The 127706-nt window shown below is 36.2% G+C and overlaps 1 protein-coding gene across 2 annotated transcripts; it reads left to right on the top strand.

Moving 5' to 3' along the window:
* Nucleotides 1-10666: 10666 nt before the first annotated feature.
* LOC149838857 (protein SABRE-like) lies at nucleotides 10667-123361 on the top strand. 2 transcript variants are annotated; one of them, XM_090006845.1, is made up of 23 exons: nucleotides 10667-10991; nucleotides 13511-13619; nucleotides 16160-16420; nucleotides 36752-37014; nucleotides 38999-39233; nucleotides 41519-41692; nucleotides 41803-41880; nucleotides 45261-45515; nucleotides 46578-48716; nucleotides 50968-52864; nucleotides 53232-53332; nucleotides 76057-76413; nucleotides 76726-76844; nucleotides 89859-90114; nucleotides 91244-91468; nucleotides 92525-92664; nucleotides 96670-96742; nucleotides 117729-117830; nucleotides 117921-118106; nucleotides 118429-118788; nucleotides 118878-119045; nucleotides 121865-122249; nucleotides 122692-123361. In XM_090006845.1, the coding sequence occupies exons 1-23, from the start codon at nucleotides 10927-10929 to the stop codon at nucleotides 122778-122780; spliced, it is 8037 nt and encodes a 2678-aa protein (XP_089862971.1). In that variant the 5' UTR covers nucleotides 10667-10926; the 3' UTR covers nucleotides 122781-123361. The 2 variants fall into 2 exon arrangements, with proteins under 2 accessions (XP_089862971.1, XP_089862970.1); XM_090006844.1 differs by lacking the exons at nucleotides 117729-117830; nucleotides 117921-118106; nucleotides 118429-118788; ... (1 more) ...; nucleotides 121865-122249; nucleotides 122692-123361 and adding an exon at nucleotides 116507-116621.
* The last annotated feature ends 4345 nt before the right edge of the window (nucleotides 123362-127706 follow it).

Genomic DNA, 127706 nt, shown 5'->3' with positions numbered 1-127706 from the left:
TTTAGCATGAGAAACCAATGTAACTTCACCAATGGGGTTTGTGCTTATCTCGCAGTAGTAGTTAGCCCACATCACCTTGTGTTGGGATGTTGCAAGTTCGAACATCAAATGGTATGGTTGTATAACTGGTAGGGGCCTGCCTAACCCCAACTTTCTCTGTCGAAAAAAAAAAGAAAACCGGCGTAACTTTACATGTTTTGCTGAATCATATATGAAGTTTTTTTTTTTTTTTGCTTTTTTCTGTTTTTTTTTTGAAAGAATTGTAACCTTTTTTTCTCTAGAACCCTAAGCATTTTTTCTCGGCTAGGTCTAAAGTTGAGTTTTATGTATATATATGCATATTGTTATATTTCATTCTGAACGTTTTTTTTTTGTAGATATGAGCATTTAATAGTTGCATGCATATTTGTGTTTGGTTGTTATGTTTAGGGTTTTTCATATATGTTTGTTTATATTGTAACTTATTTATGTTTGTTTGCTTATCCTTTAGTTAATATTCAATGTTTGTGTTGGTTTATTGTGCACAACCATTGAATAGGGGTTAAGGTGTTATTATGGTAGTTGGTTTTTAGAGTGGTTGTTGTAAGTAGTTATATTAATTGAATGCATAAAGTGTGTGTAGTTGCATTTTTCTCACATGTTATTTTCATTAAATTAATGATATATTGTGTGGTTGGTTTAGGTAGTTAATGATAAACTCTCAAATAATTAGAGTATACTATTGTAGCATCCTACTTGGAGATCTATAATCGTCTAAAAAAATAGTAACTATAACAAAATTATGCCTTTGATATCTCGTAAAATCAGGTGTATGTCAATGATCCTCCGATATAGTTTTTCCTTGAACCTAGATAACCAACATATATGGATGGTTGTGTTAAATGATAATGGTGTGAAATCAATGTTATTTTGTGGTGATGTTTACTGAGTTGCTCGCAAAGCTAAAGAAGAAGCGAATAATGTGCATCTATCTGAGGCATCATCTATCAAGCTTGTCTTTTGCCGATCATCCAATTGTCCCAAACAGTGAATGATATTAACATGCTAAACATCCAACTCAGGTACGCGAAGGACATGCAGTTGCCTGAACCGATTAGGGATATAGATGTACGAAGTGCATGCAATAAAAAATGAACAATTGTTATTGTACATGATCAAAGGATCATTGCATAAGATGTGAAACCACATGGGCAAACTAGTGTCAATGATCTTCAATGCACTAATTTGAATGGCAGTGATCTTCATCACAGTAATTTAAATGACATCTAAAAGAAGAAGTCATATGTTTTAATGAATATAATTTACAATTATCTCAAATAGGCATGAGGGACTAAAGTACGTTGTCCTCCACACATGACCTACATATCGTGTTGGATATTGCATGAAGCATTTAACGAAAAACTTTTCTAAGATATTTGGTTCAACACTTAGTGCACTCTGGGGGATTGCAACTCAAGCACCCACAAGACGATAGTGAAATTATTCTTTTTAAAAAAATTTGAGAGTAAGATGAAGTCATATATAATTATGTTGCCACTGACATGAAACCAGAACATTGAGCTAACATTCATTTTTCAGCAAAAAGATATGGGTCCTTAACGTCTAATATAGCAGAGTGCTTAAATTCAAAGATTTTTGTCATATGTGACAAGCTCCTAATTTTTCTTATTGAAAGACTTTGTCGCATACTACTGAAACATTTTTAGAAAAGAAAAAATGTTGGACAACATATACAAGGCATTGTAGTGCCGAAGGTAACAGAAAAACTAGAAGAACTGAAAAGAAATGCATAACAACTATTTATGCAAGTTGTGCATTGCCACCGATCTCACGGTTACAATGTTGATCTTGACAATCTAACATGCGCTTGTGAGTATGGTTAGTAGGATTTCATGCGATCATATACATTTTATATAAGGGCAGGCTACCAAAAGATTTCTGCAACAAGTTCTTCACAGTTAATTTGTAATTCCTTTCGATGGCAGATAATGTTTCACATATCGTTGTATAGACTCTTATACATGTCTATCCACCAAAAGTATTTCATAAACAAGACAACCTAAGGTGAAGAGACATAGAATATAATATAGGAATGTTATACCATACAAGTACAATTTATGTGGTGAGGTTGGCCACAACAAGCGAAAGTATGAATAACAATATGCTAGAGTATTTTTTTGAATGAATTAAATGAATACAATATATGAACACGTCCATTTTTTTGAATGAATGAAATAAATGCAAAGCATGAGCAAATTCATTTTTTTGAATGAATAAAATGAATGCAATGCATGAGCGTGCTCATTTTTCAATGAATGAAATGAATATAATGTGTGGGCATTCATTTTTTTGAATAAATGAAATGAATGCAATGTATCAACATATTTATTTTTTTGAATGAATAGAATGAATGCAATGTATGAGCATGCTCATTTTTTGATTGAATGAAATGAATGCAGCGTATGAACAAATTTATTTTTTGAATAAATAGAATAAATACAATATATGAGCAAGTTTATTTTTTAAATGAATGAAATAAATGCAATATATGAGTAGATTCATTTTTTTGAATGAATGAAATATATCAATGTATGCGCATATTCATTTTTTGAATGAATAAAATGAATGCAATGCGTGAGCAAGTTCATTTTTTTGAATGAATAAAATGAATGCAATGTATGAGCAGTTTTTTTTTTGAATGAATATAATGAATGTAATGTATGAAAAGTTTATTTATTTGAATTAATGAAATGAATGCATTGTATGAGTATGTTCATTTTTTAAAATGAATGCAATGCATGAGAATGTTCATTTTTTTGAATAAATGCAATGTATGAGCATGTTCATTTTTTTAATGAATACAATCAATGCAATGCATGGGTATGTTTATTTTTTAATGAATGCGATATATGCAATGTATGAAAAAATTTATTTTTTTTAATGAATGCAGTGTATGAGCAAGTTTATTTTTTTGAATTAATACAATGAATGCAATGTAGGAAGGTTCAATTTTTTGAATGACGAATATTTGCAAGGATGAGGAAATCTGAATAAAATATAAGCAAACAATGACAAATATTTGCGAGGATGAGGAAATCCATATAATGGCATAAATTTATGAGGATGAAAAAGTTTGCATAAAATATATGTGAGTAATAAATATTTGTGAGGATGAGAAAGTTCACATAAAATATAAGAAAACAATGACCAAATATTTGTGAGGATGAAATTCACAAAAAATATAGCCGAACAATGACAAATATTTGTGAGGGTGAGAAAATTTGCATAAAATATAGGCGAATAATAACAAATATTTGCAAGGATGAGAAAATTCACATAAAATATAGGCGAATAATGACCAATATTTGTAAGGATAAGGAAGTCCATGAGGCATATGCGAACTTAGTCCAATATTTGCATAAAATATATGCAAACTTCGTGCACTATTTACGAAGTTACATGGTTCAATTTTATGATAGTAACACTTTTATTTTTATGACAACACTTTGATAGAGCAAACCAACATTAATTATGACACTTTGATTTTTACAATGACGTTTTGATAGTAAAAAAGTGATGGTTTGATAAAATATATGCGAACTTTCTCAATCTTTCAAATATTGATCATTTTTTGCCTATATTTTATACAAATTTTGTGAGGTCTTCTTAATAAAATATATGCAGAATTCTTTATCCTCGCATAAAATATATACAAACTTCTTTATTCTCGCAAATATTGGTTATTTTTTTCTTATATTTTATGCAGACTTCATGAGGTCCTTCTGATAAAATATATGCAGACTTTCTCATCCACACGTAAAATATATGCATACTTGTTTGCATTCATTCTATTCTTTCACAAAAGGAAGGCGCTTATATATTTAATTTATTTCATTATTTTACAAAACGAAGTTGCTCTTACATTGCATTCATTTTAATATTTTACAAATTGAAGTTGCTCGTACATTACAATAATTTAATTATTTTACAAAATGAAGTCGCTCATATATTGCATTCATTTCATTTCTTCACAAGAATATTATTTCTTCACTGCCTCTTTGATGGAGAGAATACATAGTATGTGCAGAGGTACCTTAATCTCTTGGGCCTCAAGAATGCCACATTACTACATCTTGATTATAATAGGTTTCCTATCCCACCCATACCATAAGATGCATTTACCGAAAAAAATAATTGTTGATGATTTTTCGCCGATCTTCTCACCTTTGATGTTTGGCCCTGAAAAAATGGCCATAAATTTTCATGGATTGAAGACCACAAAAACCTCAGATTTTGTGAAACCCTAGCTTTGCATTTATGCTACGCTTTTTAAAAAATTCACATATTTTATAATGCGATCGCATATCTAATTGTGCAAAGAGACAAATATGTCATGTCTCAAAATTCCTTATGTTTACAACACAAAATAAGTGGATTTTTCAAGAAAATCACATTTTATAGGCACCAAATGTATGGGATTTTGCTAAGGTATCTGCGACATTACTATCACAAGGAGATTCACAAAACTTGTTTTTACATGCTTTCTTAAGACATCAAAAAAAATTTACGAACATACATTTTGGTGAGGGTTAAAGAAATGAGAAAGGAGGCTCACACAATAACATATGATTTTAAGATTACCAAAGAAGACCACATAAATAACATAATTTTTGCACTCTTCATGAGGTTCGTAAAAAAATATGTAAAGTTTCTTTTAAATGAGAGTTTGGGATACTCGATGAGCAAAGCAATATATCATAAGAAATTTGTGAGTTTCACATATGCGAAGGCATCTGGCCCAATCTGCATCGGAGAAGGCATAAAGATCCAATGTGCTACGAGCAAGAATGTGCATGCCTTGATGGAGAGTACCCTTAACATGTCGAAGGATACATTTAACCAATTGGAGATAGGCAACAGTAAGGGCATGCATAAACTGACTAACATAATTGATACTATAGCTCAATTCATGCCTAGTGATAGTAAGGTATTGTAATCCACCCACCAAACAGAGATAATATGCGGCATCAGGTAACAACTCAGAATTGTTTTCAACAACACAATTTTTTTGCCATGGGGGTGTGAACATGTTTAGCATCCAACATCTTGGCCTTGGCGAGAAGATCCTATGCATGTTTTTGTTGAGAAAGAAATAAGCCGGTGTCTTCATGTTTAACTTTGATCTCAAGGAAGAAATGTAAACGTCCAAGATCTTTCATGGCAAAATACAATCCAAGTTGATCAATGAACTAATGGAGTATTTGAAGATTACTTCCAGTGAGAATAAGATCACCGACGTATATGAGAATGATTAAGATACATGAATTTTCATTTTTAATAAACATTGAAGGGTCGGTTGTGCTTCAATAGAAGCCTTGAGTTAGAAAGAATGAACTTAATTCGTCGAACCACACACGGGAAGCTTGGCATAATCCATAGAAGGCCTTTTGAAGTTTGCAAACTTTGGTTGGATGATGCCGATCTTCATAATGGGGCGGTTGCATCATGAAAATTGTTTCATTGAGATCTTCATGTAAAAATGCATTTTTGACATAAGTTGTAGAAGGTGCCACTCTCGAATGGTAGCAAGAGTGAGAACAATCTGAATGGTTCCATACACAATGATCTTCGTTTTGAACACCCATTTGCAAGTGACAAGATTCATGTTAGGTTGATGATCAACAAGAACCCATGTATGATTATGATGAAGAGCGGCAATTTCTTTATCCATGGCATGTTTCCATCCTGGATGAGATAGAGCATATTTTATGGACCGCGGTTCCACTGGAATTTTTGATCATAGGGATTGGGCTTGTGAACGCCAACCATACTCTGAGTAATCATAGAGCGCATGGGTGGATTTTGAGGGGCAGACATAACGGTATCGACAAGGGGTTCGACTGCCGAAGATGTAGAATGATTGTTGACATGTTCAGCTACATCCTGTGAATAGTTATTGCTGATGTCAGGACGCAAAACAACATCATGGGCATGGTCCTCTTCATGATTAGTAGTATTGATGGGGGAGTCATCTCGACGACCTTGAAAAGGCTTCAACTATGATGCATCATGTTGATAAAAAAAGTGTCATACCAAGAAAAAGTAGTGGCGTCTCCTTTAAAACTTGGTTCAAATAAAGAATTTAGCTTCTTAAACAGCACTATGCTTTCATAAAAAATAACATGTCTTGAAATGAAGAATTTTTGTGAGGGTGAAAAATAATATTTATACCCTTTATGCTCATTGCTATAGCCGAGAAACACACACAGAAGTCACTTAGGATCGAATTTGGTCTTCATATTGTTCATGAGAAAAGGGAAACATCTACTCCCAAAGACTCTTAGGTTGCTAAAATCTAGAATCTTGCCATAAAGTCGTTGAAATGTAATTTTCATATTCAATGACCATGAAGGCAATCTGTTAATTAGAAACACAGTTGTGGCAAAACATTCGACCCATAGGTATGAGGGTATATTGGCGTGGAACATCCTAGTTAAACCATGCTCCGTGATATTCCTATGCTTTCTTTCTGAGATGCCATTTTGCTCATGCATGCGTGGACACGAAACCTGCCTTTTAATTCCATGATCACTAAGATATGCAAGAAACTCCATGCTGAAAAATTTGCCCCCACCATCGCATTGAAAAATCTTTATGTTTTTTTCAAATTGACAGATGACATATTTATGAAAATGTTTGAACGCAGAGAGTAAGTCATATTTATGCATTAATGGACAAAACCATGTAAACAGGGTATGATCGTCAATGAAAATAGCATAAAATCTGAATCGGTTTTTAGAGACGACAGGTGCTGGCCCCCAAAGATCCAAATGAACTTTCATGAAAGGTTCGACACATATTTCATTGCTTGAAAGAAATGGAAGATGACAAGCTTTGCCCATTTGACAACTAGTGCATATATGGGTTTTATTTTCATTGCTGATAACATCAATGCATTTATTCTTGCTAAGAAATGAAATGTTACTCATTTGAGGATGTCCGAGTCGCGCATGCCAATTTTATGGTGAAGTAGATCTAAATCGATGAGCAAAGAAGGCAGCGGGTCTGGTATCCATGGTGTAAAGGCTCCCTCGCCTACTCCCGATGGCTAGAACTTGTCGAGTTTCTTGTCCTTAACAACACAACCAGATGATGTGAATTCAAATATACATGAAAAATCCTTGGTAAACTGGCTCACAGAAAGTAGATCCTTCTTAAGATTTGCCACATGAAGAATATTCTTTAGAAAAAACTAAATTTTAATGAGGAAAGAGTTTTGCATCACCAATATGACAAATAGGAAGTCGTTGGCCATTTTCTACAACAATAGATTCATTTTCATTATAAGTTTTGACGTTAAGAAGCTTTTCTGCATCATTTGTCATATGAGAAGATGCCCCGGTATAGATAAACCATTCTGAATCTTGTGAGTCTGCAATGGAAAGAGCAACTAGGGCATGATGAGCATCATCAGATTGATAGGAGTGGTTAAATCGATGATAGCAGTTTACATCAGAATGGTTTCTTTTCTTGCAAATTTGACAGGTTATTCCATGAAATTTTCCTTGTCCAGCTCCTGTTTGAGAGTTGGTACCATTGGCCTTTGGAGTGTCTTGATGTTGGTCCTTGGCTCGATCTTTGTTGCCTTGATAATATCCTTTCCTCTTTGAGTTGTTCCTGTAATAAAATTGCTTCTGATTATTATAGTTGCCTTTACTTGAGAAGAATTCTGCTTGAGGCGTAGCATCACCAAGAGATGGGTTGTTGCGGAGTCTCGTGACTTTGAAGAAGCGTCACTATTTCTCTATAAGCAGGAACTAGAGGCTGGTCACAAAGGATTCATAACCAGCTCCAAGTCCTTGAAGAAACCAAAAGACTTTCGCCTTGTCTTCAATAGGTTTTCCAATGGCAGCAAGATCATCGCATAATTTTTTAAATTTTCTAATATATTCATTAAGGGTGTCACTCCCCTTTTTGATAGAAGATATTTGCTGAATGAGACAAAAGTCCCTTTCTTGAGAATCCAGAGCAAAAGAATCAACAAGAACACTCCATATTTCTTTGGAAGTGTGAGCCCGACTACAAGACCCAAAACAGGCCTTTTAAGAGTCTATCTGATTTTTTCCAAGAGGTATATGCTGGATTGGAAATAAGAGACTTATTTAGTGTAGAGTCTTCAACAAGCTTGGGCGGCATCACCGTCTCTCCAGTGAGAAATCCGAGCATGTCTTGACTTTCAACAAGTGCAATTTGAGTTTTCCATAGAAGGAAGTTTCCATGACTCAACTTCAAGGGGACAAAGTTGAATATGTTCAAGGTGATGGGATAAAGATAAGTAGACTGCGCCATGAAGAGAAATCAATTTGATTAATGGTTGTGCTCTGATACCATAAAGAAATATCAAGCAAGAGATAACGTGGTTCGATTTGTAATAAACCTACGTCCATGGATGAAGGAGCACAATGGCTATCAAGCTTTATTCAAGAGCTATATATATTGTTTCACACGATGGATACAAAACAAAATGAGAAAAGTGAATCCCATGATTTATGCAACAGTTTCCGATAATCATGGAAGAGGGATGCTAGCTATATGTTGTTGCCATCTTTATCTGCCTTTCAACGATTCCATCATGATCTTTAATTGACTGTTGACTATTATCTGGCGTAACATTATCAACAACAATTCCATCGTGATCCGGCTTTCCATGATCATCACATACCTCCCGGTCAATAAAAAGGTCTTAATGGAATTGGCTATTTGCGGATTTGGTCATCAGGTGGATTTTAGCAAATTGTGAGGTTTTTAATAAAACATGTCATTTTTATCCTACAATACTCATTTTATATTTTCTGGTATTTATTGAAAGCAAAATTGAGAGGTCTGAGCAATCATATTTAGCCCTATTTCCGGTCTTAGAAGAGGTTCTAGATAAGTCAAATTGGTAGACAATTGATTTTAAAGCGGATTAGTCTAAGTTGAACGGATGTCTCTTAGAAGGGATCCCTAGCTTAGAACCAATGCTAGATTGGCTAGCAAAGATCTTTTCACGTTTTAGTGCAACAAAACAGAACCTGTTGTTTTTTTTTCTTTTGATAGGCACGCTGGGGTTAGTCAGACCACTACCGAGCCCAATGTGGCAGAAGGATTCGAACCTGGGCCTTCAGCTTGGCACCCGATCCCGCTTACCACATGGGATACCACCTCTGTGGTAACCTGTTGATATGTTTCATTGCCAAGGATCCATGAAATTTGTATGCTACTCGATGTCTGCCAATATGAGGTCAGTGATCTTGGGAAGGCTGGGTTGGTTTTCCTTGAAACTAAAAAAAAAAAAGTTGAGAATGACACTCTAAATAGTTATTAATAGAAGTTGATGGGATCTAACATATAAGGCTGCGGTTGAGCCCTTGTTGCATAATGTTTTTTTGTTTTTATTTTTTTACTAAGAGAAACCACCTCAGGATCATAGACCTAATCGTGCTGGTTCTGCCTGCCATACTTACGGTTGCTATCATGACAACATAAAACTCGGAGGACTTGCCCCTTGTCCCCGGGGGGGGTGGGGCGCTTACATCTGGAAAGCCAAAGTTGGAGCATAGGAGGTTGGACTCAGGCATCTCTGAACTCTGGGACAAGAAGGTTTCCCACTGAAAAAATACTGTCCTTGGGTGGGTTTTGTCCTGAGTTTGAAATGTCCCTTAGGGTTGCAAATAAATTGGATTTGGTTTAACTCCTAGTCAATATTTCGAATGTCTATTATAAGGACATTGATCTTTAACGTAAAGATGAACAGGGGTTTGGGCATTGCTACACAAGTTACATGTAAAAACAAGGTGCTAGACATGCCAGCAGTTAGTGCATGTCACATTGTGTTGGGGAGTTGCAAGTTTGAATCTCAATGGTATCACCTTGTATAGGGTCTGCCTAACCCCAGCTTGCCTTTCCAAAAAATAATGCTAAAATAACATGCCTTGGCTACAAAATACTGTCTTGCCATTTTTTGACCAAAGTGGGCACTATGATACATGGCTTTAGTTTGGCTCGCCCTACTGAACAACTCTGAGCATATGAGTGATTTGCATTAAACCAGTCAGTCCAAATAAAGATCACCACAGTGCATTTTGAACAGAATATATTAACAACCATAATAAAAAATGCACTTAAAGAAAGGGGTGAATTTGGTTTCAAATGAATGATATTATTTATGGGTAAATATTGGCTACAGAACTAATGAGCTAGAAATCATAGGTGCGAATTGTATAAACTCAATCTTACCATACAGATGTGTTCAGCGCGGCTTCTTTGCTAAAGAAGCTTTGGATGATGCTTTTGTGATATAAAAATGTGATATCTTGAGTTCTGAAACTTTGACACATTGTCGGCTGTTGATTTTTGGACCTCTTTAAAAACTTAATTATTTATTATAATCACATTAATCAAAACAAGTTTTCTACCATGCACATCCATAACATTTGATCTAAAAAAAATCAGTATTTTTTTCAAAAAAAAAAGTAATTTCTACTCATTAGTTCCGTACCTTCGTTAGTAAGCCAACAATTATCCTTCGAGCTTCACACCCCAGTTTTTTGGGACAATTGTACGAGAGAGAGAGGGAGGTAAATTTGGGAACAGTTTTAAGAAGTGGTAAACGCAAGAGAGAGATTTGGGGGAGCTGATCTATGAAGTGGTAAACGAGAGAGAGAGAGAGAGAGAGAGAGAGAGAGAGAGAGAGAGAGAGAGAGAGATGGCAATCCACAATTGGTTGCTCAAAATGTGCATGCACGACCACGTATTTAAGAACCATCATTCTTTCGCAACGCGAGGAGATGCACGGTTCTTGGGCAATCCCAATACCGGGAAGAATTCAAGTTGGAATGCTCGTCGGCGGCCTGGATTTGAGGACCTCTGGATTCGACGGTGTTGATGGGTTTTCTCAGGTCTCTATTCCTCTTGCTCCTCATCTCCGCCTTCGGGTGGTTCCTTTACACGTGAGTTTTCCGATCCTTTCTCTCTTTTTTCCGTTCCTCGTTTTTTCCTGAAATTTAGGGTTTCCATCTTCTTGATTTTGTTAAGAGAAGTGTTAATTGTGCATTCTTGTTGTTTAATTGTGCGGAATTTGGACTTAAGATGGAGTTCAATGTTGAGGATTCGGCATTGGTTAACTGAAGTTACGATTTTACGTGAATTTATGGTCCGAGGAATTTCACGCAATGTAGCTGCATTGAATGAAAATCCATTGTATACTCACGTACTTCTTGCCCAAGAATTTGTTTGTTTAGCATGCAAATGTTTTTGCTGAAGGAGCACAATTTAGGTGGTTATATTTTTCTTTTCCCATTTTGAGCTTCGTGCAATGTGGTTGCATTGAACGAAAAATCCATTGTATGTGAACATATTTCGTGCCCAAGAAATTGTTTGTGTATTACATAAATGATTTTGCTAATGGAATTCATTGGCGTTAATGCTTAATTACACTGTTCACAAAGGTTGGTGCTTATGAATTTCTTTTCCCTTTTTGAACTTGGATTATTGGGTGGAAATCTAAAACGAGATAAAAAAAGACGCACATACTCTCGCGCACACACACACACATATACATATAGCTGCCTACTACTTTTCTGGCCTACCGCAAGCTTACCGGGGTTTTGAAGGGTTTTTCCATGTTTTCCTTAAATCTAACCATACAGATGTTTTCTACATGCTTGATTTTATAGGAATTGATTCTTGGATCGTCCGATTCCGACATGGTTGGTTTTTATAAGGTTTAAAAATCGATGGTCTAAGATTTTCTTCAATATTCAAGACTTAAATGCTGTATTTTTATTGAAAAAACATGATCAAAGTGTCGTTTCCTAGCAAATCAACCACGCCGAACACTTCTGCAGGGTCAAATTTGTGAAAAATAACCTGGAAACACTTGTTCGTTTCATGGTAGGCTGGAGGTAGGCCGGAAAAGTGGTAGGCCGCTACCACTTTTCTTATATATATGTATATGTATGAAAGTCTTCGGTATGTAAATCCATACACTATCAATGAGTTGAAACCAGAGTTACTGGAAGCTTCATAGATAGGTGGGAAGCATGCTTCCCGGAAACTTGTTTAAGAAGCGCTTTACTGCTCGCTTTCAAAACTTGATAGGAATCTCGATTCTCCTATGCTTCCCACACGTTCCTTCTCTGTTTCCTTACATGATTCCTATGCGCTTCTCTCACTCTTCTTTTCATGTTTTCCATGTGCTTCCTTTCATGTTTGGCAGTACTAGAGTTATTAAAAGCTTCATAGATAGGTGGGAAGCACACTTCCAGGAAACTTGTTTCGGAAGTGCGAAACTCCTCGCTTTCGAAACTTGATAGGAATCTCGATTCTCCTATGCTTCTCACATGTTTCTTCCCTGTTTTTCTACATGATTCTATGTGCTTCTCTCTTGCTTCTTTTCATGTTTTCCATGTGCTTTCCTTTCAAGCTTCCCACACACTTCTCATATACTTTCTTTCAATTGGCAACTATCATTTTTAGATTTTGAGAAGAATTTAATTCTTATACTACAAAATCACAAAATTTAAGAATAGTCATTTTTATCTAAGTTTTGATTCTCTTCTTCTTTGATTAGTATTTTGCTCCTCCTCGATCCCATATTACTTCTTTTTTTATTCCTATTTTGTTTTTAAATTGATTCTTTACTTTCTGCTTCTTATAAATTTTAAAATATATTGCTTCTCACTTCTGCTTCTCGTTTTGTTTCCCGCTTCCGCTTCCTAATCTGGTAACCTCGGTTGAAACTCATAGATGCGACTTGTTTTGACTCAATCTGACACCGTAAACGTGATCTACATGAGGATCGGCTCTTGGATCACTGGATTCTGATGTATAAACAGGTTTTCCAGCAAATAAAAAATTCAATGTCTGTAATGCTCAAAAAAGTGTCTTTTTGTTGAAAACATGATCCAAGAGCTGATTCTTACTAAATAAAACTTGTAGAACACATCTATGGTGTCAGATTAAGTTGAAACAAGTTGCATCTATGAATTTTGACTCATTAATATTGTGTGGACGTGCATACCAAAGACTTATCCACACACACACACGCACACACACACACACACATATATATATATATAATATAGTTTTTGAGTTTTATAGAGACTTTGTTGGTTGTTAACATGGTATAAGTTTTTGTTTTTAGGATGCAGTAAGATAGTGAGTTTGTGGGTTCTGCTTCGCCCAAAACTTTAAGCTTTACCATATCTGCTTTTTCAAGTTTCTTCACCTCCCTCTTTCCATGTAACTTTGCTTTTCTGACACTGAGTTCTGATTAACATTAGTAATTGGAAACCTGTCACACATCCAATAGCACATTCTCTTTATCATCTAGCACTCTTATGCTAGAGAATGAACTTGCTTATTTAGTAGTCTTGAACCGATATGTTGTGTATTTATTGTCATGATACCCTTAGCTGTTTTCCACTTGAAATTTATTTTGTTTTAATTTTTGTTGGTTTCTTTCCAGATATGCAGCAAGGATATTGGCTTGGTTGCTGAACCGGGTAGGAGTTTCTGTTGGATTTAGGGTTGCTGGTTACAACTCCTTAGAAGATGTAGTTGTGAGGTTCAAAAAGGTTGTTGTATTCATTTCATTCTTTTAATTAGTTAAGCCTTGTTGATAAGGCTTGTTGTGTTCTTTTATCATTCCCATGTAAATGATCTTTTAGCTTTCTTATTTGTCTTGTGAGTTTAAGTTTCATGGAAATTTTGTCGAAAATTTCTTTTAGAAATTGAGCTGTTGCCTCAAATATCTATTTTGAGGGCAGATGTTTGATACCATTTTGTCATTGTTTTAGTTCAGTTCTCAATTGGTCGTTATCAGGTAAACTTCTCCCATACAAAGATGGCTAGCATGCAAATGCATTCTGTGAAACCTTTAATAGTTAAATCCAAGACTTCTGTTTCTATACTTGATTCTTAAAATTCCTGTCCTATCAAAGTGGACTGATTCATAGCTAAGGATGTCCTTGCTGGGAAATTAATTTTAAACTATTGCAATGAGAATAATAATAATTTTGATTATGAAGTTAGTAACAAGGGCATAACCCAATGACATAAGCTGCCATAATGTTCAACATGTAAGCACCACTAAAATATCTCTATGAATGAAAGAACCACATATGCACATGGAGTTTGAATTCTGTTATTTTTTTTCTTCAAGGGTCCTGATGCAGTGGGACTTTGTTCTTGACATGTTGAGAACGGTCAGTCGCACCTAGCTTTGAAATGGACCCAAGTTGGACTTGGTCAACTCTGACTGAATCCAATTGAGTCCATTTCAAAACCAGATCTGGTCCAGCCAGGTCTGGGACCTTGGTTGTAAGGAGAGCAGATCCAGACCTGGTGCTGCCAAGTATGGGGCCTTGGTTCCAAAGGGAGCAGACCAGACCTGGCTGTGCCAGGTCTGCATCCTGGTCCCAGTGAGACCAGACACATACTTGGATGTGCCAGGCCTGTATCTGATCAGACAGGACCAAAGCACCAAGTTTTTTTCTGATATGTCACATGGGTGCGGGTGCGGGTGCAGGGGTGCAGCACTTTCAAAAACCTTGGGTGCGGGGGTGCGGCAGGGGCAAAAATGTAAATAATATATATATATATATATATAGATATAGATATAGATATAGAAGGGGGGTCCGGGGTTCCCCCCGACGCGGGTCCCGTCAGCTGGCGGGGGTCCAGGGGGGTTATAGGGGGGCAGCGTCCCCCCCCCCCATGATTTTTTTTTAAAATTCCGCAGCCCATTTCATAGGGCAATTTTTAAAAAAAAAAATCCAAAAAATGGACCGAAATGACCCTGGGTGCGGTCAACGCACCCAGGGTCGGGTTGACCGCACCCGGTGCCACACCCGCGTCGATGCAGGTGCGGCACCCTGCTAGCCGAATCCCTGTGACATAGGTCACATGGATGCGGGTAAGCTTGGTACAATATGAAAATTTTCATAAACTAGGATTGGGGGACATGACCGTACATATATTATATATTTATATAATTACGAGCAATATATATTATATTTAATTAATAAACTATATTTATAGGCATATTTGACCTTATTGGACAATGTATCGAATTTGTTGGACACTGTGTCAAACCTGTCAGATACCATATCAAGCATGTCAGGCACTGTGTTAGGCATGTCAGAGCCATATCAAACGTGTTGCATGTCAAGCATGTCAGACACAGCATTGGCCGTGTTTACCATGTTAGACATGGTATGGACTGTGTTCTATGCAAATCGTAATGTGTCCCATGTTCAAATCTGTCTCATGTTGTATCGACATGCGATTCACCCGCTAATTGGCATGTTCCTGTGACATATAGAAGAGCTGTGTCACACCCTTCACACTTGTACTCATACCTACACCTGCACCTATGTGATATAGACGAAAAGTTGGTGATAGTGTTTGCTTTCACTGTTATCCTTGCAATATATATATATATATATCATCAGCCATCATCCAGATAATCATTATTGATATCATGCATGCCCACTACATGAATTAGGCACAATATATTCAATATAGTGGTGAATGTGAATTCATGGAACTTCCACCTCATGTATTCTCCATTATTTTGTTTGTTTGTTTTTGCTTCTTTCTTGTCCTTTATCATTTCCTATTCTATCCTATTATGATCTGCTTTTGTTGATACTAATGACATGCTAGCTGAAATTGCATTTTGGATTCTTCACACGGTATTAGAGCTTAAAGTCTCTTGTTGTTGTTTTACCTCTTGGCTTGCTCATGCTGTGTTTCGATTAATCATCCAAAAATTTCCAAGAAATCCAGAACTTGCATCTGTCCCTCCATTCTTTCTTCTGCTCATAGTTAATCTGCACGTTGTTGTCTCTACTACTAAGTGGCATTGCAGCTCCCATCAGCTCCTCACTTTTGTTTCATCAAATGTTGATCTGTAGCTGGTTGTTTATAATTTGTTGAGGAGCTTGTATGGTTTTGATCCCTTGATGTCTGAACAATCTCTAAGATTTTTTGACAAATTAAACAGGACACTATTTTCCAAGCTTTTAACTTTTTAGTATAAAGTGAGTGAATTTAACATCATTTTATTAAATTATGTTGGAATCAATCTGATAAAGTGGTAATGCTGTCGCAGGGAGCTGTAGAATCAATATGTGTAGGAGAATTTAAACTTAGTTTAACGAAGCCCGTTGTTGAGCCTGGATATGGTTTTGTTTCACGAGACCCAAAGTTGCAGTTTTTAGTATATGGTCTTTCAGTAGTAATAAGGCCTCAAGAGAAAAAATCTCGTAAGGCTACTTCTAAGAAGCCTCATTCTGCGGGTACAGGGAAGTGGATGATTGTGGCTAACATCGCAAGATTTCTTTCTGTGTCTATAAAAGAGTTAGTTGTGAAGGTAAGCTTCCGTCTATCCCATGTAACCATGGCTTATACTAATTATGATGCTTCTCATGGTTTATTTATTTTTTCTAGTTTGGATATTTGTGCCTTCTTTTTCTATTGCATATTGTCCATGTGTCATGTTTTTGGCTTGACCATTCTTTTTTTTTTGTGTCCACTTATTTGTGAAGGTTGCATAGTCTCGTGTTTTCATGCATATCTGGCTTTACATATGCACTTGACTGTAAGATGTGTTAGTCAGTTTTTTGTTGTGTATGGTATCTTGGTCATACTGAACTTGGTTACAGCTACATCTTGACTGATTTAGGATATCTTTACAAGAATAAGGAGAAAATAAAGAGAAATATTAAATAAGAAAGAAAAAAGAGACATGAAGTAAAAGATGGGAGAAGAAGAGGAAGACTTAGACTAGAAAAGTTATTTCTTTAGCAACTAAGAGCATATTTTACAACAGAAAATATCTCATGGACAAACATTCCCCTATAAAGGATCACAAATAATGCTTATATACAAGAATGAGCAGAAGGACAAAACTGTCGCCATGTATAGTAACATAGCTATTATCATTCTCAACACTCCCCCTCAAGTTGGGAAAAAATACCATCATCCTTAACTTTTTGGGAAAAGATACCTATCATCCCTAACTTGCCATTGAGTTCTTTAAGTCTAAAGCTTTTCAATCACTTTTCTGAGGACGCCAGCCAATTGGAGTTAATTGTGTGTATGAGACACTTGAAATGGTTTGGACTCAAGTTTCTTCCTTGTAAAGTGATAATAAATATCAGTGTGTTTTGTTCTCCCATGATATAATAGATCCAAATCTATCTGAGTTGCAGACTTCTTGTCACAATACAAAACAATGGGTGTTTTTACTTCTATACTGTTAGAGCTTGCAACGCGGGTGGCACCTGTGGGGGTAACAGGCTGCTTGAGTGCAGTGGGGACCAGCATGTTTGCGTGTCTGCAGGGACACAAACAGTGTATGCGATGGACAGAGAGGGGAGTGTAGCACGCCTGGGCGGCATCTTCAACTGGGTGGAGGTGAGTACCTGCAGAGCACCAAGCTGCTATTGGTGGGGATGTGCATGGAGCGGTAGGCTGCAGTCATGAGAGTTGAAGAAAATAAAAGAGATGGAGATATGCCAAAAGGGAAATCCTCACTTCGAGGGGAGGGGCCTCCAAAGGTTCCTTCTTATAGACAACTGACTCATTATAAGGGGCCTTTTATTTATACCTCCCTCAATGAGGTTATTTGGATTTTGGTCCCAACCCCAATGCTAGACCACCCGGATCCCAAACTCAATGTCCAATGCTCTCAACTCTGATATATACTGTTTCAAGCCTCACATTTACAATTCTAACCCCTTTTTGGGCGGTACCAGCCCAATGGCATGACACACCCTGATGGCCTGCTTTGCGGACTGTAACATATGCCCAACTCTGTAAGTTGATTCGAGCTATTACTCTGAAAAATGTGTGGTGCCATGGCTTTATACTTAGCTTCTGCACTAGATTTAGAACTTATAGTTTCTTTACTTTTTCAAGACATCGACTTTCCTTCCTGAAGTTGCAATACCAGAGGTAGACCTTCTATCCTCTAATTAGCCTGCCCAGTCTGCATGCGTATACAATAATCATTAACATGGCCATCGTTGGCATGTAAAATTTCATTCCAAGAATTTGGCTTCAAATACTTTAGCATACAATATAGAACTATTGTATGAGCAGGAGCAGGGCATGCATAAAAGGATCAACTACACTGACCACATGGGATATGGCTGGCCTTGTAACCTTTAGGTAGATAAGCTGTCCAGATAATCTCTGAGATCTCCCTATATCTTCACATTTCACACCATTGCACATCACTAACTTATGTTTCTGTTTAATTGGGCTATCACCATCTCTGCAGTCGATCATACTGATCTCCTTTAACAAATCCAATACATATTCTTTTTTGTGATAAGATGATTTCTTTTCTTGATCTCAACATCTCTATATCTAAGAAATATTGGAGTGCATAATCGGTGCATCTACCAAGTGTGTGTGTGTGTGTGTTGTGGTACCGAACCACCATAACTTATAGTAGTAAATTCTTGATTTCCATAGGCCTAATCTTCAAAAGCAAAAACTAACCCTTAGATCATGTTTAAATGTGTCCTATTTTCTATTTTGGCTCCAACATAATGTTTTGGGCCATCTTTGAACCATCTTGTTCTTCATCAATTAGGACTTGACAATTTTCACCATCTTAAGAATTGACCTTATGGCATATTGGTGTAATGGAATCACAAAGCCACTAAAGGGCTAAACACAAGAGCACACGAGTGTACACAACCACAAGCCACTAAGGGCCAAGTTCACAATATAAAAAATAATATTTTATTATAACTTAGATGCTCAAGAAGAAGCATAAAAAATATGGGAGAGATTCCCATATTAGGAAGGGAGGCTCAACTAGCTGTTGGGCTAATCCTAACGGCTATAACAGCCAGGACAAAAATCTAAAATACCCCTAAAGGCTAAAGGGCAAACCCTATTACAAAATAAGAAAAATAAAAATAATAAAAAGAAAAGTAAAAAATACAAATAAACCTAAGATACAATCTATATAAAATACACACATATATGTATATCAATATATATGTCTCTCAATATATATATATATGAAAGACAAAATACAATTAACAATTGGATATGATTAAACCAGGGGCGGAGCCAAGAATCTAAACTAGGGTGGGCACAAATGCACTCTAAAAGAAATAAAAATTCCTATAACAATAAACTATATTAACAAGTGCAAAGAAAATTGAAGAATTACAGGTGCAATATTCATAATTAGGAACCTTAGTTGAAACTAAACAACATATTTTTAGTAATAAAGAAAATTATTAAAGAACTGCTGAGTACCATAATAACATGCCTGTATACTCCAAAATTTAGCTTTATTTGATATAAAGAGCAGAAGAAGTACCTTTCATGGATAATGTAGTGTGACTAAGCTCAAGTTTTGATCTTGAAATGAATTCAACAAGATGTGAGAAAGGAACACAAATATTCTACAAATAAGTAACTAATTAATTAGTTAATCTTCCAAAAAATCTACAAAGGATATCATAAATATTTTATAAATAGTTAGAAAAAGTTCAACCCACTTAAAACGAAGAGGAACATCATAAAGTCAATAAATCAAAGCACTAATCCAATGAACAAAAGATAATAAAACTAAAATATATTAACATGATTAAAAAAAAATCAAATAGTTACTCTAACACATACCAAAAATCAAGATGAAATCATGATTATTATTATTTAATTAAGAAATACATGCCAATTGAAACAAAAAAAACTAAAATTCTTGTTAATGCTAATTGAAAAAAAAACCCTTAAAATTCTAAGTTCTAACCAAAGTCAAGTATTCATTCTTCATGTTTAATGTTAATTAGATTACAAGTTCTTGTATCCCCACCAAATAAGACTACAAATAGTCTTAAAAAGATTACACAAAAAGAACCACAAAGGTTCAACTCCAATACCCGAAAAAGGGTATGCAACAAGGAAGAAAAATTATATTAAATGGTTGGGAAAAACCCACACTTGAATAATACATTGTAAGGGGAATTTGCTCCATATTTATACATGAAATAAGAGCTAAGGGGAGGGAGTCGTTGGGCTCCCAACGGCTCTAAATATAGCTGTTGGGAGTCCAATGTCTCTCTACCTTTTTGACTATAGTCAAAAAGGTTTACAAGTGTCAAAACTGAAAAATAAAAAATAGAAAAAGTTATCCTAACTAAACTATACTAACTAAAATAAAAGAAAGACTAATTCTTAGTTAGTCTAGGAGATTACATATCATTTAACACTCTCCCTCAAACTTACAGTTGGATAACTGAAAGTTTGTCCAAGAGAAATTGAAATCGAAGAGCCGCGAGAGGTTTGGTAAAGAAGTCTGCCAATTGATATTCTGAAGGAACATAGGGAAGATCAATGGTGTTGTGTAAAAATTCCTCTCGTATGTGCTTGGTTCGTTCGTGGAATGTCCAATTGCTGGCAATATAGATAGAACTTTTGTTATTTCAGCATAGTCGTGATGCTTCTGTGCTATGAACACCCATATCATGAAGTAAGCACCTTAGCCAAAGTATTTTCATAGTGGTTGTGGCCATGACTTTATATTCAACTTCAATGGATGAAAGAGAGACTTTTTGTTGCTTCTTGCACCACCAAGAGATCAATGATTCACCTAAAAATATACAAAAACCAGTAGTTGAGTGTCGAGTATTAGGATCACATCCCAGTCTGCATCAGTATAAGCAATTAAATCTAAGGAAGAAGAAGCAAACAAGAAAAGTCCTCTAAAAATGGAGGTTTTAATATATCTAATAATACGTAAAACAACTCCCATATGAACAGTAGTAGGAGCTGTAAGAAAGTGGTGGTGTTCCACCAAAGCACTTGAACCAAGCGAACAAGTGTCTAGAAAGACACTTCACACAAGACTCGTAAAAGGGTAAAAATGAAAAACACAAAAAGAAAAAAAAGAAATTTTATTAAAATGTGAAATGCCAAAAAAGCATTTTCTACATGTGCTTTACAACGGGGGATGCACCCCTATTTATAATAGAGAGGAGGGCAGAGCTCATAAGGAGCTCTCCTTCTAGCCATTTTGGTCAATTTTCAACCGGAACTTGACCAAAACTCTAACTATCTAGTTCTATTTGAACTAGATAGTTAAAATACAAAAAATAAATAAGAAAAAATAAAAAAAATATAAAAATATTTTACATTTTAACACTTCCCCTCAAACTTACGGTACAATGAGCGAAAATTTGTTTAAGAGAAAGTGAAATCGGGGGGCTGCAAGAGGCTTGGTGAAGAAATCTGCTAACTGGTATTCTGATGTAACATATGGCAGATCAATGGTTCCATTCAAGTACTCTCTAACATAGTGACAATCCATTTCAATGTGTTTGGTGCGTTCGTGGAAGGTTCGGTTGCTTGTAATGTAGATTGCACTTTTGTTGTCGCAACACATTCGTGAAGCATGTGTTGCTGCAGCTCCCATGTTCGCAAGCAGATGACAGAGCCATACGACCTCCATTGTAGTGGTTGCCATGGCTCGATATTCGGCCTCAGTGGAGGATAGAGAAACCTTTTGCTGTTTCTTGCACCTCCACGATATGAGAGATTCACCTAAAAACACACAGAAACCAGTGGTTAAGTGCCTATTATTAGGATCACCTCCCCAGTCAGCATCAATATAAGCAATTAAATCTAATGATGATGAAGCAGACAAGAAGAGTCTTCGTGAAAGAGAATTCTTTAAATATCTAATAATACGTAGAACTGTTTTCATGTGAACAGAGGTGGGAGCATGCTGAAACTGGCTGACTGTGTGTACTTCATGCGCAATGTCTGGCCTAGTGATGGAAAGATAAGAGAGTGCTCCAACAAGCTGTCTGAAGGGGGTAGGATCATCGAGACGCTCTCCATCATCAATTTTCATTTTAACATTAACTACTTCATGGGTGTCCACTGTCTTTTCATCTGCAATGCCAGACCTGGAAAAAATATTAGAAGCAAATTTAAATTGAGAGATCAGATATCCTCGAGGAGAATAAGCAACTTCTATTCCTAAAAAATATCTTAAAAATCCTAGATCAGACATTTCAAAATGAGTTTTAAGAAGAGTTTTGATATCTGCCACTCCCTGTTTGTCATCACCAGTGATGATCATATCATCCACATAGAGGAGAAGAATGATGATACCTGCATAAGATTTCTTAACAAACAAAGCAGTGCCAGTTAAACAAAAATGAAATCCAATATCTATCATAACATGACTAAACTTGTCATACCAAGCTTTTGGTGCTTGTTTGAGACCATAGAGAGCTTTCTCAAGACGAAGAGTTTTACCCGTGGGAATATAAATACCAGGTGAAGGATCCATGTAAACTTCTTCAGCAAGCTTCCCATTTAAGAAAGCGTTTTTGACATTCATTTGAAAAATATGCCAGCTTTCAACAGAGGCCAAGGCGATTAGGGTTCTGATAGTAGTCATACGGGCTACAAGAGCGAAAGTTTCTTCGTAGTCGATGCCATACTCTTGAGCATAACCTTTGGTTACGAGTCGTGCTTTATATCTTTCTAGGGTCCCATCACTTTTGGTTTTGACTTTATAAACCCATCTACACCCTATAGGTTTCTTTCTAAGAGGAAGATCTTGAATGGACCACGTTTCGGCCTTTTCTAAAGCATCTAATTCTACTTTCATAGCTTCAACCCATTCTTTATGATTTTTGGCTTTAGAGTAGGAGGAAGGTTCAACGTAGGATTGGATTAATGCTAAGGCAGCCCTATATGATGGTGAAAAGGAGTCATAAGAAACAAATTTGTCGGGAGGTCTAGAAATTCTAGAAGTCCATCGAGGAGGAACTTCGGAGAACCTTTCTAACGCACATGGAGGATGCAGTTCTCCAACTCTTCATCTTGTATATTGCAATCCAACATCTCTACTGGTTTGGTCTCTGCTATCTGTATCAGGAATAAAGGAGCTTTGATCATTGTCAAAGTTGCATTCAAAATCCTTTTCACCAAATTTTGAGGTTAAATCAAGTAGAAAGGAATATTCAGTAATATCTTTAGGTTTTTCACTCTCAAAGCATTCTCTTTTTCTAGAAAAGACACATTTCTTGATACATATAATTTACCACTTTAAATATCATAGCACCTGTGACCTTTTTGATTCTCAGCATATCCAAAAAAGGCACATGGGATTGCCCGATGGGAGAATTTATCATTTTTGTCTGTAAATATAAAATATTTGCAACAAAAAACTCTCAACCTAGAGTAGTCTGATGTTAAATCATAAAGTTTCTCGATTGGAGAAATATTTTTCAAAGAAGAGGATGACATTCTATTGATGAGATAAGTGGCAGTTAGGACTGCTTCAACCCAAAATCCTTTTGGAACTTGACTTGCAATTAGCAAAGTCCTAGTGGTTTCCATAATGTGGCGGTGCTTGCGTTCAACAAGACCATTTTGTTGAGGTGTGTGGGCATGATTGTTGATGAGTAATGTCATGTATATTAAGATAATTTTTAAATTCTCCGGACATAAATTTTCCCCCTGAATCGGTGCGAAAAATGACGACATTACTTTGAAATTTATTAATAATCATCTTATGAAATATTTGAAAATGAACGAAAACCTCAGATTTATGCTTTAGAAAATAAATCCAAGTGTGTCTAGAAAATCATCAACGAAGATGACATAATACGCATAACCGTCTTTAGAAATAACAGGTGCGGGTCCCCAAACATCCGAATGTACTAACTCAAAAGGTTTTGTAGAGACAAAGGTTCTACTAGAAAAATGGAATCTTTTTATTTTACCAATAATACAGTCTGTACAAGCAAAATTTTCAAATTTATAAAATTTTCCCAAACTTGAGAAGAATTGGATTTTAGACATATGAGGATGGCCAAGTCTTTTGTGCCATAATTCTATCTCCAAGTTCTGAACATTTAGACAAAAAACATTCTTTGGTAATTCCAAAAAGTCCATGTAATATAGTCTTTCTTCTCTATGGCCTTCCCCAATCAGCTTCCCTGACTGACGATCCTGTACCCAACAACCATCAGAAGAGAAGGATATATTACACCCATAATAAAAAATTTGTGAAACAGATAGAATATTCAAATTTAATTTTGGGTTATATCTAACGTTGGGAATACAAAAACGTTGATAATTTTCAAAACAGCCTATTCCTTTTATTTCAATAGATGTTCCATCTGCTGTGAAAACTTTTGATCAGTGTTTTAAAACTTGCCGAGTCAACTCGTTGACTCGGCTGACTCGGCTCGGCTCGCTCCTTCAGCGAGTCAACCCGGCAAGGCAAACTCAGTTTGCCAAAACTCGGGCTTGACTCGGCCTAACTCAGGCGAGTTTTGGGATGTTTGAAATTTGTTTTTTGAGTTTTAAATTACAGTTTCGAAATATATAAGTACATATATTTTAACAAGGGTTACCCTCAGATTTTGTATAAAAAAGAAAATAAAAATCATTTAAAGATAAAAAAACATTTAAATCCATAGAATAAAATCGCCATGTTGTTCGAACTACTGTTCACCCTGTGTTATCAACTTATTCTAGCAAAATATTTTAAAGAAATGATTCTCACTATATATGGCGGGTCAACTGTGCCTATGGGAAGTCACATTTAGGTTTCATCATCCATTTGTTATGTGAACAAGCATTGTACATATTCAAATATTAGTAGTCTTTTTATAGTTGTGTCATTACTATATTTCCTGCATAGTTTTATACATGAGAAAATTGCTTATTTATGTTGATATTGGGCATTCTGTAAACTTTCAATATGCACATATATCCTTGTTTTACATTTATGGATTGTTAGAGAGGGAATTAAAACTTTTAAAACAAGCTAGCATATATGATTGGCCATTTTAGGAACCTTAGGTAGTAGCAGACTGAACTCATGGTGACCAAATCCTCTAATTCAAGTCATGAATTAGTCAAAGTGCTTGTATAGATATCAAATTCAATTATTCAAGCAAACCTCTATAGCTCTTTGCAGTTGTTTTTATATTCTTACATACGTTTGGAGACTATGTTTACTCAAAAACATGGTTTCAGACAAATTATATATTGTTTTTCTTTTAAAATCAAAAGTTAACAAAACCCGGTCCGAGTCACCGAGTCACGAGTCAATAAAGAACGAGTCAAATTCCGAGTCACGGGTTTTAAAACCTTGCTTTTGATATACTTAAGTTGTTTTTAAGACATTCGGATAAACATTTGTCATTTGGGGTCATATGAAATGAAACACCAGAATCTAAAAGCTAAGGAAAATTACCTGGACCGGAAACAGATGCAACAACTGCTCCAGTTGAGGCATCAATTGAAGATGATACCTCTTTGAGAAGAGGTTGGAGGATCTCCATCAATTGAGCCATGGAAACAGACACATCTTGATCTTTTGGCTCGACGTCAACGGTGGCAACCTTTTTTTTCATCCCTCCTTTTTAATTTAGGGCATTGGGGCCTATAGTGTCCTGGCTCATGACAGTGGTGGCAAATAACTTTCCTCTTGTCAAACTCACCATTCTGTCTTCCAAAGTGAGGTGGCCGGTAAGTACGAGTATGATTCTCAGGCCTAGATACTGCTTGGACAGAATCATCATCAGCTTTAAGGATGCTTTACCGAAGGCGATTTTCCTCCATTGTTAATTCTTCAATAGTTTCCACAATAGTGAGATTTTTTCCACGATGAAGAAGGGCCGATTTGGTGGACTCAAATTCTGGCCGTAGAAATGTTCAGCATCGAGCTGCTTTTGGCGAAGCTCAATATCCTCGACACAGTGCCATTTGGGTTCCAAAAGAGATAGTTCTTCCCAGAGTTCGGATAGCCCATTATAATATTCTCGAATTGATTTGTCGTCTTGGGTCATCATCCGAACCTTCTCTTGAAGATTGCACATGCGCAATATCTTTAAGGAAATACATATTTTTAAGGTATTCTCATGCCTTATCGGCATGATCAAACTTGGCAAGATTAGAACATTTTTTAATGTCAACACTATTGATAAGCCATGACATTATTTTTGCATGTCCCATTTTCCACTCTTTCCATTTTTTTTATAGGAGGCTAAAGCCTTGATTTTCTCTTCTTTCGATAATGGGACCTCCTTATCTCCCTCTTTTTTGGTAAGGGATAGTTTAGGTTCTGAATCGGAACCATCCACGATTCCCCGTAAGCCTTTACCCCATATGTGGTGCTTCATGATTGAAGCCCACGTTACATAGTTTGTGTCACTTAATTTCATGGGGATGATGGTAACTTTTTCATTGTCATCCATCATTTAGAAGGGGTGAGAAAGAAGAAGGATAAAAGAAAAGAAACGAAAGAAGAAAAAAAATGTGAGAGAAGGGAAAGAGATACAATACAATGATGTTGAAGCCCTTCAAATGATACGTTTTGAAGCCGATAATGAAGTGATGAAACACTTCTCTCCAAGTGACAAAACAGTTTTGCAGGAACAAGGTGATAACACACCTTTTTGCACAAGGGGCACAAAAACCGAGGCAAACTTTCTCCAAGATCTAATAATCCCGCGGCTCTGATACCATGTAAGAAAGTAGTAAGACCTGTAAAAGGGTAAAAATGGAAAACACAAAAAGAAAAAAAGGAATTTTATTAAAATGTGAAATGCTTAAAAAGCATTTTCTACAAGTGCTTTACCATGGGGGATGTACCCCTATTTATAATAGAGAGGAGGGGAGAGCTCATAAGGCGCTCTCCCTCTAGCCGTTGGAGCTAGTCCAATGGTTAGATTTCTAGCCGTTGGACTAGCTCCAACGGCTAGAGTTTGGTCAAGTTCCAACCGAAACTTGACCAAAACTCTAACTATCTAGTTCTATTTGAACTAGATAGTTAAAATACAAAAAATAAATAAGAAAAAACAAAAATATTTTACATTTTAACAGGAGCATGCTAAAATTGGCTTGCTGTGTGAACGGCATGTGCAATGCCAGGTCTTGTAATAGAGACATAGGATAATGCTCCGACAAGTTGTCTGTAAGGTGTTGGGTTCTCAAGTGGTTCTCTATCATCAATCTTTATTTTGATATTTACAACTTCAGGAGAAAGTGTAGCTACACAACATAGAGTCTTAATTTTAGATCTTAGAATTAGACAATGCCGCAAAAGGGATAGACATAGGATAGATCCTAGAATTAAGTGGTGGGCACTGAAAGGAGCTAAACAAGGAATGTTTGTAGAGCAGGTAGTTAAGGAAGTTGATTGGTGTCTCGAGGAGGATTCAGAATCAATGTGGAATAAGATAGCGGGTGGTATGAGAAAAGTAGCTAAGGAGGTATTGGGTGAGTCTAAAGGCGGTGCACCACTAGGTAAGGATACATCATGGTGGAACGAGGATGTCAAATTAGCTATTAAGGTTAAAAGAGAGTGTTATAGAAATCTAAGTAAGAGTCGTGATAATGAGAATTTGGAGAAGTATATGATAGCAAAGAAGGAAGCTAAAAAAGTTGTTCGAAACGCGAGGGCTAAGGTATATAAGGAGGTTTATGACAAGTTGGATACCAAAGAAGGCGAGAAGGATATTTATAGGCTTGCAAAGATGAGAGATAGGAAATCGAAGGATTTGGGTATGGTTAGATGTATCAAAGATGAAACGCAAAGGGTTTTAGTCAAAGATGAGGAGATTAAGGAGAGATGGAAAGATTATTTTGATAAGCTATTTAATGATAGTCATGCTCAAGATCTTGGAGACTTCTCCATTCCTTTTCATGAGATAAATCGTGACTTCATGCGCAAGATTCAAAAGAAAGAAATTGCAGAGGCTTTGAAGAAAATGAAATCAAGAAGGGCAGTTGGCCCAGATGGTATACCTATCGAGGCTTGGAAATGCTTGGGAGAGAAAGGTTTAGAATGGTTGACAAATCTTTTTAACTTGATTTGGCGAACAAATAAGATGCCTAATGAGTGGAGGAAGAGTACTTTGGTGCCTTTATATAAGAATAAGGGTGATATACAAGATTGCACAAACTATCGTGGTATAAAACTCATGAGTCATACTATGAAACTTTGGGAGAGGGTGATTGAGTCTAGGTTGAGGAAGGTTGTCATGATATCGGAGAATCAATTTGGTTTTATGCCTGGAAGATCAACTATGGAAGCTATACATCTTCTTAGACAACTTATTGAAAGATATAGAGAGAGGAACAAAGATTTGCATATGGTTTTTATTGATTTAGAGAAGGCATACGATAGAGTACCTAGAGACGTTCTCTGGTGGACAATGATGAAGAAAGGTGTTTCTCTCAAGTACATTAGTATAATTAAAGATATGTATGAAGGAGTAGTAACCAATGTCCGCACTTGTGGAGGGGTGACAACCAATTTCCCGATAACGGTTGGGTTACATCAAGGATCTGCTTTAAGCCCTTTCCTATTTGCAATAGTGATGGATGAGCTTACGAGATCAATTCAAGAAAATGTACCGTGGTGTATGTTGTTTGCTGATGATATTGTTTTGATTGATGAGTCTAGAGCTGGGGTTAATGCTAAGTTAGAATTATGAAGACAGACATTGGAAGCTAGAGGTTTTAAGTTGAGTAAGAGTAAGACTGAATATATGGAATGTCGGTTTAGTAAGCAACGAAGTAGTGATGGGAGTGTAGTGAAGCTTGGTGAGCAAGATATACCGGTGAATGATTATTTCAAATATTTGGGATCCATCATTCAAAAGTATGGAGAAATTGATGGAGATGTAAATCATAGGATAAAGGTTGGGTGGATGAAATGGAAAAGTGCTACTGGAGTGCTGTGCGATCGTAGAATGCCATTGCGGTTGAAGGGAAAGTTTTATAGGACGACTATTAGACCCGGTTTACTATATGGTACGGAATGTTGGGCTGCCAAGAGACATCATATTCAAAAAATGAGTGTAGCTGAGATGCGGATGCTTAGATGGATGTGTGGAAATACAATAAAAGATAAGATTCGGAACGAAGAGATACGTAAGAAGGTAGGTGTTGCACCCATTGAAAATAAGATGCGAGAGAATCGTTTACGGTGGTTTGGACATATTCGGCGAAGGCCTAATGATGCTCCAGTTAGAAGGTTGGAGAAATGGGAAAATATATTAGTTAAAAGAGGTCGGGGTAGGCCTAGGAAGACTTGGATGGAGATGATAGGAAAGGATATGAATGCTTTGAACCTCACTGAGGACATGGCGTTGGATAGAAATGATTGGAGGAAAAGGATTCATGTGGAAGACCCAAAATGAATTTCTTTTTTGGTTCATATCGCTGACCCCAATTGTTTTGGGATGAAGGCGTAGTTGTTGTTGTTGTTGGACAACTTCAGGAGTGTCGACCTATTTTTCATTTGAGATTCCTAACCTGTCAACAATATCAAGAACATATTTAGATTGGGTTTAACAAATAACCTCTATAAGAATAAACAACTTTTATACCAAGAAAGAATTTTGAAAAACCCAAATCACTTATTTCAAAGTTTGTTTAGAGAAATTTTTTAATGTTATCAACTCCCTGTTTATCACTTCCAATGATGATCATGTCATCCATATAGAGGAAAATAATAATAATACTTGCATCAGAGTTCTTAACAAATAAAGTTGTGTCAGTAAGACAAGATTGAAAATCAAAATTAAGCATAACTTGACTAAATTTATCATACCAAGCCTTTAGGGTTTGTTAAAGGCCATACAAAGCCTTGTGTAAACGAAAAACTTTCTCTTTAGGAATACTAATGCCACGTGGTAGTTCCATATACACTTCTTCGGCTAGGTTTTCATTGAGAAATGCATTCTTGACATCCATTTAATATATATGCTATTTCTTTACAGAGGCAAGAGCTATTAAGGTCCTAACTGTGGTCATTCTAGTGACTGGTGCAAAAGTTTCTTTATAGTCTATTCCATACTCTTGAAAATAGCCTTTGACAACTAATCGGGCTTTAAACCTCTCAAGAGTGCCGTCACTCTTGGTTTTAACTTTGTACATCCATCGACAACCTATGGGCTTTTTGCCTATCAGAATATCTTGAATAGTCCAAGTATTCGCCTTTTCTAAAACATTTAATTCTGCTGTTATTGCTTCGACCCATTCTGACTGCACTTTTGCTGTAGCATAATTAGAAAGTTCTACGTAGGAGTGTATTAAGGCAATGCAAGTTTGATATTTTGGTGAAAAAGACTCGTAGGACACAAATTTTTCGAGGACTCTTGATACCCTAGATGATCTTATTGTTGGTATTTAATCATGTTCTTTAGTATATTTTTCTAGAGCACAAGGTTGTTGTTCTAAGTTGCCCCGTCTGGAGTATTGAATATAGTCTTGACTATCATGAAATGATTCAATACTTTATGTCATTTTGATCTTCTTGGTTTTCATCAATATTGCCTTCATCAATCTTTGGAACTAAGTCCAATAAAAAAAGTACTCATCTATTTCTTTAGAATTCTTATCTTCAAAAAAAACTTTTTTTTTCAAGAAAAATACATTTCTTGACACATAACTTTTTAGTTTTAAGATCAAAACATCTATAACCTTTTTGATGGTTTGCATAGCCTAAAAAACACATGGAATAGCACGAGGGGAGAGTTTGTCATTTTTGTTAGAAAAGATAAAACATTTGCATCCAAAGACCCTTAACCTAAAATAATCTAGAATTTGTTTAAAAAGTTTTTCAACGGAAGATATATTGTTTAATGAAGATGATGACATTCTGTTAATGAGATAAACTGCAGTTAGAGTAGCTTCGGCCCAAAAATTTTTTGTTACTTATGTGTGATGAGTAAAGTTCTTGTTGTTTTTATAATATACTTATGCTTTCTTTCTGCCAAACCATTTTGTTGTGGAGTATAAGGACATGATCTTTGATGTGTAATACCATGTAAATTCAGATAATCTTTAAATTCTTTTGATAAAAACTCTCTCCCTGAATCAATGCGAAAGATTGAAATATCATATTTAAATTGATTTTTGACCAGATTATGAAATATTTGAAAATATGAAAAAACTTCAGATTTATGTTTAAGAAAATAGATCCAAGTATGCCTTGGAAAGTCATCTATAAAGATTACATAATATGAAAAGCCAGCTTCTGATATAACAGGTGTGGGGCCCTATACATCTGAATGTACTAACTCAAGTGGTTGAGAAGAAACAAAATTTCTTTCTTGAAAAGGTAATCGTTTTATTTTTCCAAGAATACAGTTTTCACATGTAAAGGTCTCAAAATTACAAAAAAAATTCATTTTTGAAAAAAATTGGATCTTGGATACACTAGGATGGCCAAGTCTCTTGTGCCATAAATCGAAGTCCATTTTCTGAACATTACAACACAATGTATTCTTGAGAATTTTCTAAAAATCTATGTAGTATAGGCCTCCTTCTCTATGGCCTTTCCTAATCAGCTTTCCTGACTGTCGATCCTGCAATCGACAACCACGAGAGGAGAAGAAAATGTTATATCCACGGTCAAATAAGTGGAAAACAAATAAAAGGTTGAGGTTAAGTTTGAGAATATATCTAATTTGTGGAATGTAAAATCTTTTCGAGTTTTGAGAAATATTTTTAAAATTCTCTATTCCTTTGATTTCAAGCGCTCTTCTATCAGTGGTAAAAATATTTGACCCATTTGAGTTGTGACATTCGGATAACATATTAATGTTTGGTGTCATATGAAAAGAGGCACTTGAGTCAACAAGCCAAAGAGATTTACCAGGATTGGAGGTGTTAACAGAAGAGACTGTGGCTCTAGTGGAAGGAGATGCTCCTTTGAGTAGCAGTTAAAGTGCCTCCACCAATTGTGCTAACGATATGCTTCCAATGGATAGTTCATTTGATTCTTATGGAGGTCCGACTGAGGCAACCTTCTTCTAATAATGTTTCTTCAATTTTAGACAATAGGTTTTCACATGTTCTGGTTCACGGCAATAGTAACAAATGGCTTTTCTTTTCTCAAATTCATTTTCTTATTTCTCATCATTTGTCTTTCCATAGTTTGGGGGTTTGTATGTGCAAACATAGTTTCCCGGTTTGGATACGGCTAGAACCGAGTCATCATCACACTTGGTGATTCTATTCTTAAGCTTATTCTCTTTCATGCTTAGTTCTTCTATTGTGTCTTCTATTGAAGGCATATTTTCTCGATGAAGAAGAACATACTTGGTTGATTCAAACTGCGCTCTTAGTTCACTAATAAATTGAAAGAAATGCTCTGCATTTATTTGATTTTGGCGGAGTTCTATATCTTGTGGACAATGCCACTTTGGTTCAAAACGAGCAAACTCTTCCTATAATTCGGACAAGCTATTATAGTATTTTCTAATACTCCTGTCCCCTTGAACTATATTTCGAACTTTATTTTGTAAGTTGCACACATGTGCAATATCTTTAAGAGAATACATTATCTTAAGATAGTCCCAAACATTATTGGCATGTTCAAATTTTGTAAGACTTAATAGTTTTTGATGTCCACACTAGTTATGAGCCAAAACATAATTTTGGCATGTCTCATTCTCTATTCCTTCCACTTTTTTTTTCATAAGTGGTAATGACTTGTTTTCTCAACCTTCGTGAGAGGTATTTCTCTCTCTCCTTCAATCTTTGTAAGGATTAGTGTAGGTTCTAAATCGGTCCCATCCACTAATCCCCACAACCCTTTATCCCATATAAGGTGCTTCATAATTGAAGCCATGTAACATAATTTGAATCATTGAGTTTAATGAGTTTAATGGTGACATTATCATTGTCATTCATTTTACAAGGTTTGAAAAAAAAAAATAAAGAAGAGAAGAACGAAGAAGAATAGAAAAGAAGAGGGAGAAGAGAATAAAGTTACTCCACCACGGATGGCGAGTACGAGTGATCCTCCAATCTTTCAAGCTTTCACATGATCACAACTTCATATACACTTAAAAAGAACTTCACTTTTCCAAAATTTTGAATGGCACACTTCCCGATACACCAAAACAAAAACTTAGCTTGATCGCTTCAACCTTGCTTTGATACCATGTAAGATTACAAGTTCTTGTATCACCACCAAATAAGACTACAAATAGTCTTAAAAAGATTACACAAAAGAACCACAAAGGTTTAACTCCAATACTCGAAAAAGGGTATGCAATAAGGAAGAAAAATTATATTAAATGGTTGGGAAAAACCCACACTCGAATAATACATTGTAAGGGAAACTTGCCCATATTTATACATGAAATAAGAGCTAAGGGGAGGGAGTCGTTGGGCTCCCAACGACTCTCTACCTTTTTGACTTTAGTCAAAAGTTGACTTTAGTCAAAAGTTGACTTTAGTCAAAAGTTGACTTTAGTCAAAAATTGACTTAGTCAAAATGGTTTACAAGTGTCAAAAATGAAAAATAAAAAATAGAAAAAGTTATCCTAACTAAACTATACTAACTAAAATAAAAGAAAGACTAATTCCTAGTTAGTCTAGGAGATTACATATTATTTAACACAACATTCATAATTTCATATGCTAATTGAAAAAAATCACAATAAAAAACCTAATTCAATAATAATTAAAAAAATTACCAAAAACAATAATGTCATGTGTATGCGCCGATGCACTGCAGGACAATGATGGGTAGATGATGTGGCCAATTGGAGGATGTTGCCCTATTCTCTTGGCTATGGGGGCGTGGCAGGGGCTTGTGGTTGAGACTCAAGAGCCAGAGAGAATGGGTCAGTGGGGTTGGGACTCGGGAGACCTGGGAATCAAAGGGCTGCACACGCCACAACAACATTGAGAGAGAGAGGTGGGGTCAGGGGTGGGGTCGTGCCGCGGGGCTCGTGGTGCGGCCGAGCCGCCGGGGGTCAGTTGGTCAGTGGCAGTCTGGTAGAGTGAGAACAATCAGACATGAGAGGGGCAGAGCTACCCTTGGGCGGAAGGATCAAGATTCGAGAACTTGGGCTGTGGGGGTGGGGTAGTTGACCATGCCACCGTGGTGGGGGACTGGGGAGGTGCAGGGGCGGAGCTGTGTCTATGCAGAACAAAAGGTTCAAGAGAGAGAGAGAGAGAGAGAGAGAGAGAGAGAGAGAGAGAGAGAGAGAGAGAGAATGGTTGGGGAAGAAAGAATTTCAAGAGCGAGAGAGTGGGTCTAGGGAGTTGGGCATGGGATTACGAAATGAAGGAGGGCACCGGGCATTAGTGCCCACCCTGAGCTGGGGCAATGCCATGTCATGGCGGGCACTGCCCACATAGTCGCGGGGTCAGGATGGGTACTGCCAAACCCGACCCACACTAGCCACATAGTCGCCGGGTCAGGGTGGGCACTACCAACCCCAACCCATTACCCACTTGGGGATTTTTATTGGGTTAGGTTGGGCACGTTCCCACCCTACCCATAACGTGGTTCCGCCCTTGGATTAAACCTACTAATATAGTAAACAAACCATGCATCCATTCAATTAATTAAATCTACCATTAGGTTGTTAGGTTCACTCAAACAAAACCTGTCTATTTGGCTGAAGGTTGTAGAGAGGGCCATGCAGCCAGAGTTAGCTAGTTCATTAATTGAGCTAAGTTTCACATTCATGTTAGGGATAAGATAAACTCTACTATCTTTCATAGCATTTAAAAGGTGTAATATTTCCTATTTTAGCAGCTCCTAACACATGGTTAACAACATGAACAAATTTAGATTCATGATACAATAAACCAAAACAGACTCATTTGCTATAAATAATATGAGGTTAGGTGCCTGAGTATGTTGTGGAAGATAAGATTGATGACACTGGGAAGAGAAAATTCGGAAGAGATACAAAAAGTGAAGGGTCAAACAATTTGGTCACTGACTGACAAGAAGGCCAACTGGGAAGTGCAATACCATTCTGAGCATCACTACGAGAGGCTATCTGCTCTGAAAATATACCAATATATTCAGTTATGTCAATGCCAAGAAATCCAAGAAATCTGCTCTTCCATGTATTTTCTGCAATGTCAATGCCAAGAAAACCAAGAAAACATTGCTAAATGTACTAATGAATGAGGTAATAGCCAACCAACAACCTCAATTGACAGGAAATGGCTAGTGACTCAAAACACCATGTATTGACTTCCAATCAGAATGTAGCAAATAGTATATGCACCAATTACCCAAAGAAGTAGTCCAAGGAAATTTCATGTCATCAATTGCATGCAACTGGTCAGAAAGTTCATCAATCACTTGGGTTGCAGTCTCGAGTTATTGCTCTAGTCAATCATAGCTTTGGACAAAGAGTGCATGTAAAAAGCCAATAAACAACAGCCATGACCAAAGAAAAGGAATAGACACAATCTTCAGTGAGATATCAAATCAGGCTAAAAGGTTCATCTACAAATAGTGCATATTTTATGATTAAGCAAGTGTTCACTTTCTCCAAATCCAATCTTTAAACTTGACCAGCAGTGCCAATCAACAAATTAATCACCACTAAAGAAATTCTGACAAGGCAATTCAAGCACAAGAGTATCAACCAGATGCAGGTGAGATATCAAATCAGGCTAAAAGGTTCATCTACAAATAGTGCATATTTTATGATTAAGCAAGTGTTCACTTTCTCCAAATCCAATCTTTAAACTTGACCAGCAGTGCCAATCAACAAATTAATCACCACTAAAGAAATTCTGACAAGGCAATTCAAGCACAAGAGTATCAACCAGATGCAGGTTACATGGTACTCTTTGACTGAACCATGACCAGATCATAAGGTCACCTATATTGTTCAAGGTAATTTATCGGCTAGGGTTTTCCTCAGATATTTTCAAAAGGTGGAAAATCTTGGAAGCTTGAAAAATTGAAAAAGTACAAATAATAGTAAGAAAGAATATGTTTTCCATTATTTTTCTTACAAAACTATAAAGAAACAAATTTAAAAGTTTTTAAAATACAAAAGAAACAAAAAAGAAAAACTGAACTTAAAATTTATAAAAATAAGATTAAAAATTTGTGCAAAAATATTGTAATAATATTGCAATATTATCGCCATATTTTTCATTTTGATGATATTTTGAAAATATATCGTGATTTTCCCGATAATATACACTACCTTAAAATCTCAGAGTTTCTCGTGATATTTTCAAAATATTGCCGATATCGGTGACTATGGACCAGAAGTTGTTTGGAGATCCAATTTTATGTGCCAAATCCTACCTTTTAAGAGAGTCTGTTGGGTATCTTGTATGACAGTTTCTTGAAAAGCATGGTTGGCTTTCTATCTTTGTCCTAGAAATGTTGTTTTGTTATGTTGTGGAACATTTTCTTGCCAATGCAGCTGACTTTTGTGATGTTAGTTACCCATGCACTTTCATCTGAGTTATCTTGTGAGTATAAGATGCATGTTTTCATTAGGACATAGTTTTACTGCAAGCTTGTGCTTTCTACCGATCATGGTGCTTCAAGCATCTGTCATTTCTACAATGCATTATGGGCTAATAGATATAAACTCTTTTTTTAAACTTGCAAGCAAATCATAATCTTGGCATAAAAGGTTTAGTTGGTTTGAGCATTTAGTTAGTTGATATACTCTTCATATTTTTATTCACATGTAGAATTTAAATAAAAATGACATTTCTAAACAGCACAATGTTAAGCATCTGTTTTATGCGAGTGTCATTTTGTGTATTTTCTTTCTTTAACATCCTTTTGGTTCTCCTTCAGCTACATGTATATGGTTTAGGTAAAAAAAGGATCATGACATTAAATAAGTTTTTGGTAACTGAACGATGCTTTTGTTACTTCTACAATTAGCAGGTTCCACAAGCTGCTATCGAGGTGAAAGATTTAAGAATTGATATATCTAGAGGTGGTGGTTCAATTCCAACTCTTTCTGTCAACTTACGGCTTTTACCTATTTCTATCCAATTGGGGAAGTCATGGATTAGTTACGACCAATCAGCTAATTTTGGTAATGGACAAAGTATCTCTTCTGGGAAATCGTCGGCAGCTATTTCAGAGGGAATTACACCTTTTATTTGTGAAGAATTATGTCTTATTTGTGAATTTGGGCATGAAGGGTAAGATTGCAATTCACATAGAAACTTCCTCCTGGATCAAACGGCAGACTTTATACGTAGCGGATAATTTACTTTTTATACATTTGCAAATAGAAACTATGGACATAAAATGTAGATCAGGAAAATGTGCATTTTCTCATTTTTTTCTAAAGCAAATATAAATAAAGTTTGATTAGCAGGTGAGAAGAAGTCACAAGTGAACACCGCAGGAACAAAGTAGAAGTCCATATCTCAGTTTTCTAGAACTGATCCATGATAAGTTTGAATTTGGTCATTTTCTGATGGCACAATCCCTTTGAATGGATACCGAAATTGGCTTCAAAAGCTTTCCTTGGAATGGTCTGCTATTCTTTTCCAACCACTTCTTCTTAAGGCTCCCAGAAATGATTTCTATATGCAATGAGCTGATCTCAAGTCTAATGAAATGTCAGGCCTGGCAACTTTGAAAAGCTTTTGGGAAGATGGGCAGCTCCACATTGTGTGCTCCTTATAGTCCTCCTCTGAATGACATAGATGGTAGTAGCTAGCTAGATGGAACCCTTTTTTCCTTCAAAGTATTTTGAGTGGTTATCTTGTCATATATTACAACTCCATGCTATAGCGTCTTCTTTGTTGCCAGGTGCCCATCCTGTTAGCATGCTTATCATCTTCAACCATTCATCATATTCATCTTCATTGAAGTTTCTTCCAAATTTTATGTTCCATCCTTCAGCCAACTTCCAAAAATCCTACACGAAATAAGTTTATCTCTAGCTATACCATATAGATTGGGAAGAAAGTCAGCCCCATTGAGCTAGTATCAGTCCAATTATTAATCCAAAATTATACTCTGTTGCCTTTTCCAACTTTATATTGAGTTTCAACTTGAAATCCTAAAAGACTGTAAGCCAATCTTTCCACACAGCTGAGCTGTTTCCATCTGTTAGCAATTTTCCAATCCCATGGCCTACAACCGATCTAGTACTTAGATTTAACCAGCCTCTTTAGTCTTTTAATTCTGAGCCCACCAAATTTGAGAGGAAGCATAACTATATCCCATCTTTCCAAGCATGCCCTTTCTCTCTGTTATGTTCCTTCCATTTAGATCCTGCACCATTTTCAATAATCATGTTCAGGTTTGCTGAGAATCTTAAATATGGCCACCATGTACGTCGGAATCAGGGGGCCATGATGTGCTTGACCAAAATAACTCTTCCAGTCTTTCTGTAAGTGACATATATCTTACTGTCCATGACTAAATCTTCTTTTTCACTTTGTCTTCTACATTCCTCCATATTGACTATTTTTCTCTACACTTCACTATGGACAGTCCCAGATACTTCATTGGAAGTTCCCCTAGTTGACAACCAAAAATTGTGTTAGCTGCCATTTAACATGACATCTTTGTTCAGCTTCATACCTGAAAATTCAGTAAGGCTTTTAGTATAGGTTGTGTTCTCCCATTTGTTGTATGAATGCTACTAAACCAAAATTAATATATCATCAGCAAGTTATAGTGACACCAAGGAGTCAACACCGTGAATGGATAGGCCATTTGGAATCCTTCTTCTATCCGCATGATCAATATTGCAATGAGCCGCTTCACAAGCTATGTTGAAAAGGAGCAGGGAGAGGGACACCCCTGTCTAAGTCTCCTCATCCTTCCCATTCAGCCTTTCAGACACTGTTGCTTTGGTGATTAGTGCTCTCATTTACTCTATCCATTCTGTTCTGAACCCATATTTGCTTGGGACTCAAAGATGCATTCCCAGCAAACTGAATCTAACATATTCCTCAAGTCAACTTTTGGCATGAACACTCATCTTTGTTGCACCTATCGAATTGACTACTTAGTTAGCTGCCAAACCATATTCATGTATTCTTCGTCCTTGGGTTGAAGTACACAGAAACAGTGAGATCACTGACTTGGTTTCGTTACTCTTTAAAAACGTATCTCTCCTTTTCCTTTAAGTTTCTTTTGAGAGTAGGACATGTTTGATTTCAGGGAACTGGGCTTCATGATCAGGAATTTTGAGGTTGCTAGCAGAGATGTTGCTGTCAACTTAAATGAAGAGTTATTTCACAAAACTCATGTGCATTCAGAAGCATTTGTTGGTGATGAGATCAATAAAGGGGATTCATTGAAGAGTGAAGCAATATCAGAATCATCTAAGACCTCCACGAACAGTGATAAAAAACTTATGCTGGCAAAGAAGTTTATTTCAGGGTTTCCTGAAAAGGTAAATATGCAATTCATTGGCATGGCTTGCTTCACCTTCTTCATTCGTCATGATCATGCTAGCTTTGAAGCTAAATTTTGTCTCTGTATTATTCTAGCAGTTGATTTATTAGATTTCAGACGAAAAATAAATCATGGTAGTTTTGTTCCAGAAAGAAAATGACCCCTTCCATCTGCAGAACTTGGAAGGTTGGGCATGCTTTGTGTAGGGTGCTCTCACATGAAACTGTTACAAAATCAGTCTTAGTGTATTTGATGTTAGAAAATATCTGTTCTTCATGATTCTATTTGTGACATGGTGGAGTTGTCAAAATTGACTAGATTCTTGCTGAATTTGGTCTGATTCAATGAAAAGTGAACAATTGTTTAACCTGGTTCTGGTCCTAAGTCATGCATGCAAATGAATTTATGTTTATGAGTCATACTGTAGCTGCTACAACTGAATTTTGTCACTCAAAACTAACTCCTAATTGCACACAAATTAGCTCACTATGTAAATGCCAGAATGGATCTCCCATCATAAAGCTCATGATGCACAAAAATTTGTTCAATCCAACAGCAGGATGCTGAAATTCTCTAAACTAATTGTGCCAAACTCTGTGTAAGAACCTTGAAACACTTTATGATTTTCAAGTTTTCAGATCCTTACAGCTCTAAACATCAAAAGTAAATTCAGCAATAACACTTCTGAAGGGAGATTCTGTTTTTGAACTTCTTATTGACACCGACATTAATATGCTAGAAAACATCGTGGAGTATGACTAGAATGACACTCAATGATGTCTATGCCAAAGTATTAAGGAGTTTTAGTAACACATAAAGGTGTTCAAACCTTGGGAGGACGTAAAGAAGTTATGCAGAGCTTTTAATGGACATTTTTTGACCATTTTCTTCAAGAAAATTAGTGCATCCTCTCACTTGGTGTGATCTTGATATAAAAAAGTCAACGCCAATCTAAAATGAACTTAGTCTTCTTGCTTCACCTGGGTAATGTTGCATGGGTAGAAAAATGAGCCATGTTCTTAACAGAATGAGATTGGTGGACCATCATTCTAACATTGCTTTGACATGTATTCTGAAAATTTTATCACAGGGTCCTGTGTGTGTGTGTGTGTGTGTGTGCTCTTGTTTGTGTATGTCTGCTTGTTCATCCATGTGCATGTGTGTGTGCTCAAGGTTGGCATCTTTGTCCCTAGGACCTAAGAATTAGGCTCTAGCTGTGTGGGTGCCTGCATGTGCAATTTCATGTGTGTGTACGTGTCCGTGCATGTGCATGATTGCATGTTCATGTGCATGTGTGCCCAAGGTTTCCAATTTGTACGTAGGACATAATAATTAGGCTCTATCTCAAACAAGCTGCTATAAGATCCAAGCTCAAGCTGCTCATGGGAGGCTTAACTTGTTTCCCAATCTTCCTGTCAGCTATAGTATGCGTGGCTGGTGTATCCTTTCTTTGAATAGAAGGCTTAAGCTATTATATATATATATATGTGTGTGTGTGTGTGTTGACTGTTTTTGTTGTAGATCCAGTTTTGCTTCAGACAACATTCACGCTAAGGAGACAGGAATGTCTAAGTAAAATTTTTGAAAAGGGAGACATTCTTAACCCTTTGATGGAGTTATAATACATACATTCATCAATGATTGGAAAAGATAAATCCATTGGCTTGTTGGCACTTCTGGGCATTGTTACTGTCTTTTTCACAGCCAGAAAAGGATTATTGGGTTGTATAGTAAAATATGTTTTTTATTTTTCACATTGTATTTGCAATTTTCTTTGTCCAATGCATTTGTCTTTTCACATACTATTAAATTTAGATAAATGCAGTATGGTTGTCTATTTAAGAGGATTTTATTGAATCCTTGTCAATTGATGAGCACCAAATTATTTGTAAAATTGAAAAGTCCACCTTGAGGTAATAATTATAGTATCATGCATGCAATATATGTCTAAGGATTATCTATTGTCAAATATTTATTCTTCAAATGGACATTGTGAGTTAGTTATGATTCTGCAAAAGAAAAGAAAAATATGTATGTTCTGTATGCTGGACCAATATTATCTCGCTTAAGCTACTTTCTTCCAGAATTCTGTGTCCATTTAATTTGTGCATGTGCACATGTAGCTGTTTTCTTACACATCATAACTGCATGGTTTGGCTATCTCATGAGTCACTTTTTGTACTGATATATTTTATGTTGATTATACATACGATAAGTTCAATGTCTGCTGCTTATATATATTTTTAGATATTAATTGTGGCAAATGTGACTTTTCTTTGGAAGGTTTGCTTCAATTTGCCAAAGTTGGATGTGAAATTCATAGATCATTCTCGGTCCCTCATTGTGGAGAATAACATCATGGGTGTTCATCTAAGAAGCAGCAAATCACAGTCTTCAGCGGATTTGGAAGAACCCATGTCACATTTAGATATTCAAATGGATTTTAGTGAAATTCATGTACTTAGAAGTGTTTCCCTTGTTCTTTTGTTTCATGTCAATTTTCATATTAAGCACATGTTATGTGCGACTATTTCTTTGACATGCTTTATTTATTAATTGTTTTCCAGCTTCTGAGAGAAGGAAGCATCTCTGTGTTGGAAGTTCTAAAAGTTGTCGTCATATCATCAGTTGATGTCCCAATGAAAGTAAGCTCTCAAACTTTGTGATTTGCTGATAGCATTTTTCTGAGAGTCTGAAGTTCTGTTAAACCTTAATATCAGAAATGCATGGGATTGTCACAATCACTTACTGGAAGAATTTTCATCTACTCTTAAATCTCAATTGTTTTCTGTCAATTATGTTTTCTGGCAATTTTGTAATTCCTCTTCTCACAAGTCATTGAATGTGGGACTTATCTTTGATATACTAGATAAGCATCATTTAGCAGTATCTCTGTTTTCCATGGATGCTCTCAATTTTATATGTGGATGCTATATCTTTTACTTTGATTTTTAAAAATTCCCTCAGCTGTTTTTTTGATAGGCAGAATGCAATTTTTCTTAGGCAAAACTTTGAAGTTAACTGATTCTTTATGACAAGATAATAGTGTGGTCTGGCACAATAGTAAAGTAAGCTCTTTAAGTGTGACAGATGAATTTGACTATATTCATGAAAAGGAGTAAATGTTATGGAACATTTTAAATTTATTATTTATGCAAAAGATACAACTTATACAAGCGCCTTGAGATGGCACCAAAAGATATTAAGCAATGTTGTAAAAGGTGTATCATTGCTCGCACTATAATTACAAGAAAAGTAGTATTATATCATAACCAAGGTTGCCAAAGTGGGAAGTAGAATCCAGAAGCAATGCAGGAAACCGAAGCCAGAATTAAGGGGTTTGTAAGTACACATGAATGAGAAGCAAGAAAATAGGAAGCATTTAAGAAGTGAATTAAGAAGTTCCATTAGAATTACATAACATCTCAGAAAGTTATAGAAAATGTATTTCTATTTAAGATCTATTCTTCAATCTAATTAAAATTGATCAACTATGGTGTTGTTGTTTTAGGAATCATAATCCGTTAATTATGTAAATGTATTGTTTTATAGTGAAAATCCAATTCTCATGTTGGAAATCTGATGTCATTGGAGGTGTGCTTTACATGATTAGGAGATTGAGTTTTGCAAGCATTTAGCTTCCAACTTCTGAAGAGATTTCCCAGGAAGCGAGCTTCCCAAGATAGGTAGAAGTTTCTGGTAATCATAATCATGACATATCTTAGAAAGCTTAAATTTATAAAACATAAACTTAAAAACTGGAAAAAATAAAAAAATCATATAATAGGGATTATATGAACCTAAATACTGCAATAATTATACAATAGAGTCAGTAAACACAATTACAAATAACTAAAGCACAGTAATGTTCAAGCCAAACTGAGACCTATCTGAAAGTTCATACTTAATGGTACATAAAAGTATAAAAAATGTCATCTAATATTTTGATATTCTAAACTCTAACTCTAAACGTCCTAAAACTAACCTACTTCAAAAATTTAGTAAGATAAATGTTTAACATTTCATTTTTAGTTCTATTCATTGCTTCTTCATAAGGTGATGAACTATCTCCAATTTCTAAAGTTGGAGGTGTCTTCAGAATTTGATGCGACTTGTAAGCTGTAACAATGTTTGGGCCATTCTTTTATCCATTTCTTGTAAGCTAAAAATAATTGCAACTGAACATTAGGTGAAATATGAAGACAGCTACATCATTGTGCAGAGCTGCCTTGGCCTGCAATATTACATATAACTTTATATGGCCACCTCAAATTACAAGCCTACAAAACCAACACTTAAATTAAATCCCATTAATGGGAAGCTCGCTTCCCAATAATGAGGAAGCTCACTTCCCAATATTGGGGAAGTGCGCTTCCCATTTAAAAGGTGTGCTTCTCATTTAAAAGGTGCCCTTCCCTGAGCATTTCGAAAGCACCATGCTTCGTGCTTCCAAAACACATTTCGGGGAAGCACGCTTCCCCAATGCTAATAGCGTTTCCAGTAACCCTGGGTGTAAGTATCTACCTTACCTAGTTTGACTTATTACAATATATCTGAGGAGGAACGATACACTTCTATTGCAGAAAATTTCTCTTGTAGCTTAAAAGGACAAAGAGTAGCCCTTTCAATGGGTTTGGTCCTCATAAGGAGATATGCAAATAGAATGAATGAGCAAAAGAATCACAATAAGAAGCAAGGGGAATGTATTGGAATGGTTTGGACAATTTTATTGAGATGGAAATTTTTAAGTATGCACTAAATACAGCAAGATGACTGCTTTTGGAGCACAAGTCTGAAGAAAAGGTGCAGTGAGGTCAAAATGGCTACAATTTTCAGTAGGTGTTGGGTCAAGCCTCTGCCATGTTAGATAAAGAAGCTGCTTTTAGTATGATACAGTGCTAGCCAGTTCTTGCCATGAGTGAACACATGAAAAGTGAAATCTGATCATGCATGGGCAACATCAGATATGTTGCTATATCTTAGGACAGGAAAAGATAAAAATGTGAACTGGTCCTGTAGCTATGGAACTCTCTCTCTCTCACTCATCCCCCTGTGTGTGTACATTTGCATGCACACATGCACTCATGCGTGTATTTGTGTGTCCATGCATGAGCAGATAGAAGATGTTGGACATTCTATTTCTTGGTGGTGGTGCAATGTGAAATTGTGTGAGAATCCACAACCGCATGTCATTAATAATAATTTCCTATTCTGTGAAAGGAAATTAAATATATTCTGGATTCTATAATATGTAGCTATGTTGAACTCTGTCAAAAAGATAATCAATTTACTTGGATTCTTTGTTCTGCTCAATCAATTTAATTGGATTTTTTTTGTTCTGCTCAATCAATTTAATTGGATTCTTTGTTCTGTTTATAAAGATGCTGTTGCATCTGAGGATAGTTATCCATTTTATATGGATATTGCAGGATACTTATATTTATGATTATAGTAACCAAATCTGCAATATGTTGAAGATGTTTTGTGTTCTTTTTTTTTTGAGAAAAATGGATGGCAGGTCATAATATTTTGAAAAAACTCCAACTTGAAAATATCTGATATTATCATGTTCTCACAATATTTCAATAAATTATGTTCATGATGCTTTTGGAATTTTCAATTATTATTTTTAAAGAAATCCTCAAGATTTTTCTAGGTTTTCTTGAGAAAAATATTTATTTTTATATTTCCAGAGAAAAACACTAAGATATTGTTGATACTGATATTAGTGACTATGTTTATGATCATATTGCATAATCCTTCAAACATTGCAGGTGTGATTCATTTGGTACTTAAATGAGTTTTCTAGTTTAACTTGATACTATCTGTTGGACAAAATGCATGTGTGCGTATGTATGTGCACGGTATAATTACATGGGATGCTTTTCTTTGCCTCAAGTATTTTCTATCCAAATTCTTGATCAGTTTTTCATGGACTGTAACAATTTGGATCGCCAATCATATATCCATCTGTATGAAAGTTCATATTATCTGTTTATCTAAAGCACTGTCTTTTGGCTTTCAGCTAACTGGACCTGTCAGGGTTGAAGTTGATGTCAAGCTTGGAGGAACCCAGTGCAATATACTTTTGAACCGTTTGCAGCCATGGATGCATCTTTATGCCTCAAACAGAACAAAAAAAATGGTCCTTCGCAGAAAGGATGTGCAGAGTGGCAGATCACAAAAAAATGATGTCAAATCTCTAACGTGGACATGTACTGTCTCTGCACCAGAGATAACCATTGTGTTGTACAGCTTCAAGGGTTTACAGCTATATCATGTATGTTTAGAATCTACCTTTTTTTTCTGTTAAAGTATTGCCTTATTAGCTTTAATAGATGGAAGTAGACACATGACCATGTGAATTTTGAAATATTCATAGGCAGCCAACTGGCTAAATTCTGATAACATTATAATATATATTTCATCCTCATAATTGCTCTTGGGTCATTACAGTTGATTGTTTGGTCTTATGAAATTTTGACTTTAGATGAAGCTTCCCTATAATGTTTCATTTTTTTGCTGGAAAGCAGTGGTCTTCATTTTATCTTGTAATTTCATAGAGATAGGTTCACTTTGTCATTTATTTCTTGTTAAATCTATTTCAAAAATGTAATTGCATTACATTCTAACTTGAAATTACAGTCATCTAGACAATGGATGATTGAATCATTATAACCCTTTTTAAGTGGTTTATCAGAGTTTTAACATCCTATAATAACTTGTAAATTCCTCCGTCTTTCCTAAAGCAGTTGCTGTTGCACACGAGAGCACTTATTGTTTTTCGATTTATCATCAGATTTTTGTGTGGATCCCGTTTCAGATCAATATTTTCTGTAGGATTTATGTTAATCCAGATCAAAATCCAATCTGTTGATACCTTGACATGTATGACCGTTTCTTTACATTTCTGGTATTTCTGTATGAATTCTGGATACAAATTAAACTTGACTTTCTTGGATTTCTAGATAGGATTCAGTTTCTCTGCTTAAAAGTTGGATTTGGATATGTATCCACCACTAGCTACTAGCTGCTTGTGCTCTATTTGAGGTGACAAGTTTGAGGAATTATGTCAGTTGTTCAAGTCACAGTTTTCTGATAGGAGAAATGGCATTGATGCCAGTGTTTAGGCAGCCACTGGGCTGCTTGTCTCAGACAAAATGCATCTCATTATTGTTTCAAAAAGTTACCAAATTTCTTGGATTTAGCAATGGTATAGTTGCTGTAAACTTGTTTCTATTTCCTTGTGCATTTTGGTGATGCAGTTTTCTTGCTGTGTGAGTTCTGTTTAAGCATTATATTCCTTGAAAAAAAGTTGTATTTGATCTTCATGATAATGCAGGTCTGTTCACAATCATTGCACTTGTTTGCAAATAATGTAGCAAAGATAGGAACTCCAGTGCATATGGAACTTGGAGAGATACAGCTACATATGGCGGATGAGTACCGGGAATCTCTGAAGGAAAGCTTATTTGGTGTAGATGGAAATTCTGGTTCTTTGGTGCATATAGCACGGGTAACCATCGATTGGGGATCCAAGGAGATGGGATCACTTGAAGCACATGACCCAAGTCGGCACAAATTGGTTGCTTCAGTTGATATAACTGGTATATCTGTGGACTTTAATTTCCAGAGACTTGAGTCAATTATATCAGCAGTGATGTCATTCAAAGCTGTCCTAAAGAGCCTATCTGTGATGGGTAAGGGGACGACAACCAACAAGACAGCCGATGCAAGAAAACCATCGACAAAAGGGGTTCATATCTTAAAATTTAACCTTGAAAGATGCTCGGTGAATTTCTGTGGTGAGATGGCGATGGAAAGTACTGTAGTCGCTGATCCTAAACGTGTGAATTATGGCTCACAGGGTGGTGAAGTCATTATCACTGTTTCAGCTGATGGTACACCACGTACCGCAAAAATAACATCCATGTTATCTGGTGAAAAGAAACAACTGAAACACATCATTTGTCTCGACATTTTTCATTTCAGCTTCTGTATGAACAAAGACAAGCAGTCTACACAGATGGATCTGGAAAGAGCAAAATCTAGCTACGAGGCATGTTCAGATGAAAGTATGGATAATGTGAAAGCCACTTTATTGGATATGCAGAATGCAAAATTTGTACGCCGTCCTAGTGGCCTTAATGAAACGTCTGTCTGCTCTCTTTTCAGTGCAACTGATATTATGATTAGGTGGGAGCCTGACATACATTTGTTTCTACATGAGTTTTTTTTGCGTTTGAAGTTGCTGTTGCAGATGCATAGTCATGTTCCTAATGAGAACTTGCATGCGGAATACTTTGCTAAGAAAGATATCAAGATGGAGGAGGCTGTAGATCACAAAATAGAGAAAGAGGCATTAGATCACACCAGTTCTAATAAGCAACGAACAGGAAAGGAACTTGTCCTTGCAGTTGATGTAGAAATGCTAACATTGTCTGCAGAACTTGCAGATGGTGTAGAGGCAATGGTTCAGGTGCAGTCAATTTTCTCAGAAAATGCAAGGATCGGTATACTTCTTGAAGATCTTAGACTTAGCATTAATGAAGCGAGACTGCTGAGAAGTAGCCGAATGCAGATTTCACGTATCCCTGGTTTGCCTGTTTTAAGCGGTTCATCTGATGATAAGGTCCCAGCACTCACCACATGGGACTGGGTTATCCGAGGACTTGACGTCCACATATGCATGCCTTATCGCCTACAATTGCGTGCAGTTGATGATGCTGTTGAAGATATGTTACGAGGACTGAAGCTTATTATGGCAGCTAAAACTAATTTGCTTTTTCCCTCAAGGAAAGAAAATTCGAAGCAGGAAAAGGCCAGGTCCACAAGATTTGGATGTGTAAAATTCAGCATACGTAAGGTTACTGCTGAAATTGAGGAAGAGCCAATTCAAGGATGGCTGGATGAACATTATCGGCTGATGAAGAAGGAAGCTTGTGAGTTAGCTGTTCGGTTGAAGTTCCTTGATGATGTTGTTTCTGGATGGTCTTCTAGTACAGGAAATTCTGATGCAGGGGAGCCCCTTTCTGATAAGAAGATCTACCATAATGGAATTGAAATTGATCCTCATGATACTTCATCTGTACAGGGCTTACGAGAAGAAATCTACAAACAGGCATTTCGGTCCTATTACCAGGCATGCCAGAACATGATTCTCTCAGAAGGTTCTGGTGCTTGCAGAGTTGGCTTTCAAGCTGGTTTTAAGCCTAGTACTGCTCGAGCTTCTCTTTTATCTCTTCTTATTACAGACTTGGATCTAAGCTTGACAAGAATTGAAGGTGGTAGCACTGGAATGATTGAATTTATTAAGAGTCTTGACCCAGTTTGCATGGATTCTGAGATACCTTTTTCCAGGCTATATGGAAGAAAAATCTCTGTGAATATTGGTTCTCTTGTTGTGCAGTTAAGAAACTTTTCTCCAATGTTTTCTGCTACAGCTGGTCAATGTGAAGGTTGTATCGTGCTTGCACAACAGGTCAGTTACACTCACTCGATCCTTGCTGGGGATGCTTGTTTCTCTGTCTTTATGACCTGTATAAATTTGACTCTCTCTCTCTCTCTCTCGGGTGCATAATAGAAGAGAAATATATAACCTTTTCTATTTTTTGGTTTAATTAATATTTATTAATGTAGAAGAGAAAAATCTTATGTTTTCTACACTTTTGAGTTTTATCAATATTTATTAGTGTAGGTAGGCCAGACTTGAAGCCATCCCAGAAGTTAAGGTTCACTAATGAAAAATGTACAGATCTTTCTTCATTATTTATGAAGAGAGCAGGATAAAAAGTTTTTATATAGAAGCTATGATATGGCCAACAAATAATATTTATTGGACAATGGAAGAAGTGATTGTACTATAATAACAAATAAATAATTCAGTTCTGGGTTTCTCATGTTTTTATTGGATGAGAAATTCAAAGTAGGAATTTGCTTAGATTCTGCACCTTTAAAGGGTTTTGAAAACTTTTTTTCTATAATATCATGATATTGCAGAAAAATTTCTCAAGTTTTTGAAAAAAAATTAATTTTCTTCCAACATTTAACCTTTTTGAAAAATTTGGAGCTGTTCCTCTTTGATCTTGTTCTAACTCATCCAAGGCAATGTTTTTAAATACTGTGACTTGGGACTCGACTTGGTGGTACCTGATTCGTAACTCAGTGAGTCGACTAGGCGACATGGCCAAGCCATGTTCACTTTTTAATGTATTGAATGAAATAGATATATAGGTAATTACATATATAAATATATATGATATACAGTTACATAGGTATACTTACATATACATTATGCAAAATATCTACATTGTAACTCGTACAGTATATAAATAAATACATATGACTCGGCTGAGTCATAAGTTGACCCAACCAAGTCATATGAAAACTCGTCTGACTCAGCTGAGTCTTGTGGAAAACCTGGTCAAACAAGTTTTTTGACCAGGTGAATGGTTAGTCGAGCCGAGTCACCGAGTTGACGAGTTTTTAGACATTGATCCAATGTATGTCGCAACTATCGCATGTACACTTAGAATACCTCTGTTTTGGTTCCCATGGATGCTCTTGCTATATCTTCAGCACTCATTTGCAAATGTAGAAGCTTGATTGCTACTGCATCCACCTCAGGATGATGTTTTCATCTTCATCAATTGATTTAGAAACTTGAAGATGATTGTTTTTGCACTTTTTTTCTCTTCTGAGTATTCACATCTGTGTTCTTGGTTGCTTCATTCTTAAGCATTCAAACTCGACGCATGACTGGAGGATGCTATCAATTTCATTACCACAATGAAGTTCCTGTTGCTTTTCAGTTTGTTCCTACTCTTCACCATTTTCACATGGTTTGACAGGCCATGATCAGGAGTTGAGGGGACTAAGCTGATTGGCACTGGTTTCATGATTCACTGCTTGGATCTTACAATTGTTGCTCTTGGGCCACTAGCTTCTTTCTTCAATAGATTTTCTATGGCATCATCATTTAGGCTTCCTCTGTTTTCATGGCTTAGTGTTATGTTTTCAACTTTTCATATTAAAGAATCATGGATTAAATCTCTAAATTGCATCTGATTTCATGTCATGGTTGTAAATCTGTAAAACTCCATGTACCTTTTCCTGATGAATAGGATGGACGGCTATTTGTGCTTGTGTCACATGATTCGTGGAATACCACGAATTCATATATCATTAGCATTTTGAACAAGAAAAAGAAGCTCACTTTGGATTCTGCTTTTATCCTCTATTTCTTCAAAACTTTTGGTGGTCTCATTATTTTTCAGTTTGTACTATTGTCAATCACATTTCATCTATCTTCAGTACTCCCAAGTTAGCTGTAATTTCCATCGTCTTTGTTAATGCTTCTTATTTCTTCATGGTACACGTTTTTCCTAAGTCGAAATGCTCTTTTTTTTTTTTTCTCAGAATCTCTTACTTTCATGTTACATGTTTTTCCAAGTCCAAAATGTCTTTTTTTCCCCTCAGAATATCAAATGGTCTTTTATTTAAGATTCTTATTTCTTTTATTTTCTTTTAAGGTCTTCTTAGAAGTTCTCATTTACAAGATCTTGTTACACATATGACATGTCTATATTGTATATGTCATTGATCTCGTGTTCAACTCTCTTTCTGTCAATTTATGTGATGATTTTGTTGAAAATTTGACAGAACCTGGCATAACTGATAATATCTAGAAATGGTTCACAGATTATTTATTGTGATGTCTCTCTTAAATGCAGGCAACCTGTTTCCAACCACAGATTCAACAAGATGTTTTTGTTGGTAGATGGACAAATGTCACTATGTTGCGTTCAGCAAGTGGCACAACCCCAGCAATGAAAACGTACTCGGATTTGCCCATTTATTTTCAGAAGGCAGATGTCTCCTTTGGAGTGGGTTTTGAACCTGTTTTTGCTGATGTAAGCTGGGCTTTCACAATAGCACTCCGCAGGGCAAATTTGAGCGTTAGGAATCATGGTTCCGGTTCACTTCTAAATTCTTCTGTAGGGCAGCCACCAAAGAAAGAACGCAGCTTACCATGGTGGGATGATATGCGATATTATATTCATGGAAAAAATGGAATTTTCTGTGCTGGTCTCATATTGAACTTTCTTGCAACCACTGATCCATATGAAAAGCTTGACAAACTCCAAATTGTTTGTGATTGCACGGATATCCATCAATCAGATGGCCGTGTTCTTGTATCTGCAAAGGATCTCAGGGTATTTGTTACAAGCTTGGAGCGTCTGGTGAACAATTACAATATAAAGCCTCCCTTTGATGTATCTAAATCATTACTCTATTACCCTGCTTTTCATTTTGAAGTTAACATGGAATGGGGATGTGAATCAGGTACTCCTCTTAATCATTATCTTCATGCACTTCCAAGTGAAGGTGAACCTCGTGAAAAAGTTTATGATCCATTTCGTTCTACGTCTTTGTCCCTTCGCTATAATGTTTCTCTTAAGCCTTGTGCTTTGTCTGGTGAAGTATCTTCATCTTCACCTGCACCAAATTCAGCAGCCCTGGATGCTGTGTCATGTGAACATTCTTCCTTGGCATCCACAACAAATGCAAAGCATGTTTTCTATGATTCTTCTTTTGTGAACGTGGGAGCACATGATCTAGCTTGGATATTTAGATGGTGGAACCTGTACTACAATCCTCCTCAGAAGTTGCGGACTTTTTCTCGATGGCCACGCTTTGGAGTTCCACGCATACCAAGATCAGGTAACTTGGCATTGGACAAAGTAATGACAGAGTCTATGTTCCGTCTTGATGCAACACCTGTTTGCATCAAGCATGTGTCTTTAGGAGATAATGATCCAGCTAAAGGGTTGACTTTCAGAATGACGAAGTTAAAATATGAAGCTTATTATAGTCGTGGTAGGCAGCAGTATACATTTGATTGCAAGCGGGATACCTTGGACCTTGTTTATCTGGGTCTTGATCTGCATATGTTGAAGGCAAATGTAAATAAGAGCCAAGGCTTGTCTGTTGCTCAAGACATTTCAAAAACAAAAGGGGCACAACAGGTTACACAAAAGAAAGTGGATTGTGATGACAACTGTGACAGTGTAGGACACAGCACAGAGAGGTATAAAGGGGATGGATTTCTTTTATCTTCTGATTATTTCACAATTAGGCGACAGGCTCCAAAAGCCGATCCCACCAGGTTATTAGCATGGCAAGAAACATGGAAAAGAAGTTTTGAGACAACACATGTTAAACCTGAGATTGGGAATGACAGTGAGAGTGATCATATGCAGTCTGATCCCAGTGATGATGATGGTTTTAATGTCGTAGTTGCTGACAATTGCCAGCGTGTGTTCATTTATGGTCTTAAGCTTCTTTGGACTATTGAGAACAGAGATGCGGTTTGGTCATGGGCTGGTGAAATATCTAAAGCTTTTGAACCACCTAAGCCTTCTCCCTCGCGGCAGTATGCTCAACGGAAATTAAGTGAAGAGCAACAAACACAAGATGGGACAGAATTGCCTACTGATGATAAGCCTTCACCACCTTCTAAATGTAATAGTACGAGCGAATCTTCGCCTTTACCTGGAGAGATGGGGTCAACACCTTCAAAACTATTACCTTCTATAAAGACAGGGTGCTCATCTTCTGGTGTAGCTGGTAGGTTCTTTTTTTATCTTATTGTAAGAATATACTATCTATTTGATGAAGCAAGGTTTTATATGTTACAGAAAGTGCACTGCATATTCCTCTTTATTTTATTAAAACTCTGTACTTCCATATTTATGTGCATTTAGTTCTTAGGACTGCCGACCATTTGTGCAGTCATAATCTGTTTTCTGTCTGATGTACTTTTGCTGGAAGCTTCAGTTGCCGTCTGGTTACATATTGGACTTCCTTTTTCCAACAATTTACACCTTTGATGCCAAAAGACATTTTGACTCATAATTTTCCTTTGTGTAATTTTGAAATATTCTTGTTTTCTAGGATATTCATGTTGGTAACTAAAGGCATTTTTGTTATCCAGCAAATCAAGGAAGCATGGATGTTACTGAAGAGGAGGGCACACGGCATTTTATGGTGAATGTCATTCAACCACAGTTCAATCTTCACTCTGAAGAAGCTAATGTAAGTTCTTTGCTAAGGGAGATTTATTTTGGTTACCTACCATTTTACTATATATATATCACATGGGTGCGGGTGCGACACAAGTGCGGCGCAATTTTAAAAAATTTGGACACGGGGACTCGGCTATATATATATATTTAAAAAAAAAATATATATATATATATATATAATAATATATCCTGTGTGCATATATGTGGATATTGTCCTCTAAAGTTTGGCACCAGCATGAGTGTTTTTATAAACTTTGCAAATTGTACTTTTGCCCTTGCAGAAAAGGGTGTTCGCCCCCCCCCCCCCCCGGCGCGGGTCCCGCTGCGCAGTCAACGAGCGGGGGTCCAGGGGGGGCAGCGCCCCCCGGATTTTTTTTCCTGGGGCTTATGTTTGAGGCTTCGTTGCAAAAAATGTACATACTGCCAAGAAAAGGAAAAGATAGAAATGTCAAAATTTCTCAAAAAATTTGTCTGCATATAATTATGATGGTTATTTGTAGTGAACCGTCCTTGACATGCATGGGCAGGGATCTCGCACCCAATTTGACAGGACAAGGAATCACATAATGAAGACTTTCAATTCCAGAAATCCCACCATAACAAAATCTTAACACAAAGTCCTTAATTTAACAAAACTACTAAAAGGACCAACAAAGACTCCAGTTATTCTAGCAACATTTAACACAAAATGAGAGTAGCTTAAGAAAACCCAGTTCAACTAGAATAAGCAGTGACTCAGAAGCCCCAGAAATGATTTTTTTTTGTTTTTTACCTTAAAATGGACAATTTTTGGACTTGGTCAACGTTGACCGAGTCCAAAAAAGGATGGACTCGGCCTGGACTCGTTGACCGAGTCTGACTCGGCGTTGACTGAGTCCAGGCCGAGTCCGAAGCCGCACCCGTGTCGACGTGGGTGCGGCGCCTCCCTAGCCGAGTCCGTGTGACATATATATATATATATATATATATATATATATATATATATATATATATATATATATATATATATATATATATAGGGAAGTTGGACCGTCCAACCAAAGGAAGGTCCAAAATCTATAACAATGACGATTACATGGATCCCCTTATCCAATATTTGAGTGTTTCATCGATCGAACCTTATATATTTGTTCTTTATAACAAAGTTGCTAGTCGAGGAAGCAAGAGGGAAGCAAGACACTTCTAAAATTTTAGGAAGCGGGAAGCGCAAAACGATTTAGAAGCGAACTAAGAAGAACGATTTAGAAGCGAACTAAGAATCATCTCAAAAGCGAGAAGAGAAGAGTGACCTAGGAATCAAGTCGGAAGCGAACCAAGATTCAAAGGGAAAACAAAGAAGGAAGCGACTTAGGATTCAAGTGGGAAGAAAATAGGAAACAAACAAGTGAAAATGTAAATATATTTTTTCTAATTTACCAAAATATAAGATTTATGTTATTATTGACAAAATAAAATAAAAGAAGATAACATTAAAGCTGATCTATTAATCTCAAAACTGAATCATATATGCAGTGCAACCATTTAATAAATGCATCCTATTGCAAGCATTTAATAAATAATACATCAAGAAAAATTCATAATTCATATTCCATATTCCATTTTCCATAATCCATACAACAAGGATTTAAGAATTACTAAAATGATGAAAACATTATCACATTATTGGTAGTAAAAGTATAAGCTATAGAAAACTAATAAGTTTGATTAACAAGCATGCCTTTTTCAAGAAATGAATTAAATGACTTGTTATTTGTAGTTAATGAGACAGAGAGAGCGAGAGAGACCGTTATAGAGAGAGATAGTGAAAGACAGAGAGAGAGGGAGAGCGACACTCAGAGAGAGAGAGAGTGGGAGTGAGAGAGTGAGAGAGATAGTTAAAGAGTGAGAGACAAAGAGAGCGAGAGATGAGAGGGAGGGAGAGAGTGCGAGAGAGGAGAGTCAGAGACAAAGAGCAAGAGAGATGGAGAGGGAGAGACAAAGAGAGCAAGAGAGACAACGAAAGAGAGAGAGAGAGAGCACATACCTGAGAACACCCATCACCGAAGAGAGAGAGAGAGAGAGAGAGAGAGAGAGAGAGAGAGAGAGAGAGAGAGAGAGAGAGAGAGAGAGAGAGAGAGTTGGGAATGAAAACCACAAACCCTGCTCGATTTAGGATTTTTTCACAAAAAAGTTTTAATGACCATTTTGCTTTTTTAAAAGAACAAAGTTTCTTTTATTTTTGGTAAAAAAACAGTTTATTAAGGGGTAAAAATGTCCAAGCCCCAAAATATCAGGAAAAACGATTCCCAATTCTGGGAATCACGCTTCCCTTAAATGGGAAGCTCACCCCATTTAGAAGGCGCGCTTCCTCCCGCATTTTGAAAGCATTGCGTTTCGCACTTCAGAAATGCGCTTTGGGGAAGCGTACTTCCCCAATGTTAATAGCGTTTCTGGTAACCCTACTTTATAACCTATTTAGTAATAAATATGTTTTACATGAAGATTTTATGACATCACATGTTTTTCGAAATGTGAAAAATCGATGGCTCAGAATAAAATCAAGGCCCAAATACAAGAACAATCACAATGCTCATAAGAGCACACAATGTAGAGAAAAAACACAAAGCTAGAAGGGCAATACACAAGCCTCTAATGGGCAAATACAGGGCCCCAAGGGCACACCTCACAAAGACACTCAAGAGAGCACTCAAAATATAAAAAATAATGTTTTATTCACTTGGTAAATGCTTAAGAGAAGCATACCCTCATTATGGGAGAGATCCCATTTACATGCAGCTAATGAGAAGCAAAAGGGCTTAGTCCAACTAGCCGTTGGGCTAGTCCCAACTTCTAGAATGGGAAAAGCGAAAAAAAGAAAAATAAAAACACAAATAAATATAAAAAACTGCCCCTAATAGGCAGAACCTATTACATCCTGTGAAAAGACAAAAATGACCCTAGAGGGCATGCCCTATTACATGAATAGAACAATAAAAAAAATACATTTATATATATGTATACACAATATATACATATAAACTGTACAATATATATATATATATATATATATATATATATATATATATATATATATATATATATATATATATAGAGAGAGAGAGAGAGAGAGAGAGAGAGAGAGAGAGAGAGAGAGAGAGAGAGAGAGAGAGAGAGAGAGAGTTGCGCAACCCTTAGGTGGCGCAGCCAGCACAAAAAATTCTAAAAGCGTTTTTAGCGGTGGTTTTTGACCGCCGCTAAAGGCCCCAGTTGAAACTGGGACCTTTAGCGACTGTTTTTTGACTGCCGCTAAAAGCCCTAGTTTCTGCTGGGACCTTTAGTGGCGGTCAAAAACTGCCACTAAATAGGCAAAAATGTGCAAATAACGCATTTTTGCCCCCTTTTCGCATTTTTTTGTGGCCATCCATCATGGCCTGTGATGGACAACCAGTGCAATTGCGCAATAGCTCCACACCTAAGGGTTGCACAGCTACCACTCACTATATATATAGTCACTAGAACATGATAACTGAAATATGAAAATTAGAATATGAGAACTAGAAGTATGGGCATTTCCTACACTTTTTTTTGCAAATCCAACCATTTAGATGTGCTTTGCTAGGAATCAACCATTGGATTGTGTATGTTCGATGAAAAAATGCAAATTTTGAATGCTTGAATATTTATGAAGATTATGAGCCATTCATTTTAAAGCCTTAAAAAAATCTCGTTTACGCATCAAAATCGGATGATTCAAGAGTGGGTTCTTATAAAACCAATAATGTATATCACATCCATACGGTCCGATTCAAGAGAAAAGAACAAAAAATCTATGAAAGTCGCAGTTCACACATTAGTTCTCATATTGATGGTGAAATAACCGAAAGTTTGCTAAGGAGTTAAAAAAAAAAAACAAGGCACTGACAATGCCTTAATGAAGAAATCCACAATTTGGTATTCGGGTGTTATATAAGGAAGTTCAATAGTGCCCTGTGAAACTCCTCTTGAACAAAGTGGCAATGCATCTCTATGTGCTTTGTTTGCTCATGGAAGATGTGCTTTCTAGCAATTTTGATAACACTTTTCTTTTCGCAACACATCTTCGACAGAGTGGAGATAGTGACACTCATATCTTTCAATAGACTTCTTAGCCAAACAATCTCGGTGGTAGTAGTTGCCATTGCTCGATACTTGGCTTCAGTGAAGGAGAGTAACACCTTTTGTTGCTTCTTATACTTCCAAGATATAAGTGAATCGTTGATAAAAAAACAATAACCTGTAGTGAAAATACGATCATTAGGGTTGTCTTCTCAATCTAAATCAATATAAGTGATCAAATTAAGAGATGAAGAAGCAAATAAGAAAAACCCTTTACTTATAATGCCCTTCAAATATCTGATAATTCTCATAACAACTGCCATGTGAACTAAAGTGGGTGCATGCTAAAATTGGCTTGCGCTGTGAACTGCATGTGTTCTGTCAGGCCAAGTGCTAGGCAAGTACGTGAGAGATCCAATTTGTTGACGATAGGGAGTGGGATCTTCTAATGGAGTGCCATCATTAGCTCTCATTTTTGAGTTGAGTATCTCGAGAGTATCCACTACCTTTTTATATAATAGACGTGATCTAATAATTATTTAAGATGCCAATTTATTTGGGAGAGTACATATCCTCTTAGGGAGTATGCAACCTTGATGTCTAAGAAATATCTTAAGGAGTATGCAACCTCGATATCTAAGAAATACCTTGGAAAACCAAGGTCGGACATATCAAAATTTCTTTTAAGAATACTTTTAACCTCATCAATACCCTTTTTATTACTTCTAGTGATAATCATATCATCAACATATAATAATAAAATAATTATACCAGTTTTTTCATTCCTAATAAAAAGAGCAGTATCAGTATAACAAGAAGCAAATCTACTATTAATATTAACCTTACTAAAATGATCATACCAGGCCTTAGGGGCTTGCTTAAGACCATAAAGAACTTTCTTAAGTATAAGAACCTTACTCCTTTCAATGTCAAACCCTAGAGGAGGATCCATATAAAACTTTTACAAAGATCACCTTTAAGAAACACATTCTTGTCGTCTAACTGATAAATAGGCCACAATTTGATGGATGCTAAGGCTGTTAAGGTCCTAACACTAGCCATCATTGTGACATGGGCAAAGGTTTCTTCATAGTCAATTCCATATTTTTGTTAATATCCCTTGACAACTAATCTAACTTTATATCTTTCTAAGAAACCATCACTTTTGGCAATTAATTTCCCAAGTGCTGACTCAATGGAGGATATCTAATTTCAATTGCATTTCATCTAATCCAATGAGGGTGGTCCTTAACTTCACTATAATTAGAAGGTTCATAATAAGCATAAATAGCCATTAAACATGCTCTATAGCTTGGAGAAAAAGATTATAGGATACAACTTATTTGAAAGCCTAGAGATCCATTGGGTTTTTTTTAGGAATAGGTCCTATGGGAAAAGGTTTTTCAAATGATTGACCTTGTGAGTTTTTTCAAGTGCGCATGGTTGGCCCTCATCTTCATGCCGGGTGTAAACACAAAGCTCATTAGAGGTCTCATTGTAAGAATCCTTAAGTGTGTTTTCCTCAATCATATCCGTTGAAGTATCATCACCAAGACATTCAATATTATCATAATCATTTGAACTAAATGCTTCAATTTCTTTCTTAGGTAATAGATTAAATAAAAACGAGTAGTTTACTTCCTCCTCAGGTTTACTTTAATCAAATCCATTTTGTTCTTCAAAAAAACTTACATTTCTAGAGACTTACAATTTATCATTTTTCAAATCATAACACTTGTACCCTTTCTGATTTTCTCCATAACCAATAAACACACATTCAATGGCTTTTAACGAAAGTTTCTCATTTACTTGAAGGTGTACAAAACACTTGCATCCAAAAACTTTTAAATCTTTAAAAATCCAGAGATATTTTGAATAATTTTTTAAAAGGTGAAGTATTTTTTAGAGAAGAGGAAGACATTCTATTAATTAAATGAATAGCAGTAAGTGTGACTTTGGCCCCAAAATTCTTAAGAACATCCTTTAAAATGAGTAAGGTTCTAGTTATCTAAATTATATGTCTATGTTTCCTTTCTGCAAGACCATTTTGTTGTGGAGTTTTTTGAACAAGATCTTTGGTGAATAATCCCGGTTTTGTTTCAAATAATTTTGAAATTCATTTGACATATATTTGTAATGAAATGGTGGTCTTCCACGAAAGCACTTGAATCCACCAAAAGAGTGTCTATAAAGACACTTCAAGCAAAACCCATAAAAGGGTATAAAAGGAAGAACACAAAATGAAATAATAAATCTTTATTAATAACAAAAATTCTTAAGAACCATTGAGTAAATACCATGGAGGGGTTCACCCCTATTTATGCAAGAAGAACAGAGTGGGGAGAGCTCACTTTGAGCTCTCTTAAAAGAGTTGTTGGACTCTAGTCCAACGACTCTTAATGTAGCCATTGGACTAGAGTCCAACGGCTAGAACCTTAGTCAAGTTTTAACAAGAACTTGACTAGGTTATATATCTAGTTTAATTTGAACTAGATATATATAAAAAAAATAAAATAAAGAAAAAGTAAAAAATGTAATAAAAATAAATATATATAATAATAATATAATATATTATTATTATATATATATATATGTTACACTTTATATTTTAACACACCCCCTCAAACTTACGGTATAATGAGCGAAAGTTTGTCTAAGAGAAATTAAAATCTGGGAGCAGCGAGAGACTTGGTGAAGAGGTCCGCTAATTGATACTCTTATGTAACATATGGCAGATCAATCGTTCCATGTAGATATTCCTCTCTGACGTAGTGACAGTCCATTTCAATATGTTTGGTGCGTTCGTGAAATATTCGGTTGCTTGCAATGTAGAACACACTCTTGTTGTCACATCACATACGAGAAGCTTGCGTTGCTTCAACTCCCATGTCGGCAAGCAGACGTTTGAGCCAAACTACTTCTATGGTCGTGGTTGCCATGGTCGATATTCAGCTTATGTGGATGAGAGAGCGACCTTCTGTTGCTTTTTGCATCTCCACGAGATTAACGATTCACTTAAGAAAACACAAAAAACAGTGGTTGCGTGTCTGTTATTGAGATCACCTCCCCAATCAGCATCAACATATGTAATTAGATCTAGTGAGGAGGTAGAAGACAATAAAAGTTATCGGGAAAGAGATGACTTAATATATCTAATAATACATAGAATGACTCCCATGTGGACAGTGGTGAGAGCATGTTGAAACTGGCTGACTGTGTGTACAACTTGTGCTTTGTCTGGTCTGGTAATAGAAAGATAAGAAAGTGTTCCGATAAGCTGTATGTAAGAAGTAGGATCTTCAAGAGGTTCTCCATCATCAATTCTCATCTTAATGTTGATAACTTTTGGGGTGCCCACTTTCTTATCATCTGTAATTTTAGACCTGAAAGTAATATCAAAAGCAAATTTAGATTGAGACATTAAATACCCACGAGGAGAATAAACAATTTCAATTTCTAAAAAATATCTTAATAAACCTAAATCAGTCATTTTAAAATGATTTTTTAAGAAGTTTTTTGATGTTTTCAACTCCCTGTTTATCGCCTTCGGTGATGATCATGTTATCCACACAGAGAAGAAGCACTATAATCCCTGCATCAAAACTCTTAATAAACAAAGCAGTGTCAGTCAAATAGGATTGAAAACCAATATTAAACATAATTTGACTAAACCTATCATACCAAGCTTTTGGTGCTTGTTTAAGACCATAAAGATCATTTTTTTAAATGGAGAGCTTTATCCTTGAGAATACTAATACCAGGTTGGACTTCCATATACATTTTTTCAACTAGGTTTTAATTTAGAAATGCATTTTTAACATCCATCTGAAATATATGCCATTTTCTAATGAAAGCTAAGGCAATTAATGTAACGACCCCAACTCATACCCGTGAAAAAGTGGTAATTTTTTTTAACAAGTGTGAAAACCTTCCTAGAGACCCAGGGCTTTACAGTTAAACACAACCACCACCACAAAGGATCTTATATTCATCCTTCATGCCAAACCAAACCAAACCAAACTTTATTTATTCAAATGTATAGAGTCTGAGACATAAGCAAATAAAATATAAATAAAGCAAAAAGAAAGTCACACTGTCCAAAAGAATCTGCCAGACAGTCCTGTAGTCCCCTCATAGCTCATCTTAAAAGCAAGTCACCCAACTAGGTATCTGAGGCTGCGAAAAATATAAATGTAGGTGTACCAGAATCTAAAAAATTCTGTGTACGAATCTCTCTAATGAAACAAATAAGTAAAAAGAACATAAATAAGACTCATGCAATATTTTAGAGGGTTGCAATTATGATAAATTCATAATTCAATTAACTATTCATGCAATAAAGAACAATTATTACGCATGAGGGAACATTTAATAAATAACAGAGATCACAAATTAAGCAATACAAATATTTAACATGCATTAGTGATGCAGAGCACAGACGTCCCCAGATCCAGCGGCAAACAGGAGTCGACTCGGGTCCAAGGCCAGACCTGGACCCGAGACCCGGATTCAGCTGCACACGTTAAATACCCATCTTAGGGTTGTGTGCAGCACGGACGATGAAGATTGGAATTAACGCAGCTCTTTTCTTTTTGGGGTTCCCTGCAATTTTTCTTTCTTTTCAGCAGCCTTTGTCATTCCTTTTGGTTTTCTTTATTACTTTCCTGTCAGCCCATTATTGCTTTTGTCATTACTTCCCTATTGTTTATTATTTTCACTGTTTCTTTTCAGTTTCACGTCAGTCTTTGCAGCCTTTATTCACTTTGTCTATTTGGTATTCCAGCCGCAAGTTTCAGTTTTACCTATTACTTGTCATATTCATTGTGCTCCCTTACCGATCTCATAAATAAGTATTGCTCGGATTGATTAATCCGATTATGTTTTTTTCTGGTTCACGTTTCCTGGGAATACTCGTGGCTGATCGACTGGTTGTGGGTTGGAAGACCAACATCACGTCAACCCCTCGTTGCGTTGGATCGTGCCCCTACTTGTTGCACCCAAGTGCATCCCAGAACCTGATCTCCCACTAGAGTCGTGATTCTCATCCTCTCCTCCAGGGTGCCTCGCTGGAGTCTGATCTCCTCACTGCAGCACATCAGCACCCATTAACGTGGGTTGTGTGCTAATCGAGTAGAATCAACGTCAGCCCCATTAGTGTATTAGTGTTGGCCCCTTTGTTGCACCGAAAGTGTGCCCGATACCCATTACGTGAAGGCTGACCTTGGATTTTCTCCTCCGCTGCATCAATTAGACAACAACATCATGCATTCACCAATATATATATCAACTGAGAAAATAAGTAAATATGCATGATCTAATAAAACATAAAACATAATCTTCTATTAAACAGTTGAACCATACATGCAAACGAACAATGTACTCATCTCAACACTAAACATAATTCAGGACATATAAATTGCCCACAGAATAATGTACCAGATTATGTAGATTTAATATTAAGATGTGTATACATTATATATGTTGTCATAAGTTGATGAAAGTTCAGCCTAGTGCATGCAATTCCCATATTTCACCTGTTATGAATGCTTCGGCTATGTGAATGTTAGAATTTGATTTCACATGCTTATGATTGAATAACTATGCATGATCAATATTCAAATGCAATGTTACCTACATGTGTATCTTGTGGGCATGTGCAAATCCTGAATTTTGATTATTTTGCATATGTATATTCGCATAAATGTTGACATGCTTAAACTAGATATTCCATGCTGAGTTAAAGTGTTGGTACAATGTGTGAAAATATCTCAAAAAGGAGATAAGGTGTGCTATAAGCACACCACCACTAATAGGTATGTGCACGAATGCACAAGAACACTTAGAACAAATGTACACAAAGGTACAATAAAGAAACACAAATACACGAAGGCATACAAAATATAAAGAATTTTTATTGAGAAGAATGGAGAACAAAAGCTCCAAGAAGTGAGAAATACAAAGGGGGATCTCCCCTATTTATAATAGGTAATGAGCCTTGGAGGGGCTCCACTAGCTGTTGGAGCCCCTCCAACGGTTAGAATTCTAACCGTTGGAGGGGCCCAACAGCTAGTGTTGATTCCCCTCTAAATTGACCTTAGTCAACAAAAAATAAAAGAAAAAAAGAAAATGAGAAGAAAAGAAAAAATGTAAAAAATATTACAACATATTTATAATTATGAATATGCGCAAAAAGGGAGAAATAACTATAATACCCTTGTGGGCTTTACAAAAAGATATTTGTATATATCTAAAGATGAATACATATACATATATATAACATATATATATATATATGTATGTATATGTATCCCTCTTTAGGTATATGTAAATATATATATATATATATATATACATAAAAGAGAGATACATTTTAACACCCTCCTCAAACTTAGGGCGCAATGACCAAAAGTTCACCAAGGAGAAAGTTGAATCTAGGCGAGCAAAGCGCTTTGGTGAAGAAATCTGCCAACTGATGTTCGAAAGTCACATAAGGAAGGTCGATGACTTTTTGTAGATATGTTTCTCTAACATAATGGCAGTCCATCTGAATATGCTTTGTTCGCTCATGAAAAGTGTGATTTTTAGCAATATAGGTTGCACTCTTATTATCATAACACAACTTTGTGGGTCCTTAGATTTGAATTCCCATGTCTTGCAACAACTGATGAATCCAGACAATCTCCATAGTTGTAGAAGTCATGACTCGATATTCTGCTTCAGTGGATGATAAAAACACCTTCTGTTGTTTTTTGCATCTCCATGAGAACCATGATTCTCCTAAAAAAATACAAAAACCTGTGGTGAAGTGACGGTTATTTGGGTCACCTCCCCAATCAGAGTCAATATATGCAATTAAATTTAACTCAGAAGATGAGGAAATGAAAACTCCCTTGTTTAAAGTTCCTTTTATGTATCTGACAATTCAGAGAATGATACTCATATGGACGGATGTAGGAGCATGCTGAAATTGGCTTGCAGTATGCACAACATGAGAGATGTCTAGCCTTGTGATGCTAAGATACATTATCGACCCCACAAGTTGCCGGTAGGGGGTAGGATCCTCCAAAGGTATCCCATCATCGATCTTTATTTTTTATCCCACAATTTCAGGGGTCTCACAGATTTTATCGTCAGTAATACCTGATCTGTCAAGAATCTCACAGGCAAGTTTAGTTTGAGACAAAAAATAGCCTCTATGAGAGTAGGCTACCTCGATACCAAGAAAGTAAGTTAGATACTCCAAGTCTGACATTTAAAACCTTTCTTTTAAAGAGGTTTTAATGTTTCTGATGCCCTTTATGTCACTACATGTTATCAACATACAACAGTAAAATCACAATTCCTGCATCAGACTTTTTGACAAACAGAGCAGTGTCTGTGTAGCATGAGGTAAAACCATCTTGAACCATTACTTCATTAAATCGATCATACCAAGCCTTAGGGGCTTGTTTTAAACTATAAAGCGCTTTTTGCAAACGAAGGACTTTTCCCTTTTGTACGTCCATACCAGGAGGAGCATCCATGTAGATTTCTTCATTAAAGTCCCTATTTAAAAAGACATTTTTAACATTCATTTGGTAAATGTTCTATTTTTTAATAGATGTAATGGTGATCAAACATATTACAGTAACCATTCGTGCAACGGGGGCAAATTTTTTTTCGTAATCGATGCCGTATTCTTGACTATATTCTTTTGCGATAAGGCGGGCTTTATATCTTTCGAGAGTGCCATCACTCTTGGTTTTGACTTTAAAAACCCATCTACATCCTATTGTTTTCTTTCCTTTTGGAAGACATTGAAAAACCCAAGTTTTGGCTTTGTTGAGGGCTCTAAGTTCGTTGTCCATAGCATCCCTCCACTCTATCATTTCCTTAGCTTCCTCAAAATTTCTAGGTTCTTGATATAAGTGAATGACACTAAGACATGCCCTATGCTTGGGAGAAAAAGACTCATAGGATATAAATCTAGAAGGATTTTTCCTAGATCTTTTAGTTCTTCAGGAGTGGTTGGAAGGTTTTCACTAGGGTCACTATATTTCTCTATTGCACTTCTAAAAGTACTTTTATCTCTATGTGTATAGGCAATTGGTTCAATTGTCATTTCTTCTTCGTGTTGAATGGTTTGAGGAATACTTTCACTTATATCCTCATTCTCATTTAATTCATCATCGCTAAAAAAATCTTCATTTCTAGATAATAGTTCAAACAAGAAAGAGTAATCGACATTATCTTCATGAGTTTTGTGTTCTTCAAAACCACTCATGTTTTCTAAAAAGGTTACGTTTCTTGAAACATATAGTTTATCATTTTTAATATCATAACACCTAAAACCTTTTTGTGTTTCTGAATATCCCAAAAACGTACAAGGAATAGCTTTGGGAGATAGTTTATCATTCTTGTCGGTGAGAACAAAACAATTACAACAAAAAATTCTTAACCTATTGTAATCGGGGTTTTTTTTATACAAGGTTTCATATGGAGATATTTGATTCAAATTTTTGGATGGAAGTCAGTTTATGAGATAAACCGATGCAAGAGCCGCTTCGGCTCAAAATCTTTTTGGAATTTTTTGAGAAATGAGCAAAGTCTTTGTAGTTTCAATTATGTGTCTATGTTTTCGTTCGGCCAACCCATTTTGCTGAGGAGTTTTGGGGCAAAACCTTTGATGAACAATCCCATTATTTTCAATATAACTTTTGAAATCATTTGAGAGATATTCTCCCCCGGAATCGGTTCTAAGAATTTGTAATTTACTATTGAATTGATTTTGTATTATCATATGAAAAACCTTAAAAGTAGAGAAAACCTCATGTTTATGTTTAAGGAAGTATATCCAACTATATCTTGAGAAATCATCCACATAAATAACATAATACGAAAAACCTCCCTTAGACACAACGGGTGCCAGTCCCCAAACATCCGAATGCACAATTTCAAAAGGCTTAGTTGAAAACATAGTTCTTTGTCTAAAAGGTAAGCTTCTCATTTTACCAAGAATACAATCATTACAATTGAAGTTGTCTTTGCATAAAGTTTTAACAAAATGTAAATAAGAAAGCTTTACAATATTTGGATGCCCAAGGCATTTATGCCAAACATTTATATCTTTATGTTGGGCAACATTACAAAAAGAGGGATTTGGAATTTGAAGAAATTCCATAAGATAAAGATCTCCTTTCCTAGAGCCTTCCCCAATCAACTTCCCGGACCGACGATCCTGTATCCAACATTTATTTGATGAGAATTTGATATCACACCTATGATCCGATAATTGAGAGACGGAAAACAAATTTAAATTTAGTTTTGGTATAAATCTAACTTTAGGAATAGAAAAACCTTGTCTTTCAAAATCACCAATTCCTTTTATTTCAAGAGAAGCCCAATCCGCGGTAGAGACAAAAGAGAGTGACAAATTTTTTGAGTATTTAGAAAGTGCAAAAACATTTGAAGTCATATGAAAGGATGCACCCGGGTCTAAGAGGCAAATAAACTTACCGAGAGGAGAGAAGGTGGTCATGGCGGTTTCAAAAACGGATCCCTTGAGGAGTGGTTGAAGAGCTTCCACGATTTGATTGAGAGACAAAGTAGCATTGTTGGAAGTTGATGGTCCTTCATCCTTGGTTGGTTGGAAAGTAGTAGACATAACCACCATCTTCTTCCATTTAGGGCATACCGGTTTAATGTGTCCTGATTCTTTGCAAAAGTGGTATATGATTTTACTATAATCTCTTCTTCCATAATGCCCACCATTCTCTTCCTCCTTGATTTTTGTTGAAATGAGGGGGTTTATAAGTTTTAACATTATTCCCTGGTCTTGATACGACATAAGCACCCTCATCCTTATCCTTAGAGGGAGCGACCAACACACTTAGATTGGTTTCATTCATTCCCAATCTAGTTTCTTCTCCACTTAGTTTGGTAAGCACATCTTCCAACGGAGGAGAAGAGAAAGAAGACAAGAGAGATGATCTAGTTTGTTCGAACTCGGGTCTAAGCCCATTTAAAAAATTAAAGAAATGATCCTCTTCTAATTGTTTGGCCCTCAATTCAATAGCCTCTCCACTCCATTTAGGTTCTTGGAGAGCAAGTTCATCCCAAATAGTGGATAGCTCGGCAAAATACTCTCTAACGGACATTTCTCCTTGTTGAAGGGTTAAAGCCTTCTTTTGGAGATAGTATTTATGGGACAAATCTCTTGAAGTATACATTCTTTCAAGATATTCCCATACTTGATATGCCTTTTTGAACTTTAGTATGTTGTCATTAATTTTGGTCTCAACCGAAAAGAAGAACCATGAGAGGATTTTGTAATTTTTCATTTCCCACTCTTCATGCTTCTTATTGTAATCTTCAAAAGCCTTTTCTCTTTCTTCTCCCTCAAGAACCTTGATCTCCCCTTTCTCAAAAATAGTAAATTTAGGTTCGGGTTCGTGAATAGTTCATTGAACATATCCCCAAAGACCCTTTCCTTTTATATGGGCCTTCATATTCCCGGCCCATACATGATAATTCGCTCCATTTAATTTGAAGCCAAGAGAGAAGTGTGAATCCTTTTCGCCCATTAGAGAGAATACAAAGAGAAATAAATGCATACCACAATGCGAAATGAGTTCCTACATGATGTAGGAGGCTTCTAAAATATTGAACGAAGAACCGAGTCTTCACTCCAACCACCACAACTTAATGGCACGTTTTTTGAGGTACTCCAACGAATAGAGAAAAATGCACAATCTTCTTTTCCTTTGAGCCTAGCTCTGATACCATGTGAAAATATCTCAAGAAGGAGATAAGGTGTGCTATAAGCACAACACCACCAATAGGTATGTGCACGAATGCACAAGAACACTTAGAACAAATGTGCACAAAGGTACAATAAAGAAACACAAATGCACGAAGGCATACAAAATATAAAGATTTTTTATTGAGAAGGATGGAGAACAAAAGCTCCAAGAAGTGAGAAATACAAAAGGGGATCTCCACTATTTATAAGAGGTAATTGTTAAAATATGTGTATTATCGTCATTTGTAATCTCGTATATATTTATATTCATATATATATATATATAGATACATATACATATATATATATGTATATGTATATCTATATATATATATATATATATATATATGAATATAAATATATATTCTTTATTCACCCAAAAGGGTATTTCTGTAAATTCCTGTTTTGCGCATATTCCACTTTGGAATATTGCTTGTAATTTTCCATTTTTATTTTTTATTTTTCTTCTTTTTTCCCTTTTTAATTTTCGGCTTTTGTGCCACATAGGGAGGCTCCCCAAAGAGTCGTTGGGGAGCCTCCAACGGTCACATATGTGACCGTTGGGGGCTCCCAATGACTCTCTTGGGAGCCCCCTTTGTGGCTCCTTTTCTTGCTTATAAATAAGGGCTCTCCCCTTTGTATTTTCTTATTCTTGAGGGAGCTTATGCTCCATTGTAATGGGGTTTTTACCCCTTGTCCATTGTTTCTTCAATAATATGCAACTTATGACTTTATGTCATATTTTTCCCTTTTTATAGGTTTTATGGGTTAGCACATTATGTGCTTGTGTTGTTTCCCTTTAATGGGTATATTTGCACTTCACGTGCATAAGTAAGGGTTCATTATTGAACCCAATGTATTTCAACTCACTTTCTAATATGGTATTAGAGCAAGGTTGAGATCGAGTTGCTCTTTGGTGCATCGGGAAGCGTGGTATTCAAGAATTTGTTAAAGAAAAATGGTGAAGTATTCGTTTCTCTCTATTGTCTTTCTTATAGTTATTCGGTATGCATTCTATTTCTTTGAGTATTGTATGAAGAATATAATATGTTCTTTTCTTTATGTGTGTTTTTTGTCATTATGTCTTTTTTGAGTTACTTGCTACTTCATTGAATCGTTTTCGTATGTTTTTTTTTGAAAAACTTTAAATGATATCTTGTTTGGCGAAAAATTAGATATATGATTGCTCAAAACTTGCTTTAATGGGTCGGTAAAAATTTATGACCGTTGGAACTTTGAATTTACATTTTAAACCTAACCTTGTTTATGAAAATACCTTTATATGAATGTTTAGTCTTTAAAGAAAGGTATGTTAAGATTAAAATGCTTGTGAAATGTAGTTTTTTGAAAAATGTTTGGCATATATGAAAAATTCCATATTATGTGTCCGTTTTATATGAGCAACATTTAATTAAGAAAGTTTTTTTTTTTTAATACCAGTTGAATTAAGTTTTAAAATGGTCTTATGGAATATGGTGATTTTCTTTCCATCTTTACACTCTTAAGGATGTTTTCAACATTTAGAGAGTTGTCTCTCTTTTCAATAAGAAACATTTATATTTTTATGTTGTGATTGTCTCTTGTGGGTTTTGGTGTTTGCCCTTTTGTTTGTTCATTAATGAATGTTGTAAGTGCTTAATGCACTCTTTTGCTTTTCCGCATATTTCATTACAAAAGTTATGGTCTTCACTAATGTTTATTGTGTACTTATTTCATTAGGAGTAGGTAATAATCTATTGAGTCATGTTTTTTGATAAAACTTAAGAGTGTTAAACTTTTCCTCAATAAATGTTTACTTTTTATTTAAGCCATAGTACAATCTTATTTATCATAAGGTTTTGTTAATGAATCTATTTTGTTGGGATTTCTTCCACTTTAATGGAGTTTTCTCCTTCTTTGGGAGTTGTATATGTTTTTTTGTTCAAACTCTCCTTAAGGAGCCTTTCGGTCCTTATAATCTTCTTGTGAGTATATACTCTTTTATGAAGATTTCATGATTGTTTATCATTTTTAAGTTGCAATAGTAGATTTCATAAGTTTTTCGAACTTCACCAACTTCACCGTTTAATTGCACCTTATGTCTTTTATAGTTAAGGCTTGTTTGTTCCAAATCGGTTCATACACATGATGTTGCTTAATATTTCATGTTATGTTGCATAGTAAGCCTTTTTTGGTGTACAAGACTGTTAAAATGTATCATTCAACATTTGTAATAGTATATATATTTTATATATATAAAGTATAATACATATTCATATATGGTATATATGCATATGTATTATCCTAATTATATATATAAAATATATATTTCTCTATTTATAGGCATAGGGGTAGTTTAGACATTTCCAGTTTTACACATATTCCATTTGGAATATGTTTGTAATTTTATCTTTTATTTTATTTTTTATTTTTTCCTTTTTCGTGGTTTGCGCAACCTAGGGTGGCTCCCCAAAGAGTCGTTGGGGAGCCCCCAACGGTCACAAATGTGACCGTTGGGGGCTCCCAACGACTCCTTTGGGAGCCCCCTAAGTGGCTCCTTTCTTGTGTTATAAATAGGGGTCTCCCCCTTTGTTTTTCCATATTCTTGAGGGAGCTTATGCTCCATTGTAATGGGGTTTTTACCCCTTCTCCATTATTCTTCAATGATATGCAACTTATGACTTTATGTCATATTTTTCCCTTTTTATGGGTTTTATGTGTTAGCACATTATGTGCTTATGTTGTTTCCCTTTAATGGGTATATTTGCACTCCACGTGCATAAGTATGGGTTCATTATTGAACCCAACGTATTCCAAGTCACTTTCTAACATGGTATCAGAGCAAGGTTGAGATCGAGTTGCTCTTTGGTGCATCGGGAAGCGTGATATTCAAGAATTTGTTAAAGAAAAATGGTGAAGTATTCATTTCTCTCTATTGTCTTTCTTATAGTTATTCGGTATGCATTCTATTTCTTTGGGTATTGTATGAAGAATGAAATATGTTCTTTTCTTTATGTGTGATTTTTGTCATTATGTCTTTTTTGAGTTTCTTGCTACTCCATTGAATCGTTTTCGTATGTTTTTCTTTGAAAAACTTTAAATGATAACTTGTTTGGCGAAAAATTAGATATATGATTGCTCAAAACTTGCTTTAATGGGTCGGTAAAAATTTATGACCGTTGGAACTTTGAATTTACATTTTAAACCTAACCTTGTTTATGAAAATACCTTTATATGAATGTTTAGTCTTTAAGAAAGGTATGTTAAGATTAAAATGCTTGTGAAATATAGTTTTTTGAAAAATGTTTGGCATATATGAAAAATTCCATATTATGTGTCCGTTTTATATGAGCAACATTTAATTAAGAAAGTTTTTTTTTTTAATACCGGTTGAATTAAGTTTTAAAATGGTCTTATGGAATATGGTGATTTTCTTTCCATCTTTACACTCTTAAGGATGTTTTCAACATTTAGAGAGTTCTCTCTCTTTTTAATAAGAGACATTTATATTTTTATGTTGTGATTGTCTCTTGTGGGTTTTGGTGTTTGCCCTTTTGTTTGTTCATTAGTGAATGTTGTAAGTGCTTAATGCACTCTTTTGCTTTTCCGCATATTTCATTACAAAAGTTATGGTCTTCACTAATGTTTATTGTGTACTTATTTCATTAGGAGTAGGTAATAATCTATTAAGTCATGTTTTTCGATAAAACTTAAGAGTGTTAAATTTTTCCTCAATAAATGTTTACTTTTTATTTAAGCCATAGTACAATCTTATTTATCATAAGGTTTTGTTAATGAATCTATTTTGTTGGGATTTCTTCCACTTTAATGGAGTTTTCTCCTTCTTTGGGAGTTGTATATGTTTGTTTGCTCAAACTCTCCTTAAGGAGTCTTTCGGTCCTTATAATCTTCTTGTGAGTATATACTCTTTTATGAAGATTTCATGATTGTTTATCATTTTTAAGTTGAAATAGTAGATTTCATAAGTTTTTCGAAATTCACCATCTTTATGAATGCCTATATTGGCCTAAGTTTGTTATTTTTGAACTTCACCAACTTCACTGTTTAATTGCACCTTATGTCTTTCATAGTTAAGGCTTATTTGTTCCAAATCGGTTCATACACATGATGTTGCTTAATATTTCATGTTATGTTGCATAGTAAGCCTTTTTTGGTGTACAAGACTTCTTTTGAAGATTAAGCATAATTCGTGGTTATGCAAAATTGTTTTGATGGATTATATTGGACCTTTGATTCAATTTGTTAATCGGTCCTCTTTGTAAAATTTTTTTATTTGGAAAATGATTCCTTATGTGTTTATTGCCCTTTTGTGGCATTTATGTTTGTCCATCACATGTTATTTAATGCATCATTGTTTTGGCCTTATTATTGTTTTATTAGAGATGTTTGTTGAGGTGAGTTATGGGCACCTCGTGTTATATCATTTTAGATTGTCCAAATTGCCATATTATAGATGGTGGTTGAGGTGAGTTATGGGCACCTTGGGACTCTAGAATGATTTGGTATATGATCTCTAATTATGAGTGTGACACTCGTTGTTATGTCTTTTTAGATTGTCCACTTACCATATTATAGATGGCGGTTGAGGTGAGTTATGGGCACCTTGGGACTCTAGAATGATTTGATATATGAGTGTGTCACTAGTTTGTTCTTGTGCCATTGATATTATGGATGCTTCTAAGTAAATGTGATGGACATATGGTATTTGAAAACCTTAAATGTTTTAAGGTACATTTAAAATCAAGATGTTTTGGGATTATAGCCCAACCTTTTATTTGTTTATGAATCTTATGAGTGCATTTGCACATTTGTGATTCCGTATGTTGTGCACATGTGTTCTTGTGATTTTGCACAAGTATTCTAAGTGTTCTTGGTGTGTGTATGTTTACACATTTGTTCTCAAGAATTTTATTTTATCGATTATAGTATCTTGTTGAAGATATTTTTTACATGCATGTTATTGTTATGAGAATTCATTTTAAAAGGAGTATTGTTTTATTCGAGGTTTATTTTCATTACAAGTTTATTGCCTCAAAAGTCTTTTCCTTTTATGCCCATTATCTAAGTGTCATCATATGTAGACAAGAATTTTATTACACCTTCGTGTGTTTTTAGCCCTTTGTTGGCTTTTTGCTCTCTTGGTCTAGTAGCTTAACACACTTGTCTTGAGTGTTTTTATATGTAGACAAGACACGTTGATTCACACCATGGTGTGTGATTTTTAGCCTATGTTGGCGTTTGTGTCCTTGTTCTAGTCGCTTAGATGTATGCCCATGGTTGGCTTATTTCACTCATTTCAAGTGCCATCATATGTAGACAAGAGATGTATTATGTGTTAGCCCATGGTTGACTTATTACTCTTGTTCTAGTAGCTGAACATACTTGGTTTTAAGGGTATTTTTACGTAGACAAGAGATACTTTTTAGTCCATGTTGGCATGTATGCTCTTGTTCTTGTCGTAGATGCACTTATGTCAAGTATTATTATATGTAGACAAGAGGTTCTTTTACACACCTTTGTGTGTGTCTTTTGCCTTTAATGACTTTATATTCTTGATCTAGTAGCTTATACACTTGATTTATGGGATTTTGGAGAACTAATGAGGAAGTTGTTTGTAATGGATGAACTATTATTGAAATTTGCAAAATTCCATTCATGACTTGTGTTTTTCAAGTGAATCATCTTTTTGATATGCATATCAAGTTGATTTCTTAGCATTTAATCTATATATTAAGTGCTTATGGGTTTTGCCACCCTTATATGCAAAATGTGGATTTTGTCAAATAAGTATGACTTTCATAAATGATTTTAAAACCTTGTGAACTCTTGGGTTTATTTTGCCTAAAGTATGCTTGGAGACTTCGTTTCTCTTGTTTGAGACTTCATTACATGTTTAAAGCATGATCATTAATGAGTTCTTTGAGTATTAATTCATTTAATGATAAGTATATGCATATGCTCTTTATGGCCTTTTTTGGGCTCTCATTCAATAAAGCACATGTATTTTATGCCTCTTCGTAGGCTTCTTGTGGTATCCCTTCGTGGATCATTTTGTGATTCCCCATTATGGGGTTATATTTGTCCAATGATGGACCTTATGAATGCATTATGCATTCTTGCAATTTATTTTTGCATAATTTGCTTCCGCTCAGTTTGTTTTAACATGATGTATGATTTTGAAACTTTAAATGTCATTTCTGCATAATTTGCATAATTTCTAACATTGGTCATCCATAATTATGCTGGTTAGAAATGGTCCATTTGAGTAAAAGTGCAAAGATATGTTTTACTTGTTTCTTTGTTGATTCTCTACAGGATCGCTAAAGATGTGGAACATTAGATGCATCATGGATTCGATCGATGAGGAATTGGACTTGAAGACCTAGCTCAAACTGTCATGAAGATGGAGTTTTTTTAAAGACTTTTTGGACTTCGTCTCAAGACTTCCCTTTGATTTTCCAAACTTTTGGGGTTTTCCCCGCAAAGTTTGAGGGGGATGTTAAAATATGTGTATTATCGTCATTTGTAATCTCGTATATATTCATATATATATATATATATATATATATAGATACATATACGTATATATATATATATATGTATATCTATCTATATATATATGAATATAAATATATATTCTTTATTCACCCAAAAGGGTATTTCTGTAAATTCCTGTTTTGCGCATATTCCACTTTGGAATATTGCTTGTAATTTTCCATTTTTATTTTTTATTTTTCTTCTTTTTTCCCTTTTTAATTTTCGGCTTTTGTGCCACATAGGGAGGCTCCCCAAAGAGTCGTTGGGGAGCCTCCAACGGTCACATATGTGACCATTGGGGGCTCCCAACGACTCTCTTGGGAGCCCCCTTTGTGGCTCCTTTTCTTGCTTATAAATAAGGGCTCTCCCCTTTGTATTTTCTTATTCTTGAGGGAGTTTATGCTCCATTGTAATGGGGTTTTTACCCCTTGTCCATTGTTTCTTCAACAATATGCAACTTATGACTTTATGTCATATTTTTCCCTTTTTATGGGTTTTATGGGTTAGCACATTATGTGCTTGTGTTGTTTCTCTTTAATGGGTATATTTGCACTTCACGTGCATAAGTAAGGGTTCATTATTGAACCCAATGTATTTCAACTCACTTTCTAACAGTAATGAGCCTTGGAGGGACTGCCCAACAGCTAGTGTTGAGCCCCCTCCAAGTTGACCTTAGTCAACGAAAAATAAAAGAAAAAAAGAAAATGAGAAAAGAAAAAATGTAAAAAATATTACAACATATTCATAATTATGAATATGCGCAAAAAGGGGGAAATGACTATAATACCTTTGTGGGCTTTACAAAAAGATATTTACATATATCTAAAGATGGATACATATATATATATATATATCCCTCTTTAGGTATATGTAAATATATATATACATAAAAGAGAGATACATTTTAACACAAGGTTGTTCTCTTATGCATGAGCACATGAAATTAATATGTTGTTGCATGCAAATAATTGCATGAGTGTTCACATGCTTTAATTGAAAGGATTCATGAATGAAAGCATACATTTGACCTGAATACATGTATTAAATGAAATCATGCATTGCGCTTGCCTTCATCTTTGAGAACATGGTCTTCTTATCTTCTTTCGTATTGCAGCCATCATTTTCTCATATGTGTTTGCTATGTGGCACCTTCATGTTTATCTGTTTTCTCATTCAATCTTTTTTTATTTTTATTTTCCTTTTTCTCGTTATTTGTTTTCATCAACAGGTTTTTACCTGCACCTGCTGGTCTTCCTCTCTAAATAGTTTAGCAAAAAGAACATGCCTAGTTATGTATTAATATTGCCTGGTGATTGTCCCTTGATAAATTGCAACCGTTGCAGGGTAGATTTTTACTTGCTGCTGCTAGTGGTCGTGTCTTAGCCCGTTCATTCCACTCAGTGCTACATGTTGGTTATGAGATGATTGAACAAGCACTCGGTACTGGAGGTGTGCACATCCCTGAGTCTGAACCTGAAATGACATGGAAGCGCATGGAGTTCTCTGCGATGTTGGAGCACGTTCAAGCACATGTTGCACCTACTGATGTTGATCCTGGTGCTGGAATACAATGGCTGCCAAAAATTCCTAGGGGTTCTCCAAAAGTGATGCGCACTGGTACTCTCTTGGAAAGGGTTTTTATGCCTTGTGCAATGTACTTCCGCTACACTAGACATAAAAGTGGAACTGCTGAGTTGAAGGTACAATCTGTAACACTGAAATTTTTTATTTGGCCTTGTGCTGAAGTTTAGTGTTGATTTTGTGAGTACAAAGTATTTACCTTGTCCAGAGTTTCACACATGTATACACACACATGGCCACGCTTGAAAGCACACTTTCACACACACATGCACACACAGATAGATGGCCTCATGCACATATCTTCATCATTATTATCAAGCCTTATCACTACATTTGGTTGGCTTTACAAATCCTGTTTGTCCATTCCTTTTTCATCCCAAGTTACAACCTCAGTCACAAATAGCCTCTTTGACAATTCTTTTGGGTTGCAGGTGAAGCCATTGAAGGAACTGAATTTTAATTCTCCAAATATTACAGCGACAATGACATCTCGTCAGTTCCAGGTTATGGTGGATGTATTAAGCAACCTTCTCTTTGCTAGGACACCCAAGTAAGAAGATATACTTTTTTACTTCCCTGCAAGTCATTTCTGTAGCAGTTCTTAAATATATATATTATCATCATCAAGTTATGTTTCACTTTCATCTATTACTTCCTCATGCTTTCATGTTTCACATTCATCTATTACTTCTACATCTTTGGCTTTGTGATGTTGCCAAATTGACAATGTGATTTACCTGATGGAGCAATATAAAATTGCTCATGTTTGATCGGTTTCTCATTACTCATTGTAGATTGTAAAGCAGCTGGTTCATGAAAATTCTGTATTGTTCAAAGGTATTGTGCAGAGGCTCAAATATGCTAAAAAGATGGATGAGGGAAATAGTTGAGAGGATTTCATTTGGATGGAAAACTGGAATCTTTGAGGCTGTTTCCAAATATGACAAATGTTTTGTGTGTGTGTAGCATAGTCAGTATCATCCACATTTCTCGACAAGATTTATCAAGAGTTTTTTTCCCCAAAAGTGGCTTTCTTGGAAAAGTCTTAAAAGTTTTAAAAGTTGAAGAAAATGTAAAAAAAGTAATACATTTTCTTACAAAAGTATAATTGAAAAATTGCTAAAATAAACAGGAAAACCAGAAACATATACACTTAAATATCTAAAATACAAAAATTTGAAAGTATCTTGATGTTATCATGATAATATCATGATATACATGTTATGACAATATTTTGAGAATATCATGATATTTTTGTAAAGAAACAAGAATCTTCCAATCACACTCGATATGCTCACCAAAGGTCCAACTGCTCTATCTACAACTAGTCAACATCTTGTTGACTAGTTAGAGCTCTAGTTCATTTTGAACTAGAGTAAAATACAAAAAGAATAAATAAAAAGAATAATAAAAAGAAAAATAAATAAATATATAATATATATGTAATATATATTATATATACATATATGTACAATTTTAACACTCCTCCTTAAACTTACGATATAATAACCGAAAGTTTGTCTAAAAGAAAATGATATTTGAGAGCGGCGAGAGGTTTGGTAAAGAAATCTGCTAGCTGATATTCTAATGTCACATAAGGCAGATCTATAGTCCCATGAAGATACTCCTCTTGAACATAATGGCAGTCCATTTCAATATGTTTAGTCCCTTCATAAAAGGTACGATTGCTGACAATGTTGATTGCACTCTTGTTGTCACAACACATGCACAAGGCACCAGTTATTTGAACTCCCATGTTAGCCCGACCACCTCAATCGTTGTGGTTGCCATGACTCGATACTCAACTTCTGTTGAAGAAAGCAAAACCTTCTATTGCTTCTTGTACCACCACGAAATCAGGGATTCACCTAAAAACACACAAAAACCCATGGTTGAGTGTCTGTTATTGGGATCACCTCCCCAGTTAGCATTAATGTAAGCAATTAAATCTAATGAAGATGAAACAAACAAAAAAGTTCTCGAGAAAGTGAATTTTTAATGTATCTAATAATACGTAAAACTGCTCCCATGTGAATATAAGTGGGAGTGTGCTGAAATTGACTAGCTGTGTACAACATGTGCTATATCAGGACTAGTAATTGAAATATAAGAGAGTGCTCCAATGAGTTGTCTGTAAGGAGTATGATCTTCAAGCGGTTCTTCATCATCAATTTTCATTTTGTTGTTGGTAAACTTAGGTTTATCAACTTTATTATCATCCGTGATTCCAGACTTGAAAACTATATCAAGAGCAAGCTTAGACTGAGATAATAAATATCTTCTAGAAGAGTAAGCAACTTTAATTTCTAAAAAATATTTTAAAAGCCTAAATCAGTCATTTCAAAATGCTTTTTTTATATTTTCAACTCCCTGTTTGTCTCCTCCGGTGATATCATATCGTCCACATAAAGAAGTAGGATGATAATATCTGCATCAAAAATCTTAATAAACAAGGCAATGTCAGTCAAACAAGATCTGAATCCAATATCAATCATAACATGACTAAACCTGTCATGCCAAACCTTCAGTGCTTGTTTAAGACCATAAAGAGCCATTTTCAGACGAAAGACTTTCCCCTTAAGAATATTTATACTAAGAGGTTCTATATATCCTAGAAGATCTCCTAGTTTGGACTTCAGATTGTTTATCATATTTCTCTAATGCACATGGATGATTGAAGTCCTTGGGATCCTTTTAAGTCTAGAATATTGCAAATAATTTTGGTTCCTATGAGGATGTTCTTCATTATCATTATCAAGGTTACATTCATCTATTATATCAATACTATCATCAAGATCATATTCATAATCACATTTTTCATAACTTGGAATCAAATAAAATAAGAATGAGTAGTCAATTACTTCCTCAGTCTTTTCAGAGTAAAAAAACTTTCCTTTTTTAAAAGACACATTTCTTGGAACATATAGTTTTTTACTTTTGGGATTAAAGCATTGATAGCCTTTTTGATTATCTGCATAACATAAAAAGGCACAGAAATAACCCGAGGGGAGAGTTTATCATTTTTGTTAGTGAAAACAAAACATTTGCATCCAAAAATTCTCAATCTGGAGTAATCAAGAGCTAATTTAAAAAGTTTTTCAACTAGTGTTATATTTTGAAGAGAAGAAGATAACATTCTATTAATGAGATATGTAGCAGTTAAGGCTACTTCAGCCCAAAAATCTTTTGGTACTTGACTTGCTATCTGCAAACTTCTAGTTATGTTTGTGTTTTCGTTCGGCCAAACCATTTTGTTGTTGTGTCTGAAGACAAGACTTTTGATGTGTGATGCCATGTAAATTCAAATAATCTTTAAATTCTTTTGATAAGTATTTTCTCCTTGAATCAGTGCGAAAGATAAAAATGTCATTTTAAACTTATTTTTTACTAAGTTGTGAAATATTTGAAACTGAGAAAAGACTTCAAACTTATGCTTAAGGAAGTAGATCCAAGTATGCCTGATGAAATTATCAACAAAAATCATATAGTATGTAATATCCACCCTTTGATATAATTGGTGTTGGCTCCCAGACATCCGAATGCATTAACTCAAGCGGTCTAGAGGAAATAAAGGTTCTTTCATGAAATGACAATCTGTTCATTTTACCAATGATACAGTCTTTACATTTAAAATTTTGAGTTACAAAATTTTTCTAGATTTGGAAAATATTGAATTTTGGTTATATTAGGATGACTAAGTTGTTTGTGCCATAAATCCAAGCCAATTTTCTAAACATTGCAACAAAAAATATTCTTAGGTATTTCCAAAAAATCCATGTAGAATAGGCCTCCTTATCTATGGCCTTCTTCAATCAGCTTCCCTGACTGATGATCCTATACCCAACAACCATCAGAAGAGAATGATACATTATATCCATGGTCAAATATTTGAGCAACTGACAAGAGATTTAAATTTAATTTAAGAATATACCTTACTTTTGGAATAATAAATCTTTTAGAATTTTGTAAAGTATTTTTGAAATTTTCAGTTCTTTTTATTTCAAGAGATGTACCATTGGTTGTGAAAACATTTGATACACTTGAGTTGGTATGACATTCTGATAAAACATTTTGATTGAGGGTGATATGAAATGAAGCACTAGAGTCAAGAAGCCAAGGCATTTTACTGGGATCAGAGAAGGAAGAAACCGTGACTCCAGTCGATGCTCCATTTGAAGAAGATACTCCTCTAAGAAGAGGTTGAAGAATCTTCATAAGTTGTGACATAGATATAGGTGCATTATGAGATTTGTTCAAATCATTCGATTCTTGAGACGAACCAACCAAAGCCACCTTCTTTTCTTCTTTTTTTCTAAATGTAGGATATTGAGGTTTGGTATATCCCGACTCATGACAATTATAACAAATAATCTTTTTCTTGTCATATTCATTGACTTGTTTCCAATAAGGTTTCTAAAACAAAGTCGTCTTCATTTTTCGAAGGATGTCTTCTTAGCTTATTCTCCTCTATATTCAATTCTTCAAGAGTGTCAATAATAGAAGAAATTTTTCCTCTATGAAGAGGCACGGATTTGGTGCTTTCAAACTTCTGTCTCAAACCATTTATAAATTGATAAAAATGTTCTGCATTAAATTGCTTTTGTCGGAGCTTTATATCTTCCAGACAATGCCACTTAGGCTAAAGAATAAATAATTATTTTCAAAGTTCGAACAATTCATTGTAGTATTCCCTAATACTTTTGTCCTTTTGAGTCATTATTCGAACTTTGTTTTGCAAATTGCACACATGCAATATCTTTAAGGAAATACATATTTTTAAGGTATTCTCATTTCTTGTTGGCATGCTCAAACTTTGTGAGACTAAAGCACTTTTTAATATCTATGTTATTTATTAACCAAGACATAATCTTGGCGTGCCCCATTCTCCACTCTTTCTACTTTTTTTCATAAGTGACTAGTGCCTTAGCTTTCTCACCATATGTAAGAGGCACTTCTTTTTCATTTTTTATCTTTGTGAGAACTAATTTAGGCTTTGGATTGGAATCATCAACTAATCCCATAATCCCTTTTCCCATATGCGGTGCTTCATTATTAAATACCACATTACAAAATGTGTATAATTGAGTTTCATGGGTATGATGGTGACTTTCTCATTGTTATCCATTCTTACAAAAAGAGAGAAAGAGATGAGAGAAGAGAGAAGAGAATAGATGAGAAAAGAAAGAGAACTAGCACAAGCACACCACTACGAATTAACACGAATACACCACCACTATCACCCGAGTCAACAAGCCACACATGCACAATTCTTAAAACACTTGATTCACCAAAAGATCTTTCTTTCTTCCTTGGGCATGGAAAACGAGGCACCAAGCAATCTTCAAGAGTCAAGAGCAACTAAGGCTCCGATACCATGTAAAGAAACAAGAAACTTCTAATCACACTCAATATGCTTACCAAAAATTCAAAAGAACACGCACAATAAGTGTCCATAAAAGGGCACACTCAATACCAAACCCACACAAGGGGTATTCACAAGAGGGCTAAAAAACAAATATTGTTTTATTCATCACTATGCAAGAAACATACCTTACAAGAGGGGGTTCAACCCCTATATATATATACATGAGAAAAGAAGAAGAAGAGAAGACTCAATAGAGTTGTTGAAGCAACTCCAATGGCTCTATTTGTAGCCATTGGACTAGCTCCAACGGCTCTACAACTAGTTAACACCTTGTTGACTAGTTAGAGCTCTAGTTCATTTTGAACTAGAGTAAAATACAAAAAGAATAAATAAAAAGAATAAAAAATAAATATAATATATATATATATATGTACAATTTTAACAATTTTCATATTTTTTCGTATGTTAAGTGCTAATATTGTGATTTCCAAACTATCAGCAATATGTGTAGCTTTATCTCCTAGACCATCTTGGACTCCTTTTAAAAACCATACTTGCATGTAGTTTTTGCTTAATCCAAACATGTAAATGTATTTATCATCACTTATTCACTAAAAATCATGCTTTAGATCAAATCATTAACAAGAACTCTTGATTTTTAGCTAATCAAGCTTTTTGTGTATATGAACCATTGATTTTTTGTTGAGCTAACAACACATCTAAACATAAAACATGTTTTAACTAATGTGTGTTTTCTACTAAATAAAGCATAGAGATCACATCTATGAGTTTAGGTTAAGCAAAAAAAGACATGCAAGTATCTTTTTTAAAGGGGTCTGAGAATGTTCCCTTGCGACTTACATTGTACAGTTGCGCTTAGAGTTTGTTTTGCTTTTGTTGAGTCTGCTATAAGCTACCCGGTTTAGGTGAATCAATACCCCGAAGGGGCAGCCCGTATACTTGAACTGTAATCGCTTGCGGGCAAAATTGTGAATGAAGTAAATGCGTTGAGCTTTCTTTTGTTCACCCTCGTTGTGATTGCTTCTTGTGATTGCAATTTCTCTCCCTCTATTCTCTCTTGCTCTCTTGCACTTTGATTACAAGCTTCCGCGACCAAAAAACGAGCTGACAAGTAGGCTTGCGGCGGTGAGGAGGGACCGTCGCGCCGCGCTGGCCCATTGAAGAGAATAGGCCCGTGACAAGTGGTACCAGAGCCCGTTCTCGTGCTGGGGAAGGGACTCCGGAGTCGGTGTCGACAAACACGCCGACAGGCTGCGATTTGTGAGCAAGACATCGTGACGCCTTATCAAAACTTGCGCAACACCAAAGGCAAGGCAATTGTCGAAGCTGAGGATAGGTTCACCTCAGAGCCAAGAAGAGTTGGTTGCAACTGTTAATAAGCTGGTGGAAGATGTGACTTCGCATGAGGAAGCAATTTCACGCGCATGTGAATCATTCAGTAGACTAAATGATGTGGTGGCGAGCCTGCAAGAGCAGGTAAACTTACTAATGGGGCAGGTCACTTTGTTGACGACTACAGTGGCCGACTTACAGACTGAAGTAGGGAAGCTTCAGTTGAAAAACCGTACGTTACAGCAGACAGTGACCTTAAATGGTGAAAATGGTGAGAGACCATCAAGGATTGATATGCCAAGACTCGCGAAATTCAATGGTTTTCGTGATAGCAAGGCCATTGAGAACTTCTTGTTCCAAGTAGAAGACTACTTGGATATCCAAAATGTGATCATTGAGGATCTGAGGATTAAGGTCGCAACAACTTTACTTGATGGAGATGCTATCGCTTGGTGGTGGCGGAAGCATAGTGACATGGAGAGGAGCCAATGCGTGATAGACACCTTTGACAACTTCAAAATAAAATTGTGCAACTATTTCATGCCAAGAAACGCGCAGATGCACGCGTACCGGATGGTTCGTGAGCTCAAACACTCTGGTTCGTTGCAAGACTATGTCAGAATGTTCTAGAAGCTTATGTTGGAGATACCTAACATACCAGAAGACGAAAAGCTCAACGGGTTCATTGTGGGACTTCAGCCATGGGCACAGTCTGAAGTGCAAAGGAGCAACCCCCGTATTTTAGAAGATGCATATGTGGCGGCCGAGCTTTTAGTTGACACTCAGCGCAAGCCTTTCACTCCATCAACCAAAGTCGGGAAGAAGCCTGACCACAGAGGCAAGAAGGACGAGCGGCGCGATGATAAAGGTGAGACGTTTACACGCCATCAATCTGAAAAGAAACAGAACTTCACAAAGCATAACAAAGCAACAAGGGTGCGATTGTGACATGCTGGTTCTGTGGCGATAGACATATTGCCAGGCAGTGCCCAAAGCGCCTCGTGAAAGACGATGGGCAAGCCAATGCTGCACATGAAGAATGCAACGACACTGAATGCAGTGACACTGAGACAATACAACCAAGGATGGGGTCATGCGATCGATTAACGTAGCTAGAAATTGCGCAGCTAAGAACATATAAGTCAGTAAGGAACTTATGTACTTGAAAGTCATTATGAATGAAAAGTCTACTTCAGTAATGATAGACTCCGGGGTCACACACAACTTTGTCTCGCGGAAAGAGGCATAACGGTTGGGCTTGATGCCTGGGCCAAAGCAGAGCATCATCAAAACGGTAAACTCTGAGGCCAAGCTCATCCTTGGTGAAGCAAGAGATGTGGCTATTCAAGTAGAAAGTTGGGTCGATAAAGCCAACTTTTCTGTGGTGCCCCTGGATAATTTAAAGGTGATTTTGGGTATGGAGTTTCTGCGAAGCCAGAATGTTCTGATGCTGCCAAAGTTTAACTTGTTGACGATCTTGGAGTCAGACCTATCCCACACAATGCAGTGCCTTACGCAGAAAGGCAAGTCTTCAGTGCTATCGACAATGCAATTGAAGAAGGGTGTCAAGCATGGAGAGCAGACATTCTTAGTTTCAGTGCACGCAGAAGAAGGAAAGGTAAAAGCAGTAGTGCCGTCGACCCTAGCCCCACTATTGGAGGAGTTTCGGGGAGTGATGCATCCGGAATTGCCGAAGCGCCTTTCGCCAAGACGTGAGGTTGACCACAAGATTAAGTTGATTCCAGGAGTGAAGCCTCCCGCAATGGTTCCATACCATATGAGGCCAACTGAGCTGAAGGAGTTGCGCATACAACTAGACGAGATGTTGGATGCATGTATTGTTCGTCCATCGAAAGCCCCATTTGGCGCCCCCGTCTTTTTTCAGATAAAACATGATGGCTCCAAACGGTTATGTGTGGATTACCGTGCTTTGAATAAGGTCACGGAAAAGAATAAGTACCCATTGGCCCTAATAACAGACTTGTTCGATCAGTTGGGCAGTGCTCGAGTCTTTTCAAAGCTAGACTTGAGATCGGGTTATTGGCAGATGAGGATTGAGCCGAAGACAACTTGTGTCACCCGCTATGATGCTTACGAGTTCTTAGTAATGTCATTCGGGTTGACGAATGCTTCAGCTACGTTCACGACCCTAATGAATCAGATTTTTTACCCGTATTTAGACAAGTTCATGGTAGTTTACTTGGATGACATCGTGATCTACAACAGCAACATAAAGGAACATGTCGGGCACTTGCGAACAGTGTTTTAGGGACAAACCAGAAGGCTGCAGGTCTCCTTGAGCCTCTACCAATTTCAAAACGTCCTTGGGATATCATATATGGACTTTATTGTTAGTCTGCCAAAGGTAGATGGCCTTAGTTCGATCCTAGTTGTAGAAGATCGTTTTTCAAAGTATGTCACCTTCATCCTAGCTTCGAGGGAGTGCCCTGCAGAGTTGTTCGTAAAGTATGTGGTGAAGCATTGGGGCATACCAAAGAGCATTGTGAGCGATCATGGTGCTTGCTTCACGGGCAAGTTTTGGCGTGAAGTATTTCGGCTGCTTGGCTCTGATTTGCTATCTCAGAAAAATTGGGTGAAGCTCCTTGACGTGGCACAATTTTGTTATAATCTGCAGAAGAATGAGTCTTCAGGCCACAACCCGTTTGAGATAGCCACGGGGCAACAACCACTGACCTCGCACACTCTTGCCACACAAGAAAAGGGAAGGCCTTCTTTCGCCTATCAGTTTGTTCGCGACTGGCACGAGCAAAATGAGTTGGCGAAGACATTCTTACACAAGGCGACAAAGAGAATGAAGAAGTGGACAGACAAACATCGTCGGCTCGCAGGGTTCCAAGTTAGGGACCAAGTGTTGATGAAGCTATATCCTGGTCGCACAGACATCTTCCGTGGGCGGCACCGCGGACTGCTCAGGAAGTATGAAGGACCCTTCACCATCATAAAGAAAGTGGACAAGCTGGCATACAAGCTGGAGTTGCCCCCAGACTTCAAAGTGCACCCGATGTTCCACGTGTGCAACCTCAAGCAGTTCCATCCAGATGATGGAGACCTAGAATGCAGTGTGCCACATCGCGCTCCTATCATGCAGAGGGCCCCGACAACACAACAGGCCGAAAAGCACCTCAGTCAGATCCTTCGCCACAAGGTCAACTACTTGGGTGAAGTGAAGAAATACTTGGTGTAGTGGGAGGAAACAACGAAACCAACATGGGAGCCTGTATTCCGAATGAACAGTCGCTACCCGACTGAAGTCAGGGCTTACCACGAAACAGATGGCGTCGAGGACAGCGCATGATTTGAAGGGGGAACATGTTCCCTTGCGACTTACATTGTATAGTTGCGCTTAGAGTCTGTTTTGTTTTTGTTGAGTCTGATGTAAGCTGCTCGGTTCAGGTGAATCAATACCCCGAAGGAGTAGCCCGTATACTTGAACTGTAATCGCCTGCGGGCAAAATTGTGAACGAAGTAAATGCGTTGAGCTTTATTTTGTTTACCCTCGTTGTGATTGCTTCTTGTGATTGCAATTTCTCTCCCTCTATTCTCTCTTGCACTCTGATTACAAGCTTCCGCCACCGGCAAACGAGCTGACAAGTAGGCTTGCGGCGGTGAGGAGGGACCGTCGCGCCGCGCTGGCCCATTGAAGGAAATAGGTCCATCACAGAGAAGGATGGTTTGAAAACTACACATTACTCTCTCTCTCTCTCTCTATATATATATATATATGATATGCAGATAATTATAAACTTAAAATTCTTAACCTAGGAAGCACTACTTTTATCTTAAATGCAAATTCTTGACCAATTCTAAATAATTAAGAATAATTTTTTTAATAATAATCTAACTTAAAAGTTGAAATATATTTGTAATAAATGATGAATTTTAAAAGAAAATACACAATAATACTAATTATACGATCATGATCATAAAAATAAATAGATAAAATTGAGGGCATGGTGTTGATTGTGTCCATCATAAGCTTTGCTTGTGTCCATGAAGTGTTGAGGTCCACTGGTGTGTTTGATATCATGTTGTGCCAAGGTAGGATGCACATGCTAAGTAAAGTGTCCATGTGACATAGGTGCACGCAAGTCACTCTCTCTCTCTATATATATATATGTATGTATATCGTAGTCATTGATATCTCTGATATTTTGAAAATATCGTGATATTTTTTTTATTTTAAGGTCAGCAGTTTCACGAGATTTTCAAAATATTTCTAGAACATAAAATATTGTGATATTATCACAATATGTTTCTGAATTTTTCAGAAAAATCCTTTTTTTTTTATATATTTGAAGTATTTTTTTAAAATTTTTTGTTTCTTTTATATTTCACAAACTTTTTATAATTGTCGCTTTATATTTTTGCAAGAAAAATGCTATAGAATCTATTATTTCTTATCTTGTTTATTATTCTTTGTATTTTTTAAAAATTTAAAATTTCCAATATTTTTCCAAGAAAATTAACTTTTTGAAAAAAAATCCCAAGAAAAACTTGCCTAGAAATTGCCGAGAACGATAATGGTGTTTATGATATATATATATATATATATATATATATATATATATAATGGACACATCTCTCTTTCTCTCTATGTGTGTCTGTGTAGAGTGTCCTATTAAGAAAAGTACAGAACTATTGAAGTAGAAGCCACCTCCTTTTCATATTTATTTTCTTTTTGTAAATCAGATCCTGTGGATGAATACATCCGCATGGGGGTTTTAGTAGGAAATCGGTTTTGAATCATGTGATTGTGATGTAAACAGGTTTTTCAAGGGCTTCAAGAATCAACATCATGCAATGTACCAAAACTTCATCTCAAATAGTTGTGTACTTATATTGGAAAAACGCAATCCAAGATTTGATCAACAGCAATTAAAGCATGTTGAACACATCTATGTTGTCAGATTAAGTAATTAGTGTAAGGAGATATGCGGAAATACAAAGAGTGCTATAAGCACTTACAATGTCCACCAATGGACAGACAAAAGAGATAATAGCCAAGTCCACAAAGGGACAACACAACACAAAATATAAATGTCTCTTTATTGAAAGAGAGGGAGCTCTCAAGAATGAGAAAATACAAAGGGGTTCACCCCTATTTATACAAATAAAATGAGAGAAGGGGGAGGCCACATGGCCTCAAAAGGATAGCCACAAAGGGGGCTCCCATGGAGTCGTTGGGAGCCCCCAACGGTCACAATTGTGACCGTTGGGGGCCCCAATGACTCAATGGTGGGGCCCCTTAAGTGGGTAAAAAAGAAGGAAAAAAAAGAGGAGAAAAACAAGTACCCCTATCGGGTATACGCGAAATGACTAAAATACCCCTACCAGGTATGATGAAATATATATATATATATATATATATATATATATATATATATATGTATATATATATATAAGTACCCCTATCGGGTACATGTGAAATGACTAAAATACCGCTATCGGGTATGATGGAATATATATATATATATATATATATATATATATATATATATATATATATATATATATATATATATATATTGATTACATGTATTTTAACAATTAGAACTTGCACATGAGTTTTAGCTCAGTAGTTCTGTACCTTCATTATAGCAACCTCTATTATCACAAGTTGCTGTTATTCTAGAACACCAAAACAGAATTAACCATATTGTTGTCACTAAATTCAGCAGTCATACTTTATGCTTATGATCCCAAAGTAGGCAGCTACCAAATCACTCAAACATGTTGATAAAAAGCTACCAATCCAAGAGCAAACAGTGACACAATCAAATCCCTCAACAATGTCAATGATGGATCTCAAATATTTCAAGAAACTTCACAAAAAACAGGCTGTTGCCCTTCAATACCACAAAAATTCTTCACAATTCCAAAATACAACCCCAATCAGTATTAAACTACTTCCATATCATATTCTTTACCCAAAAACTACCCAACAAATCCAAGTGCCCAAACTAAAACAGCAGAAGGAAAATCTTGCCCTATTTTCAGGAGATAAACCTAAAAATAAAAAATCATAATTGTCTCTATATTTGCCCAAATCAGAAGGAATTTGTCTCTAGTGTTGTTTCAGATGCTTTACCAACAGAAAAGACCCAAAAGCAAAACTTCATGATTACTGTAGCAGCACTCACGTGATGTTACTGCAGCAATGTCGTAGCAACGATACTGTAATGGTTTGCGCTATTTTTCCTTCTTACAAGCCTTAAATCTCTCATATTTGCTTTCTTTAATACCATATCGATTGGCTGCAATATGAGGGAAACACACACACACACACACACACACATACTAGGGCGGAGGGCAAAACTCAGAAGTCTTATTGAGGAAGAAGATATGGACAAGAGTCAACCCTCTTTATCTGGGCTACATAACATAATAACAATGTCCAGAATACCCCTACATGGAATAAAAAACTACAGTATAACACTCATTAGCAATGTACAATATAATGCATAGACAAATGCAGTATTACCAATTATATCCCTAAGGCATGACCGACATACTATTTTCACACGTTTCTCAATGATGGCTTCCTGCCCTATCTTCTACCTTGGTTGGTTTTCTCCATTTTGATAGTCAGAAATCAGAATTAAGATGTATGATAATTGCTATTGCTATTCCCTTCTTTATGGGTAGTAACTCATGTATGCATGGAAAGATCTTCTTTAGGATGCTACACTTAGGTATTTTGAAATTTAATATTATATATTAAGATTCTTTCTTCTCTGCTATTTTTATACCTATAAATGGATAGTCTTTTTAATAGTCTCAGGGTGAGCACATTTAATTTTATTTTAACTTCTCTTTGATATTTAGGCCTCGTAAAAGCAGTCTTCCATATACTGATGATGAGGACGAAGATGAGAGTGAAGAGGCAGATGAGGTAGTTCCTGATGGTGTTGAAGAGGTAGAACTTGCAAGAATTGATCTCGAAAAGGCAGAAAGAGAGCGAAAGCTACTTCTTGATGACATTAAGATGCTGTCTGTATCTTGTGATGCCTTGGGACAGGCATGTATGCCTCCAGATAAGAATGGTGACGTGTGGATGATTACTGGTGAAAAGGCCTTACTTGTGAGTTGGTCCTGGATGGGTAGCTTCTACATTTTCAAAGGGATGCATTATTTACATTTATATGCCTGATTGCTAGAAGCTAATGAGCAAAACATAAAACTTTTTTACTTTATTGATTTTACAAATTTGGAGGAGTTGGTTATACTCACTGAGTTTTGGCTGTTTTTATATTCATATTTTGGCAGTATTCTTTTTTTACTTAAATAGTGCTTACGGCATTTACAATCTGCATTGTTACATAAAACATGGTACACTAATTATTGTTTCTGTTTCCTCTTTTTACTTTTTTCTCTTTATTGCTTTTACATATTCAGAGCATTGATAGGCATCACTATGCTAAATATAAGCTCTTTCTTTTGGGGCCTTATGTACATCACCTTGGGTTAGAGTGTTGCACGGCTATAACTCTCACTATCACAACTTGTATGGCTTTTTATATTTTCTGAAATTTGCATTTTTCTTTCTGCATCAATTTTCAGCAGATTGAACTACATCTGCTTACTATCCCAATTCAACCTTCTTTGCCATGTTAGATCTTTGATATTTTCTGATAGGATTCTCGACCTTATTCTCATGTTGGCCCTTTTTGTGTTTCTCACGATATCTGCATAGGTTAGCTCATTTGAGCTTCATTCCTTTAAGGATTCCATGAATGTTTGTATGCACTTGCAAGTGAGGCTATAAAATCACTTTCTTATTTCATATATGTGCATTTTTTTCCTTATGTTGTTTGTCAATGTTAGTGTCCATTTGCTTTGATGTTATGTATGGGTTGCATTTGCCATCTTTTAGTGGATCTTATCTATTTCTTCATTTCAATAATGATGAATTGCACCCAGCTTTTATTTGTAGTTCCTAGTTCTGACGGAACACTGTGGATACTCTATGAATATATGGATTTGAGATCCTCTCCTTTTTGAGCTCTTTTATGGGCCGTTCTGCTTTTGATAGAATGTCCAATCATTAGTTCCTTTTCTTAGCAAGTCATGAATAAGATCTCAAAGGACTTTATTTGATTGGCTACCTATGGTCTTTTTAGGTGATAACCTCTATGTTTTCATTGCAACAAGCTTTTTGATATTAAATTGCCTTACAAGTTATAATTCTCAGATTTAATTTACGTGTTTAGGTACATGGGTTGAAGAAAGAATTAGTAAACAGAAAGAAGGATAGGAAAGCGGCATCTGCATCACTAAGGCTAGCTTTACAAAAAGCTGCTCAGCTGCGGTTAATGGAAAAGGAGAAAAACAAAAGCCCCTCTTATGCGATGCGTATATCTTTGAGAATTAGCAAAGTAGTCTGGAGCATGCTAGCAGATGGTAAAGCTTTTGCTGAAGCAGAGATTAATAATATGGTACGTATCTATAGTCTTATTGCAAGGCAACAAAATTCTCAATTTAGCATCTTGAGAGATGATTGTTGTCTTGTACAATTGGACTAAATTGTCATTCAGCTTTAAGCTTCAACTCTATCTGTAATACCGTATATTCAAGTATTCAGGTGGTAAAATCTTTGTTCACATGCATGATGGAATAACTCATGCTCTGAATAATTTATAAGATGTTCTACTTACAGGCCATGCGAAGAAGAAACTTTTAAGACCATTTAAATCTACACATTCTTATGTATGCATTGATGAAATCATCATGATTTTGTAGCATCTGAACTGCATCTCCTGCATGCATCATTTGAATGCTAACCATGTGTTGACTGGAGTTGATTGTTCACAAAGTCGATGTGCTATCAAGTAGTGAATATTAAGGCTGGATTGATGAACTTAATTTAGAGAAAAATGTTGGATCTTATCTCTGCTTTTGTCTTGATAGGCTGGGCTAGGAAACAATTCCATATGGGATTTAAATCTGAGAAACCCTGGCAAAAATAGCGTCTTATGTTTCTAGTTCCTTTTGAAGCTTTTTGTTGTTTTAACTTGTCCTTATCTTTTGCGTGCACACAAGCACAGTAGAATTTCTGTTCAATGACCTCTGATGTTGTATTTTTGTCTTATGAGATTTTTAGTAATCACTCTAAGTGTTCCCAATGTGATGTTTTGCATTTTGTGGCATTAAGCATTTGGTTTTATGCCAGTACTGTTGCTGCTGCTGCTACTACTACTAATAATGATAGTACTAGTGGTGGTAGTAGTAAAAACAAAGATAATAATGGATTAATGAATTCTGCAAGTAACATAAATGTCCATATTGTCTCGATATTAAATTCATTTGTTCTTATTCATGAAACACAGCATTGGAATATTGTTTTGGTTAACCATAGATTGCTTTAATTAAGTTTGTGTATGATTGATATGTTGTTTTTTCAGAAATTTTGGTTTCATATAGTTTTTGTAATGCTGTTGCTATTGTTATCCTCTTCTTTTTGGCATCTTAGTTTTTCCTTTCTATGTTTGCAGAGCTATGATTTTGATCGTGATTATAAAGATGTTGGTGTAGCACTGTTTGCAACAAAGTCTTTTATTGTGAGGAACTGCTTGCCAAATGCTAAATCTGATACGATATTGTCTCCATGGAATCCTCCACCTGAATGGGGAAAGTAAGTGATGTTTTATACTTGTTTTCCTCTTTTTATTTCATGAACCAAGGATAGATATTCTGGGGGAGGGAACTTAGGCAACTCTACATGTGACAGAAGACAGCTGTCAGGAAATTAGGTTTTTTATGGATGACATTTTTCAAAAGTTCATTTTTGTATTATTCAGTTGGAGGAATCTAGCTTTAATGAGTTTTTTCTGCGTTTTTATAAGCTTAAATTGATGTTTGAATGACAGTTCAATAGTCATTTTTCTGTGTTTGGATTGCCTGGATCTTATAATCTACTTATTGAATTATTTTAGTTTGACTGCAGATACAAGTGAACACACATCAACATCATCTGTCAAATATTCATAATTGTTAACTACCATCATCATAATCATCTTCATCAACAAAAACAATTATAATCGATAGGAACAACAATATCAAGAAAGCTGTCATGTTTATCATCATAAAGACCACCACCACCACCAAGAAGAAGAAGAAGAAGAAGAAGAAGAAGAAGAAGAAGAAGAAGAAGAAGAAGAAGAAGAAGAAGAAGAAGAAGAAGAAGAAGAAGAAGAAGAGAAGAAGAAGAAGAAGAAGAAGAAGAAGAAGAAGAAGAAGAAGAAGAAGAAGAAGAAGAAGAAGAAGAAGAAGAAGAAGAAGAGAAGAAGAAGAAGAAGAAGAAGAAGAAGAAGAAGAAGAAGAAGAAGAAGAAGAAGAAGAAGAAGAGAAGAAGAAGAAGAAGAAGAAGAAGAAGAAGAAGAGAAGAAGAAGAAGAAGAAGAAGAAGAAGAAGAAGAAGAAGAAGAAGAAGAAGAAGAAGAAGAAGAAGAAGAAGAAGAAGAAGAAGAAGAAGAAGAAGAAGAAGAAGAAGAAGAAGAAGAAGAAGAAGAAGAAGAAGAAGAGAAGAAGAAGAAGAAGAAGAAGAAAGAAGAGAAGAAGAAGAAAGAAGAAGAAGAAGAAGAAGAAGAAGAAGAAGAAGAAGAAGAAGAAGAAGAAGAAGAAGAAGAAGAAGAAGAAGAAGAAGAAGAAGAAGAAGAAGAAGAAGAAGAAGAAGAAGAAGAAGAAGAAGAAGAAGAAGAAAGAAGAAGAAAAGAAGAAGAAGATAAGAAGAAGAAGAAGAAAGAAGAAGAAGAAGAAGAAGAAGAAGAAGAAGAAGAAGAAGAAGAAGAAGAAGAAGAAGAAGAAGAGAAAGAAGAAGAAGAAGAAAGAAGAAGAAGAAGAAGAAGAAGAAGAAGAAGAAGAAGAAGAAGAAGAAGAAGAAGAAGAGAAGAAGAAGAAGAAGAAGAAAGAAGAAGAAGAAGAAGAAGAAGAAGAAGAAGAAGTAAGAAGAAGAAGAAGAAAGAAGAAGAAGAAGAAGAAGAAGAAGAAGACATCATTGTCATTCGTGGTGACCACCACCACCAATAACCACGATTATTATCATTATCACAATTATCAGAACCATGCCTCACAATGATCACCTCCACCACCATCAGAAACATGATCATCATCTCTTTTAACTTCAATCATCACTGTCATCATTAACCACCATCACCAATCATCCTTATCATTATGATCACCATAGTCATTAATATCACACACACATATATAGGGGCTGAGAGAGAGAGAGAGGGGGGGGGGGGGGGCGTTCTGCTAATTCAGATGTGCATTGGTGTCCACCTACTCATGACAGTCCTATTAGATTAATTGGAGGGTCAAAACGTCCTCCCTCTCTCTCTCCCACCCCATCATGGACGGATTGCAACTTTCAGTATCTGGAAATGACTAGCGGGTCCTTCCGCTCATCCTATTCTTTCTTGCAAGCCTACATTGTTGCCACTGTTCTCTCTCTCTCACACTCACACACACACTTGCTTTATATGTGCATGCCTGTATTAACCAGAAAATTATAGATTCGTGCTTTATCAGCTCAATGCATCTAGCATGGCTGGTTTATTAGGAAAAGACACTTTGCATTGAGTTGATTTGATGTAAAAAACTGAATTTTTTATCATGAAGTTTTTGTGACATTGTGGACCCTCGATTTTGGAGGCTCTGAAGAAACCACTTCGCACATCATAATCATACAATGTGCAGGTCTTGGTCCACAAATATTTGTAAAAATATTAAGAAACTAGTGGGGCTATGTCACAGGGACTCTCCAACTAGGTGCCGCACCCACGTCGCACCCACACCCGCACCCGATGCGGTCAACCTGACCCTGGGTGCAGTCAACGCACCCAGGGTTATTTATGTCCAACTTTTGGACTTTATATATATATATATATATATAATTTTTTATATTTTTGCCGCACCCGCACCCATGTGACATAGTAGTGGGGTCTACTAGAGAGTACGAGATGCACACACATATACCACTCAACTTGCAATAATTGTATCATACAGTAAAATATGTCATAATTGTCATATTATCCCCCCCCCCCCCCCCTGCCCCCCACATCATCTCAACAACCTCTGCTTCATAAATTAAGTACTGTATTGGTCCATATTGTGTAGTATTGTGACATAGGGCTGAATTTCCTTCAAAAGTTTTTCTCTAACAATTTCTTTTTTTAAACAATTTCATACATTTTTAGGCTCCATTCAGATTTTAGTAGTGACATATTCACTCTATTAAAGCAAAAAATAAAAAATAAAAAATAACCTTTTTCACCCACTAAGTGCTTGTCATGTCATTAAAACTGTTGTTGTAATTGGTGAAAACGGCCAATAAGGAACTTTGTTCTTTTCTTTTTGTTAGTTGATGGGTTGCACTTCATTTTCATTAGAACTTGTTATAATTTGTGTTTAAATGATTAGTCATAATTTTGTGTTCCGTTTTTACTTTTTGTTGAATTTTCTGGTTATCTTCATAAAATATATGAAGTATATGTACACAAATTATGGTTATCTGTATGCTTGATGCCACATATGTTTTTTAACTTTTTATTTTTATATTCATTTTTTTTTTGTTTCATAATTCTTTTTACTTGATGATTTTTTTCTTTGTTTCTTTTTTTTTTCTCAATTCTATGAATTTCAAATTTTAATTTTTTTTTTTATTTCTTAATATATGTAACATGCAATTTTACCAAGCCTCCTTACCATGTTGACATAGTGCCAGAGGGGTACTGGTGCTGCATACTTTCAGACAAGGATCAGCTGAGTTTGACATAATTTAACCCATTTCCGTTTATGATCCACCCTATCTGTTGTCAATGCACATGATTAAGTTTGTCCATTGTAAAACTGTATATATATATTGATTATTAGATAACTCTATTTTTTGACATGCTTTAGGCTTTTAGTTCATAGTTGATAATCTATAACTTCATATCTACAGCACCTTGTGAAGTGTAACATAATTTTGCATATGTATACATACACACACGTGTGTGTGTGTATAGGGCCACTAGAATATGAGAACTTTGGTGTGAACCAGGATTTTCATGGAGTTTTTGTTTTTTTTCATAAATCTGACTATATGGATGTGATTTACATGCTTTGTTTTATAAGGACAAGCTCTTGTATCATCTGATCCTGATGTATAAGCAAGTTTTTTAGGGCTTGAAAATCAATGGCTCAGAATTTCTCTAAATATTCAAGCATCTAAAAATTGTGTTTTTTCATTGTAAAAACACGACCCAACAGGTGATTCTTAGCAAATGGACCATGCTGAACACATCTATAGGGTTGGATTAGCAAAAATAGTGTTGGAAAAGCCTACTTCACACTAAAGTTCTCACATTTCCAGTTCTCATATTCTAGTGGTCCTATATATGTATGGCATGTACGTATAAAAGTATGTATGTATGTTTGCATGTATATAACTATCTATATATGTATATATTTATATATTTTTGTTTGATGCTCATGAAAAAAAATGAAATTAGTTTTAGATTAGCCAGTGATTGCACATGTGCTGTAGTGGTCGAATAATTAGTTATTTTTGTTTGCTCAGAAATTCTTTTGGAGAACTCACGAGGGTGAACTGTATGATGTAACACTTGCTAACATGACCTGGATCATTTTTGGTGCAGAAATGCTATGGTTCGTGTAGATGCTAAGCAGGGGGCACCAAAAGATGGGAACTCATCTATTGAACTCTTTCAGGTCATTAATTTCTTATGTGTTTTTTTCTTTTTCAATTCATGAGCGTATCTGAAAAGCTACCTTTACTGTCATTCTTGTTAATTATGTTTATGTGGCGCTAGTAGTCTGGTTAGAGTTGTGATAAACCGGCAATGGGATGAGGATGATCAATAATAACTGATGTTGAGTATGCTCACATGCTTAGCTGAACCGGACATAGAAGGAAGATTGGACTGAGAGCCAATGCTGCACACATCAGATGGAACCCTTGAGCTTAGAGTTTTCTTCCTTAGTAGAGGCAGCAACCACTCCACCTTTCTTCTTTTTCAATACGGGGCATGAGTTCTTCATGTGCCTAAAGCCTTTACAATAATGACACTGAATAAAGCTCATATCTCCACGACCTCCACTAGGCTAACCTCATGCTCCTCCTCCACCTCTACCTCCAAACTGACGGGTTACAACAAGCACATTCTCCACTGAAGACTGATCCCCAAGAGACTTGAGCTTGGTCTCTTTTGCCAATGGGTCTCCTAGAGTCTGCATTAGAGTGGGTAGAAAGGATCTATGAAGGATGTTGTTGTGCACATTATCAAACTCAGGACAGTCATGAGAAAATCAATCACCTGTTTCTAGTCTCTAGCCTTCATATCACAATTTTTGCATTCAACACAATCATCACATTTGTCACACTTGTGACAACATCATTGTAGTTAAAGCATCCAATGCCTACTAAAATAGAGCATAGAAGTCCTGAATTGACTCATTTTCCTGCCTTAGGAGCATTTAATTCTTGCTTTAATTGTTGTCTTTTTGCATAATTAGATTGCTTATATACTTGCTTCAAATATGCCCAAAGCATCCTTGGCAGCTTCATACTTCATAATATTCACCGAGATATTTTGTTTTACAGAACCCAAAAGCCATGACTTCACTTTTCCACTCAAGAATTCCAATATCATAGTCAGGGTCTCCTTTCTTGGGCTTAGAATTAGTACCGTCAACATACCTAATATACCCCAATCCCCTAATTACAGTTCACATAAATTCTACCCAGTATGCAAAGTTAGTCCCGTCAAATTTTACGGAAATAATCTGAATGTTCTATACTCACCAAACCTGCAAACTACAGTTCAGAAGCTGCACATTAACACCGATGATAGCAAAAACAATGCCAAATATGTTGAAAGAAAGCAATATCACAATGCAAAATCCCACTCCAATATGCACGAATAGAGTAAGACACAAAAGCACACTGCCCATAACCAAGATTTAATGTACCGACCCACAAAGACTTCAATAATCTTCAAATTTCATGCATAAAATAGCCAAGACATATATCTATCAAGTTCAACAGGCAAAACTCAGATTAATAGGGCAAATACTCAAATCCGATAGCCAAAATAGTGGAAAACCACTTTCCCACCAGCAATATAACCTTCAAAAACTGCTCAAATCTCTCCCAAATCACAAAATACTTCTACCAAAGCATATCCAACAGCTTTCTAACACAAAAACAACCCAAATGATGCAAATCTAGGGCATTGAAAACCCCCAATGAGATCAATACCAGCTGATTTCTCAAATCTGAACACTATCCATGCCACTATTAAAAACATCAGAAAAAAAAATCCATATAAAATCGAGTATATCTCTGATCAAAATGATTTTTAGTTTAGAAATCATATAAAATCAAGAGTTAGCAAAACCTCAACTCGACGGAATAAAAATGCATCAAATCTACAGACGACCTTCTTGGGGCAGGCAAAAAGAGACACACCTGACACACCAGAATGAAGTTTCTTCTTCCTATTTCCTTTCAGATGATCACCAAATACCTCTTTCTAGGGTTGGGTAGGACTCTAATACCATATCAAAGCAATAGAGTTTCAACATGAGAGAGATACCAAAGAAGAAGATTGTGAAAGTATCTTCAACAAGATACTACGATCAAGACTTCAATATTCTTGATAAAGAATGACACATGCATAATAAGAACACTTGTGCATAAAAGCACAAATTCGCAAACTCTCACAAATGCACAAAAAACATAAAAATAAATAATCAAACTTTATTAGGAACTTGGGCTTTGACCCAAAGCCATGAAAATACAAAAGGTGTGAAACCCCTATTTATAACCTTACAAAGGAGCCACATAGGGGGCTCCCAAGAGAGTCGTTGGGAGCCCCCAACGACTCTTTGGGGAGCCTCCCTATGTGGCACATATTACAAAACAAATAAAAAGAAAAAAAAGAAAAGAAAAGGAAAAAGAAAAAATAAAAGAATTAAAAGAAGTTATAATCATATTCCAAATGGAATATGCGTAAAATAGGAATTTACAAAAATACCCTTTTCGAGTGAAAAACGTGACAAAAAGAAATAGGTAAATATATTTATATATATAGATAAAGATACATATACATAGTACATATGTATATGTCTCTCTCTCTCTCTATATATATATATATATATATATATATATATATACGAGATTACAATGTTGATACATAATTTAACACCCCCTCTCAAACTTAGGGTATGATGACCGAAAGTTTGCCAAGGAGAAAGTTGAATCGCGGTGCACATAAAACTTTGGTGAAGAAATCTGCCAACTGATATTCTTAAGTAACATAAGGTAGATCAATGACTCCTTTTAGATAGGCTTCACGAACATAGTGATAGTCCATTTCAATGTGCTTAGTCCACTCGTGGAAAGTATGATTTTTGGTATTATAAATTACACTCTTGTTATCACAACATAGCTTAGTGGGCCCTTCAATAGTGATATCCATGTCTTCATGCAACCGATGGATCCATACAATTTCCATGGTAGTAGTTGCCATGACAAGATATTCGGCTTCAGTTGATGATAGAAACACTTTTTGTTGCTTCTTTCATCTCTACGAAATCAGTGAGTCCTAAGAACACACAAAAACCAGTGGTGGAGTGATGGTTATTTGGATCACCTCCCTAATCAGATTCAGTATAAGCAATTAATTTTAAATCAGAAGAAAAGGACAAAAAAACTCCCTTATTTAGAGTACCCTTTATGTATCTTACGACTCACAAGATGACACCCATGTGGACTGAAGTTGGTGCATGCTGAAACTGACTTGTAATATGGACTGCATGAGAGATATCTGGTTTGGTGATACTCAAATACATCAATGATCCAACAAACTGTCTGTAGGGAGTCCGAAAGGGGAACACCATCATCAATCTTCATTTTAGTTCCTACTATAGCAGGAGTTTCACAAACCTTTTCATCTGTAATACCTGACCTGTCAATGATCTCAGAAGCAAGCTTAGTATGAGATAAAAAATACCGTCTATGAGAGTATGCTACTTCAATACCCAAAAAATAAGTCAGAAAACCCAGATCAAACATTTCAAACTTATCTTTCAAAATTGATTTTATTCTCTTAACCCCTTTAGAATCACTTCCAGTTATGAACATGTCATCCACATACAACAGTAAGATGACAATTCCTGCATTGGATTTTCTAACAAACAAAGCAGTATCAATAAAACAGGATGAAAACCCATTTTCTATCATTACGGAATTAAACCTATCATACCAAGCCTTGGGGGCTTGTTTCAAACCATAAAGTGCTTTTCAAAGGCGAAACACCTTTCCTTTAGGAGTCTCCATTCCAGGAGGAGCATCCATATACACTTTAGTTAGATCTCCGTTTAGAAAAACATTTTTAACATCCATTTGATAGACGTTCTACTTGTTAATTGAGGCAACCGTTATAAGACATCGGACAATGACCATTCGAGCCACCGGGGCAAATGTCTTCTCATAATCAATCCCATATTCTTGACTATACTTCTTTGCAACCAGTCGAGCCTTATATCTCTCGAGGGATCCATCACTCTTAGTCTTAACCTTAAATACCCATCTACACCCTATTGCTTTCTTACCTTTAGGAAGGTCTTGAAATTCCCATGTCTTGGCTCTTCTCAGAGCTTCGAGTTCATTATCATTGGCGGCTATCTATTCAGGATATTTCTGTGCTTCCTTGAAGTTTCTAGGTTCTATGTAAGAATGAATGACGCTTAGACAGACTCTATGTTTAGGTGAAAATGATTCATATGAGATGAACCTAGAAGGAGTTTTTCTCTGTCTTTCGGTCCTACGAAGGTTCTCCTCACTTTGAGGAGCAATCCTACTAGCATAATCATATCTTTCAAGGGCACTTCTGAAGCTGTTTCTATTTCTATGAGTATAGGTGATGAGATTATAAAAGTATCTCTAACAAGATACTAATATCAAAACCTTAATATTCTTGATAATAAACTCGGCACACATGCACGATATTAACACTTTAGAACACTTGTGCACAAAAGCACAACTCACAAAATCTCACAAATGCGCAACAATATAAAAATATTGGAACCACTTTATTGAGCACTTGGGCTTTGACTCAAAGCCATAAGAAATACAAAGGGGTGAAACCCCTATTTATAAGCACATAAAGGAGCCACAAAAGGGGGCTCCCAAGAGAGTCGTTGGGAGCCCCCAACGGTCATATATGTGACCGTTGGAAGCTCCCCAACGACTCTTTGGGGAGCCTCCCTATGTGGCGCAAAAACCAAGAAAGCAAAAAGAAAAAAGAAAAGAAAGAAAGAAAAAGAAAAGTAAAAGTAAAAGAAAAAAGAAGAATTACAATCATATTCGAAGGAGAATATGCGTAAAATAGGAATTTACAGAAATACCCTATTCGGGTAAAAAGAAACAAAAAATAAATAAGTAAATATATTCATATATATATATATATACTTATTGAGATACATATACATATATACATAGTACATATGTATATGTATCTCAATCTATATATATATATATATATATATATATATATATATGAATATATATACTAGATTACATAATTTAACAGGGATCTCTAGGAGGTTCCTCATCGACATGTTGATGAAATGGAGAGGACATAGGACTGGTTTCTCTAGTTTCATTATCACTTGAGTCATTTTGATTTGACTCATCATCACTAGTATCATCACTTTCAGTTAATAGATCAAATAGAAAAGAATAATCTACGTTCTTGTCATTAGATTCAAGGTTTTCAAAACCACTAAGATTTTTTAAAAAACTTACATTTCTAGAAACATACAATTTGTCATTTTTGACATCATAACATTGAAAACCCTTTTGGGTTTCAGAATAACCAAGAAAGGTGCAAGAAATGACTTTTGGGGAAAGTTTGTCGTTTTTATCAATAAGGACAAAACATTTACATCCAAAAACCCTTAACCTGCTATAATCAGGTTCTTTCTTGTACAATTTTTCAAATGGGAAAATTTTGTTCAAATTTTTTGATGGAAGTTTATTTATGAGATAGACCGATGTAAGAGTTGCCTCAGCCCAGAGTTTCTTTGGAATATTTTGTGAAATGAGCAAGGTTCTAGTTGTTTTAATGATATGCCTATGCTTTCGTTCAGCTAACCCATTTTGTTGTGGGGTTTTTGGGCAGAATTTTTAATGGAGAATACCATAACTTTTAAGATAACTCTTGAATTCGTTTGAAAGGTATTCGCCACCAGAGTCAGATCTAAGATTTTTTAAACTTCCATTGAATTGATTTAAAACCATCGTATGAAAAGTTTTAAATGTTGAAAAAACTTCATGTTTATGTTTAAGAAAATATATCCAATAATTGTCCACAAAAATTACATAATATGAGAATCCTCCTTTAGATATCACCGGAGCCGGACCCCATACATCGGAATGAACAATTTCAAAGGGTTTTATCATAAACATGGATCTTGGAGTAAAAGGTAGACTTTTCATCTTCCCAAGAATACATTCATTACATAAAAAATCTTCTTTACAAAGATGTTTAATAAAAGGCTAATAAGAGATTTTAACAATGTTGGGATGTCCCAGTCTCTTATGACATATATGAATATCTTTGTTTTGAGCAACATTACAAAATTGGTTCTTGGGAATTTGAAGAAAATCAACATAGTAGAGGTCTCCTCTCCTAGAGCCTTCCCTAATCAACCTCCCGGATCGGCGATCCTGTATCCAACATTTGTTAGAAGAGAATTTTATATCGCAATCATGGTTCGAGAGTTGAGAGATCGAAAGTAAATTTAAATTTAGTTTTGGTATAAGACGAATTTTTGGAACAAAGAAATCATGTTGTTTAAAATTGCCTATTCCTTTAATTTCAAGAGGTGTTCCATCCACCGTTGAGACAAAAGATGGAAGAGAATTTTTAGAAAAATCGGAAAGAAAACAAGCACTTGGAGTCATGTGAAAAGATGTACCGGAATCTAGAAGCCAAGATGTCTTACCGGGAGGTGAGGATGTAGACATAGCGGCTCCAAAGATGCCTCCCTTGAGAAGAGGTGGTAAAGCTTCTACGATTTGTTGAAGAGAAAGAGACCCATTTGACGATGATGGTCGTTCCTCTGGTTGAGATGTCATAGCCATTGCAAGTAATTTCTTCCATTTTGGGCAAATAGGATTAATGTGCCCCGGCTCTTTACAAAAGTGGCATGTAAGCTAGCTATAGTCCCTCTTTGCTCCTTTACCTCTTGAGTTTTGATTCTTGAAGTGAGGATGCTTGTAGGTCCTTAAATTGCTCTCCGGTCTTGAGACGACATTAACACCTTTATTTTCTTCATTGTTGGAAGGTGTAGCTAGAACACTCGGGTTGTTCTTGCTTATACTCATCCGAATCTCTTCCCCACTAAGTTTAATAATTACATCTTCAAGAGAGGGGGAAGTGAAGGCGGATAAAAGGGAAGATCGGATTTGTTCAAATTCGGGCCTAAGCCTATTCAAAAAATTGAAAAATCTATCTTCTTCCAATTGTTTATGGCGAAGCTCTATGACTTTTCCACTCCACTTAGGTTCGAGCATAGCAAACTCGTCCCAAATAGAAGAGAGCTCAGCAAAGTACTCTCTTATAGTCATCTCTCCTTGTTGAAGTGTTAACGCCCTTTTTTGGAGATAGTACTTATGGGACAAGTCCCTAGAGGTGTATATCTTCTCAAGATATTCCCATGCTTGAGAATCCTTCTTGAACTTGATGATATTTGCATTAATTCTCGTTTCTACGGATGAAAAAATCCAAGAGAGGATTTTAAAATTCCTCACTTCCCATTCTTCATGCTTTTTCGTATATTCTTCAAGAGCCTTGGTTCTTTCATCACCTTCAAGAATTTTTATCTCTCATTTCTCTAGCAAGGTTATCTTGGGTTTTGGTTCAGAAATCGAGCCTTGGACATAGCCCCAAAACCCTTTTCTTTTGATGTGTGCTTTTATGTTTCTGGCCCAAACATGATAATTGGACCCATTGAGTTTGAAGCCAAGAGAAAAATGAGAGTCTTTTTCACCCATTAGAGAGGAGAGATGATGAAAAACAATACATACCTCAAGGGCTTTTCAAGTCTTTCTTGATAAAGGAGGCTTCTAAAATATTGCCCGAAGAGGATGATCTACTCCAAAATTTAATAGCTTGAAGGCACATTTTTTGAGGCACTCAAAAATGAAGAAACACATGATCCTTCTCCTTCAAACGAGGCTCTGATACCATATGAAAGTATCTTCAACAAGATACTACGATCAAGACTTCTATATTCTTGATAAAGAACAACACACATGCACAATAAGAACACTTAGAACACTTGTGCATAAAAGCACAAATTCACAAACTCTCACAAATGCATAAAAAACATAAAAATAAATAATCAAACTTTATTAGGAACTTGGGCTTTGACCCAAAGCCATGAAAATACAAAAGGGGTGAAACCCCTATTTATAACCTTACAAAGGAGCCACATAGGGGGCTCCCAAGAGAGTTGTTGGGGAGCCTCCTTATGTGGCACATATTACAAAACAAATAAAAAGAAAAGAAAAGGAAAAAGAAAAAAGAAAAAAGAAAAGAAAAGGAAAAAAAAAGAAAAAAAGAAAAAATAAAAGAATTAAAAGAAGTTACAATCATATTCCAAATGGAATATGTGTAAAATAGGAATTTATAAAAATACCCTTTTCGAGTGAAAAACAAGACAAAAAAGAAATAGGTAAATATATTTATATATATAGATAGAGATACATATACATATATACATATACATAGTACATATGTATATGTATCTCTCTCTCTCTCTATATATATATATATATATGAATATATATACGAGATTACAATGTTGATACATAATTTAACAAAGATGAGAAGAGAAAATTTGTTAGCTATTAAATGAAAAACAATACATCTTAAAAAGGGACATTCCCTCTTGGGTACACTACAGGACAAAATTAGTTGACTCTCTAACCTCCTGACAAAATAAAGAAATATGCCTCATAAATAATCCTATGTATAAGAATAGAAGGGGTGTAAAAAAACTAAATTCATATGGTATACATTCATATTACACAATCACCCAATAAGAAGGTTTTAATTTATTTAAATGAAGAACTTGTTGATTCTAACAACTGATTACAGAGTTGATCATTTGGACCTCTCAATTCATAGATGTGGATCTTGAACCTATGAATGGGGATATTCCCGATACTCACAAAGAAAAAAATAGGCGACTTAGACAAAAAGAGAAGTGACTTGGACAAAAAAGAATGGAAGTGGCAGACAAATCTTGTTTGTCAATAACCTTTGGACCAATCAATCAAATGTTGAGTAATATGTAATTGATCGAACACCCAATGTGAGCTTTTCTATTTTGACTTGCTCTCCCACTGTGTGATCGAACAAGATAAGAGGCCTGTGGGATTGATGTGAGAGGGTAGAGATGACTATCCTGCTGGGAGCCAACTTCATGCTAATATATATATATATATATGTGTGTGTGTGTGTGTGTGTGTGTGTGGCCGTACCTTTCATATCCATACTTTTAAAAATTTCCATGTCATATCGAACAAGGTAAGAGGCCTGTGGGATTGATGTGAGAGGGTTGAGATGACTATCCTGCTGGGAGCCAACTCCATGCTAATATATATATATATATATATATATATATATATATATATATATATATATATATGTGTGTGTGTGTGTGTGTGTGTGTAGCTGTACCTTTAATATCCGTACTTTTAAAAATTTCCATGTCATATCGAACAAGGTAAGAGGCCTGTGGGATTGATGTGAGAGGGTAGAGATGACTATCCTGCTGGGAGCCAACTCCATGCTAATATATATGCATATGTGTGTAGCCGTACCTTCACATCCATACTTTTAGAAATTTCCATGTCATATCCTATGTACCTGCACCCTTACCCATGTCTATGTGACATGTGGTTTCATAAATTTAAGGAAAGCTTATGGCAGAATTGCAAGGATCCCTTATAATACATTAAAATCATTCAAGATATGAACGAGAAAGCTGTAACATTTGTTAGGATTATGTGTGGAGAGAAAATGTCCTCATATAAAGTTGGATTACACCTGGAATTTGTTTTAAGCCTTTATCTATTTATGTTAGTCATAGATCAAGTAATAGCTTCTGCTGAAGAGGAGGTTCCCTTGTGTATATTGTTTGCATGTGATATAATATTGGTTAGCCAAGATAGAAAATAAATAAAAATACTAGAACATTAGACATATTGGAGAAGAATGATTTAAGAATTAGTAGAACAAGAACAGATATATGGAGTGCAAGTTTAGTGAGGAAGCTAGTCAAAAAGTGTCATAAGACATACAAGATTTTGCAATTTGTCAATGTCAATAGTTTGATACTTAGTAATAGAAATTGGGGCAAATTAGTAATTTTATCTCTTCATATGCCACATACGGGCGGCAATTTTGTACTATACTAATATGACATGTATTGATAGGTGGTGGAAGATTATAATTCTCTCTCTCACATTTGAGGGTGGAGCTGAATGATGCCATTTGGTAATGTCATATAGTGATACAATTGCATTATGTAACGACCCATTTAGGGTTGCATTGTATAGTAGATCCTATATGGATATCCAATGCATTCGAAACTCTGTGGGGCTGGGTGTTACCTCAAGTCTTCTGCCTATACCTCTCTTCTTCTTCCTCTAATAGCAATTTATAGACGTATTCTTGCAGAAATCTAGTCATGTGCTTCTATTAGATGTCCACAACTCTCTCTAAGTGTGTCGTATCTAAATTTTTGCTGTTTGTTGATCACTGGTCACCATTCTAAGCAATTTATGACAAATTTCTCGTTTTCTCTAAAAAGAAAAAACCATAAGTTTTTACTTGGGATCTATCATACAACCAGATGGTGGATTTTAGGAAGATATTGTTATATATCTAAACTTTAGCTTTCGGTGATCACTCTCGACCATTCTAAGCAATTAATGACAAATTTCTTGTTTTGTCTATAAAAAACTTGTTACTTAGGATCTATCATACAAGAGGATGGCGGATTTTAGGAAGATACTAATATACTATACAAGATGGTGGATTCTTGGAAGATACCACTATACAATACTGTAATGAAGTGCCGGATGAAGTCTCCAAGAGCAAAACAAGAGAGCACGCACATACACAAATAGCCACTAATGGGCAAAAGAACAACACAACCACTTAAAGTGGTAATGCACCCAAAAGAAGAGGAAAAATATATATTCCACTCAAAAGGCTTCAAAGAAGCATGCTTTACAATGGGGAGAAACCCCTTTATTTATAGACAAAAGAGGAGGCCTTGGAAGGGCTCCTAGAGGGACGTTGGAGCCCTTCCAACGGTCATAAATATGACCGTTGGATGCTCCAACGTCCCCCTAGGTGGGGCCCATTCCAAGGAGGAAAAGGAAAAGAATAAAGAAAATAAAAAAGAAAGAAAAAAAGGAAATAAAAGAAAAGGAGAAAAAATACAATATGCGATAAGAAGTAAAAAGACTGTTTTACCCCTATATGGGTCTATTTACAAAAGATATAAATATATATATATTTATATATGTAGATAGACACATAGACATATATATAATTAATATATATATGTGTATGTGTCGTGATCTATATATATAAATATATATATATGTACAACATATTTTAACACCCCCCCTCAAACACACGGTGAGATCACCGAGAGTTTGCTAAGGAGAAAGAAGAAACGAGGCGATGGCAAAGCTTTGGTGAAGAAGTCCGCCAACTGGTACTCGGTTGGAACATAAGGCAATTGAATGGTGCCTCGTAGGAACTCATCACGAACATAATGGCAATCCATCTCAATGTGCTTTGTTCTTTCATGAAAGGTGTGATTGCTGGCAATGTAGATAGAGCTCTTGTTGTCGCAGCACAGCTTTGAGGGAGTTGAGAATGAGACTCCCATATCTTTAAGCAAACTTCTTAACCATACGATCTCCGTGGTGGTAGTGGCCATCGCACGATACTCTGCTTCAGTAGAAGAGAGTGAAACTTTCTGTTGCTTCTTACACCTCCAAGAGATAAGTGACTCTCCAAGAAACACACAATACCCTGTGGTAGAAATATGATCATCGGGGTTACCACCCCAATCAGAGTCAGTATAAGCAAGTAAAGTAAGAGGTGAAGAAGAGGGTAAGAATAATCCTTTTGTTATGGTGCCTTTCAGATATCTGATAATTCTCATGACAGCAGCCATGTGAATGGTGGAGGGAGCAGTCTGAAATTGACTTGCACTATGAATTGCATGAGAAATATCGGGCCTAGTGATGGATAAGTATGTGAGCGACCCAATCAATTGACGATAAGGTGTGGGATCAGCTAAAGGAGTGCCATCACTAGCTCTCATCTTGGCATTGATTATTTCTGGCGTCTCCACCTTCTTGTCATCAGTCAGTCCATATCTGTCAATAATGTCGGAGGCAAGCTTCATCTGAGAGAGGACATACCCTTTGGGAGAGTATGCAACTTCAATACCTAAAAAATATCTTAGATAACCAAGATCAGACATATCAAAATTTTCTTTGAGAATATTCTTAATAAGGTTAATACCTCTCTTATCATTACCTGTGATAATCATGTCATCAACATATAATAACAGAATTGTAATGTGATCATTAGAATTTTTAACAAACAAAGCAGTATCAGTATAACATGAGGAGAAACCATTATCAAGAACTACTTTGCTAAAAAGATCATACCAAGCTTTAGGTGCTTGTTTAAGACCATAGAGAGCTTTATTTAACTTTAGAATATTTCCTTTACCAATTTCAAGACCTGGCGGAGGATCCATAAGCACTTCTTCATATAAATTTCCATTTAAAAAAGCGTTTTTAACGTCAAGTTGACATATAGGCCATTGTTTAATGGAGGCTAAGGCAATTAAAGTTCTCACACTAGTCATCCTAGCTACGGGAGCAAAGGTTTCCTCATAATCAATTTCATATTCTTGGGCATAGCCTTTTGCAACCAAACGAGCCTTGTATCTCTCAAGAGATCCATCACACTTGGTTTTAACTTTATATACCCATCTACACCCAATTGCCTTTTTTCCTAATGGTTGGGGAATAATACTCCAAGTTTGAGCTTTGTTAAGAGCCTCTAATTCAACTTTCATTGCTTCAATCCAATGTGGATGATCTTTAGCTTCTTTAAAGGAAGTAGGCTCATGATATGAATGAATTAACATGAGACAAGCCCTATAATTAGGTGAGAAAGATTCATAAGATACAAATTTTTGTGGAGGTCTACTATTACGAGAAGATCTCCTAGGTGCATTAATAGGTTCTTCTAATGAGAGATCTTGAGAATATCTTTCAAGAGCAGGTTGATGTTCAATTCCTGACCGCCGGGTATATACATTCATTTCATTAAGATTCTCAACTTGAGAATCATTACCATGCTGAAGTATATCATTATGATGGGAGATGCCATCACAAGTATTATCGCAAGTACTTGCATCTGGTGTTTCAATTCTAGGAGCAAGATCAAATAGGAAGGAATAGTCAAGGTTTTCTCTAGATGTGTGAACATCAAATCCATTTTGTTCTTCAAGAAAATTTACATTTCTTGATATATAGAGTTTATTATTTCGAGTGTCATAGCATCTATAACCTTTTTTATTTTCACCATATCCAATGAATGCACATTCAATAACTTTAGGTGATAGTTTATCTTGTCCTTGAACAAGCACAAAACATTTACATCCAAATATCCTTAATCTATTAAAATCTGGAGTAATTTTGAATAATTTTTCAAAAGGTGATACACTTTTTAAAGAAGCAGAGGGCATACGATTGATTAAATATGTTGCGGTAAGAAGAACTTCGGCCCAAAAGTTTTTAGGAACATTTTTAGAAACAAGAAGTGTTCTTGTAGTTTCAATTAAATGTCTATGTTTTCTTTCCGCAAGACCATTTTGTTGTGGGGTTTTAGGACAAGATCGTTGATGTAAAATTCCATTTGTTTTGAAATAATTTTGAAAATCTTTAGACATGTATTCTCTTCCAGAGTCGGATCTAAATATAGCTATATTGTTTTGAAATTGGTTTTGAATACGAATATGAAATTCTTTAAAATTATTAAAGACATCGGATTTATTTTTAATAATGTATACCCATGTATATCTAGTAAAGTCATCAACAAAACTAACATAGTAAGAGTAGCCTCCCTTGGACAGAACGGGTGCCGGTCCCCATACATCGGAATGCACAAGTTCAAAAGGTCTTTTTGACACAAAATTACTATGAGAATACAGAAGCGAATGAATTTTTCCAAGGATACAATCATTGCATGTGAATGTATTTGTATTACAAAATTTTTCCAAAAAAGGAAAGAGATACAATTTAGAAACACTAGGATGTCCAAGTCTTTTATGCCAAGTCTCAATATCTTTGGATTGAACATGATTACAAAATGATTTGGTTGGCAATGACAAAAAATCCATATAATAAAGATCCCCTCTTCTATGGCCTTGCCCAATCCGCTTCCCGGACCGGAGATCCTGCACATAGCAATGGGTAGGTGAAAAAGTGACATTACATTCAAAATCGGTAATTTGGGAAACGGAAAATAGATTTAAATTAAGTTTTGGAATAATTCGAATTTTGGGAACAAAAAATTCTTTGTTTTCATTATAAGTTTTCTCAATATTCCCAATGCCTTCAACATCCAAGGATGTTCCATCGGCAGTGGAGACAAAAGATTTAAATTTGTTGAGACTTGTTTTTGATAAGAGTGATGCATTCAGAGTCATATGAAAGGAGGCACCCGAATCAAGAATCCAAGAGGTCATACCTGGGAAGGAGGAGATAGCGGCGCCGGAAGTAGATGGTGTAGAAGAAAACTGAGAGGAGCTCATCTTCATGAATTGTTGAAGAGTTTCGGTAAGATGAGCAAGAGACTCTTTTATGTCACCATCTTTCTTTGAGTCTTCATTTGGAGGAGCTTCACCAACGGAGGCCACCTTCTTTTTAAATCTTGGGCAATCCGGACGAATATGGCCCGATTCATTACAATTATGGCAAATGATTTTCCTTCCTCCACCACCATTATTTTTGAAGAAATGAGGTGGTTTGTATGGCCTTACATTGTTGCCGGGTCTAGATACGGCATGAACTTCATCAACATCTCGTTTTAATGCCAAACGAGTTTCTTCTTGACATAAGTCGGCCAAAATATCACTTAGAGGAGTAGAGGCCCTATGGAGAAGGGATCCTCTAAGTTGCTCAAATTCGGGGCGAAGCCCATGAATAAATTGGAAAAATCTTTCTTTTTCCATTTGCTCTTGCCTCATAGCAATAGCACTACCCTCCCATTGGGGTTTGAGAAGGACAAGTTCATCCCATAAAGAGGATAGGGCACTATAGTAGTCCCTAATACTCATATCACCTTGTTTAGTAGCTCTTACCTTTTCTTGTAGGAAGAAATGCCTAGCAAGGTCTCTTTGAGTGTACATGCCTTTCATAAAGAACCAAGCTTCATTAGCCTTCTTGAATTTGGCGAGATTTGCACAAATCTTTAATTCAACATTGTTCATGAACCATGCTAAAATTTTAGCATGCTCACTTTCCCAATCTTCTAATTTAGAAGAGTAATCAAGAATAGCCTTCTCTTTTTCCTCTTCGTTCAAAGCTTTTTCCTCATTACCTTCAAACTTAGTCAACTTCAATTGTGGTTCCGGAATGGTTCCACATACATAACCCCAAAGTTTTTTACCTTTGAGATTGTTTTCCATGGCGGCCGCCCACATGCGATAATTGGTCCCATCCAATTTGAATGAGAGGTCGATTTTTGCATCCTTGTTGGCCATTTGTAGAAGAGGAATATAAATGCACGAAAGAGAAGGATATTACTTGTCAAAAGAAGATCCGATGAAGCTTTATCAACCAAGGCTCTGATACCATGTAATGAAGTGCCGGATGAAGTCTCCAAGAGCAAAACAAGAGAGCACGCACATACACAAATAGCCACTAATGGGCAAAAGAACAACACAACCAATTAAAGTGGTAAGGCACCCAAAAGAAGAGGAAAAATATATATTCCACTCAAAAGGCTTCAAAGAAGCATGCTTTACAATGGGGAGAAACCCCTTTATTTATAGACAAAAGAGGAGGCCTTGGAAGGGCTCCTAGAGGGACGTTGGAGCCCTTCCAACGGTCATAAATATGACCGTTGGATGCTCCAACGTCCCCCTAGGTGGGGCCCATTCCAAGGAGGAAAAGGAAAAGAATAAAGAAAATAAAAAAGAAAGAAAAAAAGGAAATAAAAGAAAAATTGAAAAAATACAATATGCGATAAGAAGTAAAAAGACTGTTTTACCCCTATATGGGTCTATTTACAAAAGATATAAATATATATATATATTTATATATGTAGATAGACACATAGACATATATATAATTAATATATATATGTGTATGTGTCGTGATCTATATATATAAATATATATATGTACAACATATTTTAACAAATACATGCTAAGAAGATGAAGCAATGACAAGCTAGTGACATATTATGTGATAGTAAGTAGTTGTACGATTAAGCAGACATTTCTACAAGACTACTATAAGTCTTGACACTCTTATATGATGCCAAATGTTGGCCAACTAAAAAGCGACATGGAGAGAAAGTGCCTGTCGCAGAAATGCATCTGTTAAGATGGATATATGGAATTAAGAAAAATGTGATTACAAATAAATAGATCAGAAAATGTCTAAGGATACTACAAGTAAAATAAAAAATTAGTGAATATCATTTAAGCATTTGGACATGTATGGAGTCCTATATCTGCAAAAGAAAAGTTGATAGGATACAAGTAGAAGGAATTAGGAAAAGATGAAGACTCATGAAAACTTCGAGGGAGGCAGTCAAAGGTGATATGAAAGATTGTAAATCGCGAAGGTTGTATCTTCTAGAAAAGAAGGAATAGAGGGTAAGGCTTTTTAATGTTGATGATGAATCATTCTCCACTTTCATCATCATTGAAGAATGGCTCAAACAAAATTCCATTTCTGTGGATGGCAGCATGGGTCTTACAAAGAGTGGCACTCTCTATGGAAAGTGCTTTTTATGACAAATTGCAAGCACATTAATTGTGTTATCTTTTTTGAAATAAAAAATTAAGCTGATTTCCATTAACATATGAAAAGAAGGCACAAGATGACTGCAGAATGTGAATGGGTTGAAAATTGAAATACTTATCAAAGAAAATGAGTGCTGGAGTGAAATTAATAAAAGTGCAGAAATACAAGATATCCCTGGAAATAAAAGGATAAATGAACTCTGTGAATATGTAAACCACCTCTTTCCATCCCCATTTCCTCTCAAAATCATGGTGAGATCAAGGAGAGTTTGTTGATAATTAGAAACAAGGTAATGGCAGATGTCTTCTAGAGAAGTGAGGAATCCTAAATCGGTCTCAAAATATGGTAAAGTTATGTTCCTTCATGCAGTGCTAACATAATAATAATAATCAATCTGAATCTGCTTAAGCCTCTCATAAAGATTTTATTGTAAACATTCTAGAGGGCCATGCATTTAGAAATACATGCCTGAAAGAAGACAAAGGAGCCAATTAGTCATTTACAGATAAATGCTATAGCTTGATACTTGGCCTTAGTAGCAGAAAAAGAAAGCCACTGATGCTTCTCTCTATGCAAAACATCAAGAGACACTTGAAAAAAGAATGGAAAAGTTACTGGTGGACCACCTGTTTGTGGCATCAACACCATATTATGCATGTGAGAAGGCAATATTGTCTACGGCTAAAGAAGGCAAAGGAAAAGTGTCTTGGAAATGGTATGCTGAAACCATATAACAACAAAATGAAATGCTGCCACAGGGATAGTGAGGGGGCATGTTGAAACTGGCTAATCCCATTTGTGGCATGGGTAGGCTATGATCACCATCAAGCTATGTTACCAGGACATGCTATTTTAGGTGGCATACCCGTGTCGACATGTATTGACATGGGCGGGTACCGGACACATCATTTTGTGTCCTATTTTTCAGTATATAATATATTATATTTTTAGTTTATAACTTTATATTTTCAGTATACAATATATATTTCAGATATAGCATATATAGTTAAATTATATTCAGTTTATTTTATATTTATGTGATATTTAATATATATATATATATATATATATATCCCGTACCCACTTTTTTTTGGAATACTTATGTATAGTCGTGTATAGTCGTGTATATATATACAATTTCACATTCCATCGAACAATATGTATAGTCGTGTCCCGTACCCACTTTTTTTTGGAATTGCCGTGTCATCTTAGTTGTCAAAGGCGGTAGGCTAGGCGGTGAGCCCCTAAAAAGACTAGGCAGGGCCTAGGCGAGACTAGGCGGACTAGTTGGTACCCCAATTAAAAAAATTTAAAAAATACACAAAATATGTAAACTGCTAAAATTAATAACAAACATGTATACAACATAAAATCAATCAACAATATGCAATAGACAAAACACAATATGTCATCGAACAGTGTAAAGCAATTATATTAAATAACCTACTTAAAAAAAATTAAGAATAAATGAACAATTGAATAAAAATGTTAATAAACAGTATACAAAAATTAAAATCATGTGTACAAAAAACTTAACAACAATAAAAATAAAATAAGCCCAGGTGTGTGTGTGTGTGAACTATGAAAAAGATAAGAAAATAGATTATAACTCATAGACAGTCAACTAGAAATATAACTCAGAAACATAACTCAAAAATAGTCAACCAGAAATATAACTCAGAAACAGTCACCCAGAAATATAACTCAGAAATAGTTAACCAGAATGGCAGGAATATAACTCAAACAGTTGAACAGATTATATATGAATTATACAATATACACACACAAAATATAATATATATATATATATATATATATATATATATATATATATATATATAACTGGAAACATAACCTATAGAAAAAAGGAGAAAGGGAGAAAAAACAGGAAGGAGAAAAAAAAAGAAAAAAGGAAGAAGAAAAAAAAAGAAAAAAGGAAGGAAAAACAAGAAGAAAAAAGAAAAGAGAAGAAGGGAAAAAAGGAAAAAAAAGAAAAGGAAAAAGAAGGAACCAGAGAGAGCGAGAAACAAAGAGAGAGAGAGTGAGAGACAAAGAGAGAGAGAGAGAGAGAGAACCAAAGAGAGCGAGAGACAGAGAGAGTGAGAGAGCGAGAAAGAGTGAGAGACAGAGCAAGAGAGATAGAAATTGAGAGAGAGACAGCAAAAATGAGAGAGTGAGGAACATACCTTCTTCTTTTTGCTACTGCAGCAAAATGAGAGGACTCCCTTTTTTATGCCTCCCTTTTGGAAAAGTGTTGACCAAGTTAAAAAAAGGTCAAAAAAAGGCTTTGCAGCTTAGGCAGTCCCAGCCTAGGCGAGCTATGCGGCACCTTGGTGAGCTAAGCGGTGCCTAGGCGGTAAAAGAGTGCCCCACCGCCCAAACCCAAAAGCCTAGGCGGTGGGGCTGCACCTAGGTTGCCTAGGCACCGCCTTTGACAACCAAGCGTGTGGTATCCTCTGTACCAGAGTTACCGGAAGCTTCTTAGGTAGGTGGGAAGCTCGCTTCGGAAGCGCGATACTCCTCGCTTCCGAAACTTCATGGGAATCTTGATTCCCCCACGCTTCTTCTATGCTTCCCACACACATGGTCTATGCTTCCTATATGTTATTCTCACGTTTCTTTTCATGTTTTTCATGTGTTTTCTCTCATGCTTTCACTTATTTTCCATGTACTTTTTTTAAATTACTAACCATCATTGTTAGATTTTAACAAAAATTTAACTCTTTTACTGAAAAATCACTAAATATAAGAATCATCAATTTTATTTTAGTTTTTATTTGTTTCTTGTTCGATTCCTATTCAATTACCATATTGCTTCATTTTTTTCAATATTTTGCTTTTAAATTGATACTTCGCTTCCCGCTTCCTATAAATTTTAAAATGCTTCGCTTCTCGCTTCCGCTTCCCGTATCGTTTTCTGCTTTCGCTTCCTAGTTTGACAACCTTGCTCCGTACCCATACCCAGTTGACATAGCCATCAAGCTGTCTATTGCATAAGATTTCGAAAGTGGATACTATAAGAATTATGCAACTTCACTATTCCATTCTTTAGAAGCATTTACCATTATCATTTTAGATAGAAGTTCTAGATTCTAATAAGAGGAAACTTTGACTTGTGTATGCATAGAATATATATCTTCACCTGAAAAACCTCTACAGACAGACACACTCACACGATTATTCATCAAATATTTTGATATATTTCATTTTCAGCAGCGTATGGTTTTTCTCTATCAGAATTAGTTTCCATTTGCCTCAGATTTTGCCAGACCTTGTAAATTCTTTAAGGTTCTAGTGTTTTATTGATGCAGAGCAGGACCGGGTCCGGTTTACACAGAGTGACCCGGGCGTGTCCAAGGATCTCGGCACCAATGGGATGGACGATCGAACCCAGATAATGGATCCGATCGCGAGTCCGGTGCCCCGATGCAAGGACGTGGTGCCCCTGCGCACTTACTCAAGGCGAGCAAAGGCTGGAAGCAGCACCACACATTGACAGTGCCCCGATCCATCAGCAGCGCTGAGTTGCCTTAGGTCCAAGGACTGGACCCGAGACCCAGATCCAGTCATGCCCTATTAATACCCTGTTTTAGGGTTGCGTGGGAGAGAAGATTGAATTTTTTTTCTTATTTTGAGTTTTCCTTTGACGCAGAGTCGGCAGCAGCCTCTCTTTAGCCCTTTGTTTACTGTTTTTGTTTCCTACTTGTTATTTCATTTCACTGTTTGATTGAATTGTTATTGAAAATAAAGCAGCCACCGTTCATTCTACGGTGATCTTCATTAGTATTCTCAACATATCGCACGACTGGAGCAGTCGTGATTCTCATTTCTTCAGCACCGAAGTGCCTCGTTACCAGTGATCTTCGTTGCGTCACGTGTAACACGATCCTCCACGCTGCATCATTTATTTATTATGTAGCTTTTCATGTTTTAGTTCGGTCTCCTATGTCACATAGGTACAGGTGATGTACATAGTGTGGTATGGGTATGTCTGTTACAACTAGGTTGTTTTCTGAAAGAAGGATGCGGGGGTTCACCTGGGTTGTGTATATTGCACATATACACATTCATAACATATATAGTACATGTCCTACAAATAAAGAACAAATATAGAAAGTATAAGATATTTGTATAAACATACAACATATCCTATATCTTATGCTACATATGCATATGTAGCACCCAGAAGTACCAGCATCAACATGAGCATGTTATATGGTCTCTTTTGTTTTTCACAAAATAAACTGCACAGTGTTTTTGCAGGCAGTTCATATTTCTTAGATGTGTTAAGTGGACCTTAGAAACGCTAAGTTGATCTAGGTTTTTTTTTTCTTTTTCTTTTATGGTGTCAGTGTTTTTTTTGTTAGGTTTTAAGTATCAGGCCATTAGATAACATCAATTTAATAAGTTTAGTGTGATGCAGTAAATTATTGTCCAGAAGTTGTTTCATTCTGTTTGCACTATTAGCTGTTATTTAGATACTGCACAATCGTTCATTTTGATATCTCCTCTATTGGTATTGACACCCTGCAGGTGGAGATTTATCCGCTGAGGATCTATCTTACTGAAACAATGTACAGAATGTTGTGGTACTATCTTTTCCCAGAAGAAGAACATGATACATTGAGACGGCAGGCAAGTCCTATTCTTAGATATAGTGGTAGCTTTTGTCCAATGTGTGAATTCATGCATCAGTTTACATTGTGTTACTTCATTATAATGTAGGAAGTATGGAAAGTATCAACAACAGCAGTATCTAAACGTGGAAAAAAAGGTGCTTCTGTTGCAGAGGCTTCTGGATCAAGCAGTCATTTAGCGAGGGATTCTGAGGTTTTCTCCAAGCATGGTGCCACTGCATCCACAGTATCTGCTATCAGCAGTCAATCTTCTATTTCTTGTGATTTCCCACAAGTGAGTATAACTTTTCCCGGAATCTCTCTTGGTCAGTACATCTTAAAATAAAACACAAAATCATGGTACCCATCTCTCAACTCAACAAATAAAGCACACAGAAATTTCATGTTAGCATTTGTGAAACAAACTAGTCAGAGTTAGAACAGTTGTAAAATGGAGAATTTAGTTACAGTTTTATGTGGTGGTCACATTAACCATTGATATTTTAATCAGTTGCATTATGTATGCAAAAGTATCCTTGAAGTTTTTAAGTCCACATGGTCATGTGGATATCTAGTAATAGTTTTTTTCTTTACTGATAGCCGTGGTATGGATGTAGGTATCCAAATCACAGAATCTGAAGGCGAACATTGTTGGTGGAGAAAACCCAGTGCTACGGCGGACATCATCATTTGATAGGACATGGGAAGAGAATCTCGCTGAGTCAGTAGCTAATGAGCTTGTATTACAGGTTAACTCTTCCATTACTACTCCCTCCTCAAAAAGTGGACCTCTTAATTCTGCACCTGAGTATCAGCTTTCCACAAACGAAGATACCTTGAAAAACAAGTCAAAAGACTTGAAACCACTTAAACCAGGCCGCGTTTCGCATGAAGAAAAGAAGCCTGGTAAGGTGCAAGAAGAGAAAAGATCTAGAGGCAGGAAAACAATTGTGTTTCGTAACATCAAAATAAGTCAGGTTGGTATAGTACTGTCGAGAACTGCATAATAATAATCTTAAATGGTTGATATTACTTATAGTTTTGTACTTCTGTGGAAAACCTGTAGGTTGAACTACTTGTTACTTATGAAGGTTCGAGGTTTCCTATCAATGATTTGAGGCTGCTTCTGGATACGTTTGTTCGTGTTGATTTCACGGGTACATGGAGGAGATTGTTTTCAAGGGTCAGGAAGCATATCATCTGGGGAGTCTTAAAGTCTGTAACAGGCATGCAGGCAAGTGTTTTTGTTACTGTTCAACGTTGATTCACAAAAGAACATGACTCCAAAATGGTTTCTATACAACAACAACAACTACGCCTTCATCCCAAAACAATTGGGGTCGGCGATATGAACTAAAAAAGAAAATCATTCTGAGTCTTCCACATGAATCCTTCTCCTCCAATCATTTCTATCCAATGTCATGTTCTCGGTGAGGTTCAAAGCATTCATATCCTTTCCTATCATCTCCATCCAAGTCTTCCTAGGCCTACCCCGACCTCTTTTAACTAATATATTTTCCCATTTCTCCATCCTTCTAACTGGAGCATCATTAGGCCTTCGCCGAATATGTCCAAACCACCGTAAATGATTCTCTCTCATCTTATTTTCAATGGGTGCAATGCCTACCTTTTTACGTATCTCTTTGTTCTGAATCTTATCTTTTATTGTATTTTCACACATCCATCTAAGCATACGCATCTCAGTTACACTCATTTTTTGAATATGATGTCTCTTGGCAGCCCAACATTCCGTACCATATAGTAAAGCGGGCCTAATAGTCATCCTATAAAACTTTCCCTTCAATCGCAATGGCATTCTACGATCGCACAACACTCCAGTTGCACTCTTCCATTTCATCCACCCAACCTTTATCCTATGATTTACATCTCCATCAATTTCTCCATACTTTTGAATGATAGATCCCAAATATTTGAAACAATCATCCACCGATATTTCTTGCTCACCAAGCTTCACTACACTCCCATCACTACTTCGTTGCATACTAAACCGACATTCCATATATTCTGTCTTACTCTTACTCAACTTAAAACCTCTTGCTTCCAATGTTGGTCTCCATAATCCTAACTTAGCATTAACCCCAACTCTAGACTCATCAATCAAAACAATATCATCAACAAACAACATACACCACGAGATATTTTCTTGAATTGATCTCGTAAACTCATCCATCACTATAGCAAATAGGAAAGGGCTTAAAGCAGATCCTTGATGTAACCCAACCATTATAGGAAAATTGGTTGTCACCCCTCCACAAGTGTGGACATTGGTTACTACTCCTTCATACATATCCTTAATTATACTAATGTACTTGAGAGAAACACCTTTCTTCATCATTGTTTACCAGAGAACGTCCCTAGGTACTCTATCGTATGCCTTCTCCAAATCAATAAAAATCATATGCAAATCTTTGTTCCTCTCTCTATTTCTCTCAATAAGTTGTCTAAGAAGATGTATAGCTTCCATAGTTGATCTTTTAGGCATAAAACCAAATTGATTCTCCGATATCATGATAACCTTCCTCAACCTAGACTCAATCACCCTCTCCCAAAGTTTCATAGTATGACTCATGAGTTTTATACCACGATAGTTTGTGCAATCTTGTATATCACCCTTATTCTTATATAGAGGCACCAAAATACTCTTCCTTTACTCATTAGGCATCTTATTTGTCCGCCAAATCTTGTTAAAAAGATTTGTCAACCATTCTAAACCTTTCTCTCCCAAGCATTTTCAAGCCTCGATAGGTATACCATTTGGGCCAACTGCCCTTCTTGATTTCATTTTCTTCAAATCCTCTGCAATTTCTTTCTTTTGAATCTTGCGTATGAAGTCACGATTCATCTCATGAAAAGGAATTGAGCAGTCTTCAAGATCCTGAGCATGACTTTCATTAAATAGCTTATCAAAATAATCTTTCCATCTCTCCTTAATCTCCTCACCTTTGACTAAAACCATTTGTGTTTCATCTTTGATACATCTAACCATACCCAGATCCCTCGATTTCCTATATCTCATCTTTGCAAGCCTATAAATATCCTTCTCGCCCTCTTTGATATCCAACTTGTCATAAACCTCTTTATATACCTTATCCCTCGCGTTTCGAACTACTTTTTTAGCTTCCTTCTTTGCTATCATATACTTCTCCAAATTCTTATTATCACGACTCTTACTTAGATTTCTATACCACTCTCTTTTAGCCTTAATAGCTAATTTGACATCCTCGTTCCACCATGATGTATCCTTACCTAGTGATGCACCGCCTTTAGACTCACCCAATACCTCCTTAGCTACCTTTCTCATGCGACCCACTATCTTACTCTACATTGATTCTGAATTATCCTCGAGACACCAATCAACTTCCTTAACTACCTGCTCTATAAACATTCCTTCCAAAATGGTTTCTATATACCCACAAAAGAACATGACCTCCAAAATGGTTTCTGTATCTATTAACTACCTTAAAGAGAAAAATTTTAATGCATTATGTGGTGATTGCCAAGGTCTTATGGTCGTTTCTGCACTGTGGTAGAGCTGCGTTTTGGATCTTTATAAGCGGGATCTGAGGATAACATTCTTAACTGTGTCCTCAATTGTACTTTAGTTAGTTGAAAACATGGATTAACCAACCAACCAACCACACTTCAAATTGCTGTTAAGCAATGCAAGCTACTGGTCAACTCATCTGTACGTAGAACTGCTGCTTACTGAAGTAGCTAAACTTAAGGTTCGAGTGCTGCAGTGATGCCAAAACGAGCTCTGGGAAAGAGTTAAAAGGGAGTATGTTGTCTATAGTGTTCATTTGATATTGTAACAGTCTGTAGTTACCAATCTATTTTCCGCTTGCAATCCATTAGTAAATCATTTGGCTTCCATCTTTTGCATTGTGTGTGTAGTTGGGGTGCTTTTGCATACACTCTAACTAACATATTTTTTTTATCATGCACGTAGCTGTGTTTTGTTGAAACTACACTGTGGTCTCACCATTGTGAGAGAATAGGTAGATATCTTGATGGAGTATTGTTTACCTGCAGGGTAAGAAATTCAAACACAAAGTCTTGAGTCAGAAGCAGACCAGTGGTGGTGGTGGTTCTCCCGAGAGTGATCCAAACCTTAGTGACAGCGATGGTGGTCAGACTGGAAAAAATGATCAATTGCCCGTATCCTTGTTCAAGAGGTCAAGTGATGGAGCAGGTGATGGATTTGTCACCTCCATTAGGGGGCTGTTCAACTCTCAGCGTCGAAAGGCTAAGGCTTTGGTTTTGCGCACTATGAGGGGTGATGGAGAAAATGAATTTCATGGTGACTGGAGCGAAAGTGATGTCGAGTTCTCTCCCTTTGCTAGGCAATTGACCATAACAAAAGCAAAGAGACTCATCAGGAAGCATACCAAGAAGTTCCGTTCATCCCGACCGAAAGGTTGTGATTTCTATGCTTTTATACCAGTATCTTACATACCATACAACTTTTACTCTGTTTCAGAAATGCTTTGTAGTTTCTTTGTGACACTAAGAACATGGCCCCACAAGGGCTCCACACACTTGGTTAGGTGGGTTGGGTTAAGGCATTCAATTCAAGTTGAAAGACGTCAAGAGTTCGACACCCAGGTGTGTCTCCCTTGCTGCCAGGCTGAAGCAGCAGCCTCCTTGACGGGTGAGCGGGGTGGCTGTACAACAAGGCATCATTCTCTCCTGAGCTCCACAACCTGAACCAGTGGATTACCATTGTTAAATATCCAAAGAAAATAAAGAAAAAATGGGCTCATAATATGGATATGGTAAAAAAGATTGGAGAGCGAGAGGTGCTAGAAAAAGTATGAAATATGGAAAACTTAGCATATGATTCTATTTCATTTTTTCAGGCGTTGCTCATCAACCATCTTTGAAGACTACACCATATCAAAGTGATTCATCTGGTGCATCCTCCCCGCTTGAAGACTTGCAGGACTGAAGAAAGGATAGACGTCTACAAGTGGAAAAAGGAAAAGGGAGCTCGATTCTGGTCCTGGCAGAGTGGCAGACATTCAAAATTTTGCAGTATAGGTCCATGACTTGAGCCAAAAGTTGCTGGCTGCTGTCCTAAAATCTTCATAACCTGCTCAACCGGTTCATTTAGTTCAACACAATTATGCACTTGATCTCTCCGATTGGTTATCCTTCAATTCACATACGAGAGCGCCCAAAATTCACTGTGCATAACCAATGGCAGTTCATTCATCTACCTTTTAACCATCTGGTTTTTAGTTGATGGGTGACTCATTCCCATGGAAGAAAACGAAAAGAAGGCAAAATAAAAGGGCGGTATATTGGTATCGAATAAATCCTGAGATTTGCTTCCTCGGGGTCTATGAGGCTTGCTGAAATGGTATTGAAGCTCATTTGCCACAAACAACCATCATGCAACCAAGCTCTCGAGCGAGCAGGGTTTATCATTTGTTTGCTTCAACCTTTCAGCTCACAAGGAAAGCACATAAGGTTTCTTGCGCCTTGTATTCTTATTTTTGCATAACTATATAATAAAATGGGGGGATTTGAGAAAAGAATCTCTCTCTCTCTCTCGCGTGCGTGTGTGGGCACACGCACCCACACAAGTATTTTGTGCAGATATGGTCACGAAATTGATGTCATCAAGTATAATGGCTCATTACTCGTATTTTTAAGTAAATCTGACTATAAATTGATCTATCATGGGTTGTTTGCTTTAAAACATGCCTTGAATTAAAAGTTTCAAGTATTTAAATATTTTAAATAAAAGTAAAATAAATATTCAGGTTGTACCAAAATGTAATTATAAAGAAATGGCCTTCCACAAAAAATATTTGATTAGAAACTTGATTTGTGTGAAATAAACAATACTAAGCTCATCTGTGCGATCTGATCTACCTGAAAGTACTTATGGAGGTGAGGTGAACTCATTGATATGGTATAGACATTCGCATAAAGGCTTATATATATATGGTTCAGTAGAACATTTTAACTGAAAATCTATGAACTTGAGTATGAATTTAGATGTTTATGTTTTTATTTTTTTCTTAAATTTCATCATATGAATGTGATCTATATGCTTGGTTTTAAAGAAACAGACTCGATCATCGGATTATGATGCATAAGAAGGATCTTAAGCCTAGAAACAGACTCCATTTCGTACCTACAATGAGCAAACAGGGGTTTCCTGGTTGTGTTCATAAATCTCACCCTTCAGATGCTTTCAACATGGTTGATTTACTAGCAAACAATACTTGGATTATGTTTTTTTGATAAAAAGAACATGATTTGTAAGCATTGTTTTTTTCTGAAAATCTTAGCCTACCTGCGTATCAGAATCAGATGATCTAAGGATCAATCCCTACAAAATCAAACATGTCTGATCAGATTTAAGGAAAACATGAAAAAAATCCTTTAAAAGCCCAATTAAATAAAAAAGTGGTTAGCAACTACCATCTTCTATATATATATTAGCAGTTACAGTAGCTTATCCTTACTGCTAGGCTTTAGATAAACAAAGTCTACATTAAAAAATTTATTATAAAAAAATATGATTATTAAATATTATGTATACATCTAGAATAAAATATTTTTTTGTTACAAGTAATCACATTAAGGGGAGAGAGAGAGAGACATGACTTTTGGTAGGTCATGGAATGTAAAACCCACAAAATAAATAATAATAATAATAAATAAGTAAATAAATAAGTTTCAGTCTCGGGTAGGATCCGACCTGAACCCGTTAGGGCACAAGGAGGAATCGCTCAGGCCGGACCTGACCCAGACCAGACCTGATAACCCACTAGGGTTATCGGGGACGCGGGGAGAGAGTTTTGTTAACTCTCTTCCCCCTCCCGCGCCACTTCCCCTACCTTCCTCTTTTGCTCGAAATGGAAACCCCGTTGGGGTTTCCTGTTTCGCCCCACCTGAGCTCTTTAAAAGGAACACAGAGGGGAGGGAGGGCTCTCACCCTTGCGCCCCTCTTCCTCTCCCTCTCTCTCTCCCTCGTCTCCCTCGATTCGCAAGAGCTAGCCTGAGTCACCCTCCCATCCGACGTTCCCTGAACACCACTGAATCCCTGCAGGCAGCTGCGACCCCAGTGCCATCCCCTCCCCATCATTGTTGCTACAACCATCGTTGTGACCTCACAGTACACACGATGGATCCTGCTCGTGCTCCATGACTCGAGCTCTGTACCACCTACACGCGTAAGCGCACACATCATCACAACCTCCCGAGGTAGGGGAAAGTTGCACAAAAAGGGCAGTAGATGAACCGAATTAAGTTGAAATAATTAAAATGGCCATGCTAAATATGCTTATATTTACTTTATCTTTCTGATACTTATTTGCTTTGCGTATTTATTTGCCTGCACACTTATTGGTCGAGGTACAGTTTCGTACCTCATGCATTATTTGCACATTTACTTGCTTGCTCAGATATTCGGTTGATGTACAGTTTCGTACCTCGTGCGTTGCTTGCACATTTACTTGCTTGCCCATCTTTTGGCCGAGGTATGGTTTCGTATCTCGTGCATTTTGCTTATACATTTTTTGCTCTGTGCGATTTCACACATCGAGTATTGCTTAGTACTTTGCTGTCACGCTATAATGGGCACATGCTCACAGTTGTGGTATACAAGTAAATGCAATCTTTTATATATCCTATTTTCGCTAATTTTCGAAGGATACGAATTGCGCTTGTGCACATCAGTTCTTTTTAAAAGGATTGCTTATGTGAAGCCAATTTTCAAATTTACCATTTTGCAAAAACAAAGATTGGAAGTCTCACAGGTTGCGAAAGTGAAATTAAGTTTTCCAAGTTAGCACTTTCGAAAAGAATATTTTACAACTATAATTTGATATTCTGATATGATTCAGAAACTCTGAAAAGGGTTACAACTTATTGAGGGCGCAGTCTTGCAAAGCAAGCTTGAAGGTTTTGGGAGTTGCAATATATCAAGCAAGTTTCCCAAATTGACGTGTCTTTAGAGAATGGAAGCAAGATCCATAGCAATCTCCTATATGCAATATTGTATCGTTACTCCAAAAGAGAGATTCGAGGCAATCTAGTATCGTGAAATATGCCATTGTAGTTAATATAAATTAAAAGACTTGATCTTATCAAATTGAGTAATTATTGTATCACTTCTTTTATAAAAGATAAATGTTGGGGTTTCTTTTGAGAAACTGTTTTTCTTTTTTTGTAGTCGTACCTTTTGACAGGCTTGGTCGTACCTTTAGACAGGTATGTCACATTCGATGTTACGATGATCGGATAAGAGGTTTGTAATAACCTCAAAACATGTTTTGGCACCTTATTGTAATCATGTAATGTTGATGATCGCCTAACAGGCAAGAGGCTCGTGAGGGTCTAAAGGATCAGAGCATGACAAATATGAACTCGATTGATTACACTGTGTACTTTTACAAGGCAGATGTATTGGGGATTTCAAATGCGAAATTCAATTCCCTCTCATCGTGGTTGTACTTTTGAACATTTACATTACATATTACGATGAGTAGGAAGAGAGGTCCATGTTTACCGCGAATGTGCAATGGCGCATATAACGCACATAATGGTGAAGGTTTCGCCTTCACAAGCAAGATGCTTGAGTGGGTCGAAAGACCAGAGCATGTAGAACAGAGAAGCAGTTAAGAAACCTCTATCATGCTCGTTCGACATGGTTAATCAAGAGAGAGGACGGATGGTATAAAACTCCGATGGACAAGTCTTTTAGTGGTAGTTACAGGCAAAAGACTCAGATTTCTCAGTCATTGGGGTTAGGGGAAATAGGCTACAAAAGTTAGCTCAACACTTTTGTAGAAGTTGGATGCATTCTTTGCAACAAGTAAAACAAATGGCCTTTGGGGAATTCTCTCTTGGTCACTGACTGTCCCCTCAGGAGCATATTCAACTAGCTATTCGGGGTATTGAAATACATAGCATAATAGACCCATGAACTAGTCTTAGTTGTTTCTATGATTCGTGCCTTGTGAGTACCCGCCTGGCCAGCTAATATCGAAACATAAGTTAAATAGGGATGGCAGTGGGACGGGCCGGGGCGGGGGACAAGGTTTCCACCCCCGCCCCGCCCCGCCTCAAAATTTTATCCTCCACCCCCGCCCCGCCTCCGCGGCGGGGATGGATTTTATCCTCCACCCCCGCCTCCATCCCCGTTTCATACCCTTCATCCCCGGTCTAAACGGGGCGGAGGCGGGGCGGGGCGAGGATATTGCGGGGAAAAGTGGTCGGGGCGGGGATTAGGCGGGGATCGTGGCGGGGACGGGGCGGGGCAGGGAAAAGTGCACGTCCACCCCCGCCCTGCCTCCGCGGCGGGGATGGAATTTATCCTCCACCCCCGCCTCCATCCCCGTTTCATACCCTTCATCCCCGGTCCAAACGGGGCGAGGCGGGGCCCCGCTTTCCCCCGGTCCACTGCCATCCCTAAAGTTAAACTATTCACATTATTGAGATATGCGTGCTATGACATGACTAGCTTAGTTCAATATACTACTAATTGAATTATACATGTGTGTTGTAGCGTTACACTAGTTCTTTGCTAGTAATAACTGGCTGCTCGTACTAGTTGAATGCTTATGATAATAGCATTATGCTAGTGGCAATATGACACATATGACATACTTAGTCGAACTATCCTGGCTTGTTATGTGATTGCTTACAGCTCGTAGTCTACGAACTGGTTGCATCTTAAGACTAATGTGACTGCTTACAGCTCGTAATCCACAAACTGTTTACAATTATGACTAATGTAGCTGCTTGTCTTATAAGTTGCTTACATCTTGTGATTAGTATAATTGTTGTCGTATGATTGCTTACCGCGTATAACTTATAAACTGCTTGTTGTGCAATTTCTTGCACCTTATGAGTT

This window comes from Nuphar pumila, chromosome 5 (genome assembly GCF_984573655.1).
Source record: "Nuphar pumila chromosome 5, dmNupPumi1.hap1.1, whole genome shotgun sequence".
In the NCBI taxonomy this organism is placed as follows: Eukaryota; Viridiplantae; Streptophyta; class Magnoliopsida; order Nymphaeales; family Nymphaeaceae; genus Nuphar; species Nuphar pumila.
This window is presented reverse-complemented; position numbering and strand designations above follow the sequence as displayed.

Bases quoted from the DNA above. Each gene is read 5' to 3' on its own strand.
- LOC149838857 (XM_090006845.1), top strand. From the start codon at position 10,927: ATGGGTTTTCTCAGGTCTCTATTCCTCTTGCTCCTCATCTCCGCCTTC. The intron at 13,620-16,159 runs GTTGTTGTATTC...ATGCTGTCGCAG, and splicing joins TAGTTGTGAGGTTCAAAAAG to GGAGCTGTAGAATCAATATG. The intron at 90,115-91,243 runs GTGAGTTGGTCC...TTACGTGTTTAG, and splicing joins CTGGTGAAAAGGCCTTACTT to GTACATGGGTTGAAGAAAGA.